Source organism: Ochotona curzoniae, unplaced genomic scaffold (assembly GCF_017591425.1).
Source record: "Ochotona curzoniae isolate NIBS_2020 unplaced genomic scaffold, NIBS_Ocur_1.0 scaffold_3890, whole genome shotgun sequence".
Lineage (NCBI taxonomy): Eukaryota > Metazoa > Chordata > Mammalia > Lagomorpha > Ochotonidae > Ochotona > Ochotona curzoniae.
In genome coordinates, this window is record NW_024467115.1 from 17,795,139 (window position 1) to 17,939,317 (window position 144,179).

General features: G+C 42.6%; 2 protein-coding genes across 3 annotated transcripts; both read left to right on the top strand.

Annotated features, from left to right (window-relative positions):
• The first annotated feature begins 8,931 nt into the window (after window positions 1-8,931).
• PEX7 (peroxisomal biogenesis factor 7) lies at window positions 8,932-86,564 on the top strand. Of its 2 annotated transcripts, XM_040965170.1 has the most exons (10): window positions 8,932-9,118; window positions 10,296-10,353; window positions 11,524-11,674; window positions 24,009-24,086; window positions 24,399-24,507; window positions 35,664-35,770; window positions 38,506-38,619; window positions 40,113-40,168; window positions 63,382-63,481; window positions 85,951-86,564. In XM_040965170.1, the coding sequence occupies exons 1-10, from the start codon at window positions 8,989-8,991 to the stop codon at window positions 86,017-86,019; spliced, it is 972 nt and encodes a 323-aa protein (XP_040821104.1). In that variant the 5' UTR covers window positions 8,932-8,988; the 3' UTR covers window positions 86,020-86,564. The 2 variants fall into 2 exon arrangements, with proteins under 2 accessions (XP_040821104.1, XP_040821105.1); XM_040965171.1 differs by lacking the exon at window positions 24,009-24,086 and having other exon boundaries at window positions 8,975-9,118.
• A 6,303-nt stretch (window positions 86,565-92,867) lies between these two features.
• Window positions 92,868-95,265, top strand: SLC35D3 (solute carrier family 35 member D3). The gene is made up of 2 exons (XM_040965517.1): window positions 92,868-93,488; window positions 94,436-95,265. Exons 1-2 carry the CDS (start codon window positions 93,050-93,052, stop codon window positions 95,263-95,265), a joined length of 1,269 nt encoding a protein of 422 aa, XP_040821451.1. The 5' UTR covers window positions 92,868-93,049.
• Window positions 95,266-144,179: the final 48,914 nt, after the last annotated feature.

The following is a 144,179-nucleotide window of genomic DNA, read 5'->3' on the forward strand; positions in this document are numbered from 1 at the left end:
CCCTTACATACATATTTTGTCTTATGAACAATTTTTATTGAGGACAGGGCATAAATATCAAAAGCCACTGCACATTTTTCAATTTCCTTTTGCTACTGTATTCGTTTGCAAAGGCTGAGATGAAAAAAAAAATGAGCCATTTGGTTTGGGCGGCTCAAACAACAGGGGATAATTTCTCACAGTTCAAGGTGCCTACAATGTGCTTCATGGTGAGGGCTTTCCTGACTTGCAGTTGACCATGTTCTTGTTATGTCCTCATATGGCATTTCTGAGAGAGAGAGAGAAATAAGAAAATGGTATCTCTTCCTTTTTTCACAAGGACATCAATATTAGGGCCCTATCTCTGAGACCTCCTTTGGCTTCAGTTGCCCCCAAATGCAGTGACTTGGAGGCTTGGGGCTCTGACAAATGAATTTTGAGGCAGGGATACAATTAAGCCCACAGCAAACAGTATCAGAAACAGCCTTCTGTGTCATTTCTTGATAACTGCGGCAGTATTGTTTATAAGCTACCTGTGCTGGATGAGAATGTAGTACCTTGAATAACCACTTCAGCCTTGGCTGAAACTCTTCAAATTGGATAACCTACCTAAGAGTAAGAATGGAACATTTCCCAATTTTGTTTTTCATTTCTCTGATTTCTTTTCATTTTCTTGTTCTTGGTACTCTGATTCATAGGTTTGTCTGCCTGAAAATGAAAGGTCCCCTTCAAAAGGTCATCGTTTTAGACCCCGTACAGTGCAACAATTACTTTTCAGTATTTTTTTTTTTTAGAGCAGAAGTCTGCTACAAGCAATAATGGTTAACAATATCTACAACATACCTTGGCTTTTTGGTGTGTAATCAACTTATTAAGATTACTCAAAATCTAGGACAGAAAGAAATCTGAATCTCAATGCCATGATACACTTAAATAGCAGAATGATGGACTTGTGACTGTTACTGAAATATTGTATTGTTACAATAATATAGGCAAAAACAATGGTCTGGAGATGAGATTGGGAGATTTGAAGGAGAAATCCCTGAGCCTATGGAACTGTATCATGAAAAAACAAATAATTCCTCACCACATACCTGGCGTAATCAGAGACCCTTTGCCTAGTTGTACTATTGTAAATGCTTGCAGCAACCCTAAAGACTCTTACTATACACATTTGCAGATAAGGAAACCGAATTAATTTTCCCAGCTTGTAGAACTTGGAGTCACATGCAGATCTAGTTAGTTCTAAAGCCTGTTCTTAGGAACACTTACTTGTGTTTGGGGTGGGGGATGGGCATAGATCTGAATATATGTAATTTTAAGCAGATTAGGAATCTTCTGTATTGCTAAAAAGTATGAGATAAGTTGCAGGACTTTTTAATTGATAGCTACATGTGCCACAAAATTAGAAAGTAAAGGAAGTGTACAGTGGGTAGTAAGTCCTATCCCATCTTATCTGTTAGTGACTCCATTTTTCTTCCCAGAGTATCTGGGAACTTAAATTTTTTTCCACAGATAATGTATACCTTTACAACTCAGGCACATACACACATTTAAAAGCATAAACAATGGCCTATTTTTAGCACTGTTCTGCTATTTGTCTCAGTAATGGATAGATGTTTGTCCTGTAGTATCCTTGTAGATTACTTCCAGAATCCTCACAGATAGCAAACTCCACAGAAGCTCAGGTGCCTTGTATGATGCGGTAGGGACTGGCTAAGCCAGGCTGCAACACTTATGAGGCATGTATGTGCAGTGGGGTGTGGGAAGGCAGGCCAGGCTGGGCCAGTCTGCAGCATCATCCACCAGTATGTGTTGGTTAGTAAGGGTGACGGAGCAATCCTGACCCAGCATTTACTAGTTGGCACACAACAGAATCAAGTCTGAGGACTTCCCAAGTGAGGTTTCTTGGGGGACGCCCCAACTAGACCACTGGCCTCAAACCCTGTCCTCAGAGAAAACTGTAAGATATGTATGTGGTCTGACCTTGAAGTGCATGTATTGGGACTGGGTCTCCTTACTTACTGACTCCAGGGCACTAGAAGGCATACATAGATGCACATGAAAGACATGACAGCCAGGTCATCTAGACAACAGAGCATGTCAAGTACCTCGCCAAAAGATTGTCTCAACCTTGGTGCAGCAAAGCTGACAATATCTCAGAGCTATCAAGACAACTCAAACAGCAGCCTCAGAACACTATTCCCCACACTGGATCTTTAAGGTGACAGCAAATGATCAGCTCCATTCCTGGGCGTTGAGGGTAATAATATGGGAAAGAATCGTGGGAGAGGAAAGTGGGAAGAAGATAATTACAGAGGGGAGGGGAAAACATTTACACCTACAAAACTGTATCATGGAAAATAAAAACAGTAAAAAAAGTAAAAGAAAAAAAAAAGAACTGCAGAAAGAATGCTATAGTATTGACATAACCAATGCCTTCCTCTTGGCACACTTTAAATTGTTTCTAGATCACTTCTAACACCTAATACAATGTGACTACTGCATAAATAATCACTATATTGCATTGTTCAGGGACTAGTAACAAGGAAAAGAAAGTCAGAACCTGCTCAGTACAGATGCATTTCTCTTTCCCAAAGACTTTTGAGTTGTGGTAATTTAGTCAGAAGATACAGAACTCCTGGATACAGAGGATCAACTTGTCCCTGTTGAGGGATGCTGAAAAACAAAACATTCTAGAGTAAAAAGGAGATTGATTTCTTACTAGATGTTCCTTTGAGTGATGTTTCAACTTTTAAATGCTTATTTGACCAGCAGCGTGAGAGATTGCTCCTGGATCTCTGCCTGCTTAGCCTTTAGGTAGGAGTTCATAGACACAGGGCACACTGTGTCCCCAGGGGAATTCCTGACAATAGTTTCAGCTACTGAAACCTCAACCTGGCCTATTCATTGGGCATGCCACAACAGCAATGGGCTACACCCCAGTCTTTTTTCTCGGTTCTTAGACAAGTGTACCAAGACTTTCATGATAGCAACTCAAAGAAGTCAAATACAACTCACAGTTTATGCCAGCCACACGTGGTGAATGTGACCTAATGCACAGTTCCAGCCATGCCTGAGGACGACGCTTGCTGGCGAGGATGCGGGGAAAAGGGAACCCTACTCCACTGCTGGTGGAGCTGCAAATTGGTACAGCCTTTATGGAAATCAGTCTGGAGAACACTCAAACAACTCAAAATCTGCATACCATATGACCTAGCAATAGCACTCCTAGGAATATATCCAAAACACCTGTTTTACGACAAACCAACATGCATCCCTATGTTCACTGCAGCACAATCAGTAATTGCAAAAACATGGAAGCAACCGAAATGCCCATCAGCAGAAGATTGGATAAGAAAGCTTTGGTTCATCTACTCCATGGAATACTACTCAGCTATTAAAAAAAACAAACTGCAGTTCTTTGTGGCTAAATGGGCACAACTGGAAACTATAATGCTAAGGGAAATGAGCGAATCCCAAAAGATTAGATACCACATGTTTGCCTTGATTTAACCTGTAATTTTTTGTTTGGTTGTTTGTTATTTTTTGAACCTGTCATTGATACTGTCTCAACCCAGATGTTTCGAAGAATGGAACTTGCATTATTTTTAACATATTGTTTACCCAATACTATGTCAATTAATTCCATAATGTTGTATAATGATACTGAGGCCTTGTTGGGGCTTTTAACTGACCGGATCTTTACTCTGTTAGACCTACCTTCAGACCATAGAAGGTCTCCCCAAGAGGCCACTGAACTTATCTGGACAATAAGACGCTGAACTTTATGCTAGGCATGTGTTTGCAAGCAATGAATCTCAACTGAACTTGAACTATGGTTATGCAACAAGGTGGAGGAATCCACCATGGGGGGAGGGGTATGGGAGGGGTGGGGGGAATCCCCAGCGCCTATAAAACTGTACTACATAATACAATGTAAGCAACAATAAAAAAAAAACAGTAAGAAAACATTACATACTTCAATCGAAATGGTGAAAATTAAATATAATGATTAATATAAAAAAAATAAATAAAAAGGAAAGGAATTCTGACACAGGCTATAATGTGGATAAACATTGCCGATCTTTGGTTAAGTGGAATAAGCCAGTTGCAAAAAGGTAAATACTCTTTGATTTTGTTTCGATGAGGTACCCACTGCAGTTAAAACGAGAGACAGAACATTGCAAGATAATGGCCACGATGTGGTGAGTTAGTGTCTAATAGGCATAGAGTTTCAGTTTCACAAGATGAACAGATTTATGAAAATGGATAGTGGCAACAATTACACAACAAAGTGAATGGATTCAATAACCTTGAATTGTACATTTAAGATGATTAAGAGGGTAATATCTATGTTATGCGTATTTTAGTGCAGTAAAAACCATTGGGACAGTAATCCACTGGGAGACATTTTGAAGCTATGGAAATGTCCTATGTCTCTTTATATTTCCTCCCATTTGCTTTAATAGCCAAGAATAATTCCTGCCTAACATGATTATTACTATGGTGACTACCCAAGGATTATCTTATTATTTCATCATTTCTTCTACATTAATTTTACATTAATTTTTCCTTATAAAAAACTTTATATTCTCTCTCATTATTTACTCATATGATTTCATAGACTCTTGTTCACTAGACTGTAATTTCTAAAAGTCAATATTTTGTTGACCTAGATCTGTCCAGGGAGAGCTATCTTTCACCATCTCTGGTCCCCCTTCCTGCTCCTTGCTGGAAAGTCCTCCAGTCATTGTCATTTTGGGGGTACACTTCTTTACTTTTAATAAGGCTTTGCTATTTTCCGTTAACATCTTTAAATGAAAACTTTCTGGGCTTATAAAATAATTATTTGTTTAATTATGCTTAACTGTTGAGGATTGCATGATGGATGAAACGTGGAATTACATGGTCACCCCTTGGGGAAGTGCATCCTCCCCAAACTTATTCATATGGTACTGTTGAGGCAGCCTGTGTCCCTGGGGGACTAGAGGCCAGCATTGTGGTGCAGTGGATTAAGCTGCTACCTACAATACCAGCATCCAATATCAGGGTGCAGATTTATTTGAAACACAGAATGAGAGAGAGAAAGAGAGAGAGATCAGCAGAGAGATCAGGAGATACAAAAGGGAGAAAGATCTTCCATTTACTAGTTCATTCCCTAAATATGCAGAAACAATCATGTCTGCGCCAGGAGGAAGCCAGAAGCCAAGGACTCTTCCTGGTATTCCACAAATGTGTTGGACATGAGTCTCTTGCTTCCGGAACCTTATCTGAATCATTCGGTTCTCGAGGTCTCTGGTTTCAGGAGGAAGATATCCTATTATTCTCACGACTTTCATCAAGACATCCATGTTGCATGCATGATACCCGTTTTAGAACATCTTAAGACTCTCAGCTTGTTTTGCCTTGGGGCGTGTTCTCTCTAGTTCCCAGTGTTGGCTTCCATTGCCCATGTCTTTGTCAGCGCCAAATTCTTTCCCAAATACGATTTTTTTCATTGCACTTTAGCCAGGCTGTAAGGATTACTCTGAGAAACACTGACAGAACCCACAGGAATTTCAATGATTATACCTAAGGCATGTTCTAAGAATTTGTCTTATAAAAGTCACCCAACAGGCCTGGCACAGTGGTCTAATGGTGAAGGCCCTCGCTTTGAATGCACTGGGATCCCATATGGGTGCCGGTTCTAATCCCAGTGGCCCCACTTCCCATCCAGCTCTCTGCTTGTAGCCTAGAAAAGCAGTCAAGGATGGCCCAAAGCCTTGGGACCCTGCACCCGCATGGGAGACCTGGAAGAGGTTCCTGGTTCCTGGCTTCAGACTGGCGCAACACCGGCCATTGTGGTCACTTGGGGAGTGAATCATCGGATGGAAGATCTTACTTTCTGACTCTCCTCCTGTCTGTATATCTGACTTTTCAATAAAAATAAATAAACCTTTTTTTTAAAGTCACCCAATATGGTCTTGAGGTCAGGATCTGAACAATGAGGCATGCTGCCTGAGATGTGCACACCCAGTCCAGTGTGTTATGGGAAGTTTGGTCCTAGTCAACAGTGCCCAATTAGAGTAACGAAGACCACATTTTGAGATGAAGGAAAGAGAAAGTAATAAGTTATCAATACAATGAGGAGGCAGCAGACTGTTGCTTGAAGGACTATCACTGACCAGTGTTGTAGCACAGTGCGTTAAGCTTCTGATTGCTATACCTACATCCCACATGAGCACTAGTTTAAGTCCAAGCTGCCCCTCTCGTGAAGATGTGCCCTGTTAATATGCTTGGGAAAGCAGCAGAAGACAGTCCAAGTTCTTGGACACTTGCATCCTGGGAGAGACAAGGATATAATTCTGGGTTTCAGTTTGGCCTACCTCCAGCTGTTATGATAATTTGGGTAGTGAACCAGTGAACAGAAGATCTCCTTCTCCACTTCTTCCTCTCTCTGTGTACCTCTGCCTTTCAAATAAATCCTGAAGAAAAGAAGAAAAGAGTCACCCTCCTCTTAAGTGAAGATGATTTAGGGTTTTTAGAGGGTTTGGAAGGGGAAGCTGTGCTTGGGAAAATATCACTAAAAACATGCCAGGATCAGAGAAAGGGCCTCAGGAGTGTACAGCCAAGCACTAAACATGGTTGCAGGTCCTGGAACAGGACGGTTTTAATAAATTCCAATGTCAATGTGGTTTCTTTCAGTAACAGGCCAAAGGAGAGTTGACGGCTTGATGTTAGCATGGGTGGATCATGAACAGCACATTCTACATGGATGAGCGCTGCACAGCATTATTTGGCTGACATCTGAAAGAGACAGAGCCATGTGTTCAGAGATTCTAGTGTCTCATGAACTATAATGAGGCACACTCCCCGCACCCCAAGTCTGTGATCAGGCTAGCTGTGACTTTAGTCACCTATGCCCCATTGCACCATGTTGAGTTACCTGTACCCCATCACACACTGATTCAATCTCAGGTTCAAAGACAAAGGAAGGAATGTGGGGCACATGTGGCTTGAGGCTGAGGGTGGAAACATTTTATTAGTCTGCCTTTAGTCACTGACTAAAATGGTTGAGAGAAGCTACTTAGAAAGGAAGAAGACTGCCATCAGTTTACAGTTTGGAGATTGACACTCTAAGACCAAACCATTGAGACCATGAGTAACATGGGTCACTTTAAGCCCCATCTGACCCTGCCTCTCTATTCCCATTTCCATAATCTACTGCAACTTTACTGTCTACTTCCATTACCATAATTCTTCTTTGTTTATTTGGAAGTCAGAATTACACGGAGTGGGGGGCAGGGAGGTAACTTCTATCTGCTGGTTCACTCGCTGGACGATTGCAACAGCCAGCCAGCAGTGGGCAGACCAAAGCCAGGATTTAGGAGCATTGTCCAGGTGTCCCATGTGGGCAGCAGGAGTCCAGACACTTGCACCATATTCCATGTTTCTCAGAAGCCATCCTGGTGCTTCATGTGGGCTGATAATAACCTTTCCTGAGTAGTGTGTAAGTTTTTTAACTGGTCTCATCATCAATCTCCAGCCTTCAGATTAGGGTTGCCAAAAGATTACTTTTAAAATTAAAGATGTATTTATTTGAAAGGCAGAATGACCAAGAGGGATCTCCGATTTGCTGGTTTACTCCTCAGTTTCAAGAGGAGGCTCTGGGCCAGGCTGAAGCCAGGAGCCACAAACTCCATTCAGGTTTCTTACATGGTGACAAGGGCGTAAATACTTGGGCTGTCACCTGCCACTCTCAAGGCTCATTAGCTAGAAGCTGGATTGGAAGTGGAACAGCCAGGATGTTAACTGGAACCCAACATGAGATGCTGGACCCACAAGGAATGGCTTAACATGCTGGGCCACAGTGCTAGGCACCCCCTCCAAAATGTATTTTAAAAGTGAATGTTTACTCATCTAGTTAGTATCTTGCATTACACAACTATAATTCTGCAGTTTAAACAACACTAGAAATCCAACTCCTTTCGCATAACATATAAGACGTATGCTCCAGTTATGGCAGCAGGGGTCCTCAAAAAATATGGAAATGTCTATAAAGAAAATCTATGCATAGATGTTAAATTTAGTGCATTGCAGTGGGCTTCATTTTTCTGCACTGCATTTTCCATACATTTTCTCCATTCACAATTTCCTCACTAAAGCCCTTGCAGGAGTCCAGGCTGAGCCCCAGCAGCCGCCATCCTCACTGGTCAGGGCTCCTAACTTGTTCATATGACCCTCTCATCCTGCAAGGACCTCATCTTTTCTGCTTCATGGAAACTCACTCATTTTTACACTGTCCTGTGTGTTTCTCACAGCACCCACAGTATTTGGATATGGGTTCACAGCCTGCCTGTTTTCTCCTTACCAGACACTCATCTCTTCAGGCTAGAGATCCTATCTTAGCTTTTTGAATCCCAAAGCCTAGCCGTGTTTGGTATATAATTAAGATGATTGCAAGAGTTGGTGTATGCCTGTTCGTTTCGCTTAATTATTAACTATATCTCTTTCACTCTCAAAAGTGTCTAGTCTGGCAGACAAATTATATGGTCTGTGTGCACACTGCATATTCTTGGCAAATGTTTCAGTGCACGAATTAGTAAGCCTTGGTTTACCATAATTAGCTCTAAACAGTTACCGCCACACAATATACTTATATTTGCTGAGAAGCTTTTTAAAGTCTGTTGCTTGTGGTGTTTTCCTGTTACGTTTTCCATTCTGCATTGCTTCAAGTCACCCTGGGCAACACGGCTCCCAAGAGATGCCACATGCAAAGTAACGCAAGCACACCAACTTTTAGACCTTCTCAACAGCTTTGTCCCGTCAAAGGACAAAGTTTGGCTTTGCCCACAACAAAAATGGTCTTCCCCAGCATCACCGCCCTTTCCTTGTGGACCAATCGGAACCGGCGTGCTCACTTCCGCCCGGTCTTACCGGGCCTCTCTTTAACTTCTCCGGGAGAGCCGCGATCGTCTCTCTGCCTCCGACTCGGAAGTGTTTCCGAGACGGCCGGGGCGAGGCGGGATGAGCGCGGCGCACGGCGGAGCGGCGCGGGCGCTGCGGGTGCCGGGCCGCCACGGCTATGCGGCCGAGTTCTCCCCGTACCTGCCGGGCCGCCTGGCCTGTGCCACGGCGCAGCACTACGGCATCGCGGGTGAGGCCGGGCGGGGTGGGGGCCTGGCGAGCCGCGGCACCGCCTCCCACGCGCGGACGCTGCCGGGCGCCGACTCCAGGGGGAGCCGAGCGCGGTCCGCGTCGGCCGGCGGGCGCTCCGGCTGTCCCTGCCTGGTTCCTGGAGAGCGCCCGCCTCCTCGCGCACACCCCTCACAGGCCGTGGGCTGAGCCTCACGAGATGTGCGGGCTGACTCGGTGCTGGCAGAGTCAGCCCGCGTGTTCCCACCGCTTGCATGCGAGTCCCACGTCTCTGCCTGCGCGGGATGTTTAAGTGCGTGCTCGCCTTGGATTGGTTGGCCTGGAGCACAAACATTCGTTCCTTAGTTCCTCATCTCAGACCGTGGTCTAGGTGGACAGTTGTGTGTTCATCCCCAATTTTATTGTCTTTTATTTCATGTCCACATGCTCATGCTCTGCTTTTTTCTGTTTTGTTTTCTAATTGATCCCACAGCAGGGAAAAAAAAAGTGATTTCTCCAACTCCTAAGGGAAGACATGCCCACCTGCTTGTATTTTCAGAATTAGTGGTACATGTGCCGCGGGCTTACCTTGGCAGCGCCACCAGCTAGGTGCATTCCTCCTGAGTATGTAGTAACCAGACTCCACTCCCACTTGCCCACAGGTAGTTAGGCTGAATCCCTGTGAGCGTGGAATACGACCTTAAATCTTCTGCAAAAACCTCTTAAAAGCAGTTGCTATTAAAATGTACTCTCTTCAGTAGAGGAGTATTTTTTTTTCTTGAGTAAAAGTATTCATTCTAGGTGGGTAGGCAATACTGACAGCTGTTTTCAGCACTTGGTCACTAAGCCTGGGCATATTTTCACAATCGCATGTTGTTTGAAAAGCTCCCTGTAGATTCCTAGGCCAGGCAGGGTGTTTAGTGGAGGAGCACTGTTGGCGAGGTCTTTTAGCTGCAGGATTCTCAGCTGTGAATGGAGCCGACAGTGCCAGCTTGGCAGGTGTGTGTGTCAGACTCCGTGCCTTAGAGGGTGTGGGCACTGCAGTGTTTGCCCTGTGGGCCATGTCTGGATTCAGGTCAGGGGGAGGTTGGTAAGGATAATGACCAGTGTGGTACTTAGTTCTGGATACACCTTGACCTTCTGTGTTTCTTTGGCAGGTTTGGTGACATAACTTTGATTTTTTTTTTTTTCCTTTTTAGGATGTGGAACCTTACTTGTGTTGGATCAGAACGAATCTGAGCTTAGGGTTTTTCGAAGGTAAAGTGGCTCCAATTATAAACATGCAGGGTCTCTGTTGTTATGAAATCCTTCATAGCATGAGCTTTCAATCTTTTAAAACATTATCCAAGAGGTAAAGAGAGAGACAGAGTGACAGAGCAAGCTCCCACCTACCGGTTCACTCCCTAAATGCCCTGGATAGTTTGAGCCAGAAGCCCAAGCCAAGAGCAGGAAACCCAGTCACATGGGTGGCTGGGACACAGCTACTCCTTCCGTCACCAGAAGAGTTGGACACTAGTCAGGAACCGCAGGCAGGCCCTTGGGGACGGGACATGGTATCTTCAAACTTCCTGGCCAAATGCCTGCCTAGTGGTGAAGCTTTTAGACCAGTCTTTTAATCTACGGGAGCAAGGAGCTTTGGTATTTCTGTAGTATAGGACTTAATTTCATGAACTGAAGGTCAAGTCAGTTTTCTTCTAAAGTTCGTGTCATAGACTTTCGTTTCTAATTCATCACAGTTTTAAGAAGACACGTGCACCAGTTAGTGTATTCTGTGACTTGGCCTGTCCTAACCTGTCCTCCTGCTGTAATACAGCTTCAGTCAGGTGAGGAGCGAATTACCCCTTTTGTAGATTACCCAGCACCTCATTTCTTTTCTTCCCTGTGTGACTGTTGGACTCATTAACACTTCCGGCAGGGCTAGTCAGAAAAAAAGAAAAGAGTTTCTGTCAGAAAATAACTCCCTGCTCAGAGCTATTCATAGCTCAGGGTGAGAGATTGAGGTAGCAAGCCTTCTATAGCTCAGGTGAAGGCAGGCGGAGAAAGGTTGAAGTTGCCGGTGTAAATGAGCATTTTGAAGTGCTTGTTGACCCATCCTGTGAGTCACAGGAGATGGAGAGCTCCCAGCTGACAGCGTTTGGCCTCGTGGTGGAGTTCTGTCTTTATGCCCAGGAGACCCCTTGTAACCCAGCTCAGTGGTTTCCTGCCAGTTTGGTCTGGGATTAGTCCTTTTAGCTTTCTGAACTTTTGTACCACCTCTCCTCTCTTTACTTCTCATCTTTGTAAACATCATCTAGGCTCATGTATGTTCAAAGTGCTTGTTAAACTAAGAAGAAAAAAACACCCAACTGAGATCTGTGAAGTTGTGATTTTTCCTGATTAGCTGCCTGTGTTAATCTTTTCATTTTGTTTTCAATCTTCCTGCTGCAGTTTTGACTGGAATGATGGTTTGTTTGACGTGACCTGGAGTGAGAACAACGAACACGTCCTTGTCACGTGCAGTGGCGACGGCTCGCTGCAGCTCTGGGACACGGCCAAAGCAGCAGGGCCCCTGCAGGTCTACCGAGAGCACGCGCAGGAGGTAGGAGGGGCATCGGTGACAACTTGGCTGACATCCTTGCTTAGACTTTCACTGAAGTCAACTGGGGAACAGATACACAGGGAGATGTTTTGGGGGGACAAGTTATATGTATTAGATGTCACTTAAAATTTAATTACTTAAACAAAGTGTCTGTTGGCCTAAGGAGCTGGGAAGGAAAAGGTCAGGCTTCTCATTAGGCCATGGAAAAGCCTCTGGTGGTGTGCTGGGGCTGAGTGTCCTCCGTTGGCTTTCTGCTGTAGGGAACAGCCAGCCTCTCAGTAACTTCATCTGGAGGCAGGTGGATCTTTCAGAAAAACAGTGTGAGATTGTATGCAAAGCTTCAATAAGATTCCCAAGAATGTTTTCAAGCAAGAGCATCCAATACTGAATAAAGGGCAGAGTTTCTGGAAGGAAATTTCCACCAGATTCCTGTGTCTGTCATATATCTGAGGTGTGGAGAGTACTTTCAGCCATATGAATTACTTTTTAAAGGACTTTATGGTCAAGATAGGTTTTTTGATGCTTTACCTTACATGTTGTAATAATTGTTTTAGGTGTTCATTAGTGTGACATTCACACTTCTCAGTCCCAGTTCCTGTCGTGGTCTGTTGGGTTCGTTGTAACCAAGTACCATAGACTGGGTGGCTATACAGGGTTAGGAAAATGTGAAGTAAAGTATAAAATCACCAGTCACCTTGAGCACCTGAGTCAGAAAAGAGTAATAATCATTTTTCAGATAGTCACCTACAGCAATAAGGTGAAGTACAAGACTCTACTGTATTTTAGGCTTTGAGGAATGAAGTGAAAGGAAGGAAAAGCATGGATATTGTCTGTGCTGCACCCTCTAAACAGCATCAAAGCTGGAGTTGGATTCTTCTCCGCTTGCATTTGACTGGTATCTGTTGAGGCCGTTGTGTCTGCTGAGCCCCATAAAATGCTTTGGGCATAGCCAATGCTGAATATATAATAGGAATGGAAGAAGAGAAAAAACTTGAAAGTGTAGCAAGGAGAAAAAAGGGTGAACTGAAAATTTTGTCTCCCTGCTTCATGACATATGTCACTGTGCTATTAAAAGTAGAGTTGAAGTGACTTTAAAGATGATGTGGAGTGGACGATATTTGTTTCAGGTTCCTCTTTTCAGTTTGTGCATTGCAGCTTAGAGTTGTTGGATGAATCTCTTAAATCTTTTTTTTTTTTTTTTTACTTATTTGCTTGAAATGTAGAGTGAGAGGTGGGTCACAGGTCACAGGGAAAAAGAGAGACATCTTCTGTCTGCTGGTTACTCTCCACTACCCCCATTTTGGGGTTTGGGCCAGGCTGAAACCAGGATTCTGGAGCTCCATCTGGGTCTCCCACATGAATGTCAGGGGCCCAAACACTTGAAATATCATCTACTGCGTTCCCAGATGCACTAGCAGGGAGGTGGATCCAAAGTGGAGCTGTTGAGGCTTGTGAACTCATGGGACATTGCCATTGTAGGTGGTTGCTCAATTCACTGTACTGTAGTGCTGACCCCAATTTGCTGAAGTTTTAAATGAAGTGGTTCATCCATGAAAGTTTTTAGGTGTTGTTTCTAACAAAGTTGGCTTTGGATTCAATATACTACTATTAGTATTCTGTTGTGGGAAAAAATATTTAGTTATATGTTTTATACTGATTATACAACCTGTGGTTAAATCTTGTTTACTTGAGAAATGAGTAAATTATTTACCCTGTGCTAATGGTAGATGCTGAGAAAATAATGATGAATGCCAATAAAAAAAATAGTACTGCAGAATGACAACCAGCCACGTATTTAATGCCAGCATATTCCCTTTAGAAATGGATTTACATTTAAAACTGCACATCAGATTTGTTGATTAAAGGATGTTTTTTCTTTTTTCCCTTTTCTTTTGAAAACAACTGGAACAATTGACAGCAACAGTTAGACTTAATGCATTTCATTTTGCATGTTTCATCTAAACCTTTCATTTGGAGTGGGTTACTGCTACAAGATTTTATTAAAATTTCAAGCAGGAGAGAATTAGGTTTGCCACAAAGAAGAGCTACTTGAGCTGAATCTTGGCAATTAGTTGTTGGCTGACAGTTGTCAAGGAGGAGGACATTTTTGTTGGAAAGAAGTATCAGCACAGCTTTGTGGAAAAACATGGGCATTCAGTCTTAAAACTTTAGAAGTTTGAGGCTCATGCTGGGCTCAGCTGGTTAAGTCTGCTTGCCACACAGCACCCAATATATGCTTGTTGAAGTGGTTTGAGTGCTGCCTGTTCTGCTTTCAAAACAGCTCCCTGCTAATGTGCCTGGGAGAGCAGAAGTTGGTGGCTTAAGTACTTGGGTCCCTGCCGCCCAGCGTGGAGTTCATGTCTCCATGTCTCCTGGCTTCTGCCTAGCCCAGGGCTTGGCTGTTACAGCTACTCAGGGGGTGAACCAGTGGATGGAAGCTCTGTGTCTCTTTCTGTTTCTCCTTTTTTTTTTTCTTTTGAACAGACAGACAGATATATAGATAGTAGATATGTTTGCTATCTTGTATTTTGGGAATTATAGTATTCAAAATGTTGATTTGAACAATATTTAATAAGGGGTCTGATATGGCATAGTGGCTAAGGCTGCTACATAGGATTGCCAGATTCCCCCATATGGGTATTGATTCATGTCCCACCTGCTCCATCTCCAACCCAGACCCTTGCTAATGGCTTGGGAAAAGTGGCAAAGGATGACCCAAGTGTTGAGGCCTCTGCACGCATGTTAGAGATCTGGGTGAAGCTCATGGCTTCAGCCTAGCCCAGCCCTGATTGTTAAAGCAATCTTGGTAATGAGCTAATGGATGGAAGACCTGTATCTCCCTCATTCTGACTTTCAAATACATAAAAAAAAATCTTTAAAAAAATCTTTAGTAGAGAGAGCTATTTACTTTACCTTGTAAGTCAATCACAGTTTCCTTATATGACTTCCAAGATTTCTGCAGTTGTCTAAAGAAGAGGAAGTGGTCGTTTTCAATAAATGGGGAAACTAGTATAGTGTGTTCAGGTAGCAAAGAACTTTCTTGCATGATTACGGCTACTGTATCCAAAATCACTTTCTTGTATGCAGTGAAAGTATCAATGCAGAGCCTGTCTCTAAAGCAAGTTAGTGAGTAAATTGTGGATAGGAATCAGAACGCTATAGGTCCCATTTTTAGAATCTGTTAGGAAATATATGTAGAATTATGTAGTGTTATTTGACAATCTTAAATCATATGAACTAGAAATTTAAGTTGTCGAAAGCAAGTAGATTCATTTACAGGACTATTTAAATATGTGTGGGTTTCACATTTTATGCAAGGAATGTGGGCATGTTTGTTTATATATATTTTATTTATTTTGTGTATATATATATCAAAGGGCTGGTGTTGAGACACAGAGGGCTAAGCAGGTGCTTGTGTAATACTAGCATTTTGTATTGGAGTGTGAGTCCTTCCTGCTTTGCTTCCAATCCAACTTTCTGTTAATGCTCCTGAGAAGCTAGTGAAAGGTGGTTGTGTAGTTAAAGCCCTGCCACCCACGTGGGAGACCAGTAGGGCATTCCTGGCTCATGGCTTCTGCCCATCCCAAAGCTATTATACCCATTTGGGGTAGTAGTGGGGTTGAACCCACAGATGGAAGATCCCTCTTTCTGTCTCTCACTCTCCCTATAACTCTGCATTCTGACTGTGTAAATAAATATTCAGAAAGATGTCTTACATATATCATATATAAAGTTTATGACAAACAATGGAAAGAAACTTAGAAGCAATTTGAAATGGTTTATCATTAAAGGGAGTAGAGAGGAGAACAGAGGACAGAAAAGAAAGATGGGAATAAGCTTCCTCCAAATGTAACTAAAAATTTTTTTGTCTCTTTGGCTTATTATTCCATGATACAGTTCTGTAGGCTCTGATATTTGCCTCCCCCCTGCTCCCCAAGTCCTTGCCTTACCCCCATCGACTTCCCCCATATCATTACAACCCATGATTTTGACCTTGGAACCATTGAAATGTTTTACATAATTAGAAATTAGAAATTAAATAATAAAGCATAAAAATGCTAACTGTTGAAAGCAGATTAATCTGGTTTTCAAATATGTAACCAAGTATTGAACATATTAATTCAAGTGACTTCAAAAGGACAGCATTGAGATTATACATCCCTAATGGGCAAAGTCTGATAAAAAATTAAGCTACATTCAGAAAAATCAGTATTGTTATTTTAAAATCCACACACATATTTATGTAGTAAGATAAAGCGTACCTCTATTCATGTCATTAGAAACTAAAAGTTTTAATGAAAACAAAGACAGTAAAGCTGAAACAGTATTAAAATTAGAAGACAAATAGCCATATACGCTTGTGAATTCCGTTTCGCTCTGTCTTAGATGTCGTAAATACTTGCCTGTTCTTTTGTAGTATAAAGACAAGTCATGACAGGGTAGTAGCATTGAACATCTTTAGTGCCCAGATGATGGCTTCTCAATCATTTCCCGCTAAATGGAGCGGTGATCTTTGAAGAAGTGTTTTATTCTAATTCTGGGGAGGTGAATCCAAGATAAATTGTGTTACATCAGAAGGGATGGAAGCTAAGAAAGCCCTCTGGTGACATGTTCAAAATTTGGGTGAGACAACTTGAAGGGGCTCTTATTGTACAAAAGGGAAACTTGAACATCACGAAGATCAGAAGCCATGAATTGAAACACAGTGCACGTGTGTGTGTTTTCTCTGCTCTTGTGGAGTTGTGATGATTAGAAAAAAAGCAGTTATCCACACTGAAGATTATTAGGAGTACTAACTCATTCTTCTGAACACTGATGAAGGTAAAGAAGCTGGCATTTATTTTGTCTTTATGAGTTTTATTCTGGAGTAATAAAAAAGTTGATAAGAAACATTCGTTATAACAGGATTCTAGCTAATCAATGCAGAAGGAAAAACAGAATTAGAAAATCACCATTTAGTAGCCCCTAATGAAATAATGACTCTAGGCAGGGGTCATCTGCGGAAGCAAAAATCATTAATTTAAGATTGAAACATTCTCTGAACAATCTAGGATCACTAAAAGTGGGCCAACCAGAAATTATATGCCTCCTAATACAATAGGAAGCTAAAAAATATTGAATTGAATCTGATTAAGCCTCCAGATCTAGCTTCCAATTTAAAGGAAATAGGAAGGGGAGAGGAAAAAGTTGAATACCATCACAAGGAAGCAATTAGCCAAATCCAGAACATAGAGCATTCTACAGGACCAACTCCTTGGATTCTTCAAAAATAATGTCTTGGGATGAGCAACAGAAAAAAACAAAATTATGGGTGGGACTCATTGTAATAAAATAGGGGAAATCAGTGGGGAGAGAGGGGAAGGAGAAATCCCAGAGCCTTTGGAACTATAATTATAAAATAAAGAATTAAAAAAAAAGATACTCAAGAGATTGAATAGCCAAGTGTAAAATGTGGGTTTGGTTTTGTTGCTGATTCAAATATGCTAACTCTGGAAAATACTTTTGTTGACATTCAGGAAAACCTGAACTTGGATTCAGTGTTAGATGATGTCAGTGACCAACGTGTTAGCTTGCTAGTGTTGACAGTGGCCTTGCGCTTATGTGTAAAAAACAAACAAACAAACAAAAATCAGCCAGGCAAGTAATGTGCAACAGGTTGGGCTGCCCCAGAGGATGGCTACAGCCTGTGTTGTATGACTTAAGTTAGAGTCTTACCACTGCCTTCCATCCTGCTCCTGCCACATCTGGGACATAGCAGATGATGGCTTGTGTAGTTGACTCCCTGCCACCCAAGTGAGAGACCCACTTGGAATTCCCAGCTTCTGGCTTTGACCTGGTCTATTCAGGGATGTTGTGGCTGTGTGAGGGGGCTGAATTGATGGGTGGCAGGTCTCTCTGCCACTATCACTGTGTGTATGTCTCTCTGCCTTTTAAAGAAAAGAAAAAATGAAACCAAAAAACCCACCCAAATGGTCTCATCTGCTGAAGTGCTTAGGTATGACATGGTCCCTCTGTGAAAATCCTGGAACAAATCAGTTAGTCGGGGAGTAATGGGAGAGATTAACAGTATAAGCAATATGTGAATAATTCAGTTTTATTGGAAAGGCAGATTTACAGAGAGAAGGAGAGACAGAAAGATCTTCCATCTGATGATTCATTCCCCAAATGGCTGCAGTGGTTGGAGCTGAGCTGATATGAAGCCAAGAACTTCTGGTTCTTCCATGTGGTTGCAGGGTCCGAAGGACGTGGGCTTTCCTCCACTGCTTTCCCAGGTCATAAGCAGGGAGCTGAATGGGACATGGAGCAGCTAGAACACAAATGGGTACCCATATAGGATGCTGGAACTTTGCAAAGGGAGGATTAGTCAATTGAGCCATCATGCTGGGGCCCTAGAATTTTTTTTTTTTTTTAACCATAGTTTCACACTGAAAGACATATGTAGCCTTTTCTGGTCATTTAGTAATTGAAAGTTAGTGCTCCTTCCTTTTATATTGAGATACATCAGTATGAGATTCTGGATATAGTTTTTATTTGACAGTTTTAATTAAATAGACCACCCTAAAAAAGGCAATACTTTGCAGCAGATTAAAAATGAGCTCTTTGGGAATTGGTTTTAGTAATAAAGTTTTCCTCTGATATTGGCTTTGATGCGATTCAGATTTTATAAAGCAGCACAAAATATTGTTCAGTGTTTTTTTCTTCCATTTTTCCATTTTCCCAATTAATTTTTTTTACCGCTGCCAAGAGTAATTTCCTAAGATAGGGCTTTAGAGGATCCTGCTTTTAAGCATAAAATCAGACTCAGCGTATCTGGGCTCCGTCTTTTTAATTTAATTTGACTGTTTGCCATGTCCATTGTTTGGGAATGGAGAGGGAATTGGGGATAGGGAAGAGGCAGTAGGGTAGCTTGCTATGGAATTATTTCTCTGTCCCCTCATTTATCCCATAAAGCATACTCCACAATATGCTGCTTGGACAAAGAACAAGTCAGGCAGCCTTGCTCCTCTGAGAGAAGCTGAGGCTGCTGGGAGCTCAGGTCTCAGGTGGGCAGTGCTGTAAGGGCAGAGTGTCAGGACTGCAGGGAGAGAGGGCATCTTTGAGTCTGGTGAGTGAGTTATGTAGAAAAGGCCAGAAGGGTGCACTGGAAGAGCAGCTGTGGAGCCTGTGGCCATTGTGCTAAGATTAGTGGGAAGACATTGCTGATGTTAAAAATCTTGAAATATTTCATACATATGAAATACATGTGAGATGTAAAAGTGTAGATGGAGCTCTTGCATGTTTTTGCCATTCAGCTTAAGAAATAAAACATTACTTACAGCAGGTATATCCCCAGGCTACACCATCTAATCCTGTCTCTCCTTTCCTGCCTTTCCTCCATCCTCATTTCTTCCCGGGAGTAACCACTGCCCTGATTTTCTATTTGTGTTTTCTTTACTTTTGCTTTTTTCTTTCTACTACATATGCATGTATCCCTAAGTCATGCATAGCTTTGCATGATTTTGACCTTTCAGTCGTAAGAATTAGTGTGGATGAATCTCAGTGTTGAGTGCAGAGGGCAAGTTGCACGAACCACAGAGTAAGAAGCCATAAGAACACTTGGTACAGGGGAGTGCAGTTAGTAATCCACATTAAATACTATTTTTTTCTTTTTTTTAAAGATTTATTTTTATTGTCAAGACAGATTTACAGAGAGAAGGAGAGATAGAGAGAAAGATCTGCATCTGTCAGCTCACTCCCCAAGTGGTTGCAACGGCTGGACCTGAGCCAATCCAAAGCCAGGAGCTTCTTCTAGATCTCCCATACAGGAGCAGGGTCCCAAGGCTTTGAGCCATTCTTTGGGCTCTCCCAGGTCATAAGCAAGGAGCTGGATGGGAAGTGGAGCAGCCGGGACGTGAACAAGCTCTCCTGTGGTATTCCAATGTGTGCAAGGCGAGGATTTAGCCATTAAGCTGTTGTGCCAGGCCCTAAATACTGTTTTGTATTAACCATGTGGTTAATGGATTGGAAGTAGTGAGACTAGATTGGGAGAGCAGTTAGAAGAATGCTACAGCCTTCAGTGATAGCTCGATGATAGCTGTAGCCTCTTACAGAGAAATCTCACATAGACCTTAAACATGGGGTCTTAGCCCTGCCAGCCTCTGACCTAGCTGTTCCTGCAGTAGGGCAGCAGGCTTACATTTATGTTTGTGAAGGCAAAACAAAGTCGTGCCAAAATGCAAGATAAATGCAGGCTGGTGTTCTGTAACATTATAACTTGCTGCCACTCCTTCATCCACTTGCTGTTGTACGCATAGATGCTTAGTAAATGTTCGTTGAATAAATGATCAGTCTGATCTGAAAGTAGGATAATGGACTTCACTCATTGCTTTTCATACATCGTCAAACCTCTCTTTGTGAACATTTTTTTAGAGTCTAAAATAAGAGGCCAAACTCTGTACCAGATACTTGGATGTGGTTGTCTTGCTATCACTTTAAACTTGTGTGTGTAATGACACCTGTTCTTCCGTCCTGCTGTCTTCCATTTCTGGTGATGCCACCACCACTGACAATGCGGAGGCACAAAGCACTGGAATTATCTTGTAGTACTTCTGAGCCCTAGTCCCTGGGGTGCTTCATGTCCCCATTGATGTCTGCAGGGTTTCTCGTCACTGTTTCCCCTCTGCTGTCTGTTAGCTAATGCTTCAGCTAACCCTCAAGGAAGGCACTGCTTGCATCCTCTTCTGGGCATGAAATCCAGTCTTCTTTTGGACTTGGATTTGTGATTCTTTTCTTTTGCTGTTTGTAGATCCAGTCTCTTGACCTGTTTTTTTCTAGGCTTAGAATTTTAGGATGTGGATTGAATGGACTGTTCCTTTCTTATTCATTCACTCTTACTTGTGACCTCAGTCCTAGGAGACCAGATGCTGGTGTGTGAGACAGATGAGACACCTGGCAGCACATGGCCTTCAGCACAATTTGTATACCACCCATCTTACCAGGGTTCGATGTTCTCTGATGGAGGTTGCTGCAATTAAAAAAAATTAAGACTTTTTTTTAATAGAAAGGCAGATCTATAGAGAGGAGTGACAGCGAGAAGGATCTTTCATCTGCTCACTCACTCCCCAAGTGGGTACAATGGCCAGACCGAAGCCAGGAGCCAGGAATCTCCTCTGGGTCTCCCACGTGGGTACCGGGTCCCAAGGCTTTGGGCCAGTTTCTACTGCTTTGCCAGGCCACAAGCAGGAAGCTGGATGGGAAGTGGAGCAGCTGGGACACAAATTGGAGTCCATAAGGGGCCCCAGTGCAGGCAAGGCGAGGGCTTTAGCCACTAGCAACAATTCAAAAAAGTGAAAATTCCTAAGGTTTTGACTCCTGCATCTTGCTGGAAAGGTGTGGAGGCAGTGGAGTTGGAGCCAGTGATGTCAGTGTTTAGTTACTTCTCCTTACCAATGTAGCAGTGATGCAGGTTTGGAAGATAAAGTGGAGGGGTTCAATCAGTTTGTTAAACACACACACACATATGATGCCCGTTGCACTGGGATGAGCATAGCTGTCCAAAATCAAAATTGACAGTTATTTAACACTACTTTTAGGAAGGTGGGAATCAGAGTAGGCACAAGCTGAGCTTGCAGGTCATGGAGGAGAGCATGTGAATCACTGTGGGGCTTGTCAGAGAAGCCAGGGCGTGGGGTGGGTGAGAATTGGCTGGTGGATGGGGGCTTGGAGGATGTGTTTGATCTGTGACCAAGATAGCTCCAGGGAACCATGGTTCCAGCAAAAGCGGGGCTTTTGTTTCTCGATCTGGCACCTGTGTAATCAGGTAGTTCTGGTTCGACAGGGCCCCTGAACAGCAGCCTGTACTCATAGTTGGCTCTGAGGTTAGGCCCCCTAGGTTCAGATTTCAAGTCTGCATCTTTCTGGCTTTGGGAACTTGGGCAAGTTACTTGGCTTCTGTGGGCCTTGGCCTGTGCTAAGTAGTTCTGTCATCTACTTCATGAAAGTCAAGATTATGTAAGTTAAATTACGGAAAGTACTTATAACTGCAATGCAGAGTGATCAATAAAAGTTTGCTATTGTTACTGTTATTTAAAATTTATGTATTTACTGTAAGGGCGGATACACACACATGCACAAAGAGAGAAAGTCAAGAGTTCACATCTTGCAGTAGCAGGGCTGACCCAGATCAGAGTATGGACTGGAAATTCAATCTAGGTTACCCATGTGGGACAGGGCAGGGACCCAGCTGCTTTAGCCATGACTGTTGCTGTGTTAGCAAGAAGCTTGGGGCAGAAGCTGGTATTCAGCTAAGCGGAACCTAGAGAAACAGTACAGTGTGGGCTAGGTGTTGAACCCAGGTATTCTGGTGTGGGATGTGGACATCTTAATTGGCATAGTAACCATGAGTCTAAATACTTATTTTTGACTATTTACATTAGCCTAGAGCAGGGATTAGAAAACTACAGCTGTGAGACCAGGCTCTGATTTGCTGTTCATTTTTCAAATAAAGTTTTGCTGGAGCACAGTCATGCCAATTCATTTTGAGTATTGCGTTTGGCGGCTTTCATGTATTACAAGGGCTAAGTGACTGAAAGTCTGAAGTATTTGCTATTTGGCCCTCATAGGAGAGAGAATCCTTTATGGAAGACGTTTCATCAGATAGTACATGGCCCTGTGTAGAGGATGTTCAGAGACCAAAGGAAAGGCATTCGTGGCACTCATCTTTCAGTGACTGCTTTTGAACCCATCCTTTCCCCCTGAAACTGGCATCTGGGTGCAGCAGCTCTTGGGTCTGTGCTGCACGAGCTGCTCTCTGCTGGGAGACTGTGATTCCCTTCATGCCCCAGCTGCTCTTCTGTTGCATGATTTCAGGCAGTGGCAGGGCCAGGTTTGGTGGGTGGGTGAGCTTCTCACGGGGTGCATAGTTTAAGTGCCCCTCAAAATTTGTTCATCGAGAGTAAGTAGTCTGTTAATTCAGTGTTATGAAAGATAAAAATGAGTGCAAAAAGTCCATAATGAGCAAAATACCAATATTTTATTATGTCCTTTTTGGGGGGAGATCAATAAAATGTATTTTTTCAATACAGCTCTAGTTTTATGAAGACGTGACTCAAATAGAAATTGGATATATTTAAGTTTTATAATGTAAGATTTTGATATAGGTGTATGTTGAGTAATGATTACTCCAGGGAAGCCTGTTAGCCTATCCATCACCTGACATGGTAGCATTGTGTGTGAGTATGTGGGTGTATGTGAGTATGTGAGTGACATATAAATACTATATTAACAAGTTAGAAGTGTGTAATGCACTTTTAACTACAATGACTTCACTTTACATTGAATCTCTAAAACTGAACTTCCAGCTAAAAGCTTATTCCCATTTTCCTCACCCCCAATCCCTGGCAGCCTACGTTGTACTGTGTTTCTCTGAGTTCCACTTTGCTGAATGCCATACCTAAGTGACGAAACATGAACATTTTTAAATAAAGAGAGAATCGATATTACTGATCCCCTCCCCACAACCCCGGCTGTACTATTGGTTGCTATAGCATTGGACAGCAGGGAGCAGGGATCCCCCCCCCAACACCCCTTATGCCACAGCCCACTCCCAGACATTCCTTCTCTCTGCACACATGTAGGAGAGAGAGTTGTCAGCTTCAGAGGAACCTGCTGGCTGATCAAATCTAATGACATCTGAACAGGTCCATGTCTGCCTATTTTCATAAAGCGTAATTATGCATATTTTCTTGAACTGAAACTCATCATAGTGATCTGTGCCTAGTTTGTGGAATAAAATGGTGAAATGAATATTTTCCTAATTTTTCAGATGGTTCATCTGAGATATTCCAACAAGAGAACTGAAACATACATTAGTATAATAGCATTGGCTAACCAAAGCTGTTTACCAAGAGATCTGAAAGGATCATCTGATTCCTATAAGCTTTTTCTAAGAAAGGCCAAATAGGTATATTAATTGAATTTTTAATACGTTCTGATAAACACTGACCCAGTAAGCTTTTTGGATAACAACTTTCTAATCTGCCTTGACATTTCTTTGTAGTGCTGCAAACGGTGATTTGTGGGTAGGTTTAAAAATAGGTATACTTAGTGTGAAGGTCTGGAAGTATTCCACAGAATAGTGTTAAGGTGGAATGGAGTCCTATCTATGGGGAATAAATATGGAGGACCGGGCAAGGTCACCTTTCCATTTGTCAGGCAGCTTATTATGGTTAAAGGACTTTGATGTTTTGATGAAGTAAATTACTTGTTTTAACTAGCTATCACTGTAATAAAGAGATGAAATGTAATATTGAACTTGATGCCCTTTTGCTTTCTAAACACATTAAAATGTTTTTAGGTATATAGTGTTGATTGGAGCCAAACCAGAGGTGAACAGCTCGTGGTGTCTGGCTCATGGGATCAGACTGTCAAAGTGGTATGTCAGCATTAATGTGTTTAAAGACAAATGCTCTGAATCCTTTCTTTTCCACAATACACTGTAATTTCATGGACCATTAATTTTCTTTTCAAGAAATGTATTGAAATGTTTACGAGAATTTTAAATTGTCTGCTTTTGGCTTTTATTAGTTCAGCATAGATTATTTTGGCCCCTTAATGTGAGTAAATCTTGCTTTATATAACAATAGGTATTGATGCTGTATCTATTGCTTGTGTATGTACATTGTATATCATAGATACATAGTGTATAAAAATGCATGAGTTTGTATCTCCCTCTGTTTGTTTGTAGTGGGACCCAGCTATTGGAAAGTCTCTGTGCACCTTCACAGGCCATGAGAGTGTCATTTATAGCACAATTTGGTCTCCTCACATCCCTGGCTGTTTTGCTTCAGCCTCAGGTAAATGTCTGTTTACCAGAGCCTTCTGTGCAGTAGAGGGTGCCCTTGTTTTCCCCATTAGGTGGTGCTGTGTGCCCTGGATTCAGGGAGAAACCCGGAGTCAGGTACTCTTCTCCTGTGCTCCTAACACCATTTCATTCATTACTGTTGATGGGATCAGCTGGGACCCAGTTTGTTTCTCAGTGATTTTGTCTCTTAGAGAATAATTCAGTTTCCTGGTGAGGACATATCCATGGATGGAGATAAGAAAAAACATTTGCAAAAGAAGCTCTTGAGTTTTGTTTTAGAACACTGTTAAATCTGTGAGGCGTATGTAGGTGCTGGTTGCCTTGTGACCCAAAATTGTGCCGTTGGTTCTTCACTGGTAACTGAAGTGACTGCAGGACTAAAGAGAAGAAGCTGGAATTGGAGCAAAGTTTGGCAAACTACTACCCTCACTTCATAGTGACTGACTCAAGGACAGTTTTTGTAAATAAAGTTTTATTGGCTCACCACCATGACTATTCCTGTGATGTATAGTGGCAGAGCTGAGTAGTTGTGGCCCTCAAAGCCAAAAGGGCTGGCTGATGCTTTGTGGGAACTGGTCGCTCTCACCTGTGCTGGAGTCTTGAGGGGAGATCAAGAAATGGAAGCCCTTGTGGTCAGTTGATGTTTAAGACAGCAGCTGGAGGAAGTAACAGTGTGCTTTTGTAATTGTCTCCTCATTTAATTAACCCACATCCAGACAAGCAATAAGTAGGATAATTGTACCCTACTTGCAAATAAACTGTATCAATGCCCTGAGTTAAAATGCACTGAGTGGCTTCTGAAGGAAATAAGATGTCACAGAAATCCTTTCCATTAGTTGATGTTCTTGTTTTTCTTTGAGCTGGGGTATGTGGTTGACCCTTATGGTTTGGAAAGTAGCATCCTTTGTCAGAATACCTGAATTTAGTGCTGAGCTTCTGACCCCAGCTCCCTCCAAGGTGTTCTGTGGAAGACAGTGGTCATGGCTCAAGTCACTGGGTTTTTCCCACCCATGTGCAAGACGTGGATTGAGTTCCCAGCTCCCCTCTTTGGCCATCATCAATAGTTCTAGGCCTTTGAAGAGTGAACTAGCAGGTGGAAACTCACTTGTATCTCAACTCTCAAATAAAAAATTAAAATTTGTCAGGCTGGCATAGTGACCAAACAGGCTAATCTTCCACTTCCAGGTGCTGAAATCCCATGTGGGTGCCAGTTTATGTCCTGGCTGCTTCATTTCCCATGTGGCTCCTTGTTTATGGCCTGAAAAAATGCAAAGTGTGGCCCAAGTCATTGAGACCCTGAACTTACATGGCAAACTCGAAAGCAGTTCCTGACTTAGGATCCCTGTGGCTGCAGCCGTTGTAGTGAGTTGGGAAGTGAACCAGCAAATGGAAAATTGTTTTTTCTTTCTCTCCTTTTCTCTCTGCAACTCTAGCTTTCTAAAAAAAAAAAAAAAAGGATAAGTTTTTTAAAAAGTTGATTTTTTAAAATGACCACATTTTCCAAATCTTGAAGTATTATTAAATTGAAGGCACTCAGAAATGGAAACCTTATGTAAGCTGTATATACTCAAATATATGCATGTAGATTATGTCATTTTTTGAGATCTTGATAGTGACTAACCTATTTAGAGTCTCAATCTAAGAAATATTTTCTTTTATAAGAATTACCAATATTATTTTCTAAAATGATTTTTAAAAACAATTTGCAAAATTGTTACTGTTTTTAAATTAAGTTATCTAGATCATAGCTGTTTTGCTCATAACCTAAATTAAATTTTTTAAAAAGCATATCAAGTTTTGGGCCCTACATGATAGCCTAGTGGCTGAATCCTTGTCTTCCGTGCCTGGGATCCTGTATGGTTACCAGTTCTAATCCCGGCTGTGCAACTTCTCATCCAGCTAGCTCCCTGCTTGTGGCCTGGGAAAGGAGAGGATGGCCCAGTGTAGGACTTTCAAAATCTTTGCTATTGTAGGAGACAGAGCCAGTTGAATCTCCCCTGAAATCACCAGGGGCAGTTGATATGGAGATGAATCAGCAGGAGACCTCCTAGTTCGCAGGTTTAGATAAAGGAACTGCTAGAGGATTGGGAGACCTTGCTGTTGAGGTGCAGATAGCTCAAGCCCCTCCTCCCTGAATGCCTACCTTACAACCTTGTTTTAAAAGTCTGGTGCTCTTAATAAAATTTGAGTATTGACCATCAGTCAGTAGTGCACACATGTTACTATTGTCTTTGTGCACCAAGCAGTTGCTGATTGACAGCTAACAGCCCAGGACCTTGAAGGGACCCTGTGTCCCACATAGGAAATCCAGAAGAGGCTTCTGCCTCTTGGCTTCAGATTGGCTCAGCTCCAGCTGGTGCAGCCACTTGGGGTGTGAAACAGTGGATAGAAGATCTTTCTTCTCTCCTTTCTGTATATCTGCCTTTGTAGTAAAAATAAATCAGGTCTTTTGGGAACGGGACCAGTGATAGATTTTCCTCCTCATATTTCCTTTTTTAAGGCTGAATTTTTTTTAAAATATTTTATCATTCTGTACCATAGCTAATCATAAAGCTGGGTGTGTATTTAAGTCAATGGTAGCAGTGTTAATGCATTTAATTCGAGTTAATGAACCCTTTAACCTGCATATAGTGTAAATGCTGAGTTTCCTATTTATTGTTAATCAGAGCTGTAAGATGACCTCAGCTCAGTTTAAGGGTTATAATTTTACCATTGCCAGAAAAACCCCAACACTGAGAGTGTTAGTCCAAAATGAATTAAAATTCCTGTAAGGGTGTGAATTAGACTGAGATCAGCATCATTTTCTTTAGAATAGAAAGTGCTTCGGCCATAACTATGGGGCAGAGAAGTCATTCCAAACCCTGAAATTAGAGGTAAAAATAGATGCACCTGCAAAATGGACAGAAGCATGCTTTCTTTCTAGAGAAACAGTCTTTGTCTGTTGGGTGGTTCTGATTGGGAACATTCACAGTTAAACCAAAATTAATAAGGAGTACAATTTTACATATGTGGAAAAACATATTGAATAAACTTCTTAAATGCCTGAGAGGTTTTTAAAGATTCCCTTTTCCTACTATTGTATGTTAGCTTGTTAATTTATATTATTATGTAGAGTGCTGAGATTGTCTTCATGTTTGAGATCATTATTCTTTATATGCCCATGGCTGGATGTGAAATCTTGTATCAACAAAATCGTGAGCTAATATAGCTGTATTTATTTAAACACCGGGCATGATTGTGTGTATTAGCCCTTGTTTGGGCTGACTCATACACCTCTTCCTTTACACTGGCTTTTGTGTAACATGGTGTGCTCACATGTAATATTGACTGTGGATATTGCATATGGAACATTTATTTGGTGTGCGAGACCAAATAGCAGAAAAAAGATTAATTGTTTGTAAAGGGTAAGCAAGATCATTATAAAACTTAACATTTGAGACTTTGCACAGTGTAAATGGGCACTATAAAAAACAGTGTTATCATCAGAGTAGCCATTTGCTTCCATGGAAGAAAAGACCATTTGTTTAATTGTGTTGCCTTCAATGTTGTGTTAGAAGTTGATATAAATAGTGATCTTATCAGCCAGGAATTCTTTAGTTGAAAATGTGAGAAACCTTGACCAAAACTGTCTTAAGGGAAAAGATAGTTTATTTGCTCATGTAGTTGAAAAATTAAAAATTAGAGCTGGCCTGTAAACAGGGCTCTATCTTCTATTGGAGTCATCATTAGGTAACAAGTGATGATTATGTTGGCAGCTCCAATTCCTGTGCCCTTTCTGGTTTCTGTCCAGTAGGAGTAGGTGAACGATTCTTAGACATCAAGGAAGGTTTCATGTTTTCTTGTTGACAAATGTTTCCACGTGGACATGTGAACGTTCCTGAACTTAGTGTGCTTAGGGGAACACATTGTAATGCTTTGATTGATTTAAGCCCAGCCTAATTCTTGAAGTGAAAATGGAAGACATTGGTACTAAACTACATACTCAGAGCATACAAACAATAACCTTGATAGGTTGGAAATAGGTAGATAAACTTTAGCATCAAAGGCTTAAAAAGAAGTGATGGGATTTAATGATAATAAAGCACTGAATCTGTAAGCTATGAAATAGCATTTTTAAAAAATAGATTTATTTATTTTTATTTGAAAGGCAGATTTACAGAGAGAAGAGATAGAGAAGGTCTTCTATCCATTAGTACACTCCCCAGATAGCTGCAATGGTCAGAGCCTGAGCTGATCTTAAGCCAGGAGCCTCTTCCAGGTCACCCAGGTATGTACAGAATCCCAAGAATTGGGATCATTTTCCACTACCTTCCTAGGCCATAAACAAAGAGCTGGATTGGAAATGGAACAGTCAGGACACGAACCTGCACCCATTTGGGCTGCTGGTAGCACAGGTTAGAGGATTAGCCTGTTGAGCTATGGTACTGACCCCTGAAATACATGTCTTAAAAAAATCTGCCAGTGCTTGAATGCAGCGGGTAAAGCCGTCACCTGTGGCAACAGCATCCTTTACAGGTGCCATTTTAAGCCTTTGCTGCTTGACTTCCAATCTAGCTCCTTGCCAATGTGCCTGGGAAAGCAGCAGAAGATGACCCAAGTGTTTAGGCCCCTGCACCCAGGAGGGGGACTCAGAATAAGCTCTAGGATCTTGACTTTGTACTGGCCCAGGGCCCAGCTCCCGTCACTCTGGCCATTGAGGGGTTGATCACTGGAGGGAAGATCTCTGTCTGTGTCTCTGTCTCTCTGTAACTCTGCCTTTCAAATAAATAAATCTTTAGAAAATTAAAGCAATCTTTCAAAATGTTTTCTATGAAATGGAATACAGCAAACCTCTTTTCTGCCAGCTTTCATGATTTAGGAAATTCAATGGAAGAGTGATTTATCAAACATTTGGCATTTCCTGAAATAATCTTGGTGATGATTTTCAAATATTAGCATACTTAATAAGTGTGAAAAAATTTTAAGTTTCTCTTTAGCTTTGCAAAAATAGTGGAAAGAATGTGGTTTGGTAAAAATTAAGGTAGTCTCTGAAACTTTCCTAGTGCCTTAGCCATTTCAAGGGACACAGACAGGTTTACTTACTAATGCAGTGTTAGGTTGTTGGACTACTTAGCAGATGCCAGCCTACCACTATATGCCTTTAACAGCCAAACACTATTTTTGGTTGTTATGGGAGTAATCGTCTTAGGATTTTTAAACCAGATCTAAATTTTGTTTTGATTGTTAAGAAAGATGCCAAATTAATTGCTTCTTGTTGTTGATGTAGTGGGAACTGCATGTTTGCTTTTATACAAATATATATTCATCTCCTTAAAAAAATTCACAGACTATTTTCAATGCTGAAGTCAGAGAAAATGTGCCTTTTCTCTCAGAATTCTTTAGTTTTTTTCTCCCTTTTCCTGGTGACTTTTATTATGCTCTTTAATAGTCAATTTTCTTGTTTTGTCTTCTTGGTCATATACAGGCATTTTGTTATAAAACAAACATGATCTTTGCATGAGCATAATCTCAAGTGCAAAACTCCTAGTTATTAAACTGAAACTTGCAAAATACTTGCTTTTTATGGCAGAAGCTTATTTGATAGGCAATTGAGATGTATTGTTTATGTCTATTCCTGTGGCACACGTATAGCTAATTCTGTCATTCAGCTGTTTATTACAATTTTGATTTTAAGGTAATATAAGAAGAATAGCATTTAGGTTACTCTAAGAATTTAGTCACCTTCTAATTTGTATTTGTAAATATAGAATTCAATTAAAATTTTTTTTTATCATTAGCAAAGTTAAGACAAAAAGTGACCAGTGTTTAGAGAGTGAGGTGTCAGTTTCCTTCCACAGCTGCACTCTCAAAGGACATTGTGTTTTGTCTAGTTCCTGATAAACTACTTCTTTTTTAAAAAAACAAAGTATTTGTTTATTTTTATTGGAAAGTCAGATATATAGAGAGGAGGAAAGACAGAGAGAAAGATCTTCTGTCTGCTGATTCACTCCCCAGGTGGCCACAGTGGCCAGAGCTGAGCTCATCTGAAGCTCATCTGAAGCCAGAACCCTTCCCCAGGTCTTCCATGCAGGTGCAGGGTCCCAAGGTTTTGGCCCGTCCTCAACTGCTTTCCCAGGTCACAAGCAGGGAGCTGGATCAGAAGGCAGGTAGGATCTGAACCTGTGCCCGTGTGGGATTCTGGGGCATGCAAGGCGAGAATTTTTAGCCACTAGGGTAATGTGCCGGGCCCTTTCTGGAAGATTTATTTTTGTTTTTATTGGAAAGAAAGAGCTACAAAGAGAAGAAGAGACAGAGATAAAGATCTTCTACCTTGGGTCGTGTTGACTGCTTTTGTAGGCCACAAGCAGGGAGCTGGATGCGAAGTAGAGCTACCAGGACATGAACGTGTGCCCATATGGATACTGGTGCTTGCAGGGGGAGGATTAGCCAATTGAGCCCTCATGCGGGCCCACAAACTTTTTAACTTTTTTCCCCTCAAACGTATTATTTCTAAATGGTATGTGATAGAAGGGAAGAATATTTAGCTTTTTACATAAAGATGATTAATATGATGTGCATCTTCATCTGAGCCATGAAAACTAAATTACTGTTATTGCAGACTCCATATAATTGCATAAATCATAGTTGTGCCTGAATGTGTGGGGTCCAGCCAGTAGTTAAAATAAACCTCATTCCAATGTAAGGAAAAAAAATCACATTCCATCTGATAGGCATCTGGCATTTTCAATTAGATTAAAGTTCCCAGGGCCCAAAACACCCTTTTGCTACTCAATTTACTTCACAATTTTAAATTCATTCTCCTTACCTAATTTCTTACCTGCTCCAGTTTGGAGTTAGACGAGCTACAGCCAGCAGTTCTGATTCCATAACGTGTATTTAAGTGTGTGCGTTCTGTGGATGGTAGCAGATCAGCCACTGATGAGAGAAGTTGGCAATTCAGGTGCATCTGTGGCAGCGTCACAGGGCCCTGATGAATGTCTGACTAAAACAAAAGGCAGTGTGCCCAAGACGTGATTAAAACGTAAGCCCATGTGTCTCTGTGGCTAATGAGTATGGTGAGTCATGGTGCCATTTGTTCAGAAGCTCCCTCTCCTACCTGGAAACAAAGTGAGCAGGGCAGAGTGCCAGATATGTATAGGCCCAGTGACTCCCAAGAAAGTGGCATTCCTGCTCCTGCAGAGCAGTTGTCATGTTTCTAAGCTCCATACATCAACTGCAAAGCCATGGCCTTGGATTGTTTTTATTTATTTTTAATGCTGCTAGCACATGGTGGTGTATCACAAAAATACTGTGCCAGAGAAACGAAGAATAATGCCCACCCAACCTTAGTTGTTGTAGTGTGGTTTAATCTCTTTTTGAAGTCAAAACAGATAAAGGACAGTACTTACACACATCAGGAATACTCTTGGTGAGCTTTCACAGTGAACACATCTGTGTGACCGATATCTAGATCAAGGCGCAGACCGTAACCACAAGCTCCACCTCTCTGCTTTCTTTTTTTTTTTTTTTAAGATTTATTTTTATTATTTTTTTATTGGAAAGGCGGATATACAGAGAGGAGAGACAGAGAGGAAGATCTTCCGTCCGATGATTCACTCCCCAAGTGAGCGCAACGGCTGATGCTATGCCGATCCGAAGCCAGGAGCCTCTTCCGGGTCTCCCACGCGGGTGCAGGGTCCCAAAGCTTTGGGCTGTCGTCCTTGACTGCTTTCCCGGGCCACAGGCAGGGAGCTGGAAGGGAAAGTGGGGCTGCCGGGATTAGAACCGGCGCCCATATGAGATCCCGGTGTGTTCAAGGCGAGAACCTTAACCACTTGCACCACCGCGCCGGACCCTCATCTCTGCTTTCAAGCTGCCTGTTTACATACTTTGTGTCTGATTTCTTTAAAAAAGATTTGTTATATTTATTTGAAAGGGTGAAACAAATCCTCCATTTGCTGGTTCATTTTCCAAAATAATTACAATGCCCAGGGCTGGCCAGGCCAAAGCCAGAATCGTGGAGCTCCATCCAGTTCTCCCACATTGGTGCCAGGAGTCCAAGCACTTGACCATCTTCCACTGCCTTTCTCAGTACATTAGTACTGGATTGGATCAGAAGTGGGTCTCAGACTGTCATTTACATTGGCAATATCACAGTGCCAGCTCTGTGTCTGGTTTGTTTAGCTCAGTACTATTTCTTGTGAGGTTCATTCATCTAAGTTGTTAAAAAGTTAGTTCTTAATCTGTCACACCCTCATTGTGATGTTTTGTTCCTTTTAAGCAGTTCTCATGCTCACGTAGTATATTAGAGTGAACACAGATTCAGTGAATCTTTTTTCATTTTTAAATACCTATTTTTACTTGTTTGAGAGGTAGTGTTACAAAGAGAAAGGGGGGAGACCCAGATCTTCCATCCACTGGTTCACTCCCTAAATGGCTGCAGTAGTTAGGGCTGGGACAGGCTGAAGCCAGGAGCCAAAAGTTTCGTTTGGATCTCCCACATGGTTGCATGGACCCAAGCAATTGGACTATCTGCTACTTTCCCAGGCTGTTAGTGGGGAGTTAGATTGGAAGTGGAGCAACCAGAACTCAAACTGGCATCTATATGGGATTCTGGCATTCCAGGTGGTAGCTTCACCTACCTATAACACAATGCTTGCCCTACTTATTGAATCTTTGGCAATGCTGTTAGTCGTGGCTATTGCAGACTTTATCATTTTAGACCCAGTATTAGATATAAATTTTTTTTGAAGATTTATTTTTATTATTTTTTTATTGGAAAGGCGGATATATAGAGAGGAGAGACAGAGAGGAAGATCTTCCGTCTGATGATTTACTCCCCAAGTGAGCGCAACAGGCCGATACTATGCCGATCCGAAGCCAGGAGCCTCTTCCAGGTCTCCCACGCGGGTGCAGGTTCCCAAAGCTTTGGGCTGTCGTCCTTGACTGCTTTCCCGGGCCACAGGCAGGGAGCTGGAAGGGAAGCAGGGCTGCTGGGATAGAACCGAAGCCCATATTGGATCCTGGGCGTGCAAGGCGAGAACCTTAACCACTGTGCCACCGCGCCGGGCCCTAGATATAAATTTTTGAAAGCTGATTTAGGTCTGTGCTGAATCAAGTGCTTTTTCTAGAATTTTTATTTTTTTTAAAGAGTATAGCTTTGGGTGAGTACCATTTACTTCCTTCATCGTAAGTAATTGCCTTTGCCTGCAAGTTCTAGAACTGTGACAGTTACTGTGTTTTGTGGAATTTATGGAAAAGCTTACCCAGGAAGGGAAGAGATGCTTTTGTCCCCTCAGGACACATTCTCTGAGTCTCTTCTGAACTTGTTCCTGTTGAAGACTTGACTACAGACTCATTTCCCCCCATTAACCAATGCATGACCATCACAGGCTCCTGAATCTTATCATTTGTGCGTTCTGCTGTAAGAGAGAATGAAACTATATTTTTAGTATGTAGTTTATGGACAGAAAAGTCTCTAATACACCCCTTTGATCTGTCAGCTGAGTTCAGAGCAGGGAATGTGATGCCCTATCTGGCCTTGGTGTGCCTTGCCCCTTTGTGGGCTCAACTGCAGGTTTTTCTAGAATCACCTGGTACGACAGGGATGTGCTATTCCTAGACGGTGTTGCCAAGCATGGGCATGTCAGCCAGCTTTATGCAACAAAGCCTGGAAAGACCATAAAGGTTATTTCATCAAAGCTTTTAAGACTCCTGAAACAAATTCTACATGGTTAGATTGCTGACAGTAATTATTTTTAGGGTCCTGAAGGTATTTGAAGCTCTGGTCTGTATCAGTTCTGAGCAGTTTCCATTTGGTACATTCAATATCATCATTCTCTTTCATCCATACCTTCTGAGCTGGACACAGAAATGTTACTTTCATCTGTTAAAGCGGTTCTTAACCTTTTGTAAGGCAGCAGGATGGTGTTTTTAAGTTAAAAAAAAGAAGGAAACATCACACACAAGGCAATTATACTTATAAATGGATCCATAAAAATGTAGTAAAAGTGCTACATGTACATAGAATAAAGGACACATGCCAAACTCATGATTGTGATAGCCTCTGGACACAATACAAAATCAACAACAGAAAGGAAAATAGAAATCTACAATGCCATGAAGTTAAACAATACTCTACTGAATGACTGATATGTCACTGAAGAAACAAAAAAGAAAATCAAGAACCTTCTTAAAGAAAATGATGCTACTGCATGACTTATGAGTCAGTGAAGAACTTAATATGAGAAGAAGACTTTTGAAGAAATGAAAGTAAAAACAAAAACATCAAAATCCATGAGATAACTTCTACTGATCTTTGTTGATATGATGTGTCTCCTGTTTGCAACAAATAGATGCGTTGGGTTTTGTGTTTTAAATCCAGTCTGCTAATGTATGTTTGATTGATGAGTTTAATCCATTTATTTCCAGAGTTAATATGAATGGGTGATAATTTAGTCCTGTCATTTTAGCAATGATTTGTTCATTGAGTTGGTCTTGTGTTATTATTTTGCTGGGATGTTCTTCACATGTGCCTTTGGTTTTGGTGGCTGCTATTCCTTTTCTCTGTCAAGAAAACATCTTTAAGTATCGTTTGTAGGGCAGGTTTGAGAGAGGTGTATTCTTTTAACTTTTCTTTACTGTAAGAGAATTTTATTTCATTTTCAAAGACAAAGGAAAGCTTTGCTGGATATGTTATCCTGGGCTGACAGTTTTTTGCTTTTAGAATCTGGAATATGTTGCTCCATTCCCTTCTGGCCTGTAGGGTTTCCTGTGAGAGGTCAGCTCTTTGCTTTAGCTCGGTAGATTTGATGACACTAACAGGGAATCTTACTGAGTTGTTTCTTATAGAATGGTGTGTGCAGAGTGCTAACTGCATTTACTGAATCTGATGCTTTTCATTACTCCTTTTGCCCTCAGAATGACCAGAAGTGTAATCACTATTGTGTTTGTCTCAGGGTGACATTTAGATTTTTTGATTAAATCAGGAATAGTATCACAGTGCTTATTTTATTTATTTTTTTTTACTCCCTCACTGTCGGTGATTCTTCTGCATTATTAATGTTCTAAAAATGTTTTAAATTGGCAGAATCCTGACAGGGAAGGCAGTATGTCCCTCAGCATCCAGGTGCCAGGATGGAGAGTGACCATGTCTTCCCTTTTTTCCAGGCGACCAGACTCTCAGAATTTGGGACATGAAGACGGCAGGAGTGAGGATTGTAGTTCCAGCGCACCAGGCGGAAATTCTGAGCTGTGACTGGTGTAAATACAATGAGGTGGGGTGTATGACTTTGTCCCCAGTGGCTGCTCTTCCTCATGTTGATGTTCTAGATTGTATTTGTCTTTGTTTCTGTGGCCTTTGATTGTGTCTGTGGACCCACTAAGTTAAAATGAGGGCCTTTCATTTCCAATTAATGATTGTGACTGACCTGCATTAGCATTAATTGGATTTAAGTGCTCATAAACAGGCAAAATAAGAAACAGAAATTCTCAGAAGTTCAGGAGTGCAGCTTTACTTGTTTGTTTTGGGAAATTGCTTTAAAATCTGTGTAATTTTTTTCCTGATTAGTCTTAACCATGTCACTCTGTTCATCTTTTCTATTCATTACCACTTTTACCCACAGCCTGCAAAGCTGTTAGTAACTTTAATTTTTAAATGGCAGTTTTATCATTTTATAAATTTTATGTTTCTTTTTCTTTTCCATTTTTTAAACAATATATTTGAAAGGGAGAGTCAGAGAAAGAGGAGGAGACATGGTACAGCCACTGATTCATTCCCTAAAGGACTGCAAGTGCTAGGGTTGGGCTGGACTGAAACCAGGACCCTGGGGGCTAACCATGTCTCTCACGTGGGTGGCAGGGGCTCAAGTACTTAGGCCATCTTTTGCTGCTTTCCCAGGTGTATTATTATAAGACCAGAAGTAGAGCAGCTGGGGCTTGCGCTGGGCTCCTGCCATTTCAGGCAGCAGCTTAATTTGTTGCACCACAATACCGACCTTAAACTTTATATTTTGTTTTTCCCTTTTCAGATTTTCTAGTTTCCATGCTTCTGTAACAAAACAGTGACCCAGTATAGCTTTTTGCAAAAGCACCAATTAACTACATGAACATTTGAACTTTATAGTAAAATGGATGAAATATATGTTAATGTTTCTGTTTATGTACCCGAAGTGCTTTGCTAATTGCAGGAAATTGATGACTTTTTTTTTCCTATTAGTAAATTAATTATCTTAAAAAATGATTCTACTGTATTGGTAAGATTCTTTTTTAAAAAAAATGTCTATTTTAACTTTTTATTTGAAAGAGCTTTACAGAGAGAAGAGGAGAGACAGAGTGGAAGATCTTCCCATCTGTTGGTTTACCCCCCAATTGGTCACAGTGACTGGAGCTGGGCCAGTCCCAGGCCAGGATCTTAGAGCTTCTTCCACATCTTCCATATGGGTACAGCAGCCCTAGCACTTTGGCCATCTTTCATTGCTTTCCCTGGCACTTTATCAGGGAGCTGTTGGCACTTGAACCAGTACTCATATGATTCCAGCAGCACACATGGAGGCTTAAACTTCTATGCCGCGATATTCAGGCTCCAGCTGTTGTGGCTCTTTGGGGAGTGGAAGGAAGATCTCTTTTTCTGTGTACCTCTGACTTTCAAATAAATAAATTTAAAAACATTTTTTTTCAAGGGAGTCAGTGTTGTGACAAAGTAGACTGTAATGCCAGCATCCTGTGTAGGTTCTGGTTTGTATTTTGACTATTCCATGTCAAGCCAGTTCCCTGCTACTAGCCTGGGAAAGGCAGTGGGAGATGGCCTAAGTGAGTCCTTGCCATCCGTGTGGAAGATTCAAGTGAAGCTCCTGGCTCCTGGGCACGTGGCCCATGCTTGCCATTATGGCCATCTGGGGAGCAGACCAATGCTTAGAATATCTCTTTCTCTCTTATCCTTACTTCCTCCCTTTCTCTCATTAACTCTGAATTTCAAAACAAATAAATAAACCTTAAAATATTCTTTAATCAAAAGAAACTTTTCCTCCAAGGAGCTAACTAAAGCCCAACCTGTCTAGCCAAGGAAGTCTGCTCTGGATGATGGAGTAGGCTGCTTTGTGGACCTAGCTTCTGTCCTGGTCAGCAAGGAACTCGGGCGTCATCTTGGACTCTGGCTGGGGGTATTTCTGCATTTGACTTGGTTGGACCCTCGGCACCATTGGCACAGATTCTCAGGTCTGATAAAATTTTGTTTTTAGGCTTTGCCCCTAGAGAGATGGGAGCAATGATTTGTTTAGGTTTAGAGGAAGAGAAAAATTAAATTTATACGTTTGGCTCTTGTAAATATTCTGAAATAATAGTTCACTTGATTTTCAATGCCTGTTAAACCTTTTTAAAAAGTGTGCTAGCTAATTTGTAAGATAGTATTTTTTTGAAATATCTTTTATTTGAAAGACAAAGGGACAGAGAGATGAAGAGAAGCAGGCGCCGACTTTCCATGTGCTGGTTCATTCCACAAATGGCTATAACAGCCACATCTGAGCCAGAAGAAGCTAGGAGTCCATTCCAGATTTCCCAAGTACCTGGACCATCATCTACCTTCTTGGGCATGTGAGCAAGAAACTGGGTAGGAGGCAGAGTAGCAAGAAGCCAGGGTTGGATCTGATTAACCCACTGTGCTATAATCCCAGCCCTGACAGATATACTTTTTTTTTTGACAGATACACTTTTTAATCTCTTATTCCTACTCCCAGAGGTGATCTGAAAAATCCACAGTGCTATCAGCACTCTGCCTTTTTCTGTTCTGTCTAATGTTGCACCATAGAGTGCACATTAGACAGTCTATTGAGTGTCTTCTGTTGAGTGTTGTATTTTTGCTGTATAGTGTCTGTTGCAATCCCTTCTTTTGTACTTGTTTTCAGCTTCTAAGGGGTAACTCTTGAGTTCATGTTAAATAGTTACCAGAAAATAGATATTATTGGTGCTTGTTTGTCAGAATTCACAGTTCACTTTCATCTAAACTGTTTTCCAGAATCTGCTGGTCACAGGTGCAGTGGATTGTAGTTTGAGAGGCTGGGACTTAAGAAATGTACGACAACCGGCGTTTGAGCTTCTTGGTCACACCTATGCTATCAGGAGGGTGAAAGTAAGTGTTTTAATATGTAGAGTGAAAATATAAGCAATCAGTGAAACATACATAAAATAATTTTTTGTTGTCCAATTAATGATAATTAATATTGAAAAGTTAAATTAGGTAAGCTATTTGAATAATTTTTTTAAGGAATTAGAACTGGGTAGACCTTCAGGACTTAATGTTTTCATGTTTCTTTCATCCTCAGGCTAGTTCTTCCTGTTCTTCCTTAAGCACTGCTTTTTTTTTTTTAAGCTGTAGTCGTTGAGTGTTGGTATTAGATTTCCATTTTCCATTGAGTAGGTAGGTATCTTGTCCTTGTTGAAACTGGTATAGAGAGATGGTTACTTCTTTTTGTTCCTTATATGAATGTTCACACATAGTGGAAACAGAAAATTTTCCAGTTTTCCTCTGTGTAACTTGCAGGGGAGGATGTGGTTGTTTGTATGCTCCTTACAGTGATAAGAGTTAGCTTCCCAGCTGTTGTTCTCGCAGGTTCTGCAGGTGGCAATGGACACAGTCTTATTATGTGACATCTCTGGGGTCTGTTATTTTGTTTTAACATTAAAGGCAGAGAAGTACCTTATTGATACTGATAATAAAATAATGATATTATTACTCTTTCACAAATTCTAATTCAGGTTACTATTAAAATTATGCTGGTTACATAGTTTTAGTTTGTCATGACAACATTCGGTGCTCAACTTGATGTAGCTGACAAGTAAACAGTTCTGAGAACAAAATGGAGTAATAGAGTGAAAATACTTTGAACAAAAAAAAACCAAAAAAACAACCAAAACTGTAAAGGGCTGTTCAGATGTAGTTATATACACATATGTGACTATTGCAGTACTGGTAAGACAAATGCTGAGGAAGTACAGTTACAAAGGGCAGCCTGTTGAAGGGTGTTTATGACTTATTTAGAAATTACTTGTTTTAAAGTTAGCATTTTTTATTGTTGTTGTTTTTAAGTTAGCATGTTTTATCCTTGATATTTTTCATTAACTTTACTTAGAAATAAGGAAATGTTAACTTTTTATATAAAAATTATTCTAAAGATATTTTAACATAACATTTAAATATTTGATGTATTTGTACCAATCATGTTTTCAAAAAGCTGTTAGATTATGTCATTACTGAAATGTGTGCTATCCTACATAGAAAGCCTTTATATTTGTAAGAGTCATTTTTTAGTATAGCCAGTGTGAAATTATATTCCATTTACTAGAACAGCAACATTTTGGAACTATTTTTATTCCAGATAAACTTTTTAAAAGGTTGAGCTAGATCTTTGGAGAATATAAAACTAAATTTTATCCTAAGATGAGTATGAAAAGGACCAAAAGATTCTTGCTTCATATTAAAGTGTGTAAAGTTGAAGAACATTTTAAGAAACATCCCTGACTAAACTGAAGTCTATGCTAATGCTTATTGAATGACCTTAGGAAGCAGTATGGCATAATCACTGCTAAGTTCAAAGAGATTTCATTTTGTTTTGTTTTCTATAGTTTTCACCATTTCATGCTTCAGTGCTGGCCTCTTGCTCTTACGATTTTACTGTAAGGTACAGTGTTTTTAATATATTTTATAATGAAATAAAATACCAAGTTAATATGTTAATATCTTTTATGAAAACAGTTTGAGCTGGGCACATGTGACTGTTTACCATTGTTATTGTATTAGACGTTTCCTACTTTCACGATCCTGCCACATATATGAATAAATTATTTCTGTTCGAAGATTAGCCTAGCTGCTCTGTGTGAAGGCCTGGTTTTCCTGTCTGATTTATCAGCAAATGTCTCTATTACAATGTTAAATCATTTTAGAGCAGACTCCTGGTATTAATGAAAATGCCCTTAGTTTGGCTTTAAGATGAATTGTACTGACATAAGCGTATTTCTTTATCAATGCTGTGATATGCATTCTTTTGTAAAAATGAGGAGTGAATCTAAAGTTCTGTTAAAAGCTTTTTTAGCACCTGTGGAAATAATCCTGTCTTCTCCGAGCTCTTGCATCCGTGCATTATATGAAAGGATTGAGTCAGACAGGTATTCCTAGGCCAAGTCCTTCTCGTTCTTAGTGTACAGTTTCCTGACTTCAGTGTTTGATTGTGATTGTGGACATTTTATGTAGAACTTTTGCATCAATATTCAAAGATGATACTAATAGGTATCCTTTTGGGGCTTTTGCAATAATATTTTACTTGATTCAGAGAAACGAATCCATTTTCCTCCATTTTCAAAATTCTGGGAACTGTTCATACAGCATATGGGCAGATTGGTCTGGGAAGCCCTGTTAGAGTCCTGAGCTATTGACTGCAATGATACTTCTTGTGTATTCCTTCTTCTTTCTCAATTTAAAAAAAAATTCTATCATGAAAATGGAACTTCCATTAAGCTTCCTATGGATCAATTATAGAAATTATCCTTTTTGTGTAGTTTTTTCACATTTGTATAGATATGTGTAGTGCTTTATGCCTTTTAAATTGCTTCTGTTTTCAGTGGTGGTTTCACTCTGATCATTTCTGAATTTTTATATTGTGACTTCTCCATTGATTGAATTATCTAGTGGTTTGTGTTGCTGCTTTTCTTTAGCAGGTGGAGGTTTTGATGTATTAGATCTGTTTTGCATTTTTTACTTTTTTCTCTTTACTTCCTTGTTGATGCTTTCTTCCAGCTTATTTTGTTTTGTTTTGTTTTGTTTTCAGGTTTTCGATCTGAGAGTCTAGTTTTACTCTTTTATTAAGTGGTTAAGGCTATGAATTTTCTTCTGATTGCTGTTTCACCTCTAGCTTATTATTTCTTATACATCATTTTTCCATCACCTAAACATTTCTAAGTTCTGTTTACCCTGCCCTCTTCTTCTAGGAGATAAATAGTATACAGTGCTATAGTATGTTTAATCTCCTTGATTGTACCATTTGATTTTTAATCCCCTTGCTTTTTGTGTTGTTTCTTTGGGAATTATGATGCTAGTTGTGTTCTGTCATTTTTGTAAGTTGTTTGACCGTGGTTGTGGCAGTTCTATTTTCCTTGTTGCAGGTTAGAGAATTCAGTGAGTTCTTAAGGGTATAAATCCAGGTCCTATGCTGTTTCCATAACATTTCTTAGTTCTGACCCATTGTTTCATTGTCTGTAGGACTTCCAACTCTGTATTAATGGAATCTTTTTCTTATCTTCTATATTACTTTGGCTTACTTTCTTCATTGTATTGGCTTTTCCTTAGTTTTTGTCTTATCTACAGTTTTGTTTTCCTGTGAATATATTCTTTGTTGGGCATTATGCGATTTTATTTTCATTTCTGATATAAATGTGTGGGTTCTTCCCTGCCTGTTTGTTTCTTGGATTCAGTTAGCTTTATTTAATTTCTGTTGTCTACTTCTTTGCTTTGAACTCCTGATCTAGTGCTTTTTTCTCTATTTAATGTTCCTAAATGCTTGTTCCTTTCTAGTTAATCCTGTTTCTCCCTAAACTTCTAGCTCTCCAAGACTATTTCATTGTCTCCTCTGTTTTTTCAAATCTGTATTCCAATTCACATTATACTTTTCCAATATCATTATTCACAGCATGAGTGGTTTCTTTCTGGTCTTAGACCAGTATTAACTGATTCCAGCTCATTTTCTTGTTCTTCCCGTCCTTCTTTGCTGAACTTTTCTTATTGTCTGCAAAGGCTTAGATCTGGAACACTAGGGGGTGGATAATTTGAATTGCTACTTTTCTTCTTATTCCTAATTCGAAGCCTGGATATGTTGAGGAACTGAATTTTCTCTAGTTTTTATTTGTTCCTTTTGCTCTGTCTTGATTCATTTTTAAGATTTATTTATTTTTATTGGAAAAGCAGATATACAGAGAGAAAGAGACACAGAGAGGGAGATCTGCCATCTACTGGTTCACTCCCCAAGTAGCCACAATGGCCACAGCCAAGCCAATTTGAAGCCGGGAGTCAGGTTCCTCCGGGTCTCCCATGGTGGTAAAGAGTCCCCTCCTCGACTGTTTTCCCAGGCCACAAGCAGGGAGCTGGGTGGGAATTGGGACATCCCAGATATGAACCAGTGGCCATATGGGATCCCAGCTCATGCAAGGCAAGGACTTTAGCCACTAGGCTACCCCGCCAGGCCCTGATAGAACATTTTTTTTTTAACAATTCTTTGAGATAAATCACATGCTCTTACTTGGATTGCACAACTGAGACAAGAAAGAAGGCAGGGAAATCTGGAAGTGCAGTCATACTTTAGTTTCCAGCTGTCAAGTAAAGTGATACTATAACCAAGCATTTAAAAAGTCTTTATGAAATAGTAAGGCATAGTTAGTGTTTAGCCAGGGCGCCAAAGACAGGCAACATGACAGAGAAGAAGGAAAGTTGTCAGTGCTCACCATCTATCTACCCAAAACATTTTCAAATGGAAGCTGTGGAGCTAGGTTGTTGCCTGGAGGTTAAAGCTACATATGGTTTTGAAGGCCATTGACTCACTGATGATTAAGTCCGTAAGAATGGATAAACCAAAGGGAAATAGTGTAGAGGAAAAAAGAGCAACAGGAGTCTTTAGGGAAGCAAAATATCATTTAAAGATTTATTTTTATTATTTTTTTTATTGGAAAGGCGGATATACAGAGAGGAGAGTCAGAGAGGAAGATCTTCCGTCCGATGATTCACTCCCCAAGTGAGTGCAACGGCCGATACTATGCCGATCCAAAGCCAGGAGCCTCTTCTGGGTCTCCCACGCGGGTGCTGGGTCCCAAAGCTTTGGGTCGTCCTTGACTGCTTTCCCAGGCCACAGGCAGGGAGCTGGATGGGAAGTAGAGCTGCCGGGATTAGAACTGGTGCCCATATTGAATCCTGGGCATGCAAGGCGAGAACCTTGACCACTTGCACCACCGCGCCGGGCCCGCAAAATATCATTTAAAGGAAGAAGAGAGGGCCCGGTGCCGTGGCCTAGTGGCTAAAGTCCTTGCCTTGAATGTGCCAGGATCCCATATGGGTCCTGGTTCTAATCCCGGCTGCTCCACTTCCCATCCAGCTCCCTGCTCGTGGGATCCTGCATCTGTGTGGGAGACCTGGAGGAGGTTCCTGACTCCTGGCTTCGGATCGGCGCAGCACTGGCCGTTGTGGTCACTTGTAGAGTGAATCGTCAGTTGGAAGATCTTCCTCTGTGTCTCTCCTACTCTCTGCATATCTGACTTTGTAATCAAAATAAATAAATCTTAAAAAAAAAAAGAAGAAGAAGAGAACAGCTTGCTTGGAGCAGGTAGAGTCCTTGGAGCGTGCTGTGTGTCATAGGAACTGCTGACAGTCCTTCAACAGATGAGGATCCCTGGAAGCGTTAGCTCCTCCCTACGGGCTGGACAGGAGCAAGAGGGAAGTTAGGATCCACTCCCAGCTAGTGCCACTCAGGTGATCAATAGGGAGTTCCGAGGCAGAATCTTGTTGAATTTCAGAACCTTCCTGGTGTTTGAAACTCATCACTGAAGGCCCAAGCAGCGATGATGTGTTAGTCTTTTCATGATTTCATGTTTAGTGTCCTTAACAGATTTTTTTTTTACAAGATTTATTTATGTTTAGTTGAAAGGCAGATTTGCAGAGAGAAGGAAAGGCAGAGGGGGAAAGATGTTCCATCCACTGGTTCATTCCCCAAATGACTGCAGCTAAGCTGATCAGAAGACAGGAGCCAGGAGCTTCTTCTGGGTCTCCATGTGGGAATCCCAAGGACTTGGGCCATCTTCCACTACCATCCCAGACCATAAGTAAGAAGGTAGATTGAAAGTGGAGCAGCCCAGACACAAACCAGTGGCCATATGGAATGCCCTTGCTTAAAGGTGGGGGATTAGCCTGGTGAGCCATGAAGCCTCCTTAACTGATTTAACTGGGTTTCTGAGGTTTGGATTGTATCAACTGAAGGACTTGTTAAATTTCTTTGGGTGTTGTTTGTGACTAAAGGCGACCTACTGATAACCTATACGTGGGTTTTGGAATTGTAATCGTGATCTTGACTCTACTGATCACTTCCTGTTTTATCTACATTCTTCAGTACCCTTAAAAATCTCTTAAAAAAAAAAAGAAATATACCTTGCTTTTGTGCATATACATTTTTCTGAGGAATATTTATTATGACTGAATGTGTTCTGCATTACTTTTAAAATCTTAGGCATACCAAACTATCTTCAGAATCCTCACCATTTTTGGTTCACAGTTTTATTCTTTTCTTTCCTGTCAAAGACTTGGCCTTCACTTTGTTTTTGAATTCTGAACATATCTGTAGATTGGGGGATAGATTTTCAGTGCTCTTTAATGAGATATGACTTAGCTCTTGATTCTGAGACATGCTTACTGTATTTGTAAGCTTGTGTGTTTATAAGCATATGGAATGGTTGAAGTCATACCAAATAGTAGAGCATTAGCAAATAGTTAGAAAAAAGATGCTTGAGTAGGTGATTATCCTATGTGACTTAGTGACCAAGTTTCGTTTCATGTAATATGGAAATTGGTAATAGCTGAGAGGGGACATACTTGAAAATTGTGTGATGATTGTTAATCACTGTTCTCAACTCTGGTGTCTCAGACCACCTGCTGAGCCCTATTCCCTACAATATCAGCAAAAGGATATATATACTTCTTTTTAAAAATAACCATGGAAATGAAGCACAAATTGTGTCAGTTGCCACCTACACATTTGTCTAAATCTGCATCTCTTCATTGCTCCTAATTGCAGTGCTTGGATGCGAGCACTCTTGATCCCTTGTTCTCCTGTGTAACCAGGACTTTGCTCCCTGCATTTGCTTCTTCTCCCTCTATTAGCCTGTAACTCCTGAGTTTTCTGCTTGCCTGCATGTCTTCCTTTATTATGTGTTTCTCTTTGGCTTCTCTCCTTTTTAAACCATGCTTGGACTGTTTGCTTCAGTTTCTTTTTTGCAGGGGCCTTTCTCAACTCCTCGCTGTCCCAGGATTCTCTGCCATGGAAGTCTAACCATATATTATTGGGGCCTACAAAATGGATGCACATCACTGATTAAATAGGGTCAATTATGTGGAAAAGATTTTTATGCTTTTCTTTGGAAATGATTTTGCACTGCACAATTCATTTATGATTGATTATGATTCCTTGGCAATCATTATGCTTACTCAGGACTTTTTGTGTAGGAAAAAAAAGGGGGGGTGAGAAGGAAAACCACTAGCCTAGAAATTGCTTTCAGATTGAATCAAATGTTTCTGAATACCAATTTATCCATCAAAATGTTATTATATTAATTTTAAATTTAATAAAATATAATTAATATAAGTGATTATTTAAAATGTTCTGCTCTAATGCATTAGACCCTTGGACACTTATAGGCTCAGGCACTTAGGGTTAAGCCCACCCCCCACTCCTGGCTTCAAGCTCCTGATTGCTCTACCCAAATTGCTCTGACAAAGCCATTAGTGATCTCTACTGTACCTAAACCCAGCAGTGTCAACATTTGCCATACTAAGCCTTGTTACACTGCTGATCACACTTTTAGAAATTTCCTGTCCCAGGAATTGCACTTTCTGTGCTTGTGATCTGACCCCTTTCTCTTTGTACTGTGTCATGGACTTCCCCTCCTTCCCATTAAGCTCCACAGGTTCCCTTTGCCTTTGCTGTCTTCTGATTTTACAAAATGAGTAAGAACTCACAGCCCCCAGCTGTATGAACATGCTGGATGTGGCCCTAAGTGTCCATCTGGCACCATCTCATACTGAACTTATTTCCTGCTGGTCTTGCTTATTTTTTATCTATCCAATAATGGTGACATAGTCACTCATCAAATAAGTCCAGTTCTGAAAAAGCAGTAAACATTTTCCAAATATGGAGTACAAAACTTTTTTAACCTTGACAGGGTCTATAGAGCAACATCGTCTTATTTTCAGAAATGCAATGTTAATTTTAACTCATTATAGCTACTAAAGTACTGTTTTGCCTCCATACAAAGCATAACTTGAAATTGTCCATTCCAATATTAGATTATCACTTATGAGAAGGAATATAAATTAAAAACGAAATAAAATCATTTGAAAAAACTTTCATTTTTGAGTGTATTATGTATATGAACTTGGATATCTGTAACTCAGCAATTTGCTGACAAGACTTTAATTGCATTAATGACTTGTGTGAATCCAGTTTCTCATTATTTGTGTGTACTGACCATAGATGACAGAGGTCAGAAAAGGTATGTTTTGGATAGGATTTTATCCCATGTGATGTGAGTTAAATTTATCTGCTGAAGCATTTTACGCTTGATTGGGTTGGTGTTGGTTTTAGTGCTAGAAGAATGATTTTAGCAAGAAGAAAAGAGATTTAACGTATGAGACCTGCAGTAACCTGGTTAGTTTTTAGCACTGATAATTGCAAAGCTATCATTGCTAAGCTCTGGATAGCTACTCTGTATAATGCGGGCCTCCAATATAAGTGCCCATAGTTACATTTTCTTTAGTTTTTTAAACTTTTAAAAAAAGATTTGTTGGAAAGTCAGATTACACAGAGAGAGGTTTTCTATCAGCTGGCTCACTCCCCCACATGGCTGCAATGACTGGGACTGGGCCAGGCCAAAGCCAAGAGACTGGAATATACCATCTGAGTCTCCCTCATGGGTGGCAGGAGCCAGCTTGAGCCATCCTCTTTTGCTTTCCTAGGCACATGTATCAGGAGCTGACTCAAAGTGGCACAACCCAGATGTGTTTATACAGGATGCTGGTGTTTTAGGCTATTTTGCCACAACACCAGTCCTTAGTTTTTTAACCTTTAAAAGTTTCATTCTGGCATAATTCATTTGGTGGATGATATCAAAATTGATGATCCATGGGTGTGTTAGTGTTAGGAAATGCAAATTTAGCGTCTTTTTTGTGTGGATGTGTATCATATCTAGTAGAGGAAGAAGCTTTGAGTTCTTATTTAGCAGCTCATTATGCTTCACTGAGTAATGAAAATCTGAAATGTAATCTAGAACATGACATTTTATATTTTTTAGTATGGTTTTGTTAAGGATATCCTTTATGAGAAATATCAGAACTTCCTTTTGCTAATGAGCAATGTACTGCATACCAATTTCACTCAAGTTGATACTGAATCCAAAATGTTTTATAGCAAATTATTTCCATTCTTTTATGAATGTCGGTATCCTAATTGCAGCGCATTGTCCTGGTGTATTTTTCCTTAGTTTACTTGTTTTTCTTGCCAAGCCATATTGGCTTTAATAAGCATACATGAGCAACAAGTTGAGTTCTGGATGGCTGTTTTGGTTTTCATATCAGGACATCTGATACACAATCAGAAATCAGCAAAATATAGAGACGTAGCAGCCAAACAGAGGTGTAAGCTGTGTTTGCTACATCGTTCCTTAATGGAGAGAAACAGTTATTTCCTCAGTTTAGTAAATGCTTCTCAGACTTCTGAAGATATAACTTTCATAAATTGATAACGCTAAAATGATCAAGTTAGCCTCAACTAGCATAATATTCTTTGGTTTCATGATACTTTTATAAATATTCTAACCTTTCAAACGTTTTTAGTGGATGGTATTTTTTTAATCATGAGTCAGATCAACTACTTCATTTCTTAAAGATTTTTATGTGAAAAAAGAATGAATTTTAATTTTAGTGATGCCTCACTGTAGTCATCCATAGTTTGTATGATGGGAGAATGACTTTACCTATACCAGCAACCATTGTTTTCAACTCAGTTGCTTAACTACTTTTCAGTTACAAAATTGTACAAGTGTACTTTTCTTTAACATTAGGGCATATTTTTGGATATCTGTTACATACCAAGCATTGTAATAGATAGCTTGGAGTATCTTGCTGAGGAAGTGATGAGAATAAAGCCGTGGAGGAAAGTACACATACACTTGGGGCACCCTGAAAGTGTCCATTTCATTGATGGAATGCGAGATTCTGTAGTCATAGATGCAAGCTATGGAGTCATAGCAGGCACATATTCAGTGGAGTTCTTAGGGCCTGACTCATTCCCGAGGATCACAGCAGTGAGGATCACAGACTGGAGCCAGACTGCCTTCTACTGTTTCAATAAGAATTCTGAACAAGTTATTTAAAAACCATGTGGCTCATCCACAGACTGGAGCCAGACTGCCTTCTACTGTTTCAATAAGAATTCTGAACAAGTTATTTAAAAACCATGTGGCTCATCCACAAGATGGAGAGAACAACAGCACCTGCTGCATTGGATTGTTGTGATGAGTTAGTGCACTTGTCGGCTGGGACATTCTAAGCACTAGGTACTAGTATTCTGCTGTCCTTATTAATGGCAGAATAGATGGCGACAGAAGATGGTTCCCTTGGATTTGAGGTCCACCACAGCATTAGCCTTCTAAGGTAAACTAATCATTTTTGTGTTGTGGCAATGAAAAGCAGACCAGAGGTCCCAGCCTGGGCTTTTGTTGTTGCCTTCACCTTGCGTTTGGAACAGAAGCACAAAGTAGGATAGAAAGTTACCTAAAGTCAGCTCTGTCCCTACATGTCCCTCACTCTCTAGAGGCCGGAGGCAAGCTCAGTTGCCAGGTTAGGTGAGCATGTGGCCCTTTGAATCAAACTTGGAGTGAAAAGCTGCCTCCCCTGTTCACTAGCCAAGAAACCTGGGAAATGACACCTACAGAAGGCAGTTTTCAGCAGGTTAAATGAGGTAGTGCCTATAAATGCTCTTGACATGTAATAAGGGCTCAAAACAAGGGCAGGCATTTTGAATGAGAATACTTGGTAATGCATTTCCCATTTTGTCTGGGTATAGTTGGATATTAATCATTTATACTTTAACTGGCTCTACCCATTAGTAAGATAACTATATTGCTTAAACTGCTTCAGGCGGCTTGCCGTGGACATTTTTATCGCACTGTGAGGGTGAGGTAGGGGAGGTGAGGTTCATAAATGTGGTGCTGCATCAACCAGATCAGTGATCACATAATGTGGAGTTGAATATTGGAGGCATTTTATTCAAATCCTTAACCAGGTGACCATTTCTGCTTCATTGCAACCTATTTTGAATATTTTCCCTGAAATTACTGTATAGTGTTTATATGTTTGTTTAGCCTATCGGCTCAAGTCCTTACCTTGAATGTGCCAGGATCCCATATAGGCACTGGTTATAATCCCAGCAGCCCTGCTTCCCATCCAACTCCCTGCTTGTGGCCTGGGAAAGCAGTCGAAGATGGCCCCAAGCCTTGGGACCCTCCACCCGCATGGAAGAAGCTCCTGGTTCCTGGCTTCGGATCAGCTAAGCTCTAGCCATTGCAGCCACTTGGCGAGTGAATCATTGGCCAGAAGATCTTCCTCTCTGTCTCTCCTTCTCTCTGTATATCTGACTTTGCAATAAAGATAAATAAATCTTTATAAAATTTTTTATTTACTTAATGTAAAATTTAATTTAGTTATGCTTAATTTCTTAATACAATCACATTTCCCTGAGGCTTTTTTTTCCTAGTCAGGAGATGCATTGTTCTCTTTTATCCTTTTTGCTCTTTAAAATTTTTTTAAAATATTTATTTATTTATTTGAAATGCAGAGTTACAGAATAGGAGGAGGAGGAGAGAGAAAGAAATCTTCTACCTGTTGTTTTAGTTCCCAAAGGGCCTGAATGGACAGGCTCAAGCCAGGAACCTGAAACGTCATCTAGATCTCCCATGTGGATAGCAGGGAGCCAAGCATTTGGGACATCTTTTGCTGCTTTATCAGGTGCGTCAGCAGAGAGCTGGACCAGAAGTGGAGCACCAGGGACTTTAACCAATTCTCACACGGGAAGTTGTTGTAGCAGGTGGTGTAGCTATACCATAATGCCAGTCCCAAGATATGTTGTAAGGAGCTGAAATCTCAACATAGGTTGAGGCCTCTTGTAGTTCCCTGCCCATATCAGGGACACAGTTTATTTTCTTTCTCTTTTTTAATCCCGTGTATACTTGAACATATATTCTTCAAACATTATGCATAGTACCGTATCATTATACATTCTTTTAATCATGGTCAGAATTGCTAAAACTCAGTAATATCACAAAGACTGCAGAGTCACGATATCTATGCTTTATTTTTAAATGGCTCTGCAAAAATATTTTACTTTGGGTTTGGTGCTGTGGTATAGTAGTACTAAATTCACTGACTGCCTGAAATGACAGCATCCCAGATGATTGCCAGTTCTTGTTCTGGCTTTTCCACTTGAACCCAGCTCCCTGCTAATAGCCTTGGAAAAACAGTAGAAGATTGGCGAAGAGCTTGGGTCATTAGATCCCATGTGAGAGATCCAGTAGAAATCCCTTGCTCCTGGCTTTGGCCTGGCCATTGTGGCCTTCTGGGTAGTGAACCAGTGAATAAAAAAAATCTGTGTCTCTCTTTTTCTCTGTGTAACTGATTTTCAAATAAAGAAATAAATCATTAAAAATTATGTAAGTATGTGAAGAGGAAGAAAAAATAAACAGTGAAATTTTAACAGTGAAAAAACTAGATAGTTATTGAGTGTTCATTATCTTTTTTTTAAAATGTTTTTAAGGCTGAACATTAAAAAAAAAACAGGAACTGTATTTATTCCTGCAAAAATAAGACGATGAGAATGTTTGTAATGCCTTCTAATAAATATATGTGTAATATTTAGTTATGGAATAAGGTGCATGGCTGGTTTGCCATGGAGAGAAAAATGATCTTTGATTGGATTGTAGCCAACTGAGAATCTTAACAGCAGCAACAAATACAGAAATACTTTTTATCTTTGTCACCTTTCCCCTCACGGCATCTGCCTTCATATAGTAAGTGTCTTAACTTTGGTGTGGTTGATGGGCTTTTTGATCCTTATGTTTATTAGCACAGAGATTTTCCACAGGCAGATCATTCTTTTTCTTCCCCTTCCCCATAAAAAAAGGTCAGCCAAAGTAAACACATAGTATAGCTGAATATGTACTCTGCCTCCCAAACCTCCCTTTCAACTTCACCCACTCCCCCTTACCCAGAAAAAAGGTCAGTCAGAGTAAACAGGTGAGCGATGTGGCTGTGAGTGTCCATACACCTCCCAGTGACCACTGCACCTCCTTTTTCAAGACAGTTGTTTTACATTTGCACATCAAAAACACAAGAAATCTTGTAACTCAGGATAATACGTGTTAATATTTGCAGAAACTGTGATTGAATTCTTTTTTTTTAAAGATTTATTTATTTTGATTGGAAAGTAGGATATACATAGAGGAGGAGAGACAGGAAGATCTTCCATCCGATGATTCACTCCCCAAGTGACTGCAATGGCTGGAGCTGAGCCAATCTGAAGCTAGGAGCCCAGAGCTCTTTGTGGTCTCTCAATGCGGCTGCAGGGTCCCAAGGCTTTGGGCCCTCCTCGACTGCTTTCCCAGGCCACAAGCAGGGAGCTGGATGGGAAGCAGGGCTGTTGGGATTAGAACCGGTGCTCATATTAGATTCTGGCATGTGCAAAGCGAGGACTTTAACCACTATGCTATCATGCCGGGCCTGTGATTGAATTCTTAAAGTGACGGAAGATGTATTGAGTTCCATGCCTTTCAGAGAGTTTAGATAGACAATGTCTTTGTAACTCTATCCCATTTTTCACATCATGGCATGGGTTTGCCAGACTTTACCACTGACATCAGGAAAGCATCTCAATGTAGTCATCTTTAGTTTTCCTTTTTCAGAGCGATGAAACTTCCTGTATCTGTCTAATTCTTGTAATGACATTCTAGTATATTCAGTATTTATTGTGTTAATGAAACACATAACCTGCTTATAGGATAGCATTCACCTGTTTTGTTGTTTCATTCCTGGGACATGGATGTACAACAATTAGTGTTTATAGATGTGAGTGAATTTGGATTATGTGGAAAATTACTATGCCCTGTCGTCACTTTGGATATAAAAGCTTTGCAAATGATTGTATTTTATTATGGTTTACTTCACTAATGAGAAAACAGTCATTAGTAAGACTAATTTCGAAGTGGAAAGCCATGTTTAGATAGGAAAATGTTTTACAAAGAGAAATATTGACTGTTTTATTATGTTTAAGTCAATACCAATGACATGGAAGATTCTGTCACATAATAATAACCTTGGGATTGTAGTTTGGGTATCCTGATTGTGAACTACAGTTACAGGTAGACTTTTCTATTTTTTTCCTGGAATCCTTTGTAATATGCAGCATACTAATCTCTAAACTTTGTGTAACTGTGGGTTAAGGGAATGAAGCAGTAACTCCTAGGTTTGGTGATGAGTTAGTTTTGTAATATGTCTGTAAAGAGTTTTCCCACTTGTTTGTATGGAAAAAAAGTCTTGTATTACTTATTGTTATACAAGAAAGATCTTCTCATGAAGTTAAATGTTATTTTGTAAGTTAAATGTCAGGTGAAAATGGAAATAATTTCCTATAAAAGTAAACAACCTGCATTAATTAGAAAACATCTTGTATGACTTCTGATGTTAAATAGCTTGATTTATAACTGCAGAACATTTCGGCACTATTTAGTGCTACATTTTTTCTTTAAGAGTCAAGCCAAATGCATGTCTAATTCGCAATGTAATGCAAGCCCATGAATAGATAGATAAATCTAACAGGAGTGAGGAATGTTAAGCCTTCGCTTAATACCGGGTAAGTTGTTGCTTTGAACATTGAATTGTGCTGATTAGTTCCAACAGAAAATTGATGGATTTTGTCAGTTAATTTGCGTTTTAGTTTTTTTTTTTTTAACATTCTATTGTACGGTTTCAGGAAGGCGGCTGAGTGAATTTTGTTGAGTACACAGTATTTGTATTTTCTAATGTAGATGATGTTGCTTTACCGCATTTTTCATAACAGAAAGTAATATTTGAAATGAGTATTTGAAAGTAATATTTGAAAATGAAGTTAGAAAAAGAGCAAATTATCAGAAGAAACAACTAAAAAATCTAAGGTGAACCTGGGGTGAAGGGTTGATGAGGGGGTGTTACAAGAAGCGTCTGTTGCATGGTGTGAGTCTTGATTCTAACCTAGCAATTACAGTTTCTTGTGTTTTTTACTGCTAACTGAGCAGAAAACCTCACTCACTGCTTCTCTGAGTACTTGCACACACACTGAACCTGTTTATTTAGCTCAACTGCAGAAGGCTGTAGAGGTTTAATGTGTCGCCTAAGATGTCAGAGATAAATCACTTCCCCCTTGAAGTCCATCTAGAAACCCTCGGTGGGAATATGGCAGTAGTAAGCATTGTGAAATTAAATTCGTAGAGATTTGACTTAAGGAAATGAGCAGTACAGAGAATTAAAAAAAAAAAATGACAGTTCTTCAAATTCAGCTGAGTCCCTTAGCCTTCTCCATCTTATATATCATTTCGGGCATGCGTGTGTATGTGTCAGTATGCATTGCACATGTATCCTTGTATAAAACAGAAGCCACTTGTACAGCTTAAATACAGCACAGAGTGATAGTGTCAGGGTCTGGGGGTCCAAAGAGCCCTAGGGTAGCAGGACCAGGGAAGGTACTGAAACCACTTCACCGTAAGAGCCGTTTCCGTACCCTTCCTTTTTCGGCAGACTGCTGCCTTTCACTTGCAGTCAGTAGAAAAGAAAGCGCAGTGGTTTGGTGTACTCCCTCTTTGTCTCTGTACTCTCTCCAAGCCCCATCCTGTTTCTTTACTCTGCTGAGGAGAGAGTTGTTCAGTAAAGGAATAAAGAACACCATGATGAACTTTGCCCACCTCCCGCAGCCTGCCAGTGCCAGTGTTGACTCATAAATGCCTAGGTGCAGAGATGAGGACATGGGGCATTTCATGGTGCTAAAGGGTAAGTGCAAGGATTTTCAGTATTTTGGCATGGATTGAAGTTCTAACAGCCTCAACTGATCGTATATTCCATCAGTACTTAGGCAAAATGCACTTTTGCTCCAGCTAGCCACATTTTGGGGTCAGTCACAGCTTAATTGTACATAGGCTATTCTTTTTATTTTTTAAATTAAAAAGTGTTAATGATTTTTTTATTTGAATGGTGAAGCCACAGAACACACACACACACACACACACACACACACACACACGCGCGCAAAGAAAGAGAAATCTTCCATCCGCTAGTAATGCCACAGCAGCAAAGGTTAGATTAGGCAGAACCCTCCAGGCAGCAGGAACTCAAGTTCTTAGGCCATGATGCATCACCCTCCATGTGGAGAGCAGAATGCTGGAAGGGGAGTAGCTGGAACTCACACCAGGCACTCCAGTGTAGGATGTGGCATCCCGAGTGGTAACCCATCCGACCATCACACCTGCCCCTCAGAGCCTGGTGTCGTCACTGAGGCATGGATATTCTTGCAGGAGGAGATTTCTTCCTATTTTGTTTTCTTTTAGTAAAATATTTATTTGGAACTGAATTACAAACGTTATTTAATTATTCTTTAGTTTCTACTAGCAAACTATGAACAAATATATAGGAATTTTTCTTCTTTTTCCTTTACTGCAGCCTGTTGAGATGTGCCATTCTTCAGAAAGTCATCCCACATCTCTGGATTGCAGCCATCAATACTGAGAGCAAGTCTCCCATCAGCCTAATGGTTTTCTTTAATTTGTCAGAGTACTCTAGCTCTGTGGTATGTGGTCCCTGAGCATTGTATGCATTGCCATGTAGGCATGTCTGCCCCTCAAGAAACTGATCTAATGAAGGTTTTAATTATGAAGTAGTATAATTCATTCATTTTGACACAGCAACCTAAGTTTGAAATTTATCGTGGATAACCTTATATATTTGAAAATATAAAAGAGCTTCAAAAAGTTGATGGAAAGTGTTTGCTACCTTTTCATTCCTGTTTTTCACAATTTGAAGCCTCATAGTAAGTAGTGTGTGATCTTTGGATGTTTGTGACTATTTAAAAAAATTATTCTTAAAGATTGTTTAGTTATTTTTTTCCCATGTTAGTCATATATTCAGTTAGCAAGGAGTTGCTACTTTGTTGTTTTAAAGTTGGTTATTCTGAACAATAACACAAAGCAGTTTTTCAATATTGCAGACAAATGAACTAGCAGCTGTAAAATTTTCAAGTGAATAAAAGTTTCACACTTAAAATTGTCCTTGCTAGGCTACATTTCTGAATTTTTTCTTCCCACCCAAAATGATCTAGACAATAAAGTAAGAAGTACATGATTTCATATGTTTTACTTTGGTGGTCATTGCAAAAAATTGGAAGTCTGTGTTTATAAAAGGAGAAAATCAGTTGAGTGATCTGAAAAGAGAAAAAGTGAAGTGAAGATGTGTTTAAGTGCATATAAAATAGTACAGGGGAAAAGAGATTCCTAAACTTCTTGTCATGGGAATTCAGATTTATTCCGGCTCATAATTGCCTTACTATATTGGTTTTAAATGTAAATTGACTGACTAATGGAGACCTGGCATGGGCTTTGGCTTACAGAATTTGCTAAGTCCTTTGAGGGAGGCCTTTTTGAACATTCAGGATGTTAATCAGAGTCAGCTTCCTACTTATTTTCTGAATTCTTAGGTCTGGTCTAGGCCTACAGGAAAAGTGAATGGCAGCATATTTTAGTTAAAAACCTACTGGACATGATGTGTGTAGTTTTTGCTCTGGGCTGCCCTGTGTTAGCTGTATCATTATGGCTTGCTTGATTTCCTTGAGCCTGTCCTCATCGCTAAAAATGAGAATTATTGTACCTATTGAATCTACCTTGACAGTTTTTGCAATAGTCCAGGGCAGTGTAAGACAATGTGGAAGCACCATGCACACTGTAAAATGCTAGATATGCCACTTGTTTCTTGCTAAGGAGGGACTGATAGAGTGGAAAAGTCAGTCTGCGATCATCTGTGCTCATCACTGCTGGGAAGCTGCACCTCACAATGATACTATGCTATTGCTTTTTTGACAGTCATAGATGAGAGCAGCCCTTCATGCCAGGTTTGCTGAGCTAATCAAAATCTGGGTATATGAAATAACAGGCGTATTCACCTGTGAAAGTCTGTGTAGCCTGTGCTTTGTGTCTGGTGCCTTTGTTCATCTCCAGAGTTCTGCCTTTAGATCGTGGTTAGAGCCGCCATGTCATCCATTTATACCAGTACTAACTTGCAGATGTGTGGGTCTCACAGTGTTGGTATTGGGCCGGCTGCCTCAGTGTCACCTAGGAACTGATGTCTAATGCAGATTCTCTTTTTAAAGTGTCTTATTTTCTAGCCTTTCTCCAGATAGTCTGCGTTTGAGTTTAATAAGCCCTTCAGATGATCCTGATGCAGATCTGCATTTTTGAACCTGTAGTTTATTTCAGTGATTCTCAGTGACTCCTAGGTCACAGGATTCAACCTTGACTATAGCTTATGATCACTTGGAGTATGTTTGAATCTTCTAAGGCCCTTGTCATATCCAGACCAGCTAAGTGATTTACATTTACTCATTGCTTTATGAAACATTCTTTGTGTATCCTTGTGTAAGCCCCTTTATGCATGCAGCCTAAATAATAAGCTCTCCTGAATTCAGGGAGCTTAGTGCCTGTTAGAGATGGATCTCTAAAGAAGGAAATGCCTAGAGGTTTTTATTGTAAGTGCTGCGATAGAGGCTGAACTTAGAAGTCATCTTTCATTTCTTCTATTGCATTAACCACTTGATCCTATTAATTCTCCCCAAATATGCATATATCTCCAATTCCTCAACTTCTTTTCATCATCATTGTCACTACCATAAGTGTAAGCTGCTATCACCTCTTTATACCCACTGAATTCCCTGCACTCACTCTTCAGTCTTTTAGTCTGTTCTTGCAGTGATCAGAGATACCTTAAAAGAAAAAGGTGACCGTACTAAGTAAAACACTTAGTACTAGGAGAAACTGCTTCTTTGGGTATACAGAAACCATCTGATTTCCTCAGAATATTTCTGTGAATGTAAAGCTTTTCTAAAATAAAATTACTGCAACTCTTGAAATTAGGCAAAACTAGCCATATAAATTAGTGCTGAAAACCATTCAGTGAGGTAGGCATTTGACTGGTGAAGATGCTGGTTGAGGTCACCTGGGTCCAGCGTCAAAAGAGAATCTGCGGGCCTGGCGGCATGGCCTAGTGGTTAAAGTCCTCGCTTTGAACGTACCAGGATCCCATATGGGCACCGGTTCTAATCCCGGCAGCTCCAATTCTCATCTAGCTCCCTGCTTGTGGCCTGGGAAAGCAGTCTAGGATGGCCCAAAGCGTTGGGACCCTGCACCCACGTGGGATACCTGGAAGAAGTTCCTGGATCCTGGCTTCGGATCGGCATAGCATTGGCCGTTGTGCTCACTTGGGGAGTGAATCATCGGACGGAAGATCTCACTCTCTGTCTCTTTGTCTCTCCTCCTCTCTGTATATCTGACTTTCCAATAAATAAATAAATAAATCTTTAAAAAAAAAAAGTGCTTGCGTTGGGTCCAAGGTTTACTTCCAATTCCAACTTTCTACTCATGTATGCTTACCCTGGAGGCAGCTGTGATGACTCAAGTGGTGGATCCTGTCCATCCACATGGGAGACCTGGATTTTTCCTGTGTCCTGGGTTTGGCCACTGGTACTGCAGGCATTTGAGGGGTGAAATGGTGGATGGGAAATTTCAATTTTTCTCTCTGTTTCTCAAAGAAAATAAAAAAAAATTACAGGATTATGTTATAGAAAAATCTCTAATGGTTTGGTTAGGAGCTGAGTTTGTTTTAAATTTAAGGGAAAATCCCCAAATTTTCAAGTGGCTTACAAGACCTTTGTGGTCCTGCCCTGTTTCCCCGTGGTGGCATTCTCTCTGTTTCCCTAGTCCTGGTCCCCTGAGGTTGTCTCTGTCACAAAGACCAGGCTCCTTGACCAGGAGCAAGCTGCTTTTCCTGTTCTACGTCTGACAAATTCCTGAACCTTCAGGTTGCATCTGAATGTCACTTTATTGTGATGCCATTTTTCTTTCATCCTGCATTTTCTCCTGTAGCCCATGGCAGTTGTAATTATTCATACATTTATGTTTTAGAGGTTTTTCACAAAAAAAAAGTCAGTGTATTCTCTTTACCTGATCTGCAGGAGGGTTGAGGTCTTGGGTCTGTTGGTTATGGTACTTAGCACAGTACCTGGTATGTGGTAGTACTCATACATTATCTAATGAATGAGGGATTTATTGGAGAGAAGGGAGTAATTGTGGCTCATTACTCTAGAGACTGCTAGACTCAAGCATTGGAAACAGAGGGGATTGTAATGGCACATTGTGCTTAAGATTATGAAATAGAGCTGAAGTGAATGTACAGGTAAGGCATTGAATCTCACCTTGCATGTTAGCAGTGATTCACAAAGAAATAATACCTCACTCATAAGTAAAGGACCAGAAAGAAAAAAGAACTTCCTAAGATATTTTAAACTTTGTGCTGAATTTATCTGTTGGCTAAGTTTCAAAACTGTTAATACAGAGACTTCAAATTACATTTGAGTAAAATAGAAAGCAATTTCTGCTTAATTTTTAAAATAATACAATGCTACATACTTTATTTATTAGAGAATTGTGAAGTCAACAGGCAAAAAGTAACTTGACCAGCTTGTATTATGACATTGTATTATGATCTCTAATTTAAATGAAAAATGTTGCTATAGTTCCTTAATATTTTAATCACTGGAGACCTATTAAATCTATTTACTTCCAATGAGGGAGCTTAAATAGTCACTGATTTCATCAGTGAAGAGACAAAAAGGCACCAGATACTAGACCAAAACAAACATCTTACTTATAATTGTGTGCCTTATTCGACCACTTAATGAGAGATGTAGTTTGACTTCTCCAAATAAAAAAAGGATTCCATTTTTACGTGTATTGCAGGTGCCTGAAGGTCCTAAAATACATGGTTTTTAAGAGACCCTTGAGCCCAGAAAGCAGGTCCTTTTCTGTAACAGAACTTGAGACAGTCTGGAGAAGGACCTGCCTTCCTCTAGTCAGCTCTTCCCTGTAACTCATCCCTTTGTGGTAGAACTGGAATGAAGATGGCATACAAAATGCATGTACATCAGATCATTGGCAATGTTTAGCATTAGATGGAATGAAGAAGAGACTACATATATTTCTTTTGTTATTTTTAAAAAAATCATTAGTTTAAGCATTCTGCTTAGCTTTTGACTTTCTCAACTTAGTTTGTGTAATTAACTGTATTTAAAAGTGGTTTTTAGTGACTGGCATAGTGAGTTAAGTTACCACCTGCAATGGAGGGGTATCTTGTGTGGATGCCAGTTTGAGTCTTGCCTGCTCTCCTTCCTGTCAAGCTCCCTGCTAATCAGCCTGGGAAAGTGACCGAAGGCCCCAAGCAAGTGCTTGGGCCCCTGTACCCATGTAGAAGACCCGGATGAGTCTCCTGGCTGTTTATGACTTTGGCATGGCTCACTCAGGGTGTTTTGACCCATTTGAGGGAGAAAATCGATGGATGGAAGATTTCTGTCTCTCCATTTTTCTAACTCAAATCAATCAATCGGTCTTTCTGAAAATGATTTTAAAAAGTATTTTCATTTAATGAAAATTATTTTTTCTAACTATTTATTTATTTTTTTCCTTGAAAGGCAAAGTTACAGACAGAGGGAGATTCTCCATCTGCTGTCATTCCCCAAATGGCCACAATGGCTGGAACTGAGCCAATCTGAAGCCAGGAGCCTAGAGATTCAAACTTCTAGGTCTCCCACGTGGGTACAGATGCATCATCCACTGCTTAGATTCTTCATATTAAGAAAACCCTCCCAAACCAAAGGCTGAATTTGTTGGCCCATTTACTGCTCTAGGTTGCTGCTGTCCCTTAGTTTTTACCTGGGTGTTCTTTACTGGTACTAGTTTTTGTGATCATTGCTGCTCATTTTTCTATTTTATCTGGTGCTTTTAGTTATTTAAAACATTTTAGTGTAGGCACATATGAGCCATACTGTTGTGTTTTATACCCTTAAACTGAATACTAGATATATCCTGTCTAACACATGATTTCTGTCCAAGAATGGTGAGCTGTGCTTCTTTGTCATTTACTAGAATGTCTCCAACAAAGAGCTTCCTTGAAGTATAAGGTGCATGTTGTTTCATGAATTATTTTCAGACTAATTCTGGAATGTTTAGCCCAGGTTAGAATCATGATGGCTGTGACTATGTTGTAGAATTCTCTGCTGTGTTGACTGCCCATTTAGTTGTATTAGAGCAAATTTGAATGGAATTTTTTGTAAAGCATCTCAGACCGTTGAATACGTGACCCCCATTATCACCCTTTCCAGCGAATGCTGTATGGCTTCACAAGCATGTCCTTGTCAGGCACATATTTCTTTAAGGCCCTCCTGTGTCATCCTGGGACAACTTTGGTCCTTAACCGACTTGAAAGAATGATAGCAGAAACTAGACTTGAAGATATGTATGAGTTCTTGTTATGACTTCCACCAGGGTGGACATTTTGTGCAGTGGTGAAGCTGCTGCTCATGATGGCACATCCTGTATTGGAATGTCTGGTTTGAGTCCCAGCTGCTGTGCCTCCTGTCACGCTTGCTGTTGATGTATATCCTAGAAGGCAAAAGCTGATGCCACACATGTGGGAGACCCAGGTTAAACCCTCCATTCCTGGCTTCAGCTTGGCTCCCTTCTAACTGTTTGGGCATTTGGAGAGTGAACTAGCAAATAGAAAATCTCTGTCTTCCCTACCTTTCAAATACAATTGAAAAAAAAAAATCCTTCTTAGAAATCAGTTTTAGTGGTTTTACTAAAGCCTGCTTAACTTATCAGTTTTACTGAAATAAAATCTGAATTCTAAGTGAAATCAGAGATCTGAATGCATGGTTTATATCCATGCATACAATTGACCACCACATAGATTTTATTAAATTGCCCTTTGAGGTGATACCATTGACTCAGAAGTAGCAGTGAAACATCTCTCTTTTTAAGTTACGTATTTTCATTTAGTTTAAAAAGGGGAGGGAGGGAGACAAACCATGATCTTCTTTCTGCTAGTTCACTCTCCAAATGCTCACTTTGGCCAGGACTGATCCCAGATATTTGGGTCTTCCTTGCAGGTGGCAGGGACACAGGCCCGTAGGCCATCATCTGCTGCCTCTCACAGGGTGCATTAATTAGCAGAAAGTTGAATCGGAAGTAGAATAGGCAGGACTGGAGCCAGGCCACTCAACCATTTTGGAACAGGCGTGTCCTAGGTGGTGACTTCACAGCTGCACTGCATGCCTAGCCCTGAAGCCACCCCTGTGTGTTGACTTAGGAGGTGTTGGATGTGTCGTGTTCTTCAGGTGACTTGTCACCTTCCAGGGGACAGTGTCAGTTTGGAGTCTGGTTATGTTTTTGGTTTTCCTTTGGGTACCAGGAAAGTTAGCATCTTGAGGTCCTCCTTTGTCAAGTACATGTGATTTCAAGGGCTGTGTTCTATTTACTGATCTTACTGAAGTTCCAACTTCTTTCCTACTTTTAATTTTCTTTTAACTATGTTTCTTCTGTCATATGAAGTGTGTATTTTAAAAACCATCCTGAGTTTTTCCTGGAACATTATGGGTATATGTTAAATAAATTGGTTATCGTTTTATATCATGTAAGTTAATGAATAACCATGCTTTAGAAATGAAATTATATAACCTCATGTTTACTTTTGCTTATATAAACACTATCAAGAAGATTTGATTTTGGTATAATTCATTGTTTTGATCTGAACAAGCAAATATATGAAAATAGAGCCTACTTTTAGGGTTTCTGAGAAAGCCTACTGCTTGTTCCCTCATTTGTTTAAACAGGCAAATGTGCAAAAGTAAATCATCCTCCCTAAATATTCTAGGGCTTTTAGTAATCTTCTAAATGAGCTAATTCATTCATTGTCTCTCAGGTACCCACACAGTGGGTTATCCATAGCAACAATCCTTTTCAACAGTTAATAGGGCCAACTCTGTATTTATTAAGAAAAGAATACCACCAGGTTAAACAAACTGTGACTGTTGATTCTGTGTATTTACTCTATTTCAAAGGGATCTGCCAAACCTTCAGTGTGTTCCATGTTGTACATCATTAGAGAAGCTAAATTAGAATGTGATTTCTATGGTTCTGAATATGTCATTTTTATAGCCAAGTAAAAATGATGATGAACAAATAAAGCTTTAAAAATAAAGTACTATTTTGTGTATTGAAAATGAGGCCAAATTCTCTGCACAGTAAAATCAGAGCTGTTTTATGGTAAATATTACCACTCCCAGTCCGTGGAAGAGGAGTAGAATACATAATACTGGCCCAGGAAACACATTCCTGAATTTCTTGATTCTACAAATTACATTGATGAAGAATTTAATAAGTTAGTACAAGACAAAAAAAAGAGAGAGCTTTAGAATTAAAGAGGTTTTCATAAGAAGTTGAATGTCTGTTGAAATGTAAATTGAATCTAAAATCTTTTCAAGTCAGTTGTTGAGAAATGAAGTAGTGTTTAAAAACCAAATGCTAGGGTTCATCTAATCCAGTATTCTTGTGTTACAGTCGTGAATGCTTTTAGAAACTGCTGCAGAGGCACAGGGTTTCTGATTTCAAATGTCCTTGTGCAGTATGAAATGTTTTTTAAACTGATGCTCATTAAGCTTCTAACAAGTGATATACCAATGGGAACACAATGATATTTTATGTGGCTAGATTGCTTAATAATTTTTTCTTGCTTTTTGATATGGTGGAATGGAAAGTTTTTTCTTACTAGATCATTAGTACTGGAGCTCTACATTTATAAATTGATTGAGCCTGTTTTGATAAAAAATCTTTGCTAAGTTGAATCTCTGATTTTTATTAGTGCAAGGGTTTGGGGGCATTTCTTGTACCTATGCTATTTCATTTTGTTTTATCTTTACAGATTCTGGAACTTTTCAAGACCTGATCCTCTTCTTGAAACAGTGGAGCATCATACAGAATTCACCTGTGGTTTAGATTTCAGTCTTCAGAGCCCCACTCAGGTAATGGGTGCCATCTCATGATGTGCTTTGCTGCTCATGTGGTTCCCAACTAGGTCTCTGTACAGCATGTATTGATGAACAAACATGGATGTTCCATTTATGGTGGAACTAAGTGCATTCAAGTAACCTGATCTTTTGTATATAAATTTCATCATTAGAGCCCTGGGTTTGGCCTAATAGATTGAAGGTTATGAGTGTGTCTCTTAGTAGAGAGAAGCATGAGAGAGAGAGAGAGAGAGGGATGGAATGGGAAAGAAATTTCCCTGAGGTGGAGGAGAGTGTACCAGACTCAACTCGCCCCTATAGAGCAAGAGGACCATAGTGCATCTTTTCCTCAGGCTTGGTCTGTGCAACCCAGGGAAAGCTAAGGAGCTCAGATGAAGAGCAGTTATTGTAATGAGCAAACTCTGTATTTCTCCTCTTTTGTTTTCTTGAGGATTTGTGAGTAAATCTCTTGTACTTTAAATATTCTTCAGGGTTTTTAAAAAGCTATTGCTATTTCATTTTTAGAAATTAAAGATTCAGAGTAGAAACATTGCAATATATTAAGTGATGAAGTACTTTATAATTTGTAACATAGACTGAAAAAAAGTGAACGTATCAATGAAACTCAAAATCATACATGGAACTTGTGTGTCTAAGGAATAATACTTTACGGTAAGTTTTTAGATGTTAAACAAAAAAAGAAAATCTCATTTCATATAACTGTGTATTAAATTTAAATAAATACATAGAGTTCATTTAAAGAAGATACATTTCTAGGCTTAAAATATTTTCCGTAGACAGTAGAATATGGTCCACATTAAAATAATTGTTTAAAAATGTCTTACTAGCCTGTAAGAAGAGATAAAATTGAAATCATTAGTGAAATAGCATTATCTTTAATGTAACGTGCTATATATGAACTAGTTTCTGTTTTCAGTAATATGTTTACCATGCATACTTTTTAATAGCCTATCTTCTATCCTACTTTAAAAGAAAAAGTTATGTGCTCATTGAAACATAGCAATACTAAAATAAGAATCATTAGTAACTATTCTTCAGGTGATCTGTGAGAGCCAGACAGATTGGGACCTGCAGCAGCACCTGCAGCTCCTCCACTTCTTGGGTATTGCAGAGCAGTGCCATATATTCCTTAAATCCTCCACGCATAGACCCACCCTTATTAAGAGGATTTATTAATTGATGATATACATCCTTAAATAATAAGATTTTATGGCCAGACTATGTATTTTGTGTGTAACCTGGTGATTACCATCTGTCTCTTCCAGTTAGTTGGATAAGCAAATTCCATTTGAACTAAGGAAGTGGTTGCTGTTAACAGCAAGTGGTAGTGGCAAAGTAGGAGACTTTGAGTTATAAGTAAGCGCAGGCTCAGCAGCATATTACACAATTCTACTATGTTAGAAATCAATTCTGAGTTCGTTTATTGTGGGACTCTGAGAACTGGAGTGACCTAAGAAATGAATTCTGCCTTCATTTGTTCTTTCAGCAAACATTTTCATTTTATTACTCAGCAGACCTTGTGCTCGGTAGTAGACATTGAACAATGAGTAAAAATAAATATGGCACTTGTCTTCATAAAGCATTTAGCTCGGCATCAGATTGTCTCACCAATGAATGTACACAGACAGCTGAAACAACCCCTACAGAGCAGATGGAACTTACATCAGGGTGGGCCTCTGACCTCTGTTTGGAAGGGAGGCTTGTGTAAAATCTGGTGTCAGTAGACAGATCCTCAGAGGCAGAGGTGCCAATAGGTCAGGGACTTTGCAATGAGAGACCTATGCTGTGGCGGGAAGGAGTGTGTGTCCTCTTGATCTCTTGTAGAGTACTCAGCATTAGAAATCTTAAAATTTATATTAATGGTTTCGTTATGTTTTTAAAAGTCAGTACTGAGGCTGTTCACTGAATTTTGTTTCTCCCTGCATTAGTTCAGGCCACCAACAAAACACTGGGGTTTAATTAGGTGGCATCAGCAGCTAAACTTTATTTTCTTAGTGTGCTGGAGCCAAAGTTCCAGATCAGGGTTTGACAAGGTTGGATTCCATGTGGGCTCTCCTGGCCACCTCCTCACTTGGTCTCCACATGGCAGAGAGAGAGGAAGAGATTACCTTTTATATGGGGGACTGTAATCCTGGCCCTCAGCCTTATGAGGCCATGTCACCCTCTGTGTCCTTGGGATTGACTCTGGAACACTGCTGCTGTGGATACCAAGGTGTGTGGATGCTTTGCCACTCTATGATGGCCTGAATAACCTATGCACATCCCCACCCGTGCACTTTAAAACATCTCTAGGTTATTGCTGACAGCTAGTGCAATGTCAGTACTGTGTAAATAGTTGTTGTGCCATATTGTTTATAGAATAATTACAAGAGAAGGCCTGTATGGATTCAGTTCCAACACAGTAAATTTTTTTTTCTGGATATTTTGGATTAGTGGTTGGATTCACAAATGTAGATCCTGAAGAGAAGAAGTCACCTTCTCAGAGTCCCTGTTTCCAAATATAGTCACCCATGGGGCTAGAGTTTCAACATATGAATCAGGGAGCACAGTTCAGTCCAGTATATTCCCTACTCTTTAGTGTTTGTCTATGAAGTTTTCACTACGTGTTACTGGTCATATAAATGAAATATTGAAGAATTTTTATTAACGTAGCTTTTACATTTATATTTAATGTATTTTAATCTATTGAAAGTATTATTACGTAGTGCCTGTTTCAATGCTGTTTTGACATGCATTGATTTGCTCTTTCATTCTGTCATATTTGTTGAGTACTACAGCTGGGCGGAACAGGTAATTACAGTAGTAGTGTGCAAAATGCTACAATAGAGGAACAAAGGATGCTTTGGGAAAATATCTATTAATTTAGTATGTGTTTGTCAAGTGCCTATTAGCTGCTGGGTATTAGTGTGTGGTAATAAGTGCTTTTCAGAACTGAAGCAATTTGATACAGAGTGCTGGGGAGGGTGTACGTTGTTTGAATGGTCTGCCAAAGGCTCTCGCATGAAATCTGAGCTGAAAACTGACTAATGAAATAGAGCCTGCCATTCAGAAACCTAGGGGAGGGATGTTTTCCGCAGAGGTAATGGCATATGTCAGATCTTTGAGACAGTAATGGGTTTGGTGTGATTAAGGGACAGAAGGAAGGCCAATATGATTGTAGCCTAGAGGGTGGGGGTTGGTGATAGAGAGTAGGCAGGGACCATATTTTGCAGGGTTTTGTAAACCTGTGTGGTGTTCATTGTGTTGGAGATTTAGCAGGAAAGTGGTAAGACCAGGCTGTGTATTTAGAAGATGATGCTGTGGTTGTAGGAGAACAGACGATAGGTAAGAGTGGAGGCTAAGAAACCCATTTTCAGTCTTTTGGTGTAAACCAGGCAAAGGAAAGTGGTTACTTGGAGTCCTAGATAGAAAGATTCAGAATATATGAGGATGCTTCAGAAAATTCATGGAATGATAGAATATAAACATAAAACATAGAGGGAGAGGTGGACATGAGCTGCAGTGGCTTAAGTCGCTGTTTTCAATGCCCATATCCCATATTGAAGTGTTTGGTTTGAGTCTCATTTACTTTACCTGCAGTGCAGCTTCCTGCTGATCTTGGGAGAAAGAAGATAAAGGCTCACATACTTGGGTCCCTGTCTTCCACGTGGGAGATCTGCAGGAGTTCTGGTCTCCCTGCTTTGGCCTGGTCTAGTCACAGCAGTTATTAACATTCTTTCTCTGTCTCTCTCTTTTTTAAAAAAAAAAGTGAAAACAAATGAAACTTGTTTAAAAAAATAATACAGAGGGCAGGTGTTTAGCCTAATGGTAGAGACACCAGTTAGGCTTATCAGAACACCTGGGTTTGGTTCCAGGTTCCAGCTTCACAGTAATGTGGGTGCCATGACGCGGCAGTGAGTTCTTATGGGAGACCCATGTTGAATTCTTAGTTCCCAACTTCAGCCTGGCCCAGCCTGACTGTTATGAGTTTTCGGAAGGTGAAGCAGCAGATGGGATCTCTATCAGTGTTCATCTCTCTCTCTCTTTTTTCTCTCTCTTTTTTATTGCCTTTCAAGTAAATAAATGTAAAAAAAAATATTTTAGGTGGACAAATTTTCCATGATTTTTTTCAAAGATGTGTAATGTAAATATTATATTATACGTAAATAGTCAAACCAGCCCATCTAAAAGACAGATATAAAATGATAAATATGTGAGAAGATACTAAAACTTTCATATGATTGAGCCTAACATTATTTAAAATTTTACTTATTATTATTATTATTATTATCATTTTATGATAAGTTCCATAGGCCCTGGGATTTCCCTTACTCCCTCCCCAATTTCCTTCCTCCTCACTGAGTTCCTCTGTATTATTACTGTAGTATAGTTCTTTATATACACTCACATGTCCATCATTGCAGTGGACAATGGCATAAAGTCCAGTATTCTATTGTCAGTATAGAGCACCGTTGTCTGTACAACCTTTCTCTCACTTCTGGTTGAATTAGGTCCCAGGATTAGGGAGACACCAGGTATCATATACAACTAGATTGTTGGTGGTGCTGATCTTGCTGGAATCTGTTGGCCATTAGGTCAGAGGGCCACATGAACCTATTTTGACCCATATGATGCTAAAGTCTGTGTTATTTTTTCCTGTGGGACTAATGCAATGCACTGAGCTCAGTGAGTTCACTCCCAGCTCAGCATATGCACTGTTGTCCCTGCAGTCTTTTTGTTTGTTTCTGTTTGTTTTTTCTCTTTTGCTTTCTTTTTTGTCCCTGCAGTCTTAAAGCCTTTGCCACACTGTACAGAATGGTGCTTGATATGCCAGTACTAGAGTTCTTGATCTGCTGGCCATCAGGTCTGAGGGCTACCGGGACCTATCTTGGGGGGAACATTAGGATGCCACGCTGTTGCAGTTCACTGAGCCAGAAATGAGTGGAACTCTCCCAGTCAGTGCATGCACAGTACTGTCCCATAGCCTTTGCCTCCTTAAACAAAATGGCACCTGATTCAGCTCTAGGAGGTGGAGTGGGCTGTAAAATATACCCTGTTCCTGCACTACCCATCTGGGATCTGCTGCTCTGTCTCTGCTCTTGGTTAAATCAAAAAGACCAGCAGGACAAGCAGTTCTTTGTCTGGGTTCATCTCCTGAGCTCCTGGTGAATGTTCCTTCCCACCTTGTTGGTGGAGTTCCAGCTACAGGTGCAGTTCAAATTGCTGCTCATTGAATACCACTTTGGTATCAGTCACTGCAACACCACACCATTGTGTACGTTGCTTTCCTGTGTCTGTCAGTCTCCAGGTAGCCCTCTGCTGTTGTTCTGTCCTCTCCTATTTCTTGGAGTGTGCCCTCTCTGCGACACACTGGCTAATGTTTCTCCGTCTGTTTGTGTCCTTCCCCTATTCTGCTATCTTAATTCTCCCAAGCCTAACATTTTGAAAATAACAATGGAATTTTTCTTATTTTTGATTTATATAAAAATTAGTAGATTTTACTTTTTCATAATACAGATTTAAAAGCATAGGAGTTCTACCCTCCCCACTTTGTTGTCTCTCCCCCTAACGCCCTCTCCCTTATTATCTTTTCCCCAAATTATTACAGCAGCATATTCATTTACTTCACAGTAATAAGCTTATCTCTCCAACATTTAAAGGTATCATGACAGCAAGTAGAGGAAGGAAGGAAGAAAAAGAGAAAGCAATAATGTGATTGTATGAAGTAAACTAAAATGAAAACGGAAATACTATGATTACTCATGAGTATATATTACTGTTATGCCTCTGTGTATACCAATTACTTCCAAGTATACCAGTCTTAACTCACAGATTACACAGTAGAATTTACTGATGTGTTGGAAGTAGGCTACAAAGGAAACAGAGCTTCTGTAATTTTGATCTAAAGATACACTATACTGTGTTAAGAGTGCAAATAACATTGTATGTAAAAGAGCAATATATGGACCTTGATTTAAAAATACTTTATCGCTGAAAGAGATCATCCAAATCTTCATCAGGTTGTTATCTTTCTGCTGGTAGAGGATCTTGCCCCGGTGTTATTGACTCCTGATCAACCAGGGTGGTGGTTGCTGAAAGTTTGAGTGACTACAATAGTTTTCTTAATAAATGACAGTTAAGGTTCTGCCTCAGTTCACTCTTCCTTTCATGAATGATTTCTCTGTAGCTTGCAGTATTGTTTGATAGCATTTTACCCAATGCAGTCCTCTCAGACCCTGCTGTTTCTTTATCAACTATGTGTAGGTGGGGTTCTGAATCCATTGTTGTCAAGTTCAACTACATGTTCCACTGAAAGAGAACACTTTCTTTGCCCATTCATAAATAGCAGCTCCTCATCCCTTAAAGTTGTATCTTGAGCGTTCAGGATGCACTTCTAATGCTAGTTCTCTTACTGTTTCTTGTTCTTATTAATTATTTATTTTTAATATTGATTGCATAGTTGAAAGGGATGCATACCCATGTGGGCCTCTGATTAGGAATGAGCAGGATTGAGGTGTACAGGAAGGTGGGTGAGATAAATGTTTCAGTTCTTTTACTCCTGTATAGGAAGCTAATTCTTGCTATCAAACTAGATCGGCACCCGGGAAGGGGGGGCGGGTCATTTGTTGATGCATTAGGAGCCCGAATGTGGGACAGAATGTTCTGAGGGTGCTTCTTGAATGCTTGATAGTTCTGAGACATTGTCAGCTTCATTGCATCAGGGTTGAAGGAATCTTCCCAAGGCCTGTTACCTGACCAGGTCCATCTCAGTGCATCCAGAGACCCAGACGCTTGCTGCAAAGCTTGGCCAAGAGACTTATCCAACTGTTCTGCTTTCCATCCTCTGATGAGCCACTTGACATCCTGTGCTGGCTTAGAGGTGCAGGCTGTCATGTCTTTCGTGTGCATCTGTTTGTGTTCTCCACTACATGGATATCAGCAACTCAGGAGGCCTGGTCGCAATATATGTACTCCAAGGTCAGACCACATATCTTGTGGTTTTTCCTGAGGACAGGGTTTGAATCCAGTGGTCTAGTTGGAGAGTCCCCCAAGAAACTTCACTTGGGAAGTCCTCAGACTAGGCTCTTCTGTGTGCCGGTGAGTACAGGGTCAGGTTCAATGTGTCTCCCTCACCAGCCAATACACATATTGGTAAATAAAGCTGCCTGGTAAGAACTGCCTTCAGCCTCATCCCTCATGCAAACCAGGGGTGCTGTGGACTTGCAAAAACTAGCCTACCCGAGGCCCAGCTCTCATGTACCCTGATGGGTGCTGCATCCTAGTCACAATGGTGCCAAATAACTAGTCTTACCCCCAACCCTGATTTTTGTATGTGCCAGTGGGTGCTGTGGCCTAGGCCAGCCCAGTGTATATCTGGTTCTGGCCCTCATATGTTTAGCTTGCCCCCAGACCTGGCCACACACACAGCCTTGCCTGGCTCAGCCTAGCCTCAGCCCTGGTTCTCATGCTCACCAGCAGGAACTGCGGCCTAGTAGGGGAGTTCACCAAGTTGTCCTAGACCTGCTCTTAGCATTAGATCTTGAGCATGTTGGCTGGTGTTGCAGCCCAGTCTGGCATGGTCTGTCCCAGGTCCTGGCACTTGCTGGTGGATGCTGTGGCCAAACCAAGCCAGCCCTCCCCAGCTCCAACCTTTGCATGTGTCACCAGGTGCTGCAGCATAGCTTAGCCCAGCCTTGCCTGCCCCTGGACCTGGTTTTTGCATGTGCTGGCAGGTACCACAGTCTGGCCCAGTTGGTTTTCTCCTAGGGCTGGCTCTTGTGGGTGTTAGTGAGGGCCACAACCTTGGCTAGCCCAGCCCACCAGCAACCCCAGCTTTCGGGCACACTGCTGGTGCTGCAGTCCAGCTGGGAAAATCCCCTGCTGAATCACTCCCAGCCCCAGTTCTCTTGCATGCCAGTGAGTGCTGCAGCTCAGCCTAATGTGGCTCAATCTTGCTCCAACACACCAGCAGGTGCTGCAGCCTAGCTCTGCCTGGCCTGTCCCCTGGCACGTGTGCACTGGCAGGTGATGCAACTTAGCTCAGCTCTCCAGTGTGGGTGAATCCCTTGGCCTGACTCAAACATGCCCCCCAGATTCCCCTTTCTGAACCAGTGATCTCAGCTCCCTCGATTACCTGTGAATGTAATGGCCTGGTGCATGGAAGCCCCCAGAAGTCATTCCACACCTGTCAAGCGTGTCCTTAGTAGCCGCTATTCTGATTGACTCCTGGAGAATCTGGAGCACGTCCCCTGCTCCCCACCCTCCACCATTTCACCATTTCCAGCACCGAGGCAACATGGTTTCACCTGGTAATTTCCCCCCTGCAGTCTGGTTCTCTGATTCTGCCATGTCTGCAGTCACTTTTTCCACTGAAGTATTGAATTCTTCAGTTATCCTTGAGTGTTAGAAACAACTTTTCCTAATTCCCATTAATGTTGGTGCTTTGACCTCCTTCCTTGAGTCACAAATGTCCTGAATGGCATCTAGAAAGGTAATTCTTTCCCTGAAGGGTTTCAATTTACTTTGCCTGAATTCATCAGAGGAATCACTGCCTGTGACAGTTATAACCTTATGGAATGTGTTTCTTAAATTTTATAGGACTTGAAAATCAACTCCTTGATCCATGGGCTGTGGAAGTGATATTGTGTTTTAGCAATGGTGGTATTGCACTCGCTCATCAGCTCTCTCCCCCTGTCATATAATAAATACTGTTTTGTATGTGGAGCAAGGAAAGAGAGGAAGTTAGTGCTGTGGCATAGCAAATACAGTCACTGCCTGCGTTACCAGTATTGCCACATGGACACTGGTTCATGTACTGGCTGCTAAACTGCAGATACTTCTCCTTGCTAATGTGCTTTGGAAGGCAGTGTAGGATGGTCTAAGTCCTTGGGCCCTTGCACGCACACAGGAGACCCAGAAGAAGCTCCTGGTCCCAGGTTTTGGACTGCCCCCAGCTCTGGCCATTCTGGCCTGTGCGGCGTGAATCATTGGATGGAAGTTGTCTCTTCTGTCTCTGCATCTCCCTCTCTCTGTAACTCTACTTTTCAAATAAATAAACAAATATTAAAAATTTTTGGCACAGTAGTTAAGACTCTACCTGAGATGCCTGCATAGAGTGTCTGGTTTGGGGTCAGTTCCAGCTTCTTGTTAATGTGTATTCTGGGAGACTGCAGGTGATGGCTCAGCATTGGTGACTGCCATCCACATGGGGGACTTAGAGTGAATCCTGGGCTCCTAGTTTTGCCCTGGCCAAGCTGCAGCTGTTGTGACTATTTAGGGAGCAAACCGGCAGGTGGAGATCTCTCTTTGTCTCCTTCTATATATGTCTTTCAAGTAAATGCAAATTATTACAGATCAGTGCAATAAAAGTAGTAACATTATTTAAATATTCTGAACATTATCAAAATGTGACGGTCAGTGAATACCATGCAGGTGGAAAACTAGCACCAGTGTATCTGCCTGACAGAATGTGGCCACAAACATTCAGATTGTAAAAAATGCAGTATCTGGGGCTCAGTAATTCAGAATGCATTAAAATGTGTTCATAATTTGGTGGTTTTTACCATAAAATATTGGACTCATTTCAAGAGGAGATGAGGTTCAAGTTCTTGGGTAACCCTTTTGTTTTTCTCTCAGTTGCATTGCATTTCTCACTTACTATGTAGTAGACCCCTCTGTGACACTTACTGCCTTAAAGCAGCAGTTTTATTTGCTCACAGTTCTGTGAACCAGCAGTTTGGGCTCAACCTAGCCTGGCAGTTGTTCTTTTGGTCTCACCTTTGGTCCCTGTTGTGGCTTATCTGAGTCTGGATTCTGGATGATCTTAGATGAGCCCCATTCACGTCTGGTGGGTGATGTTGGTGCTCTTGCATGTGTCTCCAGGGGAGCTCTTGCTTCTGTACTTAGCAGCTCTGTGTCCTCAGGGTGAGAGCCAAACCTTCAAGTCCCCCAGAAGAGAAGACTCGGAGTCCTGTGACATCCTTTGGTTGCAGAGCAGGGCAGGAGACCAGCTCAGATATGGATTGTCAAGTTCATCTCTTGACAGGAGGAGCTGCAAAGAATTTGTAGGCATTTCAGATCAACCACATTAGCCTTTGTGATATGCTTATTGGTTTCAGCCATTATTTTTAAGTTAGGAAAAATCAGCGGCCAAAGAGGAACTGATAAAGATCCCATATGCTGATCATTTCTCACATGGTCCCCATAGCTAAGACCACACCAGGCTAACGTGAGCAGCCAGGGACTCAGTCCGGGTCTCCCACATGGTTGGAAGGGACCCAGTTACTTAGCCAACATGGCTGCTTCCTAGGGTGTGCATTAGTAGGAAGCTGGAATCAGGAGTAGATCCAGGGTTGAAAGCCACAACCCTGTTCTGTTAATGTGTTAATGTGGGATGTGAGCATCCCAGCCAGTGACTCAACAACCATCCCTGGCATTATTTTTTTTACATCTCATATTTATCTGTTATTCTCACAAACAATGGCCAAAAGTACTGATCTCAAGTTAATATAACTTCACCCTTTGTTAATACGTTACTCTCTCAGAAAGTATCTCTCTTACATCTTAGTATCTTTTCCTCTACTTTCTAAACTGCGTTGTCTCTTGTGGTCCTAGCCAGTATAGAACCTTGCTGACGTGACTTTGGGACTCTGTGTCTTAATATAATCTTGATTTTAGAAAAGATTTAAGGTTCTGTAGTCATAAATCTTTTTCTCATTTCAGGCTTCTTAAAGATCTGAAAAATGAAATTGAAAGGCATTCTTACATTATACCGCCTTTCTTCTTGTCAGAATGTAAAAGATCTAGTCTTTAAAGGCTTAAAACTTGACAAATATAATGTCTGGGGTCATTCTCCAAGGATAATTGCTGAGAAATGCTCTGTGATTTCTCTTGTTAACCAGGCTGAAGTTATTTTTCACTTGAGAAAAAGTTTTCTTTGATTTTTTTCTCTCTGATCATGATTTGTCATGGTGTCCTCTCCTTCCCGCCTTCTCCTTGTTATTTCTAAATGGGATATTCTTTTACATTTTATACTTGTGATTCTAGACTTGTGGTGTACCCGTTTGTATGATTAGATTTTCTGTACTAATTTACCATTAGCAGTCCTTACTTAGAGTATCAGTTATGCTGTTTGGAATGCTCCATGAAACTTCCTTTAGTATATAGGCAAACTCCATGTTTGCATATCTGCCCATATTTCTTGTGGGACATAATTATTTCTTCTCTTTCTCTTTTTCTAAGTAGAGATGATCAATTTGTTCTAAGATGTGTGTTTAATAAAATGTATAGATAAAGGTTAATCAAGTTCATCTCATGATGAAATTTGGGAAATTCCATTTGAAAGAAAGAGGAATGATTACTCAAGATCCTATCATTATTGGAAAAAATCTGTGCTAGGCCGTATTGCTATTATTTTCAGTCTTTAAAAAAAAAGAAAAGAAAACTTTAATAGAAATGTAAGATCCACATTGAAGAGTGTACTTATTTACAGTGTGCATATTTTCAGCTCAGTAAGTTACCATGAAGTGGCCATACTTGTATAACTGCCATCCAGATTAAGAGCCAGAATGTTACTAAGATTCCAGAAACTTCTTCCTGCGTATTAGCTCTTCCCTTACCCCAATTTCCAGTCATTTCCAATTCATGTGCATATTTTTTAAAGTTGTGGTTATACTATTGACATAAATTCACCTTCTGGGACTCCCAACATGCTCAGGAAATGTCATCCATAAGAATAACTGTCTTGGTTCATCCATACTGGGAATGAAAAACTACTATAAAGACTTCTGAAAATTAAAAAAAAAAGCTTGTGTATTTTAAAAACATTTATTTATTTTATTGAAAGATCAGATTTACAGAGAGAAGGAGATACAGAAAGAAAGGTCTTCTGTCCACTGGTTCACTCCCCAAGTGGCCACAGCTGTTGGAGCTGAGCCGATCCAAAGCCAGGAACCAGGAGCTTTTTCTAGGTCTCCCATTGGGGTGTAGGGTCCCAAGGCTTTGGGCCGTCCTCAACTGATTTCCCAGACCTCAAGCAGGGAGCTGGAATGGAAGTGGAGCCACCAAAACATGAATCGGTGGGATCTTGTCACATGCCAGGCAAGGATTTAGCCACTAGGCCATTGCGCAGGGTCCAATTTTGTGTATTTTTGTTTTGTTTCAGTAGGTGGTGCTGAAAGTTGGTGTAACTCTCAGTTGCTTGAAGTTCTTCAAGTGTTTTTTAAAATTATCTCTTTTGTTACTAAAATAATGAATATTACTTAAAAATTCAGTATACAATTTGATTCAAATCCCTATTCCTACAATTCCAGACTCAAAGATTATCAACCTGGGGTGGGTGTTGTAGTGCAGTGGTTAAGATGCCACCTAGGACACTGCATGCCATAAACCCTGATGGTTTTCTTGGCTCTTGCCTTTGGCCTGGCTTAGCCCCTGATGATGTGATCACTTGGGAAGCGAATCAGCTGATGGAAAATCTCTCTCTTGCTCTGCCTTTTATTTTTTATTTATTTATTTTTTATTTTGACATTCTTTACATAGTTAATTAGGGTAACAAGGTTCAAGGGCTACAGGAAAGTGGGTAAGACTATTATTTTTTCCATATTGTTTCCTTCATGTTCAAAGGGGGGTATTAAGGGAAAAGGCCCACCCAATTTCCCACCATCCCCAGGTCCTGGATGTAGGGCAGGCTCCGAGGTTCTTGCTCAAGTGGTTTTGATATTTCAACAGTTATGAATCGCTGCCCATGTTGCCACTCCAAGCACTATGAGGTCCTTGAAGAATCCACTGATTGACATAATCCATCATAGCTGAGATGGTTGGTTGACTTGTTCTGTCTTCTCTCTTTTCTTGGTTAGGGTTCTGAGTCCAGCATTTTGATTGGGGAGATCTCCAAAGAAACTTTGTCTAAGGTGTTCTCAAACTAGGTTCTTGTATGTACTAGTAACTACAGGGCCCAGCACAGTCCATTGCCCCGATGCGCTGGTGGTTACAATTGCTGGTTTGGTTCTGTTTCCAGCCCCAACTTCCACTGGAACCAGTGGGTGTTGCAGTCCAGCCTGGTTCTGCTCAGCACATACTCGGCCCTCACATAAACCAGTGGGAGCTGCAGCCTGGTTGGAGCGACCCACAATAACTCACACCAGGCCCGCCACCCTACCCTGGTTTGCCAGTATGTGTAGCAGTAGTCCAGTCTCTCCCACTCTCCATTCTGCTCTCATACATGTCGAGGGTATTAAAGCTTCATTCCATCTAAACAGCTCAACTATCCAGCCCACACAGATGCTGTTGGATGTCTGTCTAGCCACCCCAGCCCCTGTCCTGGTTTTCATGCCCTCCCATGGAAGTGGTAACCCAAGAAGGAGGAGCCCATTATTTCCCTCCCAGGTCTTTCCCACTCCCAGATTATGCACAACCCAGGTAGTTCTGAGGTTTGACTTGACAGAACGAGCCCCCAGAGCCAGCTTTCTGCCAGCTGATGCTGTGGCTAAGCCCAAACAACCCTCACCCACTCTAATTTTGTTTGCACCAATAGGAATAATCAGCCCAGCCTGGCTTTTCCCTGATCTGGTACACATGAGGCGCACAAGTGTTGTAAACTGCTTAGTCTGGTCTGTCCCCCAACCTAACTCATGCTCTCCAGTGGGAGTAGTTGTACAGCAGGGGAACCACCGCTCTTCCCCCACCCCACCCCCCCGCCGTATTCCCTCTGCTGGCTCAGCCCCTTCCCTTCCTGGTTCTCACGTGTGCTGGTTGGGCGCTGCGGTCAAATCTGGTATAGACAACCTCAGCTTGGCATTCCGTATTGTGCACTAATTTTGGTTGCCACCGAACCCGGCTCGACCCACACTCTGTTCTGGTGCTTGGATTTGCCAGTGGATGACTTGAACTGATTCAGCCTGGTCTGCCCCTGACCCATGCCAAATCTATGCCAGTGGGACACTTTCCATGGCCTGTTCTGGGCTGTTTCCTATCCTGTTTCTTATGCTTTCCTGCCGGGTCTGTGTCCTGCTAGAGGAGTTGCCCAGGCTCCTCCATCAGAACCTCTCCCGATGCCAGATTTTGTGCATACAAGAGGGTCCATGAGCCAGCTCTACTCATTCCACCTCCTGTCTTAGCAGGAACAGTTTCTTTTCCTGACTGGCCTTCAACCCAATTTGGTCTTGCTGTTGGATGTTTCAGCCCAGCCATTGCTCGTCCATACCCACATATGGCTCACACATGGCTCAGTAGGGGTTGAGACCTAGCCTAGTCCACCGCACATCTATCCCAGTCCTCCATGACACCAGAGGTTGTTGGGGTCTGACACGGTTTGGTGCCAGTCCACACTTGTGCCAAGGGAGACTACAGCCATTTCCAGATCAGAATGCAGCCCCCAATCCAGGTCACATACCCCTTGGTGGGAACCTCAACCTAGCTAGTGTTTTTGCCTTAGCTTCCCAGCCTGGCCTGTTCCCAGCCATAGATCACTCACATGCCAGTGGTTGCTCTGCTCAGCTTGGCACAGCCCCTCACCTGTCCTGACCTCTGCCTTAGACGCTGTGGCTCAGCGTTCCTGGCTCATGCAGACCAGGAAGTACAAGAGCCTAGCTCGGCATGACCTGTGCTCCGTCCTGGTCTCTAGTTTTGCTTATGGGCTAAGGTTTGCTCAGTCCTGCCCGGTCCATCCTGTTCCATTAACAATTGACAACATTAGCCAGCTGTTGGAGCTACTTTTCCCAGCTTGTCCGACCCCCAGGTCTGGACCACATGTTCACCAGCTGGAGCTATGACTCGCCAAGGGAGTTTCCCAAGTTCCTCCACTTAATCCACTCCCAGACCCAGTTCTCATACATGCCATTGGGTTTAGGCCAGGTTCCGGCGCAGTCTGGCCTTCCATTTAGCCTTGAATGAGCTGGTGAACGTTGCATCCTGGCCCACCCCCACACCCTAATCAGGATGCACATTCGGGTGCTGCTGCCTTGACCAGTCCAGACTGTTGTCGGTTCCTTTACCTGTGATTGATGGCAGGCTCCTTGGTCACACCTAGCTTAGACCATCACCACCCCAACTTTTGAGCTAACCAGTGGGGCTAGAATTTCCCCAGGGTTTGGCCCACACATCCCCCACAGAATCTACCCCTGGTTATGGTTCTTGAGTGCTGGTTAATGTAATGGCTTGCTTAATGTGCCCCTCTCCTGATCCATCATCGGTCAGGTAACATGATATGATTCTAATAGACAAGCCCCAAGCCATAGCTTCTGCATGGACTGGTATTTGGTGGTCAGCATTGTTCAGTGATAACAAGTTCTACAAAGGAAGAGTTACTGTCATTGGGAATCTTTACAAATTCTTCATGTCCTAGAAGTATAGTGGGTTCAACCTGGAGCTACCTAAGCAGGGATTCAAAGAACCAAAACCCCAGAGCTCCCCAGCCAGGCAGCCAGCAGGCAGAGCCTGGCACCAAGTGGCTCACTGGCCACCTGGGGACAGATCACCACATGCACATGGTGGCTGTTGTCTGGGATCCAGGCATGAGACTCCCTATCCTGAGAGCCACCAGCAGCCAGGAGGCTGCTGGAAGTTTAAACTCCCAGGCTCAAGTTCGTGCCCCTCCCCAATCCCATTCACCGCCCAATGAGGGCGGAGGGTGGTCCCGGACCTTCCCAGTCACAGAGACCTCCCCCCTCGGTGTACTCACCCCTAAGGGAGCAGCCCCCAGAGCCCAGGCAGGCCCGGGGACAGTTCACCACGTGCACGTGGTGGCTGTCGTCTGGGATCCAGGCATGAGACGCCCTGTCCTGAGACCCCTTGCTCTGCCTTTTAAATAAGTATAAATAAACAAACTTTGAAGGTTGATAGTAGGTCATAATTCTTATGTGAGATTGAAAACTGAGTTTTAGAATGGGGCTCGCGTTGTTGATAGTCTGGATAGCTGTGTCCAGTGCATTCTTGATCTTACATGGTATTTTCCACGTCTGTTAGAGCAGACAAGCTGTAGAGTTGAAAAGAACATATCCCAGAAGCATTCAGTGTCCTCAGGCATTAGTCTCTGCCGTTTCCTCTCGCTGCTTTAGTAATTGTGTAATTTTTTAGCTGAAAGTTATATAACAAGAGCCTGTTGTTTTCCCCAAGCCCTAAACATTGGCCAGGCCCAGGTCTGTAGGATCTCAGTGCACTCCTAGGGTGGACGGGGACAACCTGCGCTCCCGGCCTCTGCACTCACACAGTCCTGGTAAGGGCAGCTTCCTGGCACCTTGGCTACCCTCGCCTCTGCCTTCTGTTGCTGAAGCCCCTACTCTCTTGTTCGTTTTCCCTCTTTTGTCTGGAGAGGATTGCTTTAAAATCCAGGCAAGTATACTGACCCAGCACACTGCAAATTATTTTTATATTTGAAGAAATTTATTTTTCTTTTCATGTGCTTCAAAGGTAGAACAGGAGAGTGGGGTGGGGAGGATTGCTAGATACACATACACACATGCACATATGCATACATGCCAAGATTTTCATCCCCTGATATGGGCTTATTCCCCAGTAGGCCACAGCAGTTAGGATTGGATCAGGCTGAGCCAGGAGGCTGGAACTCTATCCATATTTCTTACATGGGTGGCAGGGACCCAAGTACTTGAGCTGTCATCTGCTGCCTGCTTCCCAGGGGGCTTTAGCAAGGGACTGGATGGGAAGGAGGGTAGTCAGGATTCAGGTGGGACCTTCAGTGTGTGATGTGGCTGTCCCAAGTAGCAGTTTGCCCTGCTGTACTGCCACACCTTCCCCAAATTACTTTTGAAAGTTCTTTTCAGTTGGGCTCTTTGTATGACAGTTTTAATCAGCTCTTTAAGGTATCTTTTCTCAACTCTTTTCAGGGTCAATGTCTAGGGATTTGACTTTCTGCCCAGCTATACCATGGAGTTCCTAGGAGTGGGCATCTCCTCTCTTTCACCTCAAAATCTGTTCCATCTTTGTTTCTGTTTCTTCCAGGGGTTCTTAATTTTTTTCACTGGCTTTCTCAGGCAGGCCTTCACTTCCCTAGCTAGCTGCATTGGAAGCAGGGGAACTCAACAAGGCATTTTGATGTGGGATCCAGGTATTTGAAGAACTTCAGTGTCTGGCGCAATGTGCTTAAAGTTAAAAATATTGATTACACTGCATCAAAGCAAAAATTAATAATAGAACTTATATGAGCTCTTACTTTACTAGTTATTCACTACCCTAGCAAAACAGCAGCTGAAGAACAGTATGAATACTGTTTCTCTTCGAATCTTACATTACATAAAGAAATTCAATTTGATAATTTTTCACATAATGCTTGTTGATTCTGAGTTTTGATGAGAAGATTTGCATTTTGGTCACAGGATAAAGCAGACTAATAGGGGAGTTTGAGATGAAATGTATCACAGTGGGGCTCGGAGGGCGGGAATACATTTTCCACTTGAATCAGAGGCCCAGCCTGGAGGCTGTTGCCCTTCAGTGTCTACATGCACACTTGCACTGTAGGGGAAGAGGGTTAACCATGACAGGCCTTGGCAGTCAGCCTTCAAGAAGCCCTGGAGGGGGTTCAGGGAAATCTGTTATAGGATTGCTGAGTTGCCTCAGATGATTTATAATGGAGTTCAGTTGCCTTCAAGCTGAAACTTTTGAGTTCTTCATTTAGTCTTATTGATCCCACTGCCTACAACATTCCCCTGCCTCCACTGTGCCTGGATCCCACAAACAACAGGGCAGGCACCCTGGTCAAGGCAGGCAGTGCCTTATCAGAAGCACACACTGGCCTCAGCTGTTCTTGGAATGTAAAATTTTTACATTCCTGGCTTAGAGATTCAGCATGGCCCTGCCATAGCTGTTGTAGCCATTTGGGGTGTGAACCAGGAGATGGAAGATCGCTGGCACTTGCTTTCTCTGTCTTCCTCCTTCTCTATGAAGAAACATTTTGCTGCATAACAGCGGCTTCAGATTCCAACTGTGTGTTAGTTCTAAGAGGTTGTGATACTCAGCTGCAGAGTGCTCTGAATCACTGTGTTTAGGGTCAGGGATTGAGAATATGAAGGAAATTGCAGATTGTCTCTCCTCTTTTCCTGCAGTGTGTACATAGGCAAATGCTGCATTTATGGACTTCAGGAAGGTGTTCTGTGACACTGGGTTAGGGAACCCTGGCTGGGTACCAGCCCTGAGCAGTGCTGGTGGTACTGACCACAGAGCCACACTCAGGGCACAAGGCTGTAGGGAGGAGCCAGCCCACTTGTCTTGGCCTCCAGATGATTCACGGCTTGACTTGAAATGCCTCTGGGAGACTGCAGCTTATTCTTTTGACCCATTTGGAGTTTGGTTTTCTTTTCTTTCAATACACACATAAAATTGTTACTGCAAAATCATTTTCTTGGCATTGAATGATAATTTGTAATGGAATCATATTATATATTTCTTTTACAATTAAGTACTTGGAACTTGGAAGCATTTTTATGTCCTCTGATAAACTGGTAAATTAATTCTATCTACCTTAGATTATTAACTGCCTTTAATTTTTTTTTAAGATTTTTTTTTATATAAAAGGCAAAGGAAGACAAAGAAGAAGGGAGAAAGGAGAGAGAGCGAGAGAAAGATTGTTCTGTCCCCTAATTGATTCCCAAGGGCTAGGCCAGGTTAGGCTCAACTCAACAGCTTCATCCGGATCTCTCGCAGTACTGAAGAGCTGGATTGGCAGTAAAGCCAGTGAGACTGAAACCAGTTCATGTACAAGCTTATAGCAGTTATTCTCAGCTTTTTAAATTTGTGTTTATTTTTCAAAAATTTAGTTGAAGGGCTGAGTGACAGAGAATAAGATCTTCCATCCACTGGTTCTCTCCCCAGATGTTTGTAAGGACCACAGCTAGGCTATGCCAAAGCCAGGAGCCTGGAACTCCATCTGGATCTCACCCACGCGTGGCAGGGGTCCAAGCATTCAGGCCGTGTTCTGCTGTCTTCCAGGGCACACTAGCAGGGAGTTGAATCAGAAGAGTAGTAGCTGGGATGGAGGTGGACTGAAAGAAAGGAATGCTGGTGTTGTAAACTGCAGTTTAACCCACTTCACTGCAGTTCTGGTACCTCTGCCTATTTCTTTCCAATGTCATGATATTCACCTTTTGCCCATTCTAGAATATCTGTTTTTCAGTACAGCGGTGTTTTGTTAATCACCATTACATCCTATAAAAAAGTGATTTCTTTTTTATGCTGCATAGAAAAAATGGTTACTTCTGTTTGTGTGTGTTACCACATAAGATGATCATTTTTATTTTTATTGGATTGACAGATATACACAGAGGAGAGACAGAGAGGAAGATCTTCCATCTGATGATTCACTCCCCAAGTGGCCACAATGGCCAGAGCTGAGCCAATCTGAATCCAGGAGCCAGGAGCCTCCTCTGGGACTCCCAAGTGGGTGCAGGGTTGCAAGGCTTTGGGTCGTCCTCGACTGCTTTCTCAGGCCACAAGCAGGGAGCTGGATGGGAAGCAGGACTGCTGGAATTAGAACTGGCACCCGTATGAGATCCCAGCACATGCAATGCGAGAACTTTAGCCACTAGACTACTGCAAGATGATAATTTTTAAAAGGGTAATCAAGGTTCTTCACCTGTGTCAAGGATTTTATTTAATTCATGTAAGAATCTGTAGCCAAAAATCTTAACAGACACACATGTGGATTGTCAAAAAGTTTATGGAACCATGAATTTAATTTTTTTGTTGTTGTTCAAAATAAATGTATCATGGGCCTGGTGCAGTGATCTAGTGACTAAATCCTTGTCTTGCATGCGTCTGTATCCCATATAGGCGCAGTTCAAGTTCTGGCTGCTCCACTTCCCATCCAGCTCCCTGCTTGTGGCCTGGGAAAGCAGTCGAGGATAGCCCCAAAGCCTTGGGACCCTGCACCCACATGGGAGACCCAGAGAAGGCTCCGAGCTTCAGATCAGCTTAGCTGCAGCTATTGCAGCCACTTGGAGAGTGAACCAGTGGATGGAAGATCTTTCTCTCTGTCTCTTTCTATCTTTGTAAATCTGACTTTCTAATAAAAATAAATCTTTTAAAAAGTAAGTAAATAGGGCCCAGCACGATAGCATAGCAGCTGAAGTCCTAGGATTGAATTCACCAGGATTCCGTATGGGCTCCAGTTCTAACCCCGGCAGCTCCACTTCCCAACCCTGCTTGTGACCTGGGAAAGCAGTTGAGGATGGTTCAAAGCTTTGGGACCCTGCCACCCATGTGGGAAACCTGGAAGAAGCTCCTGGCTCCTGGCTTTGGATTGGCTCAGCTCCAGCCATTCCATCTGCTTGGAGAGTGAACCACTGGACAGAAGATCTTCCTCTCTGTATATCTGACTTTCCAATATAAATAAATAAATCTTTAAAACAAAAAAGGTAAGTAAATAAATCTTAACATTTAAAAATTTTATGTTGATTTTTTAAAATCAGTTTATGGTTTTATTTTTTAATTTAAAGTTAAATGGACAAAACTGCAATCACTGATTCACTCCCCAAATAACGTGCAGCAGCTGGAAGCTGGGTCAAAGCAGGGGTCCATGAACTCAGTCTGGGTTTCCCACATGGAAGGCCCCAACTGCTTCCTTTCTGGGACAGTTAGTAAGAAGCCCTCACTGAAGCAGAGGAGCCAGGATTTGAACCAGGAACTATGACATGGGAAACAGGCCTCCCGAGTAGCATCTTAATAGATGTGCCAAAAGCCCATCCCAGATTTATCTTTTATTTGAGTTTCTTCATACACTACTCAGAGTACTCTCACATAGGGAATCACTGAATACCAGAATTAATGTACTAATTGGTGCAAAATTGGGGCATCCGTTGAGACTCCACAGGGCAGCATTCATTGGCTACTTTTATGAATGAAAAACATATGTGTGGCTCTCAGTTTTCTATAATTTACAGATTGTAAAATATTCCAGTGAAAGGCACAGATTCAGGTAACTCATCTGGAATGGCTCCATAACTTTTTCCTCTAGTTCAGTCCTCCAACATTTTTCTGAAAGCAAGGTCATGGGCAAAGAATCTTCATATAGGGAACTCAGTGTGAAAAGAGGGGATCTTAGGTTTGTGGAAAAGGAGGTATTTTATCATGTATTTCATTCTCTGTCCAGACAATTCTACATGGCTAGGAGTATGTTTCTGGAAACGGGAGGGATGGCTTTCGTCATGAGGAAGCAGGATGGGGGTTAGGGAAGAATGAATGGGCTCTCTTCCTGTAAAGTCACTTCTTTCATGCTGTCTGCTTTATTTTGTCTCTGTTAGAAAAGTCTTAATGTCTTTTCAACTCATCTCAGAGTGGGGACTGTGGAGGACATTAAGAGCCCTGTGTTTACTCTCAGTCCTGGAATTAAGGGGCATGCCCTGTCACCAGAGGCCACTGGGTCAGGCAAGGTAGTTAATGAAACCATGCCCCCTCACCATAGAACACCCTGGCGCAAACTTTGTTCCTGACCAGAAATTTTTCACAAGCCTCTTGGTTAGTTTATTAAGTGCTCTTTTCTTTGTTATCTTCTTGGTTTTTATCGTAAGCTTTAAATTTATGGAACAAGATGTGGTTTAATTAACTAATGGAGAAATATCATTACTATTTGCATTAATTTGAATCAACCTATTCGTGACTTTGTATCACTGCACTTCTAGGTCTTGTGTTACCAATTAAGTGTAGATTGATGAACTATGCTGATTCTGTGGCCTTGACATTTATCAGCTGTTCTGAATCCTGAGTAAATAAGAAGCTGGAGACTGCTGAACAAGGATTCGGAAATGTCAATTTTAAGATACCTTGCATTGGAAAGAAGCCGAAGTCTTGTTTCTCTGGTTCTCTTCTCCAAAGTAGTTGATGCTGAACATACTAAAGGGCTTAGTGTGTGAAAAAGTACAGACAGCTGAGTCAGGTAAATTACTATAGTAATCTTTGTGTCCCGTGGGATAACAACTCTGAAGTGGAAGGGTAGGCAGATAATGATCAGGAGTTTGCCTTTGCAATACACTGTTTTTAGTGGTTCCCTAAACAAGGTTAGAGTTGGGTTGCAGATGTACCGCTCCAGCTTCAGGGGCCAGAGAGCCAGTGTGAATGCCACAGCATCTGCATGTCTTCCAGACACTGCCCCACGTGGTACTGCACTCTAGTGTCTTTCTGAAGTCTCTGTGAGGGCGCTTTACATGTTCAGGGTTGAATGGATCGTTTTCTGAAGGCAAGACCTACAATGTAGCTTCCTCTCTGCTGAGCAGTGTGTGTTCGCAGTCCCAGAAGGCATCGTTCCAGTGCCTGTCTCAGGAATCTTGTAACTCTCAGGCTGAGTAGGAGAGAGGAGATTCCCTTAAATGTATCTTAAAAAGAGAAAAAGAATAAACCTTTTATCAAAAACTTACCCTTGTGGCTTTTCTAGTTAAATTGCATTTGCTAGTGGATGCTCTGCATTCTAAATGGCTTTGGCATTTGCAACCCATTTGGAATTACTGCCCATCTACATATGATTCCTTGTTTCTGTTTCACAGGTGGCTGACTGTTCTTGGGATGAAACAATAAAGATCTATGATCCTGCTTGTCTTGCTGCTCCTGCTTGAGATCTGCTGTGGTCAGAATCAGAGGTTGCCTGAAGACTGCGTAAAAGCAAATCAATGAACTCGGGACAACGCGGCTGTCATGCTTTGGCAAATGCCATTCAGATTTCAGCTTTTTCAGATTTACCCTGCAGTCTGTTCTGAGGCAGCTGACAAAGACTTTGGCTCATCTAGGCCTGGTATATAAGCCATATTTCTAAAAATCCTATGGAAAAATTGATATTATAATGTCTATTAAAATGTAACAAATGTTGTGAAATGGACTAAAGTATGAGAGATCAGTAGTATATATTGATAGTTACATATTTAATTCTTATGTCACTTTTGATGAAAAAAATATAAATCACTGCTGTTGAAATCAAAATAAACTACGTCTCTTGATAATTTATCACTCATGATATCCTCAATTAGATTGTTCCAGCATGTGTGTATTTGACTGCAGGACTACCTGTCCAGAGGTAGTTGTCAGAGCTGTAATCAACATGTCATGTGTTCATCTATTGAGCAGTTATCTGTTGGACATTTACTGTGTGCCTGGCAGACTCAGTTTCTCTCTAGGACTGGTGCCATGCTTTCAGAACATGAACTGCTCTGAGTTAAGAGCTTCCTTTAGTACACATTTTTGCATGCTGTGTTAGGTATTTGTTATGACACACTGTTTCCATTTTTCTGCTATGAGAAAATTTTAAAACTGTTTATTGAATAAAGTCTTAGGTCTTGCTAAAGCTTCCAGCTATTGTTGCTCTTGAAGCTAGTCTTAAGTAATGCCATAAGCTTCCTGGCTACCTCCTCGAGTCTCCTAGAAAAATCTCTAGATATACATGTATGTCTTAAAGAATTACTTATTTGAAAGGCAGAGTAATGGGAGGAATAGAGTAATGAGTAGAGAAGAGAGAAAAAAGAGCAAGACAGAGAGAAATATCTTTTCTCTCCCAAATATTCACTCCCCAAATAGCTGCAACAGTGCAACAGCTGGGGCTGAGCCAGACTGAATCCAGGAGCCAGGAACTAGTTCTGGGTCTCATAAGTGGGTGGCAGCATATCAAGTGCTTGAACTGCCCGCCAGCTGCTTTAGCAGGGGCCTAGATCAGCAGCAGTGTAGCTGGGACTCAAACCAGCTGTATGGGATGTGGGCATGCCAAGCAGCGGCGTAACTCATTGGACCACAGTGCTTGCTATATCTTTATATAATATTAAGACATGTTATAAATGATGAAAATGAGAATTCAATTTTAAGTTTTTGAAAATGTTGAAGAACGAAATATGCTTGTAATAGTGAAAATAAATGTCTGTTATATATATATATTTGTTCACTTCAGAAAAAAGTTTAAACTGTGTCTTTACAAAATTGAGACAGAATAAATTAAAAAAAAAAATAAAGTGGAGTAAAAAATGGACCTAAAAATATGAAGTTATACTGACTGGGCCAACAATTTGCAACTTAAGGTTTCCAGCTACAGACTCTGTCCCTGTGCCAGGAAGGCCTTATTGCTACATTGGCATATAGAAGGTACTTGATACATTTTGTTATAGAATAGGTAATCTCAGGGAAAGTAAAGCTCTTGCTGGTTCTTAGATCAGCAATAATTATTTTTGAAAGACCCCATAAAAGTGCACTGCTTAACATAAGTGGCTTGTAATATACACAGTGCTCAGCCAATCCTAAGAGTTGTCACCATTGTGGGTTTCATGGAGCTTTTGGGTTTTGTGTTTTTGTTGTTGTTTTTTATTTTGTTTTTTTTTTCTCTCTCTTCCTGTAAACAAATGGCATCACACTGAGATTTGATTAAAAAATGAGCAGTTTCAGGCTGGTGGTTCTTCAAATCCACATAGTTTACAGTCCATCCTTTAAAATACTCTGGGTCATATTTACAATGAAAATGAAGCAATGAGTTATTCTTCTCTTAGAGTGCAAGAGATTTTATCAACAAAACAGTCTACCATGTATCTTTTTAAAACCAAAACTTGTGATTTAAAAACTGACGTCTCCCTTAATTTCTATTTCAAGACTATGTCAAAGATGTTATAGATATTTAAAGCCCTGACTGTGTATGTATTTGAAAAGTAGATAAGGAGCTTGAGTCAAATGTTTAAAACGGCTTGGGCCAGGCCAGGCCAAAGCCAGCAACCCTGAACTCAATCCATGGCTCCTACATGGGTGACAGGGCCTCGAGTACTCCAGCCCTTGCCTGCTGCTCCCAGGGTGTGCACTAGTAGGAAGCTGAATTGAGACAGAGCTGGGACTTGAACCTAGGCAGTCTGATAAGAGGCAGACCTCCCAAGCAACTTCCTGTTATACCATGTCAGACCAATGCCCTGTAACTCAAGGCCTTAGAAATATGAGTGTAGTTGAGTGCTCATACTCAAGATAGTATTAAAAAACCAGAAGAAAGCAAGTTGGATTTTCTCCTGAAAGAAAATGCAGGTGTTTGAGTCCTTGGTAGCTCCCAAGCTAAACAACTTGAGAGGAAAAGTCATTCCTTCTAGGATGGCAAAAGCAGTGTTTGCTAGCTTCTGAGCCCTGCACTTTCATACTGTCTGCCTCCCCAGTGACAGAACACAGGAAACAGTGTGGGGAGGAAGAGAACAACTCCCAGACTCGGATCTGTCATCGGGGCACGGTGTTTCTTTATATATATAAAGCATATATATATATATGCTGTCCTCTTTGATCTTGGTCACATCCCTGCAAGGTAGCCCTCCCTGCTTTCCGGACAAGGAAGCTGGAGATCTCAGGAGTCATAATAGGCAGGAAGTACTGAAGCTAAAATGAAAGTCTGAAATGACTGAATCCAGCCGCTCACTGGTCCTGCTACATGGCCTGTTTTTCTTAGGAGTAACAGAAAAATTAGCCCATGGAGGAGAAGTCCAATGTGGAACTCCCAGGTAATGAGATCTTGGTTATTCCTGATAGCACTGACACAATTGCCTTTGCAAGTGCTAAGACACTGAACCTGGCTCTGGGTGCTGCTTCTAAGGGCCAGCCTGCCCCAGAAGAGCCGGGCTGGGATCCAGCTGTCCCTTCTGCATTTGGCCTTTCTGTACTGGATATCTTAGCAATAACAGTACTCTTCCAAAAATGAGCTCTCATGAATTTGTTATTTAACAGGCTTTTCCTTGGAAGTGCTAATCCACTGTCATTTACTTCTATGTACACTGAATACTCCCAAATCCGTTATCTCCTGCCTTGCCCACTCAGGTCTCCCACTAACCTCTACTCTCATTTTTTTCCAGGCAAACTCAGTGTTGCTCACTAAACTGGCTTCTCTTCCTTCCAGCGCCTTAGCATTTGTTGCCAATAAAGCATCTAGTTCAAAAGCTGGTGTAGGTCCTCAATGCCAGTTCTTACTATTCTCTGCCTTACACCTCTCCAGCCACACAAGTCAAATGAATCACTCAGTCCAACCACCCTACCTTGGGTCAGGCCACAACTAGCCTCTCCATGGACAGTTCCAGCAGCTTCTTAAGTGGTGTATCTGTTTCCAGTTCTGTACCCTCAGCCATCATCTTCAACACAGCTGCCAGAGGCGGATCTAAAGTATAATCGAATTACCTCAGTTTTGGAGTAAAACCTTTCTGTGCTTAGAGGGTTGCTCACAGGAAAAGGTTCAGCCTCACTGAGCTGACGACAGCAAGGCCCTCTGGACCAGTACCTGGGCACCTCTGCCCCAGCAACAACACTATGGAAATCAGGCAGCTTCCCATCCCCATCTTCCCTCACACTGGTCTGTGTCCCTGGGCTGTCTGCCTGTCCTTGACCTGGTAAATGTCATATGGGAAGACTAACGATATGGACGGCCTACTAAATCCACCATTTGCAAAGCTAAAAGAAAGAACACATAATGAAAGGATATGGTATGGTTGCAACACAGACAACAAATGGTTAATACCTACTCTAGATAACGTATTGCCAATAAACAGTCAAGCACATCACAAAAGCATGAAGGCACATGCTTGACTCCAGGGAGTTTGTTGAAGTTAAAGGAAAATGGAGATTAAAAATAACATTTTTAGTGCAAGAATTGTTCATGCATTTTTCATGACCTTGTTGATGAGCCTATATGCTTCTTCACAAAGGTTTAGCCAGATTATCTCATTGATCGCAAATGTGAGTTAAAATTACGTCTGTTTTGCTTATAAGTTTGGCAGACATGCAGATATTAGTAATATCTGATACTAATTAAAATGAGAGCAGTGTTAAGCAGCTTTTTGGTAGGCAGTTTAGCAATAAATCAAGATTTTAAGTTACTCTCTGACCTGACAGTTCTACTGGGATTCCCATGATACTTAAACATATTTAGGAATAAATGTCCAGAGATACTCACTGACATCATTATTAGATAAAATTTGAATGCCTGGCTGTAGGAGAAAAGTAGAAAATTAAAAGAACAAAGTGTCCAGAGGTGGAAGAATACCTTCATCAGCTCCCTCCATGTAACCCATCACCAAAAACTTACTGGTGCAAAACATCACATGTTGCCTTGGTTTCTGGAAGACATGAATTCAGCCGTATGGAGCTCAGCTGTTTCGGCTCAGGTTTTCTCACCAAGTGGTACTGAAACATGTAGGGCCACAGAAGGTTATTAGCAACCTCCAGTACCAGCCATGTGGGATGCTCTTGAAAGCCAATTAACTGAACCCTGACTCTTGACATCCTGACACCTAACAAGTCCCATAGCTTCTTGAAGTTAACCTTCAGATCTGCATGTTATTCCTTTAACCTTGCGGCACACATGGTATTGTGATCACCCCACACACCAGTACTCTTTAGGAACGTATCCAGTAGTAACTGGTTTTGTGGGAGATGGAGTTAAAAAAAAAATAGAATGCAAGAAAGGGGAGAAAGCGTGTTGTATTTCATGCCACCGTGGATTCAGGTATTAAAGCTAGTCGTGCCTAAATAGGAAGGGTAAGGCAGCTGAATCAGGCGGTCTTTTACCTAATGTTAGTATCACAAATGGAAGCAAGCATAATTGCTGGCAGAAATGAATCATCTCTCCAGACTAAGCTCTTTCTGATATGCGCTGAGCACAGCTTAAGGCAGCCATCCTTTAATTGCAATGGTCCCTAGAAGCAGAAACCTGTTATTTGCTGATGTCTTTAAAAAGGTAAATTTCACAGTTTGGGCTTCTGAGTATATTCTGAATATTATACGTACACTACACACATACACTTGAATTTGAATTATTGCTTCGGATTTTCCTTATTTCCTAAGGAAACAACATCACGCTTACAAAAGCAGAGCCCCTTGTATGGTCAGTGGAGTGTAATCATGACTTCAGGCAACAAAAACCCAAGAGCTTCCCAGGGAACCAGAAGCACGTGTTTACAATGTTGAGGCTGGCCAGTGTGCAATTCCTGGAAAGTTGCACAGTGGGCCACTCACAACACGTTTTCGTGAGTGATCACCCATCAGGATCTAGGAGCCAGGCGGCCCTGCTAGGCGCTGGGCCCAGGACCCTTGGGGAGGAGGCAAGACTGGGTTCTCCCTCCGCAGCATAAAACCTGGCCCCTACTGTAATGCTTTCCTCAGTGCAATCGCAACACGAAAACCCGGATTGAGGCGTCAGGGTCAGCACAGTTGGAAACAACATGCAGAAGACTGGGAAATAGGTGCTTCTATGCAAGGCAATGTGGCGCCTCGTCAAACACTAAGGCTGTCATCTCGGAGGCAGCCTCACGGACACGAAAAAGGGGTGGAGCGCGGCCACCTGGGACCCATCCCTAACACCCAAACTCCGGCCACGGCGCACATTTCAAGGAACGCGCAAAGCTCAACTCAGGCGCTTCGCCCTGACCTCAGTTGAGCGAACCCCTCACCAAAGCTCAGTGAACACGAGGTCGAGTTCTACTTCCCTGAAAACTGAATTCAGATAATTTAGTCCTGGGCACCCGCAAAACAAGCTCCATTTTTTTCTTGGCTGTAAGAAAACCACATGATTCCTCAGTCCTGCAGGGTGAAGGTGTGTCCTGGCTGGGGCAAGGCGGTGCCCACACACTCCAAGACTTTCTTGCAGGCTGCGACTTGGAGTCCTGGCAAGGGAGGGAACCCTCTCCATGGGTCCCTGGCCCCTCCGCGCGTCCCAGACTACCCTCACTTCCCGGCGCTTCTACCACCTCCCCCCGGGCTGGCGCTCTTTCCTCCGAAACTGAGAGCCACCGCTAGTCCCCCTGATTTGGTTTTTGCTCTTGGGCTTGCTGCACACCCTCGCCACACCTTCAAGGTGTGTGTCGCCCCAGGCTCCAGCGCCTGGCGAGGTCACCGCGCCGCAGGGGTTTCCCCAGCCAGGAGCGTCCCTGGCAGGTGCGCGGCCGTGAGTGCACTGCCGACACTGGAAGGGGCGGCCTCCCAACTGTAAAACACGCGCGACCCGGGCTTGGGGCCGTCGGTTCCTTCCCAGCGCAGCCCTTGACACTCGGGATCCGACGAGGAAGGCGCGTGGGCGGAAAAGCCGCAGCAGCGGCGGGGGCCCGGGACTGGGGGCACCGTCACTTGTTGCGACCAATAAACGGCGCTGGATTCCGGAGTGCTGCTGTTTCTAAAATCGGCCTCAGCTGTGCCGGGATTCCCCAGCCCGCCGCACCGGGCTCGGGCACCGCGGGAGGGCTGGGTTGCGCCCCTAGAGCTGGTGGGCGCAGGTGCTCTCGGGCCCGGCTGCCCTGCGTGCAGCATCTGCCCTGACGGCGACAGCGAGCGCGGGACGCAACCTACCTCGGCTTGTCTCCTACTCACACACCACGGTCGCCGGGATTCCCGCCACTCCTCCCAGACCGGCCCCCCACCCCACCCCCGCCACTTTTCGGAATCCCCCGCCCCCGCCACTGCCTCCGCCGCGCTGCGGGGTAGTCGGAGACGAAACCGCGAGCCGCGAGGAACGCCTGGCTGGAGCTGCCCCCTGCCGCCGAGCCGGGGTCCCCAGCCCACGGCCGCGGCGCCGGGCGGGCATCCCTGCCGCCCTCGCCGCGCTCCTCTCGGCTCCACTCGCTCAGGTCCCGGAGCTCGGCGGGCGCTGGGCGCGGCGGGGCCGGCGAGATGCGGCAGCTGTGCCGGGGCCGCGTGCTGGGCATCTCGGTGGCCATCGCGCACGGAGTCTTCTCTGGCTCCCTCAACATCCTGCTCAAGTTCCTCATCAGCCGCTACCAGTTCTCCTTCTTGACCCTGGTGCAGTGCTTGACCAGCTCCACGGCGGCGCTGAGCCTGGAGCTGCTGCGGCGCCTCGGGCTCATCGCCGTGCCCCCCTTCGGCCTGAGCCTGGCGCGCTCCTTCGCGGGGGTCGCGGTGCTCTCCACGCTGCAGTCGAGCCTCACGCTTTGGTCCCTGCGCGGTCTCAGCCTGCCCATGTACGTGGTCTTCAAGCGCTGCCTGCCCCTGGTCACCATGCTCATCGGCGTCCTGGTCCTCAGGAACGGCGTGCCCTCGCCGGGGGTGTTGGCGGCCGTGCTCATCACCACCTGCGGCGCGGCCCTGGCAGGTGAGCGGGGTCCGCGCCCTCCCTCCCCCAGCCCACCCCAACCACTCAGCCAGGCAGAGGGCGCGGGGGTCGCTTAGTCCCTCGCTTCCCGATGGGGAGACTGAGGCAGAGGAGCTGAGAGCATGTGGTGTGGCCTCTTGGCTGGCCAAGGGGACTTCTGAGACCCAGCGGAACCTCCTCCAAAAACCCGCAGCTCCCCGACCTGGCGTCAAGCTTCCGACCCTAGCCCTGCTTCCCTCTGCATATTTCTGCCCGCCGCCCACTCCCGGCCTTCCCTCTTCACCCCTTCCTCCCTGAGGGCCTGCAAGCCGGAGTCCACAAAGCCCGCCGACCCAGCCGGAAGGAGCGGGACCGTGAACTTCCTTGGGTCACGCGGGGTGGGCTGGGGAGGGCTGGGAGCGATGCCAGGGCGCCAGGGGGGCCAGGCTGGGATGTCTAGCTCAGGGACTGCGGGCGCGAGGCGAAAGGGGTGGGTCGGGACCCCGGGGTGGGCCGACCTGGCTGGGAGAGGGTTGGAGCAGGGGAATTACACCTGGAGGCTCTGGGAGGGGCAGGCGCTCTGCGTGCCCCGGACTTGGTTGGCTCGCTGGGGCCAGGATCCAGCCTAGCTAGTGCTCTTCTCCCTGGTGGAGCCCCTCAGGGCGGGCCGGGAAGGCACTGCCCTGGGAACAACGGCGCCCACTTTGAGGAGCCGGGTGACCACAGGGTGACCTCGGGGTAGGATAAGGAGGGGGCCTCTCCTTGTGCACTGCCTGGAGTTGACTGCTGTGTTTTGCCCGGGGAGCCGTAGCAGAACATCCGCTGACACTTGGGGAAATGGGTGGTTAGAGATGGACCGCGGCCCCACTGCCTTTGCCGCGCCGGCAGCTACCCACGCGCACCAACCCCGTGTCTTCTTTTTCTTTCCGGCTTGGGCCCCCGCTGTCCTCCCCGGGTGCGTGCTCCAGGAGCCGGCGACCTGACCGGCGACCCCATCGGGTACGTCACGGGCATACTGGCGGTGCTGGTGCACGCTGCCTACCTGGTTCTCATCCAGAAAGCAAGCGCTGACACGGAGCATGGACCACTCACTGCGCAGTACGTCATCGCCATCTCTGCCACCCCGCTACTGGTCATCTGCTCCTTCGCCAGCACAGATTCCATCCACGCCTGGTCCTTTCCAGGCTGGAAGGACCCGACCATGGTCTGCATCTTTGTGGCCTGCATCCTCATCGGCTGCGCCATGAATTTCACCACACTGCACTGCACCTACATCAACTCGGCCGTGACTACCAGCTTCGTGGGCGTGGTGAAGAGCATTGCCACCATCACGGTGGGCATGGTAGCCTTCAACGACGTGGAACCCACTTCTCTGTTCATTGCTGGAGTCGTGGTGAACACTCTGGGCTCCATCATTTATTGCGTGGCCAAATTCTTGGAAACCAGAAAGCAAAGCCACTATGAGGACTTGGAGGCACAGCCAGAGGGAGAGGAGGTGCAGCCAAGTGGAGACCAGCTGCCATTCGTTATGGAGGAGCTGTCAGGAGAGGGTGGAAATGGCGGGGCAGTAGGTGGCGAAGCAGCAGGTGGCTGCTTGCAGCAGGGTGGGCAAGGGGCAAGCGGCAGCCCCAGAGGGGTCCCACTGGTGACCAGGAGCAGGCAGACATCAGAGCTCTCTGAAGAAGGAAGCAAGAGGTCCCTGAAGGATGCTTATCTGGAGGTGTGGAGGTTAGTTAGGGGCACCAGGTATATGAAGAAAGACTATTTGATAGAAAACGAGGAGTTACCCAGCCCCTGATACGCTTGTTTTAACAGGTCGAGAGCAATCACATTGTAATGAGAGGCCTCCTGGCTGCTCTTTGAGAGGTGGGGAAGGGAAGCAAGTGAAATTAACAGCTGTGTGGTTTGTTCAAAGGCTGCTGGGCCTGAGGCCTTACAGAGAGAGGGGGTGGGGATGGGAAGGGATGTCCCTAAGTCAGGCAGTGGTTCTGGCTTCGGAGACTCCTGACCCATTTATTTATTATTTATTTATTTAGTTTGCCATTATAGCCGTAGCTGAGTATCTGCATGTACCAAGAGCCCATCAGCTGCCCTCTCCACAGACGGAGTGTAGGAATGACTGCTTCGAAGTCGAGGATGACGTCCCAGGCTGCAGGCTTTGAGGGCAGACCTACTGGTTGTACTGCCAGCTGGGCACAGATTATGCTGTTGAAATGACAAGTATAACTGTGCTGATGTTTACTACCTACAGTCATCTGAAATATTGTGTTTACTCTCACTTTCCTTCACTTGTTTTTCAGAGTAAGTGTTCTGTTAGCAAAATGTGGAAGCTATTTTGAAAAACGTGTTTTTAGCTTTCCTGAAGTTTGCTTTTAGTAGCTAGGAAAAAAAAAACATTTTAAAAGTTGTTCTGGGTTTGTTGCTTTATGCTATTTGTTGTTGAATGGTGTAACCTTTTACAAAAGCCAGTTTTACTGTGTAATATTCCTTCATGTAAATGCAAGAGCTGAACTATCATTCAATATTAACTGAAGCTCAGCTGGAAGAGTCCCCCCTATAAAGTAATCTTTCAAGTTGCACTGCGTGTCCCAATAATGTTACAAAAAGAGCAACTGCTATATTCACTTTATGATATTTTTCTATCTTAAATTTGTCAAAAATAAACTATGAGTCTGTTAACAGATGCCTTGTCAGAAAGTTGTGGCAGATGCTCTCTGCTGTCCTGCTGCTGTGGTGTGTGTGCCTGGGCCTTCACGGTGTGTGCGGCAATAGGCAGGGAGGTGCCAAGCCACTGGGAACATATTAAAAAAATGTATGGCAGCCTGGATTAAAATGACAGAGGAATAATCAGCATGTGTTTTCTTGCAAAGGGAGCGATCATAAAACAAACAAAAATTACCATCTCCTGCTCACATATGAAAGCCATACATATCAGATGCCAGTTCATGTGGAGTCAGGAGTGTGTAAGAGTCAAGGAGGGGAGGAACTGCCAGCCCCTGCCAGGACTGGCAGAGCGGGGGACCTCTCCTTTGCTTACGTGCTCTGGGAACTAGCATTTAACATCATCAGTGTGGTGAGTGAGGGTAATTGTGGCAAATTGCTGTTGATCCTGGTTCCTGGTTTTCCCACTTTCGGCCACTCCAGGCGGAGGAGCCCTCCTCTGGTTGCAGGTGGAAAGGTTGACCCAGATACGATGACTTTTGAAGACAAGCCTTCCTTTGGATGGCAGTGTGCTGGAAGGCAACGTTCTGGTGTGATTCCGTGAAGCTGAGAATCAAAGAAAAGCAACAGAGCTGTACACAGTGTGTAGTTCGGATTAACACTGCTGTCACTGTCAGAGAAGTGAATGAAGTAATTGTTTGACTGACAGAAGAGATTCCCCTCTGGTTCAAGGTGTGAGTTTGCACTTAGTGCAGGAAGATGAACTCTTTCCTGTCGACGCAGTTGTAGAGACCACTGTTGCGGCTCCCCAGACAAGCAGCAGCTGCACAGGAGAGGTGGGCAGGAACTTGTGACTGTGAGTCAGCAGGATTGAGATCCTGAGGGCAGGCTGTCAGGTGAGAAAGGCAAGGAGGGAGTTCCTGTTTCAGTCTGGAGTCGGAATTGCTCTTTTTCCTGGAGACTACAGTCATACGGCCTTCACCTGATTGAGTGAGCCCCACCTTGGTTACAGAGAGTCATCTGCATTATGAGTCCACACATGTCAAATGTTGATCACATGTCTAGGCCATCTTCACTTCAAAGTCTACATGGCCACTGGAGGACAACAGAGCACCACAGCCAGGCCAAATGGACATAAAGTTAGCCAGTATAGACACATACATGGGGAGGGAACAGGATTCCAGATAAGACAGGGCAGGCAGGTATGTGACAGGCTAAGAAAAAAAACAAGAAGATTAAAAGCTAAGTTCTCTCTCATTCTTTCCTTTGGGTAAAGCCAGAGTCTTTTCCTGAAACAAGAAACTCAGTCCCACTAGAGAGCAGACCATGAACCAGTGCTGAGGCTCGAAAGCAAAGGATACGAGCAGGTGGCCAGCCTGGTCCAACATGAGAAGTCCTCCTCCAATGGCAGTGGTGACTGTCTCCTAGCTCAGACCCACCCTGCCCTTTGGCCTCTGCCAGACCTGGCACCAGGCAGACAGAAGACCCCTAAGGAACTCCAGGAATCTTTGTGGGGGACAGTTGGAGGGGACTTTCATTGGAGGCTGCTTTTTTTGTGCCCCTATTTCAGACTGCTTACATGCTCTCTTTGTTCTAAGATGACACCTCCGTCTTGTACTGTGATGGGCCCCTGCCTTGATGATCTGTTCCTACATCCATTCTGCAGGATGCAGATCCCTGCCTTGTGCCCACCTGTGTTTTCTCGTCTGGAACAGGATTCTAAAACACAGCCCAATGTCAGAAAAACCTTCCTGTGCCATCTCCTTTGCTGCCCCGCTGACCGCTATCTAGTTCGTTATGACTAACTAAGGCATAGATTGATCAGAAGCTCCTGGTCCACACAGGCGGGCATGTGCGTGTTCCTGGGGGGTGCTGAGCAGAGCCAGGCAATAATGTAAGCTCCTAGAGAGCCAGCAGTTCTGCAAAAAGCAGTCACGCTCTATCAGGGCCTGGTTCTCCACAAGATTGATGACAATGCTTTGGGGGGACGCGTTTAGCCTAGCAGTTAAGACAACGCATCCCACACCAGAGATCCTAAGTTCCCATTTCTGCCTCGGCTCCTAAACTCAGCCTCCTGCTAGTGCAGACCTGAGAGGCAGTGACAGCTCATGTTATTAGGTTCCTGCCTGCCCAGTGGGAGATCCGGATTGGGTACCCAGTTTCTGGCTCCAGCCTCAGCCATTGTGGGCCCTGGGGGTGTGAGCCAGTGAAAGGAATTTAAAAAGTCAAAAGCTATGCAGTACTTATGAAGTTAAAAATGGGGCTTGAAAAGTCCTTAACTGATGGAAAATATTTTTTATTTCAATTCTGAAATCTGTGGATCCACCTTCAAGTACTTTCAAACAGATGCTGCCTGCTTAATTTTTTTCCAAAGCTTTATTGATTTTTACTTTAAGGGAAGATTTACAGAAAGGAGAACAGAGTAAAAAATCTTCCATCTGCTGGTTCACTCCCCAAATGGCCACAGCAGCAGAGTTGAGCAAGACCTGAAGCCAGGAGCCAGGAGCCAGGAGCCAGGAGCCAGGAGCCAGGAGGTTCTTCCAGGTCTCCCACATGGGTACAAGGGCCCAAGGACTTCAGTCATTCTCTACTGCCTTGCCAGATGATAAGCAGAATGCTGGATTGAAAGTGAAGGAGCTGACACATGAACCAGTGCCCAATATGGGACACTGGTACCTCAGGCAGAGGCTTAGTATACTATCTCACAGCATCAGCCCCTTACAACGATTACTCTCCCCTCTCCCCTGCCAGAGGGAAAGGGCAGCTTTTATAGTTCTTCACCACCTGTTGAGCTCCTGGAGGTTACACTCATGAAAATATGTGTGCCTCCTAAGACTGTGGCTCCTAGGACCCTCTCACTCTCACGACAGTCCATAATCAAGCTCCAGAAGTTTGCCCAAGGTGTTATTTCAATGTTTCTGCTAATTTATGGTTCCATTGGCTCTGTTCGAGGTGAGCAGCTGTCAGCTGTGACTTTTGGTATTCTCCTGACTCTCCAGCTTCAGGAACAGTGACATGGCCTGTCACCCAAGTTCTCTGATAGGTCCAGGAATTGTCATTGATTTTTTTTTTAGTTTGTTCTTGTTATTGTTAGGATGGACATAACAACTCTAAGTTCTTTTTACATGTTGGAGCTGCAGCCAGAAGTCCTCGGTGAAGATTTTTGCTTGATTCCTATAAAACTGAACATTGTAAGTTAGATATTCCTAAAGAGAGTGCCAGGAGAAGACAAGCTACTAGCCCTTCTGGCCTCCTCTGCTCTCTCATTTTGCATGTTAAGTGATGGTCATTCTTGCATTTGACCATAGTGACATATGAGTGTGGGTGACACTTTAGTTTAAGTGCACCGTGAGCAAATGTCGACGCATATTGATGCTGGTGTGCCATGGCAATTATTGTTAATATCAATTTTCCCTTTTATATCTTGGGTACTGTCCTTATCTATTGGCTTCTGGATTTTCTCTTAGCATGCTCCGACAACTTGCCGTGACACTTGTATTTTCATGTTAACCTTCCTGTGAGGATGCAGACCTGAGTCATTTGTTGCCTTGATCTCTCCAGTCCCTCTTAGCTCTGCCAGGCTCATGTTCATCACTGCATCTGCTCAAGCTGTGCCCCCTCCCTGCTTATTCCCTACCTTCTGCACCTTTATAGCCATAGCCAGGACTTCTCGTTCTGGCTGTTTTTCTCCCCACCTGCTTTCCCCTGCTCTTGAGGTTCAGTGGAGAGTCTGTGAGCAGAAAATCTCCGAATCTCAGCATAGCAGAACACTGGTAAGACAAGATCTCAAGATGGAATCCCAAGCCTTCCGCTCTGTATTCGTAAGATTCAGATAGTATTGTCTTCATTCCTACATCTCAGGATGTGGCCCCCAGCCAATCCAATCAGCATTTCCTTGGCTACTGAGCTTGGTTTGGGGTTGCTCATGGGATTTGGTCAGAGCCAGTGAAGAACAAACATGCTTTCAACTACTCCTTTAGCATTTTGGCATTTTTTTTTTCTTACTAGATTTCAAACTAGGACTTGGAGAAGAGTCAGCAGGTGTATTGTTGCTATCTTGCCAAAAGAAAAGGAACTAATACAAAGAAAACAACTGGAAGAACATCAGGAAGGGAGGAAAGGAGAAAGGAGAAAAAAAGGAAGGGGAGGAGAGGGGGAAGTACTAGCCTTGACCCTGGTATTAAACTAACTTGAACCTTGAATTCTCATTATCCTTGAGATGGTCAATTACGTAAAGCAAATTCTCTTACTGTTGGTATTATCTGCTTATGCCATCCTAACATAGGATTTCAACTCCACAAAGTCTCAAGTAATACAATTTAAATGGTCCTCGTCTAGCAGGGTGGAGAGGAGGTACTTCATTGTTTGGGCTTTGTTTAGTTGTTTCACCACACAAGATAATAGCTCACCTCTGCACCCAGCCAGAGGTGAGATGGTCCTTGCTAATCCCCTGTCACCGCTGGTCTCTAATACACCATGGCTCACTTATTATCTTCTATTTAGTTTGTAATTACACCAGATCCCACATTCATGCTTCACAAATCTACTGGAGATTGGAGAATATTGTATATTGTAGGCTGCTCTAAAGTGTAAAACCTAATGCTTATCATTGTCATGCTTGCTATTTGATAGGTGCAATGCTAAGTGTTTTATATGTACTAATTCAGTTCATTCTCACTCCCTTCCTGTGGTTTGGCATTAATCTCATATCTTTTTTATTTTTTAAAAGATTTATTTTTATTGGAAAGTCAGATATACAGAGAGAGCAAGAGACAAAGAGGAAGATCTTCATTTGCTGATTCACCCCTGAACCAATGCCAGGAGCCAGGAACCAGGAACCCGGAACCTCTTATGGTTCTCCCATGCGGGTGCAGGGTCCCAAGGCTTTGGGCCATCCTCAACTGCTTTCCCAGGCCACAAGCAGGGAGCTGGATGAGAAATGGCACTGCTGGGATTAGAACCAGCACCCATATGGGATCCTGGCACGTGCAAGGCAAGGCACTACCGCGCCAGGCCCCATTAAAATTCTTTCAACCACACAAGGAGTAAATGTGAGTGTGTGTGTGTGTGTGTGTGTGTGTGTGTGTGTGGTTTTGAACTTGTGAAAACTAACAGACTGAACAAGCAATGGGGCTGAACAAGAGTGAACTATAGAAAAGAATTCAACTGCTATTAAAAAAAAATGAGTATCCTCAAGAGATTTAAATTTTTGGATCAATCTCTCTTTTAATGTCCAGAAAAAGCTTGTTCCCTTTCCGTGTGTGACCTGGGAAATACTAGAGTTTCCAGGGGTCCATTGAGCACTGCCACCGCACATCCCAGCACCAACTGCCTGACGCTGGTTGCTCTCTACTTCAGCTTGCAGTGCTGATCACTTTTTAAAAAGCCAGCTTAATTGAAATATAATTTAGATATCATATCATTTACCCGTGTTAAGTGTACCATTACTGGTCTTTATTATATTCACAGAGTTGAGCAGACATCACCATTGTCTAATTTTAGAACATTTTCATCACTTCAAAAGGAAATCCTGCATCCATTCTAAGTCACTATGCGTTTCTTCCTGATTCTCCCAAGCCCTGGCCATGGCTAATCTGGTTTCTGTCCTTGTGAATTTGCCCATTTGCACTGCTCACTTCTTGTTAAGCTGAACTTGCTGTTCAGATAGGTCTTCGTGAAGATCACTGTCAGAGGTCCCTGCTCTTGCACCTAAGTCCGCTCTTCCCTGGCTTCTGCCTGTTGCTGCACGGCAGGACCATCTCTAACTCCAAACGGGATCTTTTCCCATTGTTAACCTTTTCATAGACTCCCAGTTTCTCATTTTCTTAGTATTTGTTTTTTCGAGAAGTAACAGGAAGACCTGCAATAGTGTATTAGCAGGAAGCTGGAGTTTAGAGGTGGATGTAGTGTCAAACTCAGACACAGGACATTGATGTTTCAACTGTTAGCTCAAACACCCACACCTGGTGCCCCTTTTATTTTACCCAGTAAATCATTATGGGAGTTTATCCAAGAAATATAATTGCGCATGGGCAGAAAAGCATATATACTCAACCAATGTTTACTGCACAAAAGTTTATGAAAACTGCAAATTCCTATCTAAAGAATATCGATTTAATAATTTAGAATACAGCTAACCCAAGAGAACATACACAGCTTTTAAAAATGAAAGACCATGTTGTTTTTGGCAATGATCTTTAAAATACATTAAGAAAATGTGTGTGAAATAGCCAAGTGCATACTATATGCTGCCACGCCTTTACACAAAGGAGTGATACACTGTGTTAGGCTTACAGTGTTATCTCTGAAAGGCTATGTAAGGAATTGATGATTATGATTGTCCCTGTGAAGGGAAATGTGGTAGCTTTGAGATAGAGGTCAGAGGGAGGCACAGTGGAACCCTTAGTGCTTTTTGCAGTGTGTGTCCTGTGAGTTATCTACTAGATAGAGAAATAATCATTCAAAAGGATGGTTACTTGCCATTAGGAGAAAAGAGCCTATTTTTTACTCCCAAATCTGCCTTCCATGAGTTCTTCATAAAATATTGATGCTTAAACATTGTTTTTGTATATAGATGATGAGCTACTAAGATAACACAGGTTTGGGGAATCCTTAGTCATCTCCCCGAAATATGGAGGATAAATACATTTTTTAGACCATAGTTTAAAAGATGTGACTGTAGCCCATATGATTTTGCATTAGATATGTATGTATATATATATTTATATGAACCACAAATTCATGGAAAATGGAATTAAAAGAAATTTATTTTGGTGCCAAAAATAGAAATCTATGCATTTTTATTCAAAATATGTAATTTCTGAAGATCCCATGTTACACAGTGATTTCAAACATTTTTGGATAAGAATAAACTATCTTTTGATTTCATTTTCTGTGAATTTTCTGAAGTGTTCTTGCCTTTTTGGTGGAACCATGGTTTTCCCTAGGTCTTCTTTTTCTGTCTTCCTTTCAATTCTGGAAGGCTTCATGGTTAGCTCAGTATCTCACTGCCAGCCATGGTCTTTCAGGTTGCCCTGAAGTTAACAGCAGCCACAAGACGAATCTTGTCAGGGTGAGAGAATGAAAGGGATAAGAACTTTGTTCCCATCACCCATTTAAAAGATGCTTGTTGAAAAATTTTAGAAAAAAAGTAGCAAGGAATGTTGGCAAACCACTGTGAATGTGCGTATCGCCTCAGAATCATACATTTAACAATGACTACAATGGCTAATTGTAGGTTATATGTATTTACCACAATTAAAGATTTTATTATTTATTTTTATTGGAAAGTAGCATATTCAGAGAGGAGGAGAGACAAAGAAGAAGATCTTCCATTTGCTGATTCACTTCCTAGATGGTCGCAATGGCTGGTGCTGAGTGGGTCCGAAGCCAGGAGCCAGGAGCTTATTCCAGGTCTCCCACATGGGTGCAAGGTCCCAAGGCTTTGGGCTGACATTGACTGCCTTCCCAGGTCACAAGCAGGGAGCTGGATGGGAAATGGAACTGCCGGGATTAAAACTGGCATTCATATGGGATCCTGGTGCGTACAAGGCAAGGAGGCTAGGCTACTGCCGAGCCGTATTAAACAAAATTAAAAATGCAAATAATGTAAGACACCCAAATCCATTGAGTTATACCCTTTAGTTGGGTGAATTACATGGCATATGAGTTACATTTTAATAAAGCTGCTAAAAAGCAAAAAAATGACACCCGCTGATCTTTTCTTCCTAGACCTATAGTTCTATTGTAGTTAAGAACTGCCTGGCCCAAGATGGAAGCAAGTGGGGCCCTGAACAATGCTGCGAGCAAGGCTTTCTCTCTTTCTACCCTGCTCCCACTTTCAGACAACACACTTGGATTTGTTGTCTGGTTGGTTTGGTTTGCTTAAAGTTATTTTGAAAAACTAAATTTGGGCCTGGTGTGGTAACCCTTATCTTACAAGTGTCAGGAACCCATGTGGTTGCTGCTTTGTGTCCTGGCAGCTCCACTTCCCATCCAGCTCCCTGGTTGTGGCCAAGGAAAGCAGCAGAGGACAGCCCAAAGCCTTGGGATTTTGTGCCCAAATGGGAAACCTGGAAGAAGCTCTTGGCTTCCGGTTTCAGCCATTGCAGCCACTTGGGGAGTGGACCAGCAGTCGAAGAATCTTTCTCTCTGTTTCTGCCTCTCTCTGTGGATCTGTCTTTCCAATGGAAATGGATAGATCTTTTCTAAAAAAATGTAAATTTAACTAAGAAGAAAGGAGAAAAATAAGAGGAACAGTTATCTGCGAATTCACTCCCCACATGCTTGCCTACAAGAATCAGCACTGAGGTAGAGAGTCAATGACTTGTACCATCACCTGCTGCCTTCTGGGGTCTGCATTGGCAGGAAACCAGAACTAGGTCCTGGGAATGGACCCCAAGCACTCCTGTGTGGGCCTTGGGCATCTTAACTGCTGAATCAAACCCCGGCCCCTCACGTTCTTGCAGTTCAGCAGGGTGGTCAGTCTCCTGATTTGTACTCATCTCATCTCCCACAGTGAGAAAGATGATGCTTTTGGGAAGGAAAAGAAACAGTAGTTGAGGGCTTCATCTGCTCTCCCCAGTTCCTTGTGTTTTAGTCTTTTTTCTGCGGCTAAAACAAAATAGTTGAGAAGGAGTGGTTTACAAAGAGCAGAAGTTAGTTTAACTCTCAGGAGACCGGCAGCTGTAGACTGGCAGGTGTAGACAGCATTTGCCTGGCGTCTGGGTGTTTGTGTGTGTGTGTGTGTGTGTGTGTGGCATTGCTATATGGCCTGCGACATCCCAGAGTATAAAAGAGCAGTCTGACCAGAGACAGCTTGCTTTAGTAACAAAGATGCTGCTTCAGGAGCCCATTGATCTAGGGATGGAAAAATTCACTGTGAGGACTGAACCTTCATGACCTCATTACCTCTGAAAGGTCCCACCTTTAAGCAGCACACACCCTGGCCAGCACATTGTGACGTGACTTCTGGAGGGACAAGCCACATTCAAACCACAGCATCCTCCCTCCGTCCTCCAGGCTAATCTTGGTGCTGCAGGTTTCCACACTCTTAGGACAGATCTCTTTCTCTGTTGCTTTGCCTTTTCAAAACATACATGCATTCATACATACATACATTACTCTAAAAATATTCTTTAAAATTTTACTGGACTATTGAAGACATAGTCGTGTTACCAGGTAAGTTAATAATATTTACTTTTAAAATGTTAGTTTCATGAATAATTGTTAGTTTTGATGAGTATTATAATAAAGCCACCTTTAATATAATATTCTGTTTTGTAATGGAACTCAAACAAGAGTTAGTTCATGGCTTACAGCAACTATGAGTAAATTAAACTAATAGACGCATTTTTTTAAAAGTCATCTTAGTCATATCTGCCATTTATTTCTTTCATGTCACCACTGAAAGATTTTATAACATGAAGGTAAAAGGACCATGATTTTTCTCAAATCCTTCCCTCATTATAAATTAATTTAGTAGATTGTCAAAGGTTGCAAGTTGGTGCAACACTAATCTCTGTGATATGTTCTAAAAATATCTCATAAATTAAACTAGATGCCATGGAAAGAACAGTTAGTTACCAGCTAAGAGCATCCCCAGTGCATCTGAGCCACTCCAGGCTGGGGACACAGTCCTGGCATGATGGAAGAGACAGTGTTTGCTTTTACTCAGTTGATGCCAGGAGATTTAACTGAAAAAAAAAAGGTAATAATCCATTCTTCTTGTTTTCTGGGGGGATTTATCACAGAGTGTATAATTGTATAAATTAGGGATCTCTGGACAGGGAACCAAATGTGTTATTTTTGTGTGCCTACTCGGCTTTATGCAGGCTCTGCGTGTTCTTGTATTAAAGATCTCTGAGTGAATTAAAGGTACTATGGACCTTGGGACTGGCTTTTCATGTAATGATGGCATGACTAGAGTGCTAATTTATTGTGTGATTTAATATAACACGGTAGCTGTAAATTGTCGCCATGTAGCACCCATGCCTTGGATTAGTGAGACTTAATGTAGGACACGACTGTGCTGTAATGGTCCTAGCCACATATGGAGTGCTTTCACACTGATTGTTCAAATCACTGGAGGGCAACTCTTCTTTCTGATTGATAATTGCTGTGCCCCGCTACCTGAAAGTAGTCCCGAGGAGCAACCCAGTTCAGATTACTAGTTCCTGGTTTTTCTTAATGAGTAATGTTCAAGCTTCAGTTGAATCGGATAGGCAAATGGGCGGGGGAAGATTTTACATTTTCAATTCACCTAGTGGCTGTCCTCCAACATCTGCAATATATTTTATAAACATTATTACTGACTTGGTCACTGGCCATCTCTGTAGGCACTTACTGTCATTGCCATGGTCTAAAAGGAAATTCACTTTGCTTAATATTACCCGAGCTTTCCAGAGCACCGCTGTAATCATAGCATGGCATCACCTTTTTTTATGTGATGAATGACTTTATGAGCAAATATCATCCTCTTTAATTTCATAACCATTTGGAGAGATGATTGTAGGGAAGGAGCTAGAGGCCAGACAGTACACCTCACAACAGCCAGCATTCCAGCCTTCTTATCAGCTCTCATCCTTGCTTCTACCCAACACTGTGCTGGGAACTTGGTCTTGCACTCATTTACTACTGGTCCATCACTAGACAAGAGAAAGCAAAGTCATGAAATCAAAACATGATTTTTGCTTTTTCATCCAATTGGAAATTATTGTGGATTTAAATTGCCCTGCTAGATGAGCTCGCTTTGCGTATAGTGCCATTCTTGGGAAATCGAATGCTATAAATTGAACCTGCTGGCTGGGGAATAGGTTGTGTAGCTGCTGCATGAAAGGCAGGGGAGCAGAGCGGGCTTGGTGCAAGGTGTTATACTCTCTACTCAGCCACAGGAAATGTTCTTGCCCAGCCTCCTGGCACCCCAAGGCTTGCTGCAGTCAAGTTATAGGAGATCTGCCTTGGCTCAATCCAATAAAAATGTTCATAAAGAAACTTTAAAAAATTTTTTTGACCAGGATGCTTGAAAAATAATATAGAACATTGTTAACAATTCAGACAGGGAAAGTAGAAATAGGTCAGACCAAAAAAAAAAAAAAAAAAAAAAGAAGGAAGGGTGAAGTTGTCTGGCCTTTCTTTAATCTTTTGAACAGTATTTGAAATAGCTCTTGGCAGCTGAAATTTGCTCTGTATTTTGGAGTTAATATCTGCACCAGGATTTCTGTCATTCCTCTGAGAGGGGTGATCGATACAACTAATAAGTAAGAAACAACTAGACTGAGCTCACTGGAGGCCAACCGATGCCCTGATGGGGTCCTGCAAGGGCAGGCATCCTGGGACAGTGCCCAGTCACATCCATGTTTGCAGCAATATGGATCCTCTCCAAGCAGCAAGTAGACACTAAGTGAGTGTTAAACGATTCTAGCAGAGTTAGGCAATGTCTAAGGAGAAAAACAAGCAAAATGAGATAGTAAACAAAGGAACAAAATGAAGGAGATGCTGCAGAAGAAGGTGAAGTAGGAAAAACCAAAGGTGTCCTTTGAAGTGGTGTTGGGAGTGAGCCAGGGACCCTGATGAGTTTGCAGCACCAGTGCTATGGTGTATGCCAGCACCAACACGATCCATGTCATAGTTGGCAGGACCTCTGATTAAAACCCAGTGATTTAAGCAAACATTGCAGTCACTGACTCAAACACCAAGGCAAAAGGTATGTGTGGCTGGAGTTAATCATTTGAGAATCCAATAGAAGTTCTGGGCTGAGAGGGAATCCTTAAGTTGGCTGGTTCTAGATGAAAAGTGAAGGGACTCTCTGCTTTCATTGGCAGCTGATGGGCTGCTGATATAGAGAGCAGATCTACAAAGGACCAGATTTTTCCCAGTGGGCCTGCATGAAGACTTGGGGAAGCAGCCGGCTCCTGTTATTACCTTGAGTGTCCTGAATCTTCCTATTTGAAAATTCGCATGGTCAAAGAGCCTTGAAAAGATGCCCCTTCTCAGGGTTTTCTTTTCCTTTTTTTTTTTTTTTTCTTAAGACTCCCTATGTGAGAAATGACTTGCTTTAAGGAAGCATTTGCAATCAAATTTCTTTTTCTTTTTAAAATTTGTTTTAAAAGATGCATTTATTTTTATTGGAAAGGCAGATTTTACACACACACACACACACACACACACACACACATGGATCTTCTACTCACTGGTTTACTCCCTAGGTGGCCTCAACCACCATAGCTGAACTAATCTGAAGCCAGGAGCTTCCTCTGGCTCTCCCATAATGGTGCAGAGTCCCAAGGACTTCAGCCATCCTCCAATGCCTTGCCAGGCCATGAGCAGAGATCTGTATCAGAAGTAGAGCAGATAGGACATGAACTGGTGTGCATGTGGGATGCTAGCACTAGCAGGCAGAGGATTGGCCTGACATGCCACGGCACCAGTTTACAAGTGAGGACTCACATCGTGTCTCAAGAGCCTCTCCAGATTATCCCAGGCAATCTGGAAGGGGCTACTCCATGGAATAACTACTCATGGAAAACTCTTCCTGAAATTCCTGCTGTTGAATGCCAAAATATTAAAACCAAATTGTACCGAAGCCTCTAGCTTCTTCTCATCTTCTAAGGTTGGCTACTAATCTCTTGTTGGCAAATTAGGTTGTCCTGGTCCATTGCTGGATAGTTAGGGACAAAAGTCTTTGTTTTGTTTTCAGATGTAATAAAGGATAAAAATCCTTGGGGATGCCAGCACAGCCGGGCCAGCAGGAAGTGCCTGGCTGTGGATGGAAAGCAATGTGCCATCCTTAAGGTGGCCTGCTCACCATAGTGACTGGTGAGGCCATGGATGCATTCCAAGGCATGCGGAGCATGCTGTTGGTTCTGGATGAACGACAGGAGCTGTAATTTTTATTAACTTTACTGGCGGACACTCCCAAAGCTGGAGATTCTCCATTTAAATTTCTACATCTTTTAATTAGAGTTTCTCCTGATTGAGCACCCTTAATATACAAGCTAGAAAAGCAATACCCTTCATTAGATAATTATTTAAATGAGCTTCTGCAGCCTTGGCTGAACAGGCATCTTAAAGAGCAAAACATATACCCACATTTTGCATTCAAAATAGTACCACCATTCAGGAATGAAAATGGTTATTTCCTCTATGGTCAATGACGTCCCTAAGTTGTAAACTTATGTGCACTCTAAAGGACTTCTCTGATTTCCTTCCAGTTATATCCACATGGATTGCTGAAGAGAGGTATTACACTTCACTGGGACAATAATTTTCATGAACAATGTTTCCCTGAGACTGTACAAACTGCTAAGGTTGAGAGCAGGAGTAGAATCAAAAATATATGTAAGAAAGCAGTTAGCTTGTTTATGATGATTTTGAATGACAGTCTGCCCTTGGCTGTCCTCATCCTCTCGGGGAAGGAGGATTTCATTAGAGTCACGAAAGGAGATACGCTCCTCTACACCATCTTAGCAGATGACTGATTTGTTTAATGTCTGCAAGAATGTTTTCTTTTTCGTAAATGTTCACTTGAGTTCATGCTGCTCCTGTGATGGCTCAAAAATGAGGCAGAATATCCTTATTCAACAGAAACCGTATTAGCATGGACTCTCAGGTTTCCTTTTCCTTGACCCGTCATCCAGTTAACAAATCTCGATGAGTACTCTGTTGTGTAAGGCACTATAGGCATACAAAGAAACATTTCAAAAGTTTGTGGAAATAGTACGTTTATTTATTTATTTATTTATTGCACAAAATCAAAGTCTATGTATATACAAGATCTTCAAAAATTTCACATAAAATGTGTGAGGAGTGACTGGAACATCAGCCCTGAAGGCCCTCAACATTTTGTACTTGGGGCTATTTTTTTTTAAAGATTTATTTTTATTATATTTATTGGAAAGGCGGATATACAGAGAGGAGAGACAGAGAGGAAGATCTTCCGTCCGATGATTCACTCCCCAAGTGAGCGCAACGGGCCGATACTATGCCAATCCGAAGCCAGGAGCCTCTTCCGGGTCTCCCACATGGGTGCAGGTTCCCAAAGCTTTGGGCTGTCCTCGACTGCTTTCCCAGGCCACAGGCAGGGAGCTGGAAGGGAAGCAGGGCTGCCGGGATTAGAACCGGCGCCCATATGGGATCCGGGGCGTGCAAGGCGAGGGAGGACCTTTAACCACTTGCGCCACCACGCCGGGCCCACTTGGGGCTATTTTAAATATCTGCCTCCCCTAGGTTAGTTTTCTTAAGATTCGTCCACCTTCAGGTTCTAATTTTGTTGTCCGCCAGGCTACTGTAACCTTGTAAGCTCACCTCTCACCTCCTACCAAATCCACTGCACTCTCATGGTGCCATATCTTGACAGCCCTCTCCACCAATCCCTCGCGGCCCCTCCCCCTGAAGCCCACCCACCTGCTAATCCCCTGTGCTCCGACAATCTCATCCATCTATCCCTCACGGCTGCCCTTCCGTCTGCTTGTCCACTGGCTCTTCCTACCTCACTTCCTCCTCTCTCCCCCTGCTCATGCTGTGGCTTTTCGGCTCAGCCTTTCCGGATCTTGCTTCATCTTGTCCCCTTCCTCTTTTCTCTCACAACCTCCTTCTGCCACCATGGCAGGAGATGTTTCCCTTCTCTCTCTCTTCTCCCTCCCTCTGCTCCCATCTTCACCCTGCTGGAATAAAGGACCTCCTAGGCACCTCATTGCATCTGGTATTTTGGCTATAATGGCGGCAACTTGTCCTGGTAAAAGAATTTGGCTGCAGGAATCAGCTGTGTGTAAGAACTCAATTGCGTGGTAGAACTAACAAAAAGTGTATCATTAAAAAGCTTTGCACAAATTCCAAAAGATCTTTGCACCAAAAATAAATTCGCCTTGTAAATATGTATCTTTTCATCACAATTTTCCACAAACTTTGTGTGTAGGTAAGTGTCCTAAAAATCCAAAACAGTGCCTAAGCCAGTACAGAAGCAAAATAAATTAAGAGTGGCAAGAGACTCTAATTTGCAAACTATAGATGGGTACTGCGAGATAGAGAGAGTAAAGTTGGTAACTAGCAAGGTGGGACTGTTTTCTTGGCAAATCACTAGACTTGCAAAATTGGAGGCACTTAATTTGAAGTGAGGACCATCTGTTAGTGGTGAATAGAAAATGAGAGTGAGTTAGACCTTTCAGATCGGTGGCAAGAGGAAGAACAAATTTCCCAGGCTATGCAAATAGACAAGACTTACCAAATCTATCAGAAAGGATGATGATCATTCCAGCAACTTTCAGTTCTGCAAGAAAAAAAAATGCAACTTAAATAACATTAAGGAGATCACTTGTGGTGTGCTTGGAGAAACTTCCTTTATCCCACAGTGGCTGATGTGCACTTCATTTTTGTGGGTGAAAATCTTGTAGTTTAATGAGCCTTTTTTTCTGCTGTGTACTCTGGAACTCTCTAGATTTCACCATCTGGATTTTTTTTTAGAAATAATTCTTTCTTCGTGCCACTTTTCTGGTGGAGCGGGAGCCTTGTATACTTAAGAGGCCAGTTGCTGTCTTCCCCACTCATCCTACACATCAGTGGATTCACTTCTGGGCTGGAAATGACATAGAACAAACCCATATTCTGAGAAGTTTCCATGCCTAGAGCAGGTTAGAATGCGCTCTGTGTGAAACTTTGTTATCAATACCGAAAACCCAGAATTGAGGCTGGCGACTGGTAGTAGCCTACCACATGACCAGCTCATAACATACAGAGGTTTGGAGGCCTGCGATGACTTTGAAACACACAGTGTTTGAAAGAGGAATGCAGAGAAAGCTATGCGAAGGGAAGTAGGCTGACTCAGAGAACTGAAATAGGCACATTTCAGGCAACAAGCCACCACTAGTTTTTAAAATTCGCAAGTCTCCATTAAATTGACTTTCAAACACATTTCTTTCTGATCTGTTAATGAGGACAGTTTGACATTCTCCCAGGTGAAACCATTTAAGCATAAACCATGTGACATTATAATCAATTTAAGCAGCTCTCTACCTACTTCAAGTTTGTCAAAGTGTTTTACTTTTAAAGCTATAATTAGCTAGCCCTTCTAAATTCACTGTGAGGTAGAGAGTGGAATTACCAAGTAAGCTTTATAAATGTTGAACAAAGAACAAATAATTTTTAAGAAGAGTCAACCATTTGGGTGCTGGTTGCAATGTTGCACTCATCTTGTGAAAATTTGCGAAGCTAAATACCTAGGATTTTTCCCTGTAGTGAATGAAGGAGAAATTAAGTTTAATGAGAGTTTAAATAAATATATTGAAAACAGATATAAAGACAAAATGTAAAAGATCTCTTTATGAGTCTTCTGAAACTGCGTAGCAAAGAAAGATGTTGATCTCTCATGTACTGGGCTTTCAAAATGGAAAGCTAGCCAATTGCAGTGCCAAAACTAGCTCATTTCCTCCCAAACTTTAATTAGAGCTGGGAAATAATAGAATTGTGTGCTCAGGTATGCAGATGGGAGTTTGAATGGCAAAGTGATAAGTAGGTAGGTTTTATTTCTACATGATGTGTTTATCAAATGTTTTGCCTCTTCAATGAATGAGTTGCATCTTCACTGCTCAGTGTACAAAGAGGGTAAGACCATAGCCAGGATCTACTTGCTCAAGATTTTCATTTCACAGAAAAGTAAACAGGTCCCTTAAAATAAAGTTACTAGAGAGTGACCAGCTCGCTCACTCACAGGAAGTAGGTACAATGGAGTCATTTAGACTTGGAACAAAATTCCAGCCCTACAGTGGCATTAGGAAAACCAGGAAGCCTTTTTGACTCAGAATACCTAGCTCTTCAAAGGAGACAACCCAAAATGCCATTTTGTAGAACTATAGAGATGACAAAAGGAAAAACAGAAAAACATGCAATGAGCTGAGCTTTGGTTATGCAATAAGCATTCCATTGATATTGATTCCTGAACTGCATCATCCACCTTTTTTTTTTTTCACTTTGCCTGAGAACTGGGCTCCTATGTTTTTCAGGGAAAGCTCCAGTTATTCCTCTCTCCTTCCTTAATCTGGATTTGTTTTCTGTCCCTTCTTTCTTGCCTTAAGATGCCAGTCTGCACTGCTTTCTGCTCCCTGTCTCCAGTGATTTTCAGCCTGAGAGTTGGGTTTTATCTGGACCATTCGACAGAGTCTGCTCTGCCAGGCTGTGATGCCTGTACAGGCAGTCCTCTTTCTGAGCTTGCCCTTGGGATTTTTCCTGTGGAATTTACTCCTGCTAACCACTCCACTGCTGAAACACCTTTCTCTCCTTGGATGTTACATGGCTGTCATGCTTTTCCTTCTGCCCATCTGTCCACTCCCATCTGTCTCCTTTCTTGGGACCTGTTTAATGCTGGTGGGTTTTCTCTTTCTCATCAGCTCCTTGTCTGTGACTTCCATGTCCCTGAATGGCACCCAAATAGATCCTTCTATGCTGCCTTGTGCCCTGAGTTCCTGATTTCTATATCCAGCAACCTATGAGCTATTTGTTTGGATGAAACTTATCTTCTCTGCACCATGGCTCTTCATCGCATGCCCTGCTTTGCGTGAGAACCCCTATCCCTGAGCCCCACCTCGGACCACCATCTATTCCATTGCAGCTCTCACCATTCACATGCAGTCTGGCAGCACTCTTGGCCTGTCTCTCCCCCACGAGTACCTCTGCAGTACTTAATGCTTCTTTGTCCTCACACTTACTGATCCAGCCCTGCCTTTTGCCCTCTTGTTAGCAGCCCTGACTCCTGAATACCAAATCATCTGGGGAAGGAAGTGACACTGAAGTTATTAATGCATCAATGACTCCCTTTTCAAATTCTAGTAATCATTTCCCTTCTACTTCAAAATGAAATCCAAAGTTGTAGTACAACTTCCAAGACCCTTGGTGACCAGCCCTACTTTGTATTCCAACCTCCTCCGTGCCATGTCTTACAACTGGGAACTATGAAACTTGGGTTGTTATAAATTCCTTTGCTTCCCTGAACAACTCCTGCCCACCACCTGTCACCTGCTCAGTGTTGGCTTCCTTTTCCCTCCACATACCCATCCCCCACTGGGCCAGTTGTTTGTCCTACAGTTCCTGTCCACTAACTTGTGTTCTGTGTATCCCTTTGCGTCTTCTTGACTAGAAAATGTGTTCTTCCGTTAGGTTTCCGAGGGCATAAACACAATTTCCTCCTATCCCTGTTTCCCCGTGCATGCAGTTTGAGCGCTTACTTGGCTGTAGCAAGCCAGTGGAGAACTTCTATGTGGCTGAGGAAGAAACTGGAGAGGCGAGTGTGTATGAACTGGGTGGCATATCAACTCCTCCACAGTCTAGAACTAGCTCAAAGGTAATTGAAATGAAAAATGAGGACAAGTTTGATATTTTTGCTTAATCCTCCCACGTTCTCGTTTTGCAGCTTTGTGGAAGACTAAAAGCCATATAACTTTCTGTTGCTGGCATGGCTGTGTCAAAAGTGCTGCAACGTGTCAGGTGTGAGTGGCATCTCCGGGGAGGGAGTCTGCCACCCACAGGATTAGGCTCTGCCCCACCTCTGCTTTCCCTCCTGCATCTTTTGGGAGGGTGTCAGGTATTCCCTGGAGCTTTCTTCTCCTGGAACAACTCACCTCTTGTGAAAACATCCACTTCCAACTATCCTTCTTCCAACCTCCCCATCCCCAGTAAACTTTCATATATAGAACCAAGTTGACACCTTTTAAAAAAGCAATTAATAAAGATTTATTCATTTTTATTGGAAAGTCAGATTTACACAGAGAGGGATTAAAAGAAAACAAGATTTCCATCTGCTGTTTCATTCTCCAAATGGCTATAATGGCTGGAGCTGAGCCAATCTGAGGCCAGGAACTAGGAGCTTCTTCTGGGTCTCCCATATGGGTCCAGGGTTCCAAGACTTTGGGGCATCCACTACTGTTTTTCCAGGCTACAAGCAGGAGCTGGATGGGAAGTGGAGCAGCTGGAACATAAACTGGAACAGGTATGTGATCTGGGTGCTTGCAGGGGGAGGATTAGCCAACTGAGCCATTGTGCCAAGTTAGGAAGTCCCCCTCCCCTTTTGTTTTAAAAGCAATTTTATTATGATATCTAGAGGAGAGGCACAGAATGGAATTTGAACATTATCATCTAAAGAAAAAATAGACAATTTGTGTCTTCCTCTAGAAATGCTGCAAAATGGACTACTAGAATTCAAACACAAATTTTGAAGCAGAGAAAGAAATTGATGAGAAATAGGATCCAGGCAATCCAGCAGAAACAAAGACCGTTCTGCCTTTGAAGTAAACACTTGCTCCACATGAGGGTTTTGGCCTCATTTGTTTTCTCTTAGAAATATGAATATAGACTAGAAGATAAAAATCCAAAGGCAAATGATTAAGCTTAATCTCATCTTTATTAATAAATCTCTTCATTGTTATTTTACATCAAAGTTGAGAGCCACTTAATTTATAAGGAAAAGCACTTTCATTCCATGACTGTGATGAAAGAAAATCGTTGAGTTAAAAATGGAATGGGGTGGAGGGAGTCGAAATTGAGTCTCAGTAAGCAGCCAACTTACAACGATAAAATCGCTTTGCCTGGAGGAGAGAAAGCTCCTAGTTACCATTTAGTCACAGGCATCTTCCACTTTTAGTTGTTTTTTTCTTTTTATTAATTTTATTTATTTTTATTGAAAAGGCAGATTTATATATAGAAGGAGAGACAGAAAGAGAAAGAAATATCTTCTGTCTGCTGGTTCACTACCCAAATTGTCCGCAAGAACTGGAGCTGAGCTGATCTGAAGCCAGGAACCAGGAACCAAGAGCCAGGAGCCCTCTCAGGGTCTCCCATGTGAGTGCAGGGTCCTAAGGCTTTGGGCCGTCCTCAACTGTTTCCCCAGGGCACAAGCAGGGAGCTGGATGGGAAGCAGAATAGCTGGGATATGAACCCATATGGGATCCCAGTGCGTGCAATGTGAGTACTTGAGTCATTAGGCCCGGGCCCTTAGTGTTTCACTAATAAAACAGAAATGATGGGGTGGTTATTTGAACAAATTCTACCTCACTGTTGATCACTAAAGGCCCAGCTTTCTCTATAGAAATAGGATCTCTTGATGTCCCTGACCTTTTTGGTTTGTTTTCAGTAAATACAGGTGTTAAGATCTTAGCTGCTATAACCAGACCCCACCATAACTGCTCTTGCCACTCAGCTGAGAAAATTTAAAAGGAGAAAATAAGGAAGAGGGCAGAATTGTGAGGGAACAAGTTATATCTTACTGATACAAATTTCACGTGTCTATTCCAATCCCAAGTTTGTTCAACTTCTACACCTTCAAAGAGGCTCTCTCTGCCTCGCTGATCTCTTTTGCTCTCTTTAGATACCGATGGAGTTTTTCTCGTTTTTCTTAAATTATTGTGCACTAGTAGGCTGATATCCTTGGATTTTTTTAATTATTATTTTCTAGGAGACCACGTTTGTACAAAAATTAGGAAGGTGAAAAATCCAACTCTTGAAACATTTATATAGGAAGGGAAATCATCCAGGATTGCTATCTCAACATTTAAAAAGAACAAAAATTGGAGGACTGCAGGTTGAGGATTAGGTGGTTGAGCCATGGAGCTGGCTACATGAATGACATTCTCTTACACAGGAGGATTGTTATAAACGTTGAATAGGTCCATGACAGGAAACAATCAACAAATGAAAACACCAGTTTGAATGTGGTGAAGTCAGAAGAAAACAAGCAGCCAAGAGAAGACATGAGTTCGGTTTCTCAATGCCAAGGCCACTGCAGATGAGCCTCGGGGTTTCATTCTCTGTAGTCGGTTGCGCTGCTGGAGCAAGGTTGCTCTTCTGGACCCACACTTGGAACGTGAGAACTGTGAGCTGGAGGGAGGACTTAGATCCTGCGGGCAGATGATTCAACCTCCATTGGGCTTCTCTGAAGGCATCAGGTGCTGCACCCCGTAGCAGCTAAGCTTTGCAGCACATGTTAGCGTCTCCACTAGTAACGCCCTTCCGACAGAGTTTGCTGCTAGGGTATACAGTGATGCACTTGAAATACTGAGTGAATGAATCAAGCCTTCCCCTCAGTGGGAAGGAACAGCAAGTCCCCTGCCCTTTTAAAGAGAGGGCATTCCTGAAGACAGTACAGCAGAAGAGAGAAGACAGCCAGAGACAGACAGGCGGTAAAGCCTGGCTATGGCTCAGGACGGGCTGTCCTACATCCCTTAGAGTCACTCTGAGGGAGTGAGCAGGCCCTAAAGGGATTCTCGCTTCTGACTCGCGATGGAGGACCCTTATCCTGGGGTCCAGCTTCCAACCAGAGGTTGGAAAGAATCTGCAGAAAAAAGTCTTGCTCAGTCCCTGCCCTCCCCACCCTCCCCATCCTCTCAGTTTATTATGAGGCCACACCCCCTTTTTGAAAAATATATATTTATTTTATTTTTTCATTTTTTTTAATAATCTTAGTTACTTAGGGCACAAAGGGTCAAGGGCTACAGGAAAGTGGGTAATTCCATTGTTTTCACACTAATATCATCATTCATTTTTTTTCCCCCTGTATTTTGGGTCAGGGGAGAAATAAAGGGAAAAGCCCCACCCAACTGCCCAATGTGAGGCACGCTCCGAGGGTCCTGCTCAAGCAGTTTGGTAGCTCAGCAGGTCTGAATTGGTGCCAATCTCATCATTCCAATCGCTATGAAATCTATTCAGAATCTACTGGCTGACATAATCCCTGCATGGTTGGGGTTCTGAGATCAGCAGTTCAGTTGCAAAGATCTCCAAAGAAACTTTGTCTGGGGTGATCCCAAACCTGACTCTTGTGTGTGTTTGCCAGTACAGGGTCCGGCAGAGTCCGTCACCCCAATCAGATTATGCATATGCTGGTTGTAGTAATTGCTGGGTCAGTTCTGTTTCCAGCCCTGTCTTCCACGAGAACCTGTGCACACACCCTCTTATTGTCCAATCACAGGTCCCCAGGTTCCCCTCCTCACCTGCTTCAAAGAACATAAGCATCAAATTACAGAATTTCCTGGGTCTCTTGGAGGCTTCCTTTCTGAAGTTTCCTGTGTTGCAGAAAACTCTGCAATGCTTTTCTCTTCTTACTAACCTGTTGTTATGGCAGAAGTGTCAGTCACCTCCTGGTCTCTCTGTGTGCCATGAGAAAGATTGAAACAGAAAGTCCTCCTAAAAGCAAGCGCTCTGGGCTTGGTGATCCGTCAAGCCATCTGTTGATCATTAACTCATAATTGGCTGGTTTATCAGATGCTCACCCCATTGTTAGAGTGAAGCAGCCACCATTTCAGTGCTGGTGAGCAGGGTCTGCCTGCTCTGCCTCAAACCTCCCTCTATGTAAAGGGATAGAATGGAAACCCTAAGGCTAAAGAAACCACTGAGCTCGCGCAGGAAGCAGCAGAACAGCTGAGGGGGAACCCACGCGTGTGCAAGAACCGGAGGACGCAGACGTGACGCTGCGATGAGCCATGCGAGTTTTGTGCTGGCTCGCGCTGGTTCCTGTCCCGGCGTGTGGGGCCTCCTGACCGCCGCGCAGTAACAGAAGCTGAATATTACTAAACCCGAGGCTGGCAGGGAACCTTGTGGATTAGAACCAGAAAAAACGGGGGCAGGTTTTTCATTGCTTGTGTTATGTCCAAGAAATTTTTCACTAGCCGCGTATTCTTTGCACGCTCTGAAGTTGACATATAAAAAAACGATCAAGTTGAATGGACACAATCACAAGGGATGTGACTTTCACTTGGATTTATGGAAAATAAACTTGATTTTATTTTTAATGTATTCCGTGGAGCCTAAATAGCCCTTGGTGAGAAAGAAGTGGGCATACGCAAGACAGCTCTGTTTCATCCCTTTTCTTTGCGCTCTTTGAAGTTATATTTCTATTCCATCATCTTAAAGATTTTTGTTCTAGTATTTCCCATGTATGAAAGCCTTAAATGGACTTCTGAAGAAAAGGTATGTGTATAAACTGACATTCGTGTTCTTTTCATTTCCTTTTTCCCTAAGACCCTAAGTGTTTAAAAGATTTTCTTCTTGATTGAGTTATCATTGCTGTCTGAGTAGCATTCAATTGGTTCTCAATAGCATGATGTTACCAATATTAATAGTTAATGTGAAAGTAAAATTCCATTAAAACTGGAACTCTTGATGAACTAGATGGGATTTTTTTAAAAAAAACCACTATTTCCTGTGTTTGTGGAGGAATACTCTAATTAGAGAGACTTTCCAATTCTCTCTGTACTTGCCATTTGTTATAGAACTGAGTGTGGTCAGACTTTGTCCATTGAAGAAGGGAGAAGAGTATTGTTACTGGGAAACAATTCACCACTCCAGGGCATATCCTAATAAAACCATGCAGCAAACTATCATGGGAAAATGTATAAATAATTAATCAACTTGCACTTCAAAAGAATTGGAAGCCACTTGGTTTGGAAGAAGATTTGTTACCTAGTCATTTACAACCTTGACCATCTGTGAGTGCCTCAAACTGCTGGCCACAACATCTGGGTGAGTGCTGGCAGTTGAGAAGGGGGTCTTTCTTTTCTTGCAGGGGGCGAAGGCTACCTGCGGAAAAGGAAGTGGGGTCTCCTGGACTACAGGCTCTTCCTCAACTCCGTCCACTTGAGTACAGATCCCTTTGGGTTACCAAGCATTTGGGCTACTGATTTCCGTGATATTGCTGTGCCCATTCTGAGGTCCAACGAGGACATTTGCGAAAGAAGGGTTCCGGCACCTTAGGAAGGATGGCATGGAGGAGGATGGAACGTGGCAAGGGCAGTGGCCAGAAGGTGGACATTGCCAACGACGAGGTGGAAAGGACATAGGAATGTGAATTTAGCAATGTGACTGGGGCTGTGCATCCGCTGGACCGTGACTCATGCTCACCAGCACAAGATTTAGAATCCAGGATTCTCTGCCACCCCTAGGATGATAGATCCAGCAGTTCAATCCACAAAGAAATTAAGATGAAACTGAGGGTCTACGGAACAAACAAGATAGAAAGGAGTGACTTAGAGGAAGGAGAAGAGAACTAGAGAGAAGGGTTGGCATGCTGGATTCTGTGTCCCTAGCTTGCCTCACTAACATTGTTTTTAGCTGCCGTTGTTGCTTTCTTTCCCCAAGTGAAATGACAAAATATCCTGGAATAATGAGGTCCAGTTCTCTTGAAGCCCGAGCGCACCATCTCCCAGCACCCCAGAAGCTGCTCAGTTCTTCCGCTGTGTGTGTAGCACCCACCACCTTGGGAGCATCACTCAGTCATCTCAGGCTCAGCGGGGCCATCTGCAGATTGTCAGGTCTGTGTTCATGGAGGGAAGTGTTTGCCGTGGGGCATGCATGGTGATCAGCACAGTTCAGATCACCCTCATTAAGGTTAGGCTCTCCAGGTGGAAAATCAACTTAAAACCCACCTTTGAATGAGAGATGGAAAAACTAATCTAAAAAAAAAAAAAACCACTCTGCTTGAATTCAAACTTCACAAAACTTTGACTTAAAACTGAATAAGATTTTTTTTTGTTGTTGATGGAGACAGAAAAGTTTATTTGCGAAGGGACCAGGTGAGCAGGGAAGGGAGAGCGAAGGAAGCACTCCGGAGAGAAAGCTGGGAGGTGGGGTGCCTCTTGCAAAGGGGAGGGAGAGAGACACCAAAGGATTGAGGAAGGGTCTTGGGATTTTAAGCATTCCCTGACCCCTCCTTGTTGGGCGGGGAACCTACAGGTAAGATGTTCCCCATTGGTGGTCTCTTAATCAGTTAGGAGATGGGTGGGTAATGCTGGGGCTGCCCACCTGAAGGCTTGGCCAAGACCTCAGCAGGCCTGGATGGTCTCAGACCCCCCTCTATGCCATAATGCCACCCCCAGAAATTCTGCTTTCTCAATGTGACTCTGAAGCATGAGTGGGTGTCTCACTGTAGATATGTATTTTACGAATGCAAAAACAGTTGTTACAGACACAGGATGCTAGCACAATCCCATGTATAAAATTCCTGTGTCAAGTAACATAGAATCCTCTGAGACGAGCCCTTCCTGTTCCCATGTTGGAACACTGTCCTGGCTGTTGTTAGCCAGCTCAGAGTCCAGGTAGGCCACACAGTTGTTCATTCTTACAGTTTATGGAAATAGTATTCTGCTCTGGCTTTGGCTTCCATTATTTTCACTATTTTTTTTCTCTTTGTCCCAAAAGGCAACCCATTAGCAAATGTCACCTACATGGTACTTCCTTTGTGACTGCACAGCTGTCATTGTTACGCCTTCATCAGGCCCCAAGTGCTCTTCTGTGTATTTCTGGGAAGCTAGTCATCGGTCGTAGCTAAACAAATGGAGCTGCTGGAGCTGTCCAAATATGGTGCATGCTTATTTGTTTTTGCATCTAAATGAAATGTTCAAGCTAATCGGCTCCAGGAATAGTACAGGAGCTTCCCAGAGACGCCCTCCTAGTAATGAAGTGCAGTGTGCTGCAGCAGCCCACCTCACTCAGAAGGGCATCCTGGCACTGCTCATGCTGCTTCCCCTCTGCCTCCTTGTGCTTATCTCGGCCAGCCCAGTGGTTGTGGCCAGGGGACTGAGGCACCAAGGAAAGGAGGGAAATGGTTAATTATGGCACAGTGCCTGCAGACCAGAGCTGGGGGAGGAAGCTCTGCAGTGCAGGCAAGGCCAACTGCCTGGGCTGGGTCCAGCACATGCATAAAGGGCTCAGCTTCCAGAAAGGGGGCCTGCACTGGCAGCTGCCGCAACCTGTGCCCTGCCATCCTGGTCACCTGCGAAGTCCTGTGTTTGACTGAATGGGCCCACTGAGCAGCGGCTGGGATCTCTGAGCCTCTCCGGTTCCTGATTCTCACTGCAGCTGTCCTCCCTGAGCACTTACAAGAGAGCCCAGATTGTAGCCAGGTGGATGGTGCTCAAATCCTGTTCATAGCAGCTGGCGTGTTGGCTCAACTGGTTAATCCTCCACTGCATGCCTGTGGGGGCCTGGATGGTGGCGGGGAATGCTGTGTGTGGTGATGCTGAGCAGAGTGGATGGGAGTGTCCATGGAAGTGTGTGGTATGAAGAAGTAATGACAAAGTCCACACGCAACTCCCAGGAAAGGGTCATAGACAAATACAAAAAACCTGTTTTTTGAACCAAGGGTTTCTCTTGTTTCGCTTAGCACCATGACCTCAAAAATGGGTAGCTCGCCCTGAGCTGCCAATGAACCCAGAGTAAAAGTAAGCTGGGCAACACCCAGAACCCATGCTGGCTGTCCAGAAGCTTGACCCCTCTGGGTGGATGCGGTCTCTAAAGCAAGTCAGGGGTGTTGATTGCCTCCTGGGGTGGGAAAGTCAGTGGTAAACTGAGCGAAACAAGGACCATCAGTGAGCAGAAAGGATGTAGAGGGGCACTTGGTAGAGAGCTCAGAAAGCAGTCAGGTGAGTGTAGCTCAAATTCTATTAATAAGGAATGGTATGATGACTCAACTGGCTAACCCTCCACTTCCAGGCACTGGGATCCCAAATGAGCACCAGTTTATGTCTTGGCTGCTCCACTTCCCATCAAAGCTCCCTGCTTGTGGCATGCAAAAGCAGTAGAGGATGACCCAAAGCCTTGGGACCATGCACCTGTGTGGGAGACCCTGGATTTGGATCAGCTCAGCTGATTTAGGGAGTGAGACAGCAGATGGATCTTTCTGTCTTTTCTTTTCTCTGTAAATCTGCTTTTCCAATAAAAATGAAGTAAAAAATTCCATTCATCAGTGAATGGTGAATGGTGGTCCTGTTTGGTCACCTCATTTAGGGCCTTTGATGCCTGCCCCATCTGGGACATTAATTTTCCATCAGTGTGATATTTTGCTCTTATTTGTTTTTTTTTAATATTTATGTATTCATTTGATAGGGAGAGAGACAGAGAGAAGGGGAGACAGAGAGATAAATTTTTCATCTATTGCTTCACTCCCTAAATGACCAGTGCTGGGCCAGGAGCCAGTAACTTCATCCTGGCCTCCCATGTGGGCGACAGACCCATATACTTGGGCCATTGAGTGCCTTTCCAGGTACATTAAACAAGAAGCCAGATTGGAATTTGAGGCACCAGGTCTCTGACCTGGCTCCTGCAGGGGAAGCAGCATCACAAGAGATGGCTTAACCCACTGTGTCACACTTCTGCCATCCCTCTTTTATTTTAAGTCGAGAATGAAAAAGTTATATTTGAGAGGGAAAGGAAATGATGTAGGGAAACACACACACATACACAGAGGAAGAAAGAGAAATTTCCATTTGCTCCTTTGATTTCTGAATACCTATACAAGAGCCAGGAACTCTGTCTAGGTCCCCATAGGAATGCTAGGAACCAAGTATCAGAACCGCCATCTGCATCCTCCCATGGTGTGAATTAGGCAAGAAGCTGGATCAGAGTCAGAGTAGCTGGAACTTGGACAAAGCAGTCTATTATAGGATGCTTGGGTGCTTAAGTTACTGTACCAAATGCTTGCCCTCCTTCTATTTTTCAAAATGCTATAGAAATATTCAAAATGTTTCCACATAATGCCTTTTTCCCATTATTGAGTGTGCCATGTCTTATCTTTACCTGTGAGGGATGCAGGAAAATCTTGCTTTTTAAAAAGTGTCTTCCCTGGGCCCATTGCAGTGGCTCAGTTGGCCAATCCTTTACTTTCAAGCACTGGGATCTCATATGAGCGCTGGTTCATATCCCAATTGCCCCACTTCCCATCTAACTTCCCGCCTATAGCTTGGGAAAGCAGCAGAGGATGATCCAAAGCCTTGGGACCCTGCACCCACATGGGAGACCCGGAACAAGCTCCTGGGTCCTGATTTCTGATAGGTTCATCTCTGGCCATTGTGGCCACTTGGGAAGTGAACCAGCAGAGGGAAGATCTTTCTCTCTGTCTCTCCTTCTCTCTGTAAATCTGCCTTTCTAATAAAAATAAACCTTTTTTAAAAAGTGAAAACAAAGTGCCTTGCCTGGAGCAGGTGATCAGCTTAGCAATGAGGACACCCCAGGCAACACTGGAGTGTTTGGTTTTGATGTTCAGCTCTGGATGCTGACTTTAACTTTCTGATCGTACAGCCTCAGGGCAGCAGGTGAGCTGATGTGGTTCAAGGGTCTCTGCTACCATGCGGGAGATCTTACTTCTGGTATAGGTCTGACCCAGCTGCAGGAAAATTTGGAGGAGGGGAAGCTAGTAGGTGAGGATTTTGTCTGTCCCTATTTCTCTCTGTGACCTGCAAGAAAGTGTCTTCTTAGAAAGCCTAGAAGAAAATGTCAGTCTATTTACAGTCTTGGAGTTGAGAGGGTCATTTGCATGCCCACAAGCATAACTTTTAGGGGGCAGGAAAATCCTTCATTACCAAGCTCATTAAAAACCGAGGAAAAATCTCAACATTTGCAACAGATAAAAGGCTAATGCTAATACATCAAAAAAAAATTATATCATCATGAAACTAGTGCAGGAGTTCCATTAGGAAAAAATAAGGCTATGCTAAAGGGAGTTATAAATGGTAATTAAGAAGTGTTTCATAATTAATAGTAATAGATACTTAAAGAGTTTTCACTTCTCAATCTCACTGGAACTGTACCAGCATTGTTCTGCGTGTGGAGGAGACAGGCACACTCCCATTCTGCTGTCTAGAGGCCCCCTGGAGGGTACCTTGGCATCAGCCATTAAACTACAAGTTGAGTATCATTCATATGAAGTACTCAGGACCAGAGATGTTTCGGATTTTGAGTTTGTTTGTACTTTCAAGTATTTGCATATTGATAATGAGCTCTCCTGAGGATAGGATCTGAATCTAAACATGAAAGCCACTTATGATTTGCAAATCTCTTCTACATAAAGCCCGAAGCTAATTTTATACAACATTTTTAACATTGGTGGTATAACACAGTGGTGGCTGGTGTGAAAATTTTCACTTGTGGCATTATGTTAGCACTCAAAACATTTCTGGTTTGGGAGAATTTTAGATTTCAGATGTTTTAGACATGTCTTAACCAATATTAAACAGTGAACACACTGTGATATAGCCAGCTAAACTTCTATGTGTGACAAGGCTGTCCTTGATTGCTTTCCCAGGCCACAGGCAGGGAGCTGGATGGAAACTGGGGCTGCTGGGAATAGAATCAGTGCTCTTATGGGATCCTGGCTTGTTCAAGGCGAGAACTTTAGCCACTAGGCCACTGCACCCCGCCCCATTCATTGTATTTCAAAGCAACAAATAGCATGTGTAGTTTGGGAAAACAGTACAGCTTAGTGGTTCAGTTTAAAGAGTTGGAAGCTGAATGGCTAGTTCGTGGCTAGACTCCTTCCTTACTCCTCCCTAAAACACGTGTGAGTTACATGACATGAGAGTGAGGACAAGAACTGTGAGAAGTACAGGATGGAAGAGGGGGCTGGGATTCTGATCCAGCTCTAGAAGAGATACACCTGGGGGTGAAATGCAGCCTGGACGCAGGATCTCTGTTAGCCACTGGGCTATAATGAGAGAGGGAGAGAAAGGGAGAGAGAGGGAGGGAGAGAGAGAGAGAGAGAGAGAGAGAGAGAGAGAGAGAGAGAGAAAAGGCAAGGCAGAGGGGAACACTGACTCAATACTATTCTTAATACTTTCAGGAGTTCATCTTGTTTTCCAGTTCCCAGACATTATCTCCGTACTTGACATCAACATATGGATGAGCAGTGTGCTCCTAGACCTAACCGATGTACACTGGAAATGTTCTGCTTCTTAATAATGGGTCCAAGAGTTGTAAATCCTGATTAGTAATTAAAAATAAAAAAAAAAAAAGAAAGAAAGAAAGGAACAGCCTGTGCATGAATGAAGGCAGGTATCAGCAGAGTGTGGACACTGCTGTGCCCGGCGAGCAGCTCCTTTCAGTTCCAGGACCTCTTCTCTCTCTCAGACTGCTTGAACTCCTTACTAGCGGTTCCCAGGTCTCTAATTAGAGTCCCAAGTGTTTCCTCCAGTTTCCTAAAAGGTTGGAGAAATGCCCTGAGGGCTTGTCACCCAAGGCCTCTCCCCTGCTAATCAGACAGATGGCAGCTGCAGGAAGTGGCTGCTGAAGCACCAATCACAATGTGGTGTTGACAGCCTCGCTCTTGGCCTGGCGAGCTGGAATGAGTGTTTGTCAGTTGAACTTTCTGTATTAGTTAGGAAAGGCTAAATGATTACAAGAGCAACATTTAGTTCTAGGAACATTATCAGGACAAAAATGGAAAACTACTTTAGAAGTCTTTCTGAATTAAAATTTCCTCTTAGAAACATTTATAATTCATCATTGCTCTTAAGAATATCCAAATTCCACTGACTTAGTAAGTGGCCCAAGGGTGTGTGATGATGGTGGTTCTGCATTTATTGAAGCACGATTTTTTTTTTTAGTAGGGAATATCAAATTAAAAGACACACTCCGATTCATTAGGAGCACCCTATGCATTCATCATCTTTATAAGCAAAGGGACCAGGGAAGTGTATCTACTCCTGGAGCCTCTTGACGTGACACACTTTCTTGACATGACAATGGGTGTCCTTGGCAAGTGCAGCACACTGCTTAGTTGTGCCATGAAAAGGAAGCAGAGAGGCTAAGAAAACACCACTGGGAAGTGGGCAAGCAGTACACTGTTTCTGTGGCCTCAGGCTGCAGACTCATCCATACACCTGTTATTAGAAGAACAACACGCAGCCTCCTTAATAGTGAAAGGTGAGCACTTATTGGTTCATTCTGCAGTGTCACCTAAGATTTAAGTCTAATAATACAGAGAAAGAACGTTATTCATCCTGTTATCTGCCCACCCATCCATCCAGTTGTAAGATCCAGTGGGATCACTTAGCACTGAATACAACAGGCTGTTCCTGTTGCTACAAGTGCTCCCTGTGGGAAACGGTGCAATGGCATAATTTAAGGGTAAATGGGTGATGTTTCCTTTGAAAGCAACATTATCACCGAAAGCTGGATTCTCAGAAAAAATTGCAAATAGAACCCAAGATATTTAGCAAAAGCATCAGTCTAAGTAAAATTCCCCAGACCTTTGTTGTTTATATTGCAGCTGGAGCTGGGTCAGTCTAAAGCCAGGAGCCAGGAGCTTCTTCTGGGTTTCCCATGTGGGTACAGGGGCCTAAGCACTTGGGCCATCCTCTGCTGTTTTTCCAGGTTATAAGCAGGAAACTGGATCAGAAGTGAGCAACTGGGACTTGAACCGGTGCCCATGTGGGGTACCGGTGCTGCATGCAGAGGTATAGCCTGTTGAGCTATTGCATCGGCCTCTGGTCTTTCTGCACAAGAAAATCAAAGCTCCAACAACGAGAAGACTGAGTTTCCAGGCGGCATAGACTTCACCGAGAAAAGCTTAAGGGGATGGTCTTGACTACTCCCCTGGTTCTCAAATCCATAATCATTTTCTGACACTGCATTCCTTCCCTCAGTAAAGTCTCAAGAAATACACAGAGAGAGAGAGAGAAAAACACACATCTCTCTTTCTCTATTATCTATCTATCTGTCTATCTACCTATCTATCTATCTCATCTGACTACTGTAGGGATTGAAGGAAATTTCCCTCCACCTGGTGAAGGTCTGGGAATTGATTCTGCTGTGATATACTGACAGGAGCCAGGTTATAGGGAAAAAAAGGTCGTATACTTTTTACATCCACAGGAGGCATCACAGGAGAGTGAGTATCCAAAAGGCTCAATGTGATGTAGAAGTTTGTAGACCATCTCACAGGGGAGAGGAGGCAGCGGTTACCGGCGCTTCACAGGAGAAGGGGTCTAAATTTTCATGAAGAAATATTTGTGGGTCCCCAGAGCAAACGGGGACAGGAGACAGGGGACACCTGGGCTCAGAGTGTGGTGTCTGCTTTAGTCTCCATCCTGAGAGCCAGACCTCGCCTTCTAGAAGGTAGGGGAAGTTTAGAGGAAGCCCCTCCCTGCACTTGGCAGGAGGAAGAGGTGTAAAACAAACAGTGCTAAGGGAAGGCTAACGAGACTTGGGTTTCAAAGCTGCTGCTTTTTTTTTTTTTTTAGTTGAAAGTATTCAGCGTGTGCAGGTGCCCTACTTTGAGGTATCATTTCTCCCAACCCACTCTCTCACATTGCTTTAAAAACAAAAGAGACTACAGATTGTGATGTATATTCACCTTGAAAAGCTAGACTCACAGTTTGTGTGTCTTAAAGGAATAGCTAGCCAAAGTAAACGGGACCAAATTGAAAAACTAGTTGTTCTGTGGAGATCTGGTGAAGGTTGGAGGCAGCGACACCGGAGTCTATTCCTCGTCACAAAACTGCTTGAGGACCTTGACACGAGTGACTGGGAGGAGCCATTCCGTCTGGTCCACATCCACCCCCGGCTCCTCCCTGCCTGGCTGCCAGTGTTCCCGCCATTTCCTGGGCACTGGGCAACTGTGGCTCAGCGCAAGCCAGGTCTTTCCCAGCTGCAGGCCTGGTCCCTGTGGGTGTCCACCTGAGATGGGTTCTGGAAAAGGTCTAGAGCTCAAGTCAGGAACGTGGCATGAAGGTGGATGCCGTGGGGCCTCGGGATAGCTTCTAGAAAGCACCCTCTGCCTTGAGCTTGCTTTGTGTGGACTGTACTTCTCATGAAGCCAGACTCTGCTATGGTGGCCAAACCTACCTGGCTGCAGCCGATGGATGTATGGATATAAATAGTCCCCATCCCTCCACCCTGTATATTGTTCAGTCCTGTCATATGCAGGCTTTCTGCCTGACATAGTGGCTGCTCAAAGAGAACATAGATTCAGAATTTGTACAATGCAAGGCAGGAGTTCTCAGCTGTTGTTTTCATTATCACCTCCTAAAAAGCCTTTTAAAAATATTTATTTATTTTTATTGGAAAGTCATGTACACAGAGAGGAGGAGAGATAGGAAGATCTTCGTCTGATGATTCACTCCCCAAGTGGCCGCAATGGCCAGAGCTGAGCTGATCCGTAACCAGGAGCCAGTAGCCTCTTCCACATCTCCCATGTGGGTGCAGGGTCCCAAGGCTTTGGGCAATCCTTGACTGCTTTCCCAGGTCACAACTAAGGAGCTGGATGGGAATCGGGGCTGCTGGGATTAGAACCGATGCCCATTTGGGATGCTGGCATGTGCAAAGTGAGGACTTCAGCTGCTAGGCTTTTCCACCAGGCCCTTCTTTTTATTTTTTAATTTTTTAAAGCTTTTTTTTTTCTAGTGTTCTTTAGAAAAAGATTTATTTATTTTTATTGGAATGGCAGGTATATGAAGAGAAGGAGATACAGAGAGAAAAATAGTCCATCTGCTGATTCACTCCCCAAGTGGCTGCAATGGCTGGAGCTAAGTCAATTCGAAGGCAGGAGCCAAAAGCTTCTTCTGGGTGTCCCATGGCAGGGGGAAGAGTTCCAACCTTGGGCCATCTTCTCTTGCTTTCCCAGGCCACAAGCAGGAGCAGCAAGAGAAATGGAGCAGACTGGACGTGAACAGGTGCCCACAAGGGATCCTGGCTCATTCAAGGTGAGGATTTTAGCCACTAGTCTATCGTATCAGCCCCTTTAGTGCCCTTATATCAAAAATTTAATACTACAGAAGACTATATATACTAGAAGCATAGTTGTGCTTTATATACTAAACAAGTGTTTTGTTTTGTTTTATTCTCCACCCGTCGCCCCCAACAACCAGTTGTCTTCTTGGAGATAATTTTGTCTCCATTGAGAATGGTTTAGAGGGAGAGACAAAGCAGGCAGCTACATGGAATATATTATGAAAGGGATACCATGAGGGTGTCAGCACCTACTCATTCCTTAAAAGTAGGACATTGCAAATTCATTTACAAAAACAGTCATGCAACATCTAGATACTGATAAGTATGGGTATGAGTGTGACATTGGTGTAAAGGCTAAGATATTGTGTGTGACCCCTGGATCCCATACAGGAGTGTCTGGCTTAAGTCTTGGCTCTTCTGCTGCTGATCCACTTTTCTGCTAATATGCATCCTGAGAGGCAGCAGGTCCTGGCTCAAGTACATGGGTCCCTGCCACCCATGTGGGAGTCCCAGAGGAGCTCTTGGCTTCAGCCTGACTCAACCTGGCCATTGTGGCCACTTAGGGAAGTAGATCAACAGGTGCAGGATCACTTTTTCTTTTGTCTCTCCTTCTCTTTGTCACCCTGCCTTTCAAGTAAATGTTATATAAGTGATAATACCTTCTCTTCAAATAATAACACAGTGCAGACTAATATCCCTGTTGAGCATCCCTCCCAATTTTCCCCTCCTCTCTCCCACTACCCAAAGTTGGCCACTGTCAGTTTGATGGGAATTTTCCCAGGTTTTACTCTAATTATTTCATATATGAGGCTGCTTCAAGAAGTTCATGAAACATGGGACAAACAAGACAATATTTGTGTTAAAAAAATCCATACAAACATAGTTTCTTTTTGCTTTGTGTTTTATGTGAATCTGGAGGTACTTTCTTATATATAAATTTCAAAACAAATTTTGTACCTGAATAATCTTACCTTTTACTTCCATTTTCTCAAACCTTTTGAAGTCCTTAAGTATCTGTTTGTTCCCCACTGCACTGGGGGCACCTGCGCAGTGTTGCAGGGTTCTGAGCCGGGGCCCCCACTGCTTCCCTTGTCTCCATGTCTTCACACCCAGCTTGCATGCGGCTGAGCAGCTCATAATTGGTTTACTAATCTGTCTTCTCAAGAAGTTCAAGTTTAGGATATGCAGGTGATTCTGCCTCAGGTTAAGCAGGGAATATTTGGTAGGTTCCACTTTGTTCATGCTTCCATTTCCTTCCCTTGCTTTAACAACATTTAGAAAAAAATGTATTTTTATTGGAAAGGCAGATTTACAGAGAGAAGGAGAGACAGAGAGAAAGATCTTCCATCTGTTAGTTCACGCTCCAAATGGTCACCATCACGGCCAGAGACGAACTGATCTGAAGCCAGGAGCCAGGTCTGAGGTTCTTCTGGGTCTCCCATGTCGATGCTTGGTCCTAAGGACCAGACCATCCTCTACTGCTTTCTTAGGTCACAAGCAGAGAGCTGGATTGTAAGTGGAGCAGCCAGGATATGAACTGGCACCCATATGGAATGCTGGTGTTTGCAGGTGGAAGATTAGCCTGTTGAGCCACCATGTCAACCTGCTCTTTAAAAACATTTTTTAAAAAAATTCAAGAGTTAGAGATACAGGGAGACAGACACACAGAGAGGGCTCTTCATTGGCAGTTTGCTCCCCAAATGATCACAGTGGTCCCTCTGGCCAGGTTGAATCCAGTGCCAACAACTCAATCCTGGTCTCCCACGGTGCTGGGATCCACATACTCAGCCAATGTCATTATCTTCCAGGCAGCACATTGCTGGGACGCCAGAAGCAGGAGTTTTAATCAGAGATCTAACTGAAGCACCTGGATGTGGAATGTGGGCAATTTAACTGGAGAATCAACCACCAAGCCAAGTGCCTAGGCCTTCTTTCTCTTTTCTAGATAATTTCTCCTTATCACCTCTACCCAAAAGAATTAGGTCCTTTTCTCTCTTAAGCTAGCAAAGGTTCTTTTTATAGTCACCTGGGAAGAGTGCTTCAGTGTCAGTTAATGTTAATGCTGTACTTAATATAACACCTTTCTAGTATTGATGAATTTACTATCTTCTTTCTTCTCACCTTTTTTCATTTTTCCGGCCAGGAGAACTCGTGAGCTCATCCTGATGGCAAGATGAGCTATTTTAAAGGTTGACAAGCTTCCTGAGCTCAGCCCCGGTGAGTCAGCAGTAGACACCATCACCTGTGCTCCTGTTGAAGGAAGAGGGACGCATTTATGAGGGGAGCAGCTGGTGTTGCGGACCTGCACACATTCAGGCACTTGGAGCTTGGAGTCCCAAGGGATCCAGCAGAGGCAGCTGTGGCCGTGTGCCCAGCACCCTCCCCACCTCCCCAGTTCTCTCGCTGGAGTTCATCTCGGCTATGACCCCAACAAAGACAGGCAGGGAGCAGCTGATCATCACGGCGGAGTCGGGAGTGCGATCTCGGGGGTTCTGTGATATGCTGGTGTGGTCTGAACAACCGGGCCAGAGGCTCCAACTGGCTTGAAGGGAGAATGTGCGAGAAAGCTGTTGATGTGCCCTCTTTTCAGCAGGGGCAGAGAGATGAGACTTTAAGAATGTGAGATGTTCTGTCTGAATGTCCTTAAGGCACCAAGATAGTTAAGGGGTGTGATACGTGGCACAGAGAGAAGAGAGAGGAAATACGCTGCCACTTCAAGCTTCAGGGCTTTGTCGAGTGAATGAGAGACAACCAGGAGGGAGAGAAAGGAACAAATCGAGGTGACGTGTTTGTTGAGGTATCATCTCCATCAGTTTTCTCTATCTCAGAACTCAGTGTGAAAATCAGCCAACACATTTTTTTTTTCCCAGCCAGTCACTCCAGTCCTTGGCTGGAAGGCCAAGGATGTAATATACCACCCACGGCCACGCGGTGGCAGCAGTATATTCTTGACTATGTGGATCTTGCCCTTTATTGTAGAAGGAATGTTTTACTTCACCATTCATCTCTGGAGAAACAGTTGCTTTTTGAGGTACTGCCCAGGATTGAAAATAAGGAATTTTCTCGCTGATTTTCTTTTCTCAAACTAAATGTATTGCAGAGTAGGCAAACACCCAACAACAGGTATTGCAAATCCAGTTCACTATATCTATGACATCAATGGTTTTGCCATGGGATTAGAGGGGATGAGGGAAGGTGACCAGATGTTCTAATTGAGTCAGACGGTCTGGGTTCTGGCAATGAGCAGGTGCTCTGGAAAAAGTCCCAGGCAGGCTCTGCTGTGCCCCTTATCTGCACCACGCTGATGAGCTGGCCCCTGTCCAGGGGAGGCTGACCAGCACAGAGGGATCTGGAAACCATGCGAGCAGGGACACGTGGAAGAAGGGAACATTTGCATAGGAAGAGGTGATGCGAATGCTGCAGGGAGATGCTGGAAGAGCTGATCTGGGGGAGACAGATGGTTAGAATCAGGCTGACTTTAGCAAGCTCGTCAAATTGGTTCTTCATTTTACAGACAGGAAAAATAAGACCCAGGACAGGTGACACTTGAGTCGAATGACCGAATGACTGGTAGCACAGCTGGAATTAGAACACTGTATGGTCACCAGTTAGGTTGTAAAGGGTGGGAGGGCATGGAGATTGTAGGTAATAGCAAACAGTGAATGTCCAGCCAGAGTTTCCACATCCTTAGAGAGCTGGCCACAAGCCTGTCTGCTAGAGAAACTCATGGGAGTTGTTGTCACCGGGAGGTAGCCCAGGTAATGAAGTTGCCGAGTAATGGGTGGGCTGGCTTGGAAAGGCAGCCCTAGGAAGAGTCTGGCTTTTAGAAAAGACTGCTATGGGATGGTGTCTGTCAGGGAGTGTGGCCTGGGACCCCTAGTGACCTTGCCCTTGAAGAATGCTCAGGTGCTGGGCCTGGAGAAAGTGGAGACAGGAAGGACTATTTCCGGTTGCTGTTGGGAGAGGGATTGTGGGAAGGCAGGTGAAATTGTGGCCCGATGTGGAGCTTCACTGTCGCCTTGGTGGGGTTCAGCTCTTGTCTCATTTCTCAAAAATCCTTCCTGGGCAGTACAGGGTATCAGTGGTTTATCACTTTTCTCAGGTATGGGCTTGTTGTCTTTGCTGGCAGACATGCATGGTCAGGACATGGCTTCAACATGTGTTGACTGACTCTGATTGTCTTCTGAATGGAGACAAAGTGGAAGCTGTTCCTAGGTAGGAGGCTCTGCTGCAATTAAGCATCTAATGATTGCTTTTATAAGATGGCTTGGAGGGATAGCAGTATGCAAAGGAAAAGGAGGCCCTTACACTTCAGTCAACCACAGCGAGGATTAGCCATGTGGGAAGGAATGAGGGTGATGCTGCTCCCCACATGTGTCACTGTGTAGTGAGGGCACATGGAAACGACTTTGGGGATGAAGAGGCACATTTTCAAGAAGCATTGTTTATACATTCAAGTGCGTTGGAAATAGCTCCTGCATTACACTTAGTTGTTTAGAATGAGGCTGAAGCAATGACTCAGTGGATGGGTATTAGCTTAGAGGTTAAGATGCCCATGCTCCACACTTGAGTGCTTAGGTTTGATTTCCAGCTTTGGCTCCTGACTCCAGCTTCCTGCTAACGTAGACTCTGGAGGGAGCAGGTCTGGCTCAGGTAGATGGGAAATTTGGGTTGAATCTGTCTGGCTCCAGGCTTCAGTCTCCATCCTTTCTGGCTGTTTGATGTATTGGGAGAGTAAACCAGCCAATGAGATTTCTCTATTTCTCTCTCTTGACTCTCAATATAGTAAAATACATAGACACATGAATGAAGAGGCAAAAAAAAAAAAAAGCAATTGAGTTGTAAAAAAATATTTGGTTAAGGAAGTAGGCATATTAGGAGAAGCACATCTGTTGTGAAACCCTGAGCGCCAGGTCTTACATGGAGAGCTTCGTGTGTGCCTCACTTAATCTTCCCAATCTAGTGAGTTGAGTTCTGTTTTGCAGGAAACTGAATTGCAGTGATGAAAAGTTGCTCTTTTACTCAAACACACACAGTTGGAAGGGCAAACCTGCCTGGATCCAGATATACCCTCATTTGTCTGCGTGCAGAGTCCAGTCCGATGAGCACCAGGACATGACCCTGACAGAGGGGCTTTGGCTGTGCTCGATTCCCCAGTGATGGAAGAGGGCCTCACTAAATCCTTGTTGGATAGCTCAGGGAATGAATAAAGAGCACACAGCGTATGTTGATTCTGGCAAAAGTTGCAAGATGGCATATGAATGCCCCAGGCTGAGGAAACTGACCCAGTAGAATGGACTGTAAAACTCGTTGGCAGAAAATGTGTTGGGGCTCAAGACTCATTAGAAGATGCCAGGACTGTGATAAGAGTGGAGAAGACCAAGTAACAGGCCTGTGACGTCATCTGCCCAGCTTCCTGCAGAGCAGCTCCCTGCTATTGTCTCTCTTTGTACTGACTCTTAAAGTGTCTCCACTGTTGCTGCAGTGAAAACAAAATAGAGCAAGACCAAAACGAAGGCCAAACTCCCTCTGATCTGGTGCAGTAACATCATTAGACTGCTGAGGAAACCAGTGCTGAACAAGTGAAAGATGAGAACAAAAAGCCCGACCTTGAGTCCAATCCTTCTGCCCTTTTACTTAGTGTTTATTTCATCACACTGGGAAAGCCGGGTTTGAAGTTCATTGACAAACTCGTTGCAGTGCTGATGTCTGCATCTGATGTGTAGAGAAAGAACTACAAGGGCCAACCCTGGTCTACATAGAGATGCTTTGTACATACAGTTTCCCTTTACAAAACCATCTCAGGTGATGCCAATTCCCATCATCCACTTATCCATCCATTACAGGTCATCTGGAAGCACAAATTTAGGAGAGTAGGTGGAATCAGTAAATTTAATTTCTTTCTTTTTTTTTTTTTTAAGAAAAGATTTGTTTATTTTAATTGCAAAGGCAGATTTCTACAGAGAACTGCTGGTTCACTCCCCAAGTGGTCCCAATGGCTGGAGCTGAGCCCATCCAAAGCCAGGAGCCAGGAGTTTCTTCTACACACACAAAAATACACCTATCTATCTATCTATCTATCTATCTATCTATCTATCTATCTATCTATCTTTATTTTTCTTCTTTTCTTTCCTTCTATGTGCTTTGTCTTCCTCTGTTTCTACTGTTAGGGTCTGGGCTAGAGCCCCTGTATGTCAGGATGCGAGCTATTCAACCCCCAGAGAACGACAAAGAGTTTCGCTGGTAATGCAAACAGCAAACAGAGTTTATTGCGCCAGCATGCTGGAGTCAGACTGTACTTGGGGCATGCAGTCCAGCCAAGCAGTGGTCGGGCCTCGAACTAGCCAAAGGCTGGAGATTATATAGGCCCTTTATGGCTGAGACATATATCAAAAGTAACAACTTTAGACGTGTTAATTTTTATGGTCTTCAGGTACAAGCAGTCTGCTCCATACCCATACTCATTATTTGTATGGCTCATCCCATTCTTACACCCTTATCTTCCTCCTGTTCCTGGGACCAGAGAAGAATTGCACCCTTGCCCTCCTGCACCTGGTTAGTTGATAGATCACAAGGTTGCAGGGCAGCAAAGGACAGATCTATCGCTAAAGCAGAATCCTCCTGGAGTCCAGGTGCCTCCTGGCCTAGCTAAGTAGCAGTTTTCTCAGCACACTGCCCAACAAAAACATTCCATTCTAGTATTCTAACATTCTACCTAATACTCTATCATTCTAACATTTTACCCACACTCTAACACTACCTCTCAAATTTCTTCACATTTCTGTGGGAAGCCATGCAGTCGGGTGGATGGCCTGGGTGTGTGATGAGCACCACTCCTTGGTTAGCAAGGCTGGCAGGAGTTTCTGGCTGCGAGGCAAGGCCCAGCAGAATGTCTCTGGTCACCTCGTTGCTGCCTCACCCCATTGGATGGACACTCAATCACCTCTCTGATGTTTCATAGAATTCTCCTGAGGGTGTTGTTGTTGCTTTTCTGCTAATGTGAAGTGATTCCTGTAACTGGTATAACACCTCATACTGATCAATCATGTTATGATAAAAACATGTTTAGTGACATAAGCAACGACATAGAGCTAAAAGCATACAATAGTATAATTGAGCCCACAATGTCTCCAAACATCCTGTTATGTGCTCACCTTTGTCCTGGAGCTTGCCCCAATATAAGTAATGTTTTCCTTAAGAAATGGCTTGATAATATCTTGGAACAGATGGCAATCATGGAGGTACAAAGAATTTATTTACCATGCGCCTCGAACTGTTACAACATATGATATGACTCATTTTGGTTTCTCACCATGGAAAACAGAAAGTATATGGGGCATCTTCTAAAGGGAGACACATGTGAACCCCCGCCCACAAAAGGCTTACAATTCCTACCTCATATTGGCACTTATATTTTGGGAAAGAAAACAATCTATAAAAAGGAAGTTTCTTGTAAAAGCCCTCTGTTTGTGGAATGGCTGAGTTGCCTTGATCCCTTTCACTGCCCTTTAATAAAAGAACAAAAACCAGTTAAATCAACATTAATAATAAAAAACAATTGAATCAGCACTAGGTGAAGATGATGATAATTAATGCATGTTTGATTATAACATGTAATAAAGAATCTGTGTCATATATTTTTATAAATTCCTTTCATTTATAAGCTTTTCTTTTAATCCTATACTCCTGATATTTTAAGTAATATTCGTTAGTTTATGCTTAATGAAAAATTGATTTTGGATATAAATAAACCACTTGTCGCTAGGTAACTGCATGTACTGCCAACCGTGGAGTTCCTGGCTTCAGCCAGGTCACTGCAGGTTTAAATGAGTAATAGCTTGCTGAAAATATTTTCTCTGAAGTAAAATAATAATAATGTTTTTTTAGGATTGATTTTGTAATCGTTCTTTTTTTAAAAAATTTATTTATTTTTATTGGAAAGGTGAATATACAGAGAGGAGGAGAGACAGAGAGGAAGATGTTCCGTCCAATGATTCACTCCCCAAGTGAGCGCAATGGCCGGTGCTGCGCCGATCCGAAGCCGGGAACCAGGAACCTCTTCCTGGTCTCCCACATAGGTGCAGAGTCCCAAAATCATCACTACTTTCCCAGGCCACAAGCAGGGAGCTGGAAGGGAAGCAGAGCTGCCAGGATTGGAACCGGCGCCGATATGGGATCCCAGCACATTCAAGGCGAGGACTTTAGCTGCTAGGCCACGCCGCTGGGCCCAATCATTCTTTTATAATGAAGTAAAAATGAAACAATTGGTTGTTGTGCAAAAGCTTGTGATGATTTGTGTATAAATAAAAAAGGCAACTTTTCTGAGTTGTCCATTATGAGCATCATGCCTTAGTGGTCCACGTCTCATCTTCTTATTGTCTTGCCATTCCACACATTCTTTGCAAGCTTTCGAGTCAACTGGAGAGCTGGTCTCCGGCACATTACAATTTGTTTTTTTTTTTTTAAGATTTATTTTTATTGGAGAGGCATATTTACAGGAAGGAGAGATACATAAAGATCTTCCCTCTGCTGACTCATTCCCCAAGTGGTCACAATGGCCAGAGCTGAGCCGATCTGAAAATCAGGACCCAGGAGCTCTTCCAGGTTTCCCACACAGGTGCAGGGTCCTAAGGCTTTGGCCTATCCTCTCCTGATTTCCCAGAGCACAAGCAGGGAGATAGATGTGAAGTGGAGCAGCCAGGACTTGAACCAGCATCCATGTGCAATGTGAGGATTTAGCCACTGAGCCATCACTTTGGGCCAGGTAATTTAATTTCTAGAAGAGTTTCAGGATACAGCAAAGCTAAGGATATTGCTTAAACTGATGAATTAATAAGTCACAGTGCTAATCCTTAACAAATAAAATATAATCAACATGATTACATAATAAGTAATTATGCAAGAGGAACTATAGCTTAAAAGTGATAACTTTAGCCAAGGAAGACATTCTTCCCATCTGTGGTAGTTTTGGAGATTTTAAAGCATGTTGTTGAGGGTTCCTTGGAGGATCAGTGGGATCCAACACTCCTGATTTTGTCAAGGGAAAGGTTTTGGGAAAGGAGTTAGGGTAATGGGAGAAAACTCATGATTGAAGCTGGTGTGATGGACTGGATGCATGATGATTTACGATCATTCTTGGGGCAAAACATCTGTCTTACTGTTTACCTGAAATGAAAATGGTGAATAATGTTTTTAAAAACTTTAGTGTGGAAGCCAAAGAAGCATGCATCATGACTAGTTACAATAAAATTTAAACATCATTGGAATGTAGTTTGCTTCAACTATAGTTAATAGGTAGTAAATGCTTTTTTCCCTCCACTCTTTAAAACCTATAGATAATTAAAAATCGCATGCTGCTCTTTCTGTGAATTTTTAAGAATAAATTAATTTTTAAAATTGAAGTCATAGCATTTTTTAAAAATTATTTTTATTGGAAAGGAAGATTTACGGAGAGAAGGAAATACAGAGAGAAGGATCTTCTGTTCATTGGTTTACTTCCAAAGGGGCTGCAACAGCTAGACCTGTGCCAGTCTGAACTCAGGAGCTAGGAGCTTCTTCTGGGTCTCCCATGCTGGTTCAGAGTCCCAGTGTTTTGGGCTGTCCTCCCCTGCTTTGCTAGGCCATAAGCAGGGAGCTGGAATGGAAGCAGAGCAGCTGGGACACAAACTGGCACCCGTATAGGATCCTTAGGTATTTGCAAGGTGAGGCTTTAGTTACTGATTCATTGCGTCAGGCCCTGGAGGCATAGCTTAAATGAGCTGCAGATTTTTGCTAGTTAATAGAATAATATCATGAATTTATTCTTGTTAAATAATCACTGTATATAAAATTACTGCATTTCTATTTAGGAGAGAACAGGACTTGACATATTTATTCTAAAATTAAAACCTTTTTTTTTTCATATATGAGCTTTGCCAAGAACTTCCAGAAAAGATTACTAATGGAAAAGTATTAACTGTTAAATTAAATATCCTAATAAGATAATATGATACATGTATAACACTAAGCATACACTAGTGAGGGCAAGACACTGTTCTAAGTCTGTAGAATTGAGCCTATGATAAAGACCGGTGCATTAGCCTTCTCTGGCTGCCATACTAGAGTCCCACAAAGCAGCATTTTAAAAAGAATGATTAAAAAAAAATCGAATGAGGGTACTCTACCCTACCTTTGATGCTTAATGGCTTGCCGTGGTACTCAGGATACCATCCAGGCTCCATGATGCAGCCTTGGTTTCTCCATGCCCGAAAACCAACTCTTTCACACCAATGCACTGGCCTTGTCTATCCTCTGGATGTTTGCAGATCCTGTGTCCTGTGTTTGGAGTGCCCTTTTGTTAGTTTTCTCTCTTTCATTTCATTGAAGTTCTTGCTAGATGAGATCTTCCAGGGGAACTTTCTCTGTTCTTTTTCTAAAATGTCACCTTTACACTCACCCAATAACAGTTCTATAGGTCGCTTTAGTTTTCTCCATAGTTCTTCCCTGCAATTCTGCTTACTTGCTTACTATTAGTATTCCTAACTAGATTGTAGATTCCATGAGAGAGGTACTTTACTCAGTATTGAATGACAAGTCTGTAAAAAGATCATGGAATATTTGCATTTTCTTTCCTGGCACTCCCATGAACTTTTTGATGCTACTGTCCTGTGTCCAAGGATTATGGCAACATCTGGCACATGGTCATCCTTAGTATTAACTGTCTAAAAAAATGTGATGGAATATAAACATTACAAAAGAGATTCCAACTCCTATGAAATTGCCAACCCTTAAAGTTTAAAACTATCAATAACAGTTAATGTAACTGATAGGGGCTGCTGGTAGGTTTATAAAATTGGTACCCTTCCCCCTGTCAAGAAAGTGAATGAATAGTGCATGTGTCTGTTGGACAAGTGTCTAGGAATCTCTCACAGGCCAGCATTGTGAGTGAAATGGGAATAAAAGTTTTACAGAAGGATTACAACGCCCAACACAGACGACTACAAATATGTAAATTACTATCATGTAACCTATTCAAATCTCAAAGGTAAAAATATCTCATGACAAGCGAACAATTGTATACTGTAATACTAGATTTTTAAAAAATACGTAGAAAGATGTCTACACGTAAATGTGAACGGATAAGCAGAGGTTCATTTTTCCCAGTGGCCCTACTTGTATGGCCGGAGAAGTGGAATGGTTGAAAGCTCAGCCATTGCTGAGATGAACCATACCTGCTGGGCTGGAGCAAGTGAGACAGAGGGCCTTGAGAGCCAAGCCAAGCTCAACTGAGCTAGACTTACCAGCTGGGTAGACCCGTGGATAACCCTGTGTTCTCTGAGGTCACAGGGGTTTGGGAGACCACAAACCTGGAAAGGGAAGCGTTCAACATGTTGGCCATTTCCACAGAAGTTGGAGCTCCAAGCCAGCACTCCCTCCCATTGTCCTACTTTCATAGCTCTTAAGGCCTTACCACTAGCTCTGCTGAAAATCATCTTGGCCCTGGCCTCTAGAAGAAACTGCTAAAAAAGCTTTGAAAATGAGAGAACTGCCCTAAACTGTGTAATAATCTCTTATCTGGAATATCTAAATGGGATTTTTTGTCCCAGACGAGTTAACCATTGTTGCTGCATTCCTTTGTGTCTGGCTGGTAGGGAATGTGGATGTGAAATTCCCTTCCCTCTCTTCTCTATTTACCTGTCATTTTTGTTATTTTCTTCTTTCTCAGAAGCAAAACAAATCCCTCAACTTTGCTTTTGAGCCTCAATTCATCTGAAACATGACCTGATGATGTCACCCTCAATCCCAAACACGGATCAAAATACTTGTTCGCAATTCAATTCAGAGTCCTTCCTTAGGACGATGCCCATTGCGTAAAAGTTTCTCTCTCCTTACACTTTTCACAGTGGTCTAATGAAACTGGTTTTGCAAATATAATAGTGAAAAAAAATTTTAAAAAGCAACATTAATTTGTTCTTTAAAAACCACTGTTTATGATACAATCATTATGTACTCTCCAAGATAAAATCAATCTTCTCTTACTCTTCTGGCAAACCAGTTAGACTCCCTATTATTCTAAGGAAAATATGAGTCACAGGGAGGTTAAGCAATGTGTTGAAAAGTCGCACACTTATTGAAGGTGGTGAAGATGAGATTGGAAGTCTGTAGCAGTCTTGTTTTTACTGTGACATACACACATCGAAGAAGGCATGAAGGCCATTAAGTTTTGATTCAAATGTTGATGAACAAGCAGGAGAGCTTATGGAAGCACGTCGAAAATCCTGGAGAGGAGTGGGCATTTGTCACCATGGTTGGGGTGCTGCCTGGGATGCCTCATCCCATATCGTAGTGCCTGACTTTAAGCCCTTGCTCAGCTTCTGAAGCCCTTGCTTTAAGCCCTTGCTCAGCTTGGGTCTCTTTTAGTCATTTGGGATGTGATTTAGGCACAAAACAGCCTCTTAATTTGAGATTTAATTTGAGTTTTAATTCAAATTAAAACAGCCTCTTAATTTGAGTTTTGTCTCCCAAACAAGACAGAACCCCAGGGGGATGCTGGAGTGTAGACGGGGCTGGTCCTTGAAGGGTGGTTCCTGTTCATGGTCTGGTGAATCTTCTAGCTTCTGTATGAAACCTGGTCCTTCAGGTTTCTGCCTATTCTTCTGAAAGATTCTCTGTTAGACACCCTGATTTCTTCTTGCATGTTAAGCTCCATCTCTGCTTTTTTTTTAGTTCTCCTGATGTCTACCACCTTTAGAGAAGAAGTCTACTCTGGATAGAGGCCAAGTGGAAGTGACCTTGGGCATTACATGTTTCGTCCATGTCTTGTTTTCCCTAGAGCTGAGCTCTTGAATGCCTTCTCTTCATGGCTTGCCATCTAGAAGGGGTTTTCAAGATGTTCATAAAAATTACGCATTAAGAAAGCAAGTATGCATGGATTTAAAAAATGTTCATACCAAAAAAACTTCTCTTAATTCCATTTTCTGTAAACTTTTAAAAGGACCCTTCAGGGAGAACAGAGGGAATGAAGTCATTGTTCTGTTTCACTTCTGATTTATTATAATCTCCTGGACATCAACAATTAGTACACATTCATGCACTTTAAAAAACAATTTGTTGAGAGAGAGAATAGTGACTGTTGTTTGGAAATAATCAAATAATTTTACACTTCTTTGCTTTAAGTAATACATCCAAAAGTTGTTATGACTACTAATAAATCACCTTTTTTGGAATTACGAGAACATAGTTAACCTCAGAGCAACTGTAGAAAGATATATTCATTGTGATTATTTTGTGAATCATGAATTTGTGTAGTTTTATTACTGACTATTTTGTGGTCTGTAATGGCTATATTCAACAAGATCTTCTTATGTTTGATTAATTTCCTAAAATTTTCCTCATGGATTCACTTTTATCTTAATCCATTCTTTATTTCTTAGATAGATAGGATATAATAGCACTAAACAATAAGTAGCACATATGACATAGTTTCTTAATATTTTAAGGGTGATGACTCTTATGTTTCTGTATTTTTTCCTAGTTTAAGCCTTTATTTTCCTTTTATATTTTTGTGAATTCTTAGCTTCTATTTCTCAGTCACAATATACTCTACATTATTAAAATTTTGAAAAATACAAAAATGCACAAGGAAAATATAAAAGTCACAGATAATATTTAAAAAATTTCAGCTAAAATTAGCCTATATACAATCATTTTTAGCTTCTGTCATCTCTGTTTTTATAGTATTGTAACTTACCAAATTTCTCATTGTTATACAATCCTATTCCTATTTCTTGTAACTTTGAGATATCAAGTAAAAATCTACTTATATAAACATGCAAGTATATCTGACAATTCCCGGTAAAATTGCACTGTTTCAAGGCTTTTAATAACTAATACCCTAGACGATCCAGAAAGTTTTACCAACACATATTTCCAAAAACTTTGCATGAGACCATGCATCTTACTATACCCTAAACAGTCCAAGATATGTCTAATATTTCAGTCTTTACTAAGTAACAATAACGTTTTAGTATTGTTTCATTTTGTGTTTAATACTTCATAGGTCTGAACATTTTTGTGTGTGCAAGTTTCCTGTCTACATTGTCATTTTTTTCTAGTGAGAAGGTAGTTTCAAAAACACATACTTTCTTGTAAGAATAGTTTCTAAACAAGAGATTTTAACTTCCTGTCTATTACATATTCTAATTAGCTTTCCCTTTGCCTTTTAGTGATCTTAAAAACAATTTCATTAAAAAATTAAAAACCATGAAAGATCATTGAATTTGAAAAATTTTGTGTTTATATCTAGAGATATGACAGGTGGCAGCAATGACGTTTGGTGACATGTTGATCTAGCCTGGGGTGCAATAAACCCTCCTTTGACATGATGTAATTTTGTTCAAACTTGGCAGGACATCTCAGGAAGACAAATTGGCTCCTCTTATCAGGGACAGCAGTTGTTTCATGTGCCAGGAGTTCCTCTGTAGCTGATTGAGTGGCCTTCCCTGCCTCACTCCGTGTATTAGGGCAGTGCGCTGGAGTTGGACACCTGACCTGAGGGTTCCTCAGTGGACTCAACAGTGAAAAGAGCCAATTTCCCTCATG

Excerpts from the sequence above, each read along its gene's own strand:
- SLC35D3 (XM_040965517.1), top strand. The coding sequence starts at position 93,050 with ATGCGGCAGCTGTGCCGGGGCCGCGTGCTGGGCATCTCGGTGGCCATC. Across the intron at positions 93,489-94,435 it reads CTGCGGCGCGGCCCTGGCAG|GAGCCGGCGACCTGACCGGC; the intron begins GTGAGCGGGGTC and ends TGCGTGCTCCAG.
- PEX7 (XM_040965170.1), top strand. The coding sequence starts at position 8,989 with ATGAGCGCGGCGCACGGCGGAGCGGCGCGGGCGCTGCGGGTGCCGGGC. Across the intron at positions 24,087-24,398 it reads GGGATCAGACTGTCAAAGTG|TGGGACCCAGCTATTGGAAA; the intron begins GTATGTCAGCAT and ends GTTTGTTTGTAG. Across the intron at positions 40,169-63,381 it reads TCTTACGATTTTACTGTAAG|ATTCTGGAACTTTTCAAGAC; the intron begins GTACAGTGTTTT and ends TTATCTTTACAG.